This window comes from Staurois parvus, unplaced genomic scaffold (assembly GCF_062004578.1).
Source record: "Staurois parvus isolate SC_StPar_1 unplaced genomic scaffold, SC_StPar_1.0 ptg000056l, whole genome shotgun sequence".
Lineage (NCBI taxonomy): Eukaryota > Metazoa > Chordata > Amphibia > Anura > Ranidae > Staurois > Staurois parvus.
This window is the reverse complement of record NW_028317852.1, coordinates 3,652,239-3,796,417: the sequence shown is the minus strand read 5'-3', so window position 1 is coordinate 3,796,417 and position 144,179 is coordinate 3,652,239. Positions and strand designations below refer to the sequence as shown.

Below are 144,179 nucleotides of genomic sequence, written 5' to 3'. Positions count from 1 at the left end.
GTTATTATTTAAATTATCGTGCTGCGGGTTCAGAAAACATAGACCCAGGATTGGAGATTTCATCCCTCCCAAATCACTTCAAAATCTCCCCAGGTCCCGAAACGGACTTTATGAATAAAGGAGGAAACTGAACAGCCAATTTCCTCTGCATTGAGCAAACTGCCTGGAGCCCCTCAACCTGTTTAGTTGAGAATCCTGGGCTATAACCTTCATTTCCACTGTGCGAGTGCCCAGAACTGCTACATACCCCCCCCCCCCTGTTTCGATCCAGAAGGGGTGGGAACACACAATCTTAAACTCCTTGATTTAGCCCCTCTGTGCTGGATATCACCTACAAAAGTCCAATCCTATCTGACTTCATTTTCATCAAAGGGAGACGTTACTTGCTGTCTCAAGATGTGACTTCCCCTGTGTCCCCTTGCTACCCTTACTTGGGCTCTACAATGACATCCCTGTGCCTTTTTATGAGTGCGCTTCCAAAAGCATGATCTTCCTAATTTCCTTGAGACTACACTAGTCCATTTACCGTTAGGGGGTTTACAAATCTTGGTATCCTTTTTAACCTGAGGTTGACTCCTAAGCTTTAGGTGCCAGGTACCTGTAAAGTTACAACATCCCTCAATTTCCTGTAGACCAGCCCTTTTTGCTTTATTTCATTTTGAAGGGGTTACATTTTTAAACCCTTTAGTAATAGATGTGGGCTCTTTTTGAAAAGCCAGTTTCCTCTGCATTGATCAAACCGCCTGGAGCCCCTCAACCTGTTTAGTTGAGAATCCTTGATTATAACCTTGATTCCCACTGTGAGAGTGCCCAGAATTGCCACAATATATATATATTAGACTGAGCTCTTATAGACGATTATTACTAAGTGCTCCACAACCATCAAAGATCAGCACATCTCCAAGCTTGCAATAAACAAAAAACAAAGGCATACCATATAAACAACGCTCTTCTGAATAAACAATGTACAACAAGATTATGTGCAATGGATTAAAAGTGCTCAGTGTGCTCAAAGTGCGCAATGCAAAATAAATAAACAATGTGCAACAAAATTGTGTGCAATAAATTACTCAAGGCAAACTCAGTGCACAAAGCAAACTACCATAGGTATGCTCCCCTGAAATTTGTACTGGGACTTTTAGGGCAACGCAAAACAAGTGGTATAAACATATGAATAGTTTTATTACAAAATTATTAGTTTGACACATTGTACAGACATTAAAATCATACATAGAAAAATGGCAGAAGTGCCTGTAAACTTTCTGTAGGCTGAGAATTATTGTTCTGCCTTTTCTGTGAGCAAAGAGAGAGAGGGGTGAGTAAACTTCAGCTGAAAAGATCTGACGTGTTTCAGAATAAAGTTTTTCTTCAGGAGTAAGCTAAAGAAGGATGGCCGAGAATCATCGTCACGGTGCAACAGACTTCTTGATGCGCAGGCTGTTGCACCATGACAAGCTCATTTTATGAGATTTACTTTGGGATCTAGATCCATTTCTGGCTTTTTAGTCTCCTAAGTGGTTCCGCTGTCCTATTTGTGGCGATCCCACTGTGAGAAATTCACCTGGGGGTTGGTTTTTCTCCCTCCCTCCTGAGCCAATTTCCATCGAGCCCTGGTGTATCAAGGTGTCAATGGTGAGCACATTAATAGAAGATTATCCTATTTCTTTTCCTACAATCATGGCAAGTTAAATTACAAAAGGAAATTGGATGAATGTTTCTCGGCTATCCTTCTTCCGGTTACCCCTGAAGAAAGACTTTGTTCTGAAACGTGTCAGGTCTTTTCAGCTGAAGTTTACTCACCCCTCTCTCTCTCTTGGCTCACAGAAGAGGGTGAACAACAATTCTCAGCCTACAGAAAGTTTACAGGCACTTGCGCCATTTTTTCTATGTATGATTTTAATGTCTGTACAATATGTCAAACTATGATGTTTCACAATAATTTTGTAATAAAACTATTCATATGTTTATACCACTTTTTCTGAGTTGCCTTAAAAGTCCCAATACAAATTGCAGGGGAACATATCTATGGTAAGTAGCCTTTGGGATGTTGGCAACTGCAGAATGAAGCCTGTGCTGGATCCATATACAGTCCACAAAGCAAGGTCCATAAAGACAAAGATGAGTGAGTTTGGGGTGGAGGAACTTTACTGGCCTGCACAGAGTTCTGACCTCAACCAAATAGAACACGTTTGAGATGAATTAGGGAGATTGCAAGCCAGTCCTTCTTGTCCAACATCAGTGCTTGACCTCACAAATGCGCTTCTGGAAGAATGGTCAAACATTCCCATAGACACACTCCTAAACCTTGTGGACAGCCTTCCTAGAAGAGTTGAAACTGATCAGAACTACCAAAGCTGATCAGATGCCATTGGATGCTAGTTTTCCAGTATGCCTGTTCGACGGAAACTGGTTGTAAGACCGGCTTCTGTAGTACAGACAGCTGCACAAACGGGCCGAAAGTCATCCGGTACCTGCCAAAACAATCATTTTCAGGTGATTTTTATCCTGTGTGTACCTAGCTTAAGGCTCCTGCAGATACTGCCTAAATCTCTCTACCCGTACCTCTGCATAGGCTGACAGTTCTTGAGCTGCAGGAAGTGTCAATGGACTATGAGGGCACTGATCAGTGTGCTGGTAGTTTATAAGTCTGTCTGCGGCTGTTGGAGATGGGATTTGTAGTGTATTTATTCACAGATCGCTGTGTGGGTGGAGAACCGCCGAGCCATACTGATTTTAAATGTAAAAGCTGCTGTATGGAGAAGAACCTCCGCCTACTCTCATAGAGAAATGGGCTCTGGGTATGAGGCAGCAGGTGATTACCAACATGTTACATATTGGTAAAGATGAACCTATTCTTTAAATAAAAACAGGAAACATTTTCCATCCTTCTCCTTCGATGTTCCTGCTCACTCAGGTTGAAAACAACCATTGTATTACCCCATTAACTATTAGAAAATTAAATGAACATTTATGAATGAAAATTTAACAGTTTATGGCTACCTTTAGTACCAGCAATTCTTACATTGCTGCATGCTCAGAAAATAGAGTTTGAGTTCATAATGGCATACATAGGTCTCTTAGATGTCTTAACAAAGCTTTCACAATAGTGCTCCTTGCATCCTCTTAGATTTTTTTTCTTGTAACAATGAACATATTATTATGTTAAGTTGCAAGTCCACTTAAGCTATAAATGATCAATCAAGGGAATCAAGGTTCAGCAGGATTAAAACATCCATGTAATCTGGTGAAGAGCTTACTGACCCTTGCAAAGCACTGTTAAGGAGATTATTCTTCTTTCAGGTAAACTGCTTTTTACCAGGTTATCACTGTGGTGGCTTTCTAAGGAAGTGCACATGTAAAGAATCCTATGTACAAGTGCTGTTAAATACCCTTAATGTGCATTCCTGATGTCAGTTATGGAGAAAGTAATTTAATCCCATGGTGAGCATGGGGTCAAGTTTGTGCAGATTTTTAGATCCTAACTAAGAAGGAAATTAAATCAAAATTAAATGATTCAGCTCCCATGCAGTTATGCATGTCAGAAGCAGACAGCAATACAAAGAAACAGTTGTATTGTTAAGAAACAGTAATTGGCATTGAATATTTTGGCATCTATGTTTTTGGTGTGTGTACATTTGGGTGCCAATGTTTTCAGATATTATATTTTAAGTCATGTTTTTTTAGGTCGCAGGAAATCATTGGCACAATTATTATGACTTATGGCTAACTTTTATTGTAATAATGTAGTCAACACCAGAATTACTGTTCTAATACTGGGCAGCTATTACTGTTATTTTCCTGGTGCACACTAGGAACTATGGCTGAACTTGAAGTTTAAGGCTAGATTTAGAAGTTAAGTTGATATTAAAGTATGTCTAAAGCCAAAACTTTTTTTTTATTTTGAATAGAGTTAAGAATGGTTAAAATCTGTCAGTTTTAATTTGCAATCTGTGTCCCATTGGGGAGATTTTTACATCACTTTCTTTTTTGTTAATGTAGTACAGACCCTGGACTGTTTGATCCTGGGTTTTTGTTCCCTGATAGGCACATGGCAACCACGCACACAGTAGTTCACTGTGCATGTCTTTTTGCAGTTTATTTGCTTGTTTAAATTGGATAGGGAAAACTAGCAAAAATGCAGCAGGGGACACTAAAGCTAATCTGCTCATTCATGGTGTAACCACCCTCTGGAATGTAAAGGTTAAGTGAACTTCAATGCAGGAACTCCTCAACAGGAGTATAGTCCTGAGCCAAGCTGCAATGAGCTCTCACAAAAGTGTCCAGGAAAGTCTCTAGGATCCTTAGACTGTGCCCTAGGTACTGTAATGCCTCCTGTAGCAAAAGCCAGTCTCTGTACTTGGTGTCAGCAGCCTAGATCCCCTGTAGAGTTTCTGCACTGCTTCAGGACATTCTGGATGGAGGTCCGAACTGTAACTGGAGCTGGGACCCCAAAAGGATTTCTTCAGTGCTGTAGCTGGCAACCCAGGGGTGCCTCAGCCTTTAGGTAGGGTTTTACTCCCCCAGGAACAAGAGACTGCTGTTCCAGGTCCTAGGCTATTTATACCTCTTTCATCTCCCTGCTGGTCACTCTCTCCTGACCAGGGTTTGTTTGAGAGTGCATGACTATACAGGCCAGGATCAGACTCTCCCACCCACTATATCCCATAACTTAGTGGGATGCACCAGAAAGTAGTTGAGCCTGTACCAGCAGAACCCAGAACAACCAAATGCAAATAATCACTGCTCCCCTTATTATAGGGAAGCCAAAACTAAATTTACCTAAACACTAGCTGCCTAACTAAGAGGGTGCTATATAGGCACAAAAGAGAGATAATCATTACGTGTAGGTTATTTCGCTTTAGACAGTTGTTACCAGAATATATGCCCTCATTGGAAGATTTCTGTTGGCAGACTTTCTGTTTCAGTGACAACCCAAATTTCTGGATTTTCCCTTAGTTTCATTTCTATTGAGAGAGGTCATGGGGACATATAAAGCAACCTGACAGGGGTTCTAACCCTTCAACGCTCTATCTAAGACTAATAAACAAAATTAGGCTTTAAGTACACTTCAAGGTTAAGTTTAGGAGTTAGGTTTAGGATAGTTGTTTCTAAACTTTTTTTAAGTTCAAGCATACCATGAAACTTTAAATGTTTATGACACATAACTAAAACACACTGCTAGGCTGACCCGTCATTTTGTTCCTGAAAGTACTGATGTAAGATGGTTTAATTTTCCCCGAGATCCTCCATACAGACTACTGTTCTCTCATTTCTCCTTCCGTAATCCAATGTACAAGTTAGTTATTGGAATATTCCTTTAATCCCTATCCACAGTGATGGTGCAGAATATAGAAGATCCTTTCTCCTTGCTTTCTTCTTGCTTGTTTTAAGAATCTTTTGGAGAAAGCTAGTGTCCCATCAGCCCTTTCAATGTGTGCAGAACACCAGCAGAAGCTTGCTCCTCGGCTTGGATGATGGAAGTCAGCAGAGCTGCACCTATTGAATAAGCTCTGGGGAAAATTCCCTTGCAAGGTGTGAGTTCACTTGCAAAGGGAACAGTCTAGTTGCCTTTAGTAAATCAATTTCAATCTGCCTATAATAATTCTATACACTACATGTTTGTATATATCAATATCTACAAATTCCATCAATACTGGCCTGTGATGGAAACATTCATTCTGAGAGAGAGCTAGTTAAGAACCGGAAGGGGCTGATATGTTAAAGACAAACAGGCAATTGCAAGGAAATTTACAATTTGCAAGGAAGGAATTTTCCCAAGAGGGAAGGAATTTTCCCTAGAGCTTAGTAAATGTGGTGAAAATGTACTTCGCAAAAAACTACAAATACAAAAATATTTCATCTCTTGCATGCGATTGGATGATGGAAGTCAGCAGAGCTGCACCTATTGAATAAACTCTGGGGAAAATTCCCTTGCAAGGTGTGACTTCTCTTGCAAAGGTAACAGTCTAATTGCCTTTAGTCAATTTCAATGTGCCTATAATAATTCTAAATTAGGTACACATACTTAGCTTGAAAAATGATGAATAAATGCTAAAAGTTTTATCTTTCATAACAAATAGTTTGAATTATTTAACATCATTGTTTCTGTACTCTAAGAAGCTTAGAGATGTATTCCTTTGACATATAACAAAATAGGTTGGAAAGTAGTAAAGATAATGACATTTTTAAAAAATGCCATCATAGTCATAGAGAGATATTAGATTATTATCTGTGATTAGCTTTGTGTTTTTCACTGCTTTGTGGAATTGAGATAGCAAATAACTGCAGCAAAAAGTAAAGCTTCAGAGCTGGATTCAAGGGATCAAACTCATACAGAGCTGATGCTGTAGGTACAGAAAAATAATGTAGCAACATTTTCTTTAAGCGTAATCTTGAATGTACACAGGTTTTGTCACAACTAGACATACACAAAGTTGACAAAATATATAGTAAGCTTCCTTTGTAATAAGCAAAGTGCATCCCACCTCATCCTTAAAAATTCAGCAAATTAGCCACTCTTCCTAATTCATTTTCAGAATTGGCATTTATTCATTGTATTTTTTGTACAATCATAATAAAGAATTTCTATTTCATTCTATTCTTTTCTAACTTCATGCTATCTTTGCCATCGGGTAAACTATATCTTTTTTTTGAAAATGCAAAAACAAATTATATCCATAATACAATGGATGCTTCTTTTTTAAAGAGTTGAAAACAGAATATGTAGTGACCGGCCTGCTGGCACATTGTAATAAGAGTGGCAGTGTTAGGGCGCAAAACATTGTAGGTTAGATAAAAAACCCATACTGTTGCATCATATCTATGAATTTCTCTAGTTTTCCATTATAGAAGTAAAGGCTGCTCAAGTGGCAAAGTGAATTTTCACTTAGCTGTGTGATTGAGGTGAATTTGGGCTGACTCTAATCATCCAATCATGTGCAAGCAAAAATCCTGTTTTTTTTATCTTGCATGTCATTGAGTTTGCTTTGTAAATCGCATTTTTACTTTTCACAAAGCTAAGTGGAAATTTAGTTTGCAATGAAACCCACCTACGTGGCAAGAAAACAAGAAAATGAATGCTATACTGATCAGTAGTAAAGTGAAAAAAGATCCCTAACCCTCAGCATAACAGAAGAGGAGGTCCAATATACAGTATCTACACAGTGAGCATACAGCATACATCAAAAAACTTTCCTGTGGTCCTAAAGAAGCGACAGTCATTTGAACTGTAAAACACGTCAATTTGTCATATGAACACTCACCATAAAATCCAAGATTAATAATTCTTTTACTTCCCCTTCTTTGATTTGATTTTGAGCATTCACATAAAAAGCCTTGCTATTGAGGGCATTGAATAAGAAGTGTCAAAAAAATGTCCTTATCTAGTTCATATGTTCTACGTTGGATAGATTGTCCTATGGTTTTATACAAAAACATTTTTGGGAAAAAGTATGATGATCCTAAAGTAGATCAATAACCTGGATGGATGGTTCTATTATAAAGTAGGCTGGACTCATGAACTGAATAGGCTCAACCATGAAGTTTGCATTTCTTGTAGTAATGCATACATTGAAGTACGAGTATATGTTAACATATTTAATTTATGTGCTTTGGTTATTAAGAATTCCAAATATGAGAATATGGATAATATCATCCTAGCTGCTTCATTAACAACTATGAGGGCTGTGGCTTACTCTAGTCCATTTAAATTAGTTACATTATTTTTTTAGGACGTTACATACAATTTTTACAATGTACCTTGTTGTTCAATTAATTTTCACCATGAAACGTTGTTGATATAATTATAATTAAAGACTGTGGTGTGGCATTAGTGTTTTGATTCCATTGAGCATTATTGGGAAGTCAACTACGGGAACCATCCACTTTATAGAAGCAAGCTCAGAGACACAGGTGTTCTTGTTATATCTGGATATAAGGGCTGCATCAATATATAAGATTAAGCTCCAGTTATGAAATACCTTAGCGTTCGTTGCACCTGACTTGTCTGTACATTGATTCGCTTCAGTAATTTTACCCATGGCTTTATAGTTAGCTTCCCTCCTCTTTCTTTTGAGGACAGAAGTGTTGGATGTGAAGCATTTCATGACTGTGGGAAATCTGCTCTTGATGCCAAATGAGTAGAGTGGAAGGTGAAGCCTGCAGCGGAACAGATTTCTTTTTATACATTGACACATCATATGAACATAATTTGACTAGCACTTCATAATGATATACACTGATGGTGTTCTATATCCAGAGGATGTATAACCTTTATCTGATGGTTTTTAAAGTATTAATGAATATTACATCCTACGTGTGTGTTTTTGGCCATTTTTATGTTTGTACCAAATAAAGCATACTTTGTTATATTTATAAAAATGTTTGTATGGGTTATTTGTAATTTGTGTGTGCTGGCACATTAAGTCCCAGGTGCAATAGAATATGATCATATGATATAAGAATAAAACATGACAGGGGAATGTGTTTGTAATATCCTGTAAAAAAAATAAACTGTCAAATGTTGACTTTGATGAGCGGCACTTGCTCCTTTCTTTGGATGTTTTAAATAATGTATTAGTTGGTAAACAAAAAGTTCTGGTTTGAACTTTTGGCCCTCAGAATTACAGGAGGATAGATCTGATAAAACATTTCCTTGGGTATAGACAGTCTAATAGGGCTCATGCGATTGTGTCCATGCAGCTGCTTCATGTGCATCCACTTCTAAGAGTTGCCTACTGTACATGCAGTTCAAAGATGCACACGCATCCTTTGGGTTCCAAAAGTCTATCTAAACTCAAGAATACAAGTACAATATGCTGCAGCTTACCAGTGATCAGTTGGCTCCATTTATTTTTTTCAGGTTTTGTTTCCTTTATTTGAACCTGGTAATACTGATGCAAATAACACTCGATCCTCACTCCTCCACTGTTTCTATGAAAGAGCAGTTTTTGCCACCCTAGGACAAGAAGTGAGGCAGAGAGCAGGAAAAGTTACTGATGCAGTAGTTTTCTGGCAGAATCAACACTTTTTGCATATATGGCACAGATGTAGTAAAATGCTTCCAATGATATATAAGAAGTGTATTGTTGGGGTTTACATAGACTTTAATGCTCATTCAGTTTTCAAATATCTAATGAATTGCATGTCAAGAACTTTAAACTATGATTTAGTATTTTAGGTTCAAAAGTTGACCAGTACCACTCAACAAACAATAGTAGTGCTACAATATCTATGGAATGATCTAGTCAGTACAGCAGATTTCTTCTTTAGTTAAATCTGCCTTCCTCTGTATCTATAAATAAAGTAGAAAAGCATTTTATTAGTTAACATGAAATTACTATCAACTTGATTAATTTTGTAACTATTTTCCTCCTCTTGAAGTCCTATGCTCTCTCTGAATTAAGTTTTAAACATTAAAGTGCGTAGTGTGGCTACAAATCAGCCTGCACATTGTGTAGCTTATGTAAGTCTTGGCTTCAAACCAGTGAAGCCATTTTATTAATCATTGTCAAGGCAGAGAATGAAGCAGTGCTAATTTTATCCAATGCTATAGATAGTGCTTTCGTAGGACATTAGCAATGTCAGAGCCAGATCCCGATTAAAAGATTACAAATCTTTTGAGTGGCATCTTACACCACCTCCTTTAATCTTGTTTCTCCTTAATCACTAGAGATAGTTTCCAAGTTTTTTTTTTTTTTCTATGTATGTTTGTTTCCCCTCCTGTTTTTCCCACCTGTGTGGACACGAGGGGTTTCCCTAGCTAAGACTGATTGGTCAGCAGTGACTTCCTCCGCTTCTCAAAAAAGGATATTTTTTGACCTAACAATGACTTTGTGCTTAGACCTTTGAAGAGCACACACTGGAATATCTGAAGCTGTACATCATTATTTACAAAGCATCTATTCAAAGAATTTGGGACCTCAATTTATTGAAAAGCTTTATTAGCTTGATTAGCTTTTTGTCTTCATAAAACTGATTAAATTTTTTATTCTTTATAAAGATTGAAAAGAAACTTTCAGATTTTTATAAGTGTCTTTTACGAACAAAGGAAAATGGGGAACATGGATGGAAAAACTGTTGAGGAACTAAGTGCTACAGAAATTCACCGATGGTATAAAAAATTTATGACAGAGTGTCCATCTGGTCAACTTACTCAACATGAATTTAAGCAATTCTTCGGCCTCAAGAACCTCAGCCCGGCATCTAACGAATACATTGAAGAAATGTTTGACACGTTTGACTTTAACAAGGTAAATTATATACAACTGTGTATGACATTCCACAATATATTGAATACCTCTGCTTAGTTTTGTTTATTTAGGTCATATAACTTTGAGTGGTACAACTAGTTTGTCTGACAAAGAATGTAGATTGCCATAACAAATGATACAGATTCTGCTCAGATACTATATATACTATGCTACAGTAGGTTTTAGTTTCACATTTAAACAGACTTTCAAATACAAAGCAATCCCTATTTGTATTTATTATAATATAAAAATAGTATTGTACATGTAAACTTTGAAATTACATGTAAAAAGCAACCAAAAATCCTTACTATGTAAATGGATTCAAAATACAATTTTTACATTTTTCCTACATGTATATAGTAAATAGTGATGAACAGATCTAGAGATTTATTGATTGCCAATTATTATTTTGCTGAAATATTTCCATGTGGTTCTGTCGATCTGCAGTAAAGCATATACACTAGGAATCCAATAACTCGTGATTCATGTATTGTATGGTTGAAATTTAATTCTTATGCACACAAGTATTTTAAAGAGAATATAAATATGTATAATTTTTCCAAATAACATGATTTTAAATCAATTCACTCATAACTACTTAGAAACACATAAGCACAAATGGAAAGGTTTAAATCCATATATGTATACATATATTGTGACCTACTGTGATGCTTTAGCTCGAAAAAGGTTTTAATCACAGTCATAAAACAATGGAGCCATATGCCTTAATCATAAAATGATATAAAATCTACAGATTGTATTCTATATAACTATAAAGAAATAGGATGGATATTTAAATGCAAGTACTGCTAGGTTCTACAGTATGCCTGCATGGATAATTTTAGAACACTCTTGTCAATAAAATACAGCAAAGCTGTTTCTGTTTTAAACTTCTGTCCCACAAAAAAAGAGTTTAAAATGGGAGTATAAATTATAAAATGGGATGCTCAGAAAGATCTATACACATAGGTAGTTCTAGCTATACATGCATCCATTATTAGATGTCAAAGATAAACTGGCCCATCAGAGCATAGTTAGTGAGCACTAGCCTTCACAAAGATGTACAATATCTAATAAGGTATAAAAGAATGAGATGGAATACAACATTTCAGCTAAGTTGTCAAAATATACAGTTTTTCAAATTTTAGTAGCAGTCATCATAGCAATCATAGATGCAAAGAGCACCATCTCAATAAAGTAACCCATAGCAACAAATCAGCCATAAACTATCATTGTTTTGACTATGCTAAATTAATTTAAAAAAGTGAAATATGGTTGATTACTATGGTGTAAAGTACAACAGAACTTTTTTCACAGTCTTCCAAATAAACAATTTAATGTCTATTTATCAGCAAAATGGTGCCCTAGAGGTAGAAGAATTTTGGCAGTAGGTTAAATTATACAAATGCTGATCAAGGAAGTGGGAAATGCTAAGATGTTTGTAAAATTTTGACATAAAGATCTGTTCTTGTATGACCTGGATTTGTACATACTGACAGATTTCTAATCTGCACTAATGCTTTGTACTATTGACTAGAAATTTACAGAAGTGACTTTTTGCACCAAATTATCTACAGTGATAATTTGATATATTAAAAAATGTCAAAAACAGAACTAGTTAAATTTGATGGGTGTAGGTAGCATCAGTAAGAGTACTGTATTTAGCATGAAAACAGACATTACAGAAAAATGTAGTAGGGAAATAGGAGTCCAAAAATCAACTTTTCACATGATTGGCATAATTATATCATACAGGGTCATCTTTTGTATGGTGTACTGTTACATCAACTATAAAGTTTGTATACACCTGGCCATAACACCTAGTATATGAGCTTGTTGGATATCTATTCCAAAACTATAAGCATGAATATAGATTTGGTCCCCGAATTGCAGCTATAGCTGTCTCCACTTTTCCACAGGTTTTTAAAGTGTGTCCTTGGGAATTTGTGTCAATTCAGACACGCTAGATCAGGTACTGATGTTGGATTGGGACACATGGGTCATAACTGGCATGCCAATACATCCCAAAGATAGGGGTTGAGGCCACAACTATGTATAGACCTCTCGAGCTCCACCACACCAAACTCATAATACCATGTCTTTATGGACCTGGCTTTGAACACAGAGAAAATAGCCGTGCTGTAAAAGAGCATGTCTAAACTGTTGCCTCAAGATTGGAAGTGCACATTTGTCTTAAAGTGGTTGTAAAGGCTCAAGGTTTTTACCATCTTGCAGTCTATGCATGAAGGTAAAAAACCTTCTCTGTGCAGCAGCCCACCCAGCCCCCCAATCCTTACCTGAGCCCCCTCTGATCCATCGATGTTTACTATAGCCTCACCTGTATGGGGACTCTCCCTCCTCATTGGCTCCCACTGCTGTCAATAACAGCCAGTGAGCCAATGAGGAGAGAGGGGGCGGGGCCGGGCCACAGCTCTGTGTGTCGTTTGGACACATAGAACAGTGGCTTGGAAGCGATCACATAGTGAATCCCCCCCAGGGCAAGCAGCTTTCTCTGGGGCACCTATGGATTTAGCCATGTGGTTTGTGTGATAGTCAGGTTTCCATAATCATTTGACCATTTAATATAAATGATGAAGCGCTCAACTTATATCCTTCAAAATTATAATCAATCTACAAACATATATAGTGCAAAATCCCCCACGTAAATTATACACCCCCTAGTGATAAATAGTGATATTCAACAGAATGACTCTTAGACTGTGCAAAGTGACAAATATTAAACAAAATATAATGCAAAATCAAATCCAAAAATTATTATTAGTGATGCCACACTGTGTAAAATAATAAAAGTGTTCAATACGCTGTGGTAATGATTTCACTCCATGTTGCCATTGTGCTCTTCGTGACTCTTGAAGTGACTCCCCTCATAAATAGCCAAAGTGCCCCCTCACCTTCAATATTCGACCCTTGCGGGTCACAAGGCTTTGTATATATAATATATATCTCTGCCAGGATATTGATACTCCACTGCCTCCACCGACTTAAATCAAGATCCTCCTCCAAGCTATGGTTTCCTCTCAAATACCTTCCCTCACAAACAGGGCGCATATGCAAGAGAAGAGCAGACCTCCATAGTGCAACACTATTTTAATGCACACAAGGTAAAATGACAAAAACGCACTCACATGTACTCAAACAGAGAGAAGCAGTTCCCATGTGCTATGGGTATACTCAGGTGTACCAAGATGGCGTCCGAACCCGGAACCGGAAGTACGTCACCCTGTGGTCTGTGCAACAATGCAACCTCCACCGACATCTAGCGTCAAACAGGGGTACTACACCAGCTTAAGGAACAATAGGGGATCATGGGGCCCCATGTCCTTGCCCAAACTCAAAAAAGCCTATGAAAATGGTACCAGGGGCATCTCATGGGACCCCCTACTGACCCCGGGCCCTCGGGCAGTGCCCGAGTTTCCAAATGGTCAGTCCGCCCCTGACTTGAATACCAGGTGAAATGTGTTTTCTCTTATACTGGACTGAACATCTGCAGGCAGATATATGTAATCTAAATAGAATCATACAATTATTGAATCACAAATGATTGTATTCCTTAGTTCTAAACTTATCTACAGATCAGTCTAATCTGCAAACAAATATACAAGAAAATCAAACAGTGGTTAATCATTACCATTTTTTTTTTACCCATGCGTGTGATTGATAGTTTCCATGATCAATTGTAAGATGCAGAAGGCAAGAAGGGGAAGGGATAAGCTTTGATTATGGTATATATCCAGCAAAAACTTTGTTTTCTAGTTTTAAATACTCCTGGTGAAAACGGCTTTGCCAGGCAAGCAAGTAAAGCAAAACCTGAAGTGTTGATAGAGTAGACATGTGCGCCTAGTTTAGTAACAATTCAACTTTTAGAGAACATTTGATTTTCAGAAATTCAGATGTACCGGTAAAGACATAGTAACATATGTCAACGAATCTGAGAAAAGTTATAGCGAAATTAACTAATGCATTTTTTTAATTTATCATTGGGAAGACATCACATAATGCAATAGTAGTTTGGGCCCATTGAGAAATTAATTCAGTTTTCAAGTTTGTTCAATAATTCTGATTTGAATACATTTGTGATTTAAATTAAATTTGTAATTATTACAGTCAGCCCCAAATTTTTTAAACCTAGGAAGTGCATCTGAAAATATTGAATGTTGGCTGCACATATACATAGTGGGGATTGTTATGGTTCCCAAGGTACTCCTACAGATTGCTAAAATTATGTTCAAGCATCTCATGGTGCTTATTTTGCAGATACAAGTTCGATAGAATTTTAAGTGTCACAATAGATGCTATAATAATTAATCAGTTAAATTTTAATAATATTATAGTTATATTTTTTTAAGCACAGCTTTGGTTCAGGATAACTGTCTTCAAATAGTATTTAGCATGAATCGTACATTACATAACAGAACTGTGGAAATGAAACATTCATACATTTATAGATGTTCCCTTTTTCCAGGATGGTTACATGGATTTCATGGAGTATGTGGCAGCTCTGAGCTTGGTCCTGAAGGGGAAAGTGGAGCAGAAGCTGAGGTGGTACTTTAAGTTATATGATGTCGATGGAAATGGCTGTATTGACAGAGGAGAGCTTCTCAATATAATTAAGGTAAGAATTTCTGGGAAATTTTATTTAACCTTGAAAACATATTTATATTGCAGTATTGAACAGTTAGCCCCCCTTCCCCAGTTACCTCTCTAGTTAATCCCTAGTTAATGTATTAATTGTTATACTATACATTTTTATAGTATTCTGTATATAAAAGTTAATTCAAAAAGATTGTCATGCTGGTATTTGCTCCTAAAAATATAACGAGGCAGTATTAGCAGTATGCTTTTGTGACATGTGTATTGAAGAGAACAATTTAATGGAAGCATTCCAGGTGAAAATAACATAACAACATTAAAGGATTTTAATGGTAATGTTTATTTCATGTGCAATAATTCCAAAATTGATTTCATGACTTGGACATTAGGTAAAATTAGGAATTATTGTGAAGTGACTCCTAGAGCTTAATGAATTGGTGTTGCAGTAGTGATCTTTACAGCAACAACCTCAATGAATATCAACCATGTCTGATCTTCTGGAAGATAAGGTTGTGGCTTTCTTCTTTAAATTTAAGCCGATAATCCACCAAACCACAATCCTATCACATGTATTCACATGTGGGATGGTTGGAATCCCTAGCTACAAGAGTGGATGAAACTGTAGACCATACCGAAGACTGATAATACAACTATAAAAGTGTTTAATGTTCAACTGAATCGCATTCATTTACAAAGCAAGATTTAATCTGCATCTTGAACTTCTCCAATATGGATAAACAACTACCCACTTAGTGCAATAGTGTTTTTCTAAACTACTTGTAACATTGTTTACTTTGCTGGCATGTGCCTTCAGCAATATTTCTGGTTTCACGGGAAGCAAACTACAGTCACTACAGCAATTAGGTTTAACAAACAAAAGAGTCAGAGATATCAAACATTCATATATGCAAAAATGTTGACATTCTAATAACATCTTCCATTATTGGAAACATAGATTAGATGTGAGACATCAAAATGGATACAGGTGAAGTATATTGGATTTAAATATAAACTGTCAGAGAAGCTTCTTGAAACACTTTAGACTTAACTATTGTAATAAAGAATATGTTTAGCTAACACTACCATTTTTGATTGTTGAAAAATATTTCAATTTCTTTCAGGCCATTCGGGCTATTAACAGATGTAATGATGATATGACTGCGGAAGAATTCACTGATATGGTTTTTGATAAAATAGACATCAATGGGGATGGTGAGTATTCTTTGAACTCTTTTGTATACATTAAGTATCTTAAATAGAAGTTTCACTATCTCTGTAATTCTTGTAAAATGTATGTAAACCCTTTAGTTACCATCAAGCTGGCTATATAATCTATACAATCTATGTAGTGTCTGGGCCTACCTGACTGAATACAAATTGAATGGTTTGTTTAGGTAGGTCTTCGAACAACATAGTTACTGACAATTCTAATAGAGAATAAACAGAAGTTATAAAAATTACAGTGTATGAGGCTGGCTTTAGACATAAAATATTCTGGAAAAATGTGCCTTTACAAGTCAAAACATTTAAAGACCCTTTGCAAGTCTGACGAGGACTGTGTCTATGTCTATTGATAGCCTGCCTTTGGCGAGGACTGTCTATGCCTATTGGTAGTCTGCCTTACCGCAATAACACATTCAGAAGTGGGCTTTAAAATTTGTTTTTGAAGGGCAAAGTATATTTATCAGTGACCGGGTTCAGTAGAATGGGAAGCCAAGCTGATGTCATGAAACACGGCTCTCCTCTTCAGTGTGCATCCACAATCCCAGTGTATAGCATTATGCACAGAATTAGACAACTTAAACCAATGTGAAGCTGCATTAATGGGCAACAAAAGAAAGATCCAGCTGCCAGCATGCCATTAGACACCAACGGTCAACAATAATTCATGTATAAAGTTCTACACTACTCAGAAAGTATATGTAAATAACCAAAAAGTGTAAAACAAATAAAGAATTCATCCAAAGTGCATCATAAGTGAATAAACCACACATACAAAATAATGTCCACAAATAGTAAGTCAAAAAGTCCAGAAATAATTATTATTTCTGGACTTTTTGACTTACTATTTGTAGACATTATTTATATGTAGTTTATTCGCATATGCACTTTAGAGGAATTCTATATTGTTTTGGCACTTTTTGTTACTTAGTTATTCTTTGAGTAGCGCAGCACTTTGACAAAGAAAATGAAAACAGACAAAGCACAGTACTGAAAAAGTTCCCTCTGCTGGACTAACTGTTAAATTGCATATAGTAATTATAGATTTTGTCTGTACCCCATTGCAGTGTTTTTTTTTTCTAGGCCCCATTTTGACTGCCTCATTTACTGCCCTAATGGTTCCATAACAAGAGAGATATCTTTAACACAAAACAGTGTACTATAAGCTCATCACTGTCAGCTTGGTAACAGGATGTACATGATATTGTACATGTTTATCAGTGCAAGAACATCCACTAGTGTATTCTCAAACATTAAAGCAGTTAATAAAAGTAAAAGTTAAGAAAAAGGTTCAAACCTTTCCCTTTTGCCCTTATCCATCGGAGCAGGAGAAACTCCATACTAATTAAGTTCTTGCCACCAAGGCCCGCATCCATTTTTTTCATCCCAGTGTCTACAAATGCTCAACAGAACCCCAGTTGAATACCTCAGCTAAAAAGGCCGGGGGCATATGGGTGAAGAACCTTTCTTGAAAGTTTCCTTACCTTTTCATTGGCTCACCAGAAATCATGAAATGATGCCACAAATTCAGGCTGCTCTTAATAATCATTTTAAGCTTGATCTTGAAAATCTTTTATTTCTGTTAGGAAATTTGAACAGGTCACAGATATAAGCTTCTAAGATCTTAGCTTCTAAGTATTTCTAAGCATCTGCATTACTTCATTATTATCCCATGGCTACAACTAATCACTTTGGATTTGTTTGCAGTGATTTCCATTAAATTATTTGCTGAATAATTTGGTTATCCATGTATCTCATGTCCAACTTTTCTCATTAGGTGAATTATCTTTGGAGGAATTTATTGAAGGTGTTCAGAAAGATGAGCTTCTCCTGGATGTGTTGACCCGTAGTCTTGACCTGAAGCATATTGTCTACATGATACAAAATGATGGCAAAAGGATGGAAATCTCAGAGCGACCCCGACAGGAAATTACAACTGGAAACTCGCTTCCCTAAACCTGCAGAACTTGTGTCCATGTTCATTTTTTTTTATCCCTTTACCCTGGAATTTGCCTGTGACATGCCTAGGATGGTTTGTATAGGACAAGATACCCCAGGATACAGTTCCCATGGCAATCTCCCATTACCAAATGACACTTTGAAAATTGGCAGCTGTCGTGTTATTTATCAGAATCCTACAACAACACACAGGGTTTGTTTGGCTATTAAACTAGCCTGAATAGACATAGCTAATCCCTTTTTTGTTGCCAGAGATATTGTGATTCTATCATGGTATGTTATATGTACCTTGGACACAATAATGGCATATTTTTTAGGAGATACTTGTTTCTCAAAGAGAGCAGACTCCTAACTGATACTTGTTGTTTCTGAACTGTACCTTGAAGGCCTAATATTACAGTCTTATTGAGGGCCAGGTTTGTTGTTTGAGGCCCTGTTATGTAACTTTTATGTTATGTAACATTTCACTTTCTCTGTTAATACTGAGATAGTAAATAAGGAGAAATCTCAACAGGGACACAGACATCTTTAAAAACATTTTCTAAAGTTATTCCCTGCCCTATTCAAATAAAATAAACTCTTCCACTTAATAAAATCCAATAGATTAGGCAACTTTGCCTGAATTATGGGATATGTTTAGTGTGAGGATCGTTTATTGTAGATATTATAGACAGATATTAATATGACTTACTAGGGAAACATCAAAGTGGAGATACCTCTTTTTTCCTTTTTAGCTGGTGAGAACTGGACTTTTTCAGTTGAATTCATCTGTTAAAAATGATCTATCTAAGTGCTAGAGAATGTATTGGAGCATCAGACGAGCTGAGCATCAGGATCCTATGTGGCCACTTAATGAAGCTCTATGTTTTTTATGGCAGTATGTTGTCATTTATTTCATACCTCAAGCTCAGGCTTTGATTTCCGGTTGAAAATGAAAGCTAAGCCTTGAAATACATAAATGAACAATAGTCCACCTGTCCAAGGTTTCTGTTTTCCATCCATGTCTAGCAGTATTGCATCAGACCACTCCACTGCTCACAATCAGCTCTTGCCAATAATATGGTGATCTGAAGACACCAGTTGCTCACCTGTGTGAAAATTCAAGCAGGGTATTTCCAAGTAGCTTGCTGTCTGTCACATAGCTAAAAAGAAACAACAGCTCAGAGTCATGGGACAAACAGCACATGTGAAGCTTTAGCAGCATCAAAGGTTCAATGGATTAAATAGATCAGAATTTAAAGTGTAAGTCAAGCCAATATTTGCATCCTAATGACTAGATCAATATTGATAAGATCATTTCTTTGCATGGTGACCCAGCTAATCTGATCCTACCATCTACTTTAGGGTCAGAATATTAGTAATGGATTTAATTGATTGCTAGCATTACAGTTGACTTAAAGTAAAAAAAAAATATATACAATTTGACTCCTCAAATAATAATGCCTCTTCTGGAGCAGGATTCACGTCAGTCACTGCATCTCTACTTTATGCTCTTTAAGCCATAGATTGCCTCTGTGTGAGGCAGAGGCACTGACTATAGAGGGAAAGTATTTGTATACCTCAGATTTCCATTTTTAATGGAGTAATACTGGGGATTGTTTCACTTTAGGTCTACTTAAATCTATGCAGTTATATGTGATGCACTTTGTTGGTTTTCCCCCAAAATCATATATATAGCATTTTGGGTGCATTTTACCAGCTATGCTATGAAAGCATCTTCTGTGGGACACCTTCATCACACTGAAACTATTCTTTGAAATCTTGTCGTTTTTTTCAAAGTGCAGATGTGAGGGAACCCTAAGTGAATTGAACTCCTTATCAGTCCATTTCATTTCTTGCATGTGTCAGTCAAAAGACCAAATAAGGTTATGTGGATCATGATGATGCAGAATATCCATAAGGCTGTTTGTCACATCACCAATATTACACGCAGTCATGTAATGGACTGTCTGGCCAGCTTGGATGGATAAGGGTGTACTTCAGAATTGAGCATGAGTGTGACGGTGGCCCACATCTCTCTCTGTACACAGGTTATCCAGAGGCTCCCTTTACCAATTCATACAGCAGACTGGTCCACCCATGGTCACGCTGGTGTCCCTATGACTAAGCCCTGGTGGACAGGGCGAAATGCATCAGGTTGTATGATTTGGTGGAGACGTGTAGACTGAGGCAGCTCCTAATCGTTTACTCATCTGGGCTAGTCAAGGGGTAGCAGCGATCCTTTCTTCTTTTACGTCCACCTGGTGGAGTTAGTTGGCATTCTATGGAAAATGTAAGATCTATGTGGATAGGCCTGCTTCAATGCAAATCTGGCTTTGAATGAACTAATTTACTTGTCACTGTGTTTGATACATGTGGCTAGAAAACTTTAGCTTTTATTCTGTGTATGAAATCTAACCCAACCATAATGAAAGGCCTTATGGAGGCCAGAACACATCCATTTGCATAGCGAAAACAGAAAACAGTTGTATTGGTATGTGTGTGGATGCCTTATCTGTCTGTTGTATACTATTGTGTAACTATTATGCAAACAATATCTGAAACTTAAAAAAAAATACAAAAATAAAAAAACTTTCAGCACAATATAAAATATCCAGCATATCTCTGCCTGTCTTCTTTGATGTACAGTAGTCAATATTTGTTTTTAATTTAATATACAGACTATATATACGAGGGATCTTCAAAAAGTTTCTACACTTTTATATATCTAATAGCGTTTTAAAAAATGCCAAAACTTTGAAGAACCCTCATATATTTATATATATACTCAACGGCCACTTTATTAGGTACACCTTGCTAGTACCGGGTTGAACCATTTTTTGCCTTCAGAACTGCCTTAATTCTTCATAGCATAGATTCAACAAAGTGTTGGAAACATTCCTCAGAGATTTTGGTCCATATTGACATGAGTTACTGTTGCCTTTCTATCATCTCGAGCCAGTCTGCCCATTCTCCACTGACCTCTGACATCAACAAGGCATTTTTGTCCACACAACTGCCGCTCACTGGATATTTTCTCTTTTTCAGACCATTCTCTGTAAACCCTAGAGATGGTTGTGCATGAAAATCTCAGTAGATCAGCAGTTTTTGAAATACTCAGACCAGCCTGTCTAGCACCAACAACTATGCCATGTTCAAAGTTCCTTAAATCCCCTTTCTTCTCCATTGGCTGATTAGCAATTTGTGTTACCAGAAATTGAACAGGTGTACCTAATAAAGTGGCTGATGAGTGTATTTTTTTTTCATACAGCTATACTAGAGCTACATTTTCCATAACAGATAGTTATCACTGTCAGTTGGAGTAGATTTGTCTACTATAAATCGTGTTCAAACACGCACAAATTATTTGCTAGCTAGAGCCACAACCATCCACATTGTGTTTCCTGCCTGCCAAATTGAACATACTGCCCTGCTGGTACAGACCAGCCCTTGGTTTATGTTTTCTACTTGCACACGGTCTTTCCTTCTTTTACCAACCCTTGACTGGTTTTTATTTCATCTGATTGCTCAATTGCACATGCTTTCTGCTCTTTTGTTGCTAATTCTTGCCTGTAACCTGGTTTATTTTTCTTGCTGGCCATACTGCATATGCTGAAATTCATTGCTATAGATCAGTGCCTGGTTTACATCTCATATCTGGTAAATTTTCAAGTTTCTCAGTAAAAGTGTAATGTATACCAGTTAATATTTATGACCTAGAATATATTTTCTTTGTAGGCCTGTAATGCTTCTTCAAACCTTTTTTCTCTTATTCCCCACATACATTGTTTTTACAAACTGGATGAAGTTTGTGTGTGAGGGGGGGTTAATAGTTTTATTAATACTGAGAACTTACCCTTTAGGTTACCTGATAGCTAAAAGCTGGTATGACCTGTCACCATTACATTACGGTTTTCTAACCCATGAAATAATGATTTGGTTGTATCCATTGGGGATTGGTTTACTCAGTTTACTAAAGGCAAACTCGCTGTGCATTTACTCGCTGTGCATTTTGTTGGACTCTGCATGGGAACTTGCCCATGAGCTTAGTAAATGTGATGAAGTTTCACTTTTCAAAAATACACAAATACATGCAGAGAAAATAAAAAAAAAACATTTTTGCTTGTACATAATCAGATGATGGACATCAGAAAAACTTCACCTTATTCATTAATCTCTGGGGCAAATTCCCTTGCAATGTACAAGTACCTTGCAAACTGAACAGTCTATTTTCCTTTAGTCAATCCATGCCATTAAGTCAACAGCTGTAACTGTGTGTACTTACAGTTGCAAACTTGCAACAATGATTATTTTTTTATCAAAGCAAAGAAATTGCCCAGTTTTGAGAAAACACAAATTGTATAAATGTCTGTGTACCACAGCAGAGGGCACCATCAACGAAAGAGGAAATGGATTGTTATCTCTTCTATTTACTGGTTAAAGTAGACCTTGCAGTAAAATGCAAGATCTGCTTAATATGAAAGGTTCCTCCCCCTTTATACATAATAGCTCTGAAGTTAAAAAAAAAGTATGCAAAAAAAGTTAGTACAGATACCCATATTTTGCCCGCTTTTATACTGCAAGAAATGACATCATGATCCTTCCGTTGGGATACTCAAGAGTGCTAAGCATCTCAAATTTCATGAGAAGACAATCGGTATGCTTCTTCTAGTGAGATTTGGATACTTCACATTTCCTGGGATCATGCCAGAAGGATGATGGACATTGTCCTTGTCAAGGCACGGGTGATGGGTACAATTACATAATTATGGAAGCTGATATTTTTTTGGGGTTGATGTTGCATTACTTTGGTAACTTAGCATTGTTGCAGTTATTGTTGGCACCCAAACTATTTTGGTAACATTACAGATAGAAGATCTAGGTCCCTGGTGTTCCATATGAGTAAACTAGCCTGCTGTCTAAAGAAGCACCTGTTTTCCTTTGTCATTCCTTTCTTTTGGCACTCAGATTCTGATCAAGGCCATCACTGGGTTCAAAATGTAATAAAAACAAGAATTATGTGCTTTGCTAGTGTTGTGGAAAATGGCTTGTGTAGATTGCTACATATTCAAGAATACAAGCTTTGAATATGAGCTCTGCACTGTACTGCCATGCTCAGTATGGCAGCTTGCTGGAATATTAAAATTGAGTTGATCTGTGTTTTGGAAGATTGGTCTGTTATCCTGATCCTGACTAACCTGGAAAAAGTTGATGCATTATATATGTGGACACTTGCTGTATTCTTCTTCCAAGTTCCAGTGATTCACTAGGTGCCTGTGGTAGCTCCCATATTTCTGTCATGACAGGTTCCCCTTAAGAGTGCTGCTGACATTTGCTGGGGTCTGTGTCCTTTCATATCCCCCCTTCCTCTTCAGGATTCTAATTTGGTTTAATTAAGAAATCGGATCAACACAAAATCCATTGCCATTGGATTAGAACACGTGTTGAGGTGAAGTCAAGTTTGGAAGAATCATAAAATGGATTAGCATCTGCTAGTCCGCACTGAAAATGGAAAGCTGTTATTACCTGAACTGAAGAAAATATGTAGATTATGCAACAGCATTTGTTAAAGAGAGGAATTCAAGGAATAGAGTTCTGTCTACAGGTTGTGGTTACTTTTACATAAAGACCAAACTGGTCAGGGATGATGTTTGACATGACTAAGGGGTTTTAAACATATTAAGAGATAGAACACATTACAACTCAAGATATAAAAGATATGTTCTAAAAAGAAAATATTATGTTAATTAGCAATAGTGCTATATGTATACAGTATATAGAGTGTATATTATTGCCATGTAAATATATAGAACAGAAGGAAATGGACATGTTGCCAATGCCAACCAATCACTTTTTTCTGATGAACTTTAAAAGAAGAAAGAAAGCAGCTGATTGAATTAAAAATTATGGGAGCAGAGCCTAATTTTTCTTCTGTGTCCAGTCTTATTTCATTTCCATCATGTGTTGGAACTAGAACATACTATACAAGTAATTTTTTTAAACATTACAAATGTTCACAGACACTGAAAAATGAATGTGTAATTAGCCTTACCTGATATCAGTACATTTTTTACATGGCTTCAGGTCTTATTAGATTATAGGTACATAACCAAAGTTAACAGGGCCCCACTTTTTGTAGTCCCATCATTAGCCTCCCTAGTGTAGGAGCAGTTTATCAAGCTGCAAGTAGGGGTATTCTGTATCAAAAGCAATTTTAACATTTTAATGTACGTTTATAGCAATAAAAACTACAGCTGTGTGCTCATTCTAATAAGACAGGTTTCCCAATTCAGATTAAAATTTACCTATACTATTTTTTCTATCACTATTGGTAAACTGTGTCTTGTACTTGAGCTGATGCTGTTGTAGATAACTCTTGTGATCATTTTATAAAAGCAGGCAGACAGCAGATATGAGAAAATGAAATACTACCGTATTTTCCGGCGTATAAGATGACTGGGCGTATAAGACGACCCCCTACTTTTCCTGTTAAAATATAGTGTTTGGGCTATACTCGCCGTATAAGACTACCCCTCTTCCAATGCACACCAGTGGGAAGAATCATGCCCCATCATTGGTGTCAGTGGGAGGAATAGTGTCCCATCATTGGTGTCAGTGGGAGGAATAGTGTCCCATCATTGGTATTAGTGGGAGGAATAGTGCCCCATCATTGGTATTAGTGGGAGGAATAGTGCCCCATCATTGGTATTAGTGGGAGGAATAGTGCCCCATCATTGGTGTCAGAGCGACGAATCGTGCCCCATCATTGGTATCAGTGGGAGGAATAGTGCCCCATCATTGGTGTCAGTGGGAGGAATAGTGTCCCATCATTGGTATCAGTGGGAGGAATAGTGCCCCATCATTGGTGTCAGTGGGAGGAATAGTGTCCCATCATTGGTATTAGTGGGAGGAATAGTGCCCCATCATTGGTGTCAGAGCGACGAATAGTGCCCCATCATTGGTGTAAGAGCGACGAATCGTGCCCCATCATTGGTATCAGTGGGAGGAATAGTGCCCCATCATTGGTATTAGTGGGAGGAATAGTGCCCCATCATTGGTATTAGTGGGAGGAATAGTGCCCCATCATTGGTGTCAGAGCAACGAATCGTGTCCCATCATTGGTGTCAGTGGGAGGAATAGCACCCCATCATTGGTGTCAGTGGGAGGAATAGTGCCCCATCATTGGTGTCAGTGGGAGGAATCGTGCCCCATCATTGGTATCAGTGGCAGGAATAGTGCCCCATCATTGGTGTCAGTGGGAGGAATAGTGCCCCATCATTGGTATCAGTGGGAGGAATAGTGCCCCATCTTTGGTGTCAGTGGGAGGAATCGTGCCTCGTCATTGGTGTCAGTGGGAGGAATAGTGTCCCAACATTGGTGTCAGTGGGAGGAATAGTGTCCCAACATTGGTGTCAGTGGGAGGAATAGTATCCCATCATTGGTGTAAGTGGGGGAAGGAATAGTGTTCCATCATTGGTGCCAGTGGGGGGGGAGAAATAGTGCCCCATCGTTGGTGTCAGTGGGAGGAATAATGCCCCATCATTGGTATCAGTGACACCAATGATGGGGCACTATTCCTCCCACTGACACCAATGACACTTGCTGACCTCTGTTCCAGTATGGTCCTGCTGCAGCCAGCATATGTGGTTGCAGCAGCACCTCTGCACAGCACACTTACCGGCCACTCCTTCACTCGATTTTCGCGGGGTCGCTCTGCTCCGCCTCCTCGCCGGTGATTGGCCGCCTGTGTGCGTTTCCTGAGCTACAGTTCTGGCGGCCATACACCGGTGAGGAGGCGGAGCCGAGCAGCCGCGCGAACATCCAGTGGCCGAACTGAATGAAGGAGCAGCCGCGCTTCTCGAACTGGATCGTCGTGGGACTTGGACCAGAGCCAGGTAAGAGACAGCAGCCCCTGCCCACCCCTGTACTTAGTGTCCCTTCCGTTGGAAGGGGGGGCGGCGGCGGCACCGCACCGCCCCCCTCCCCCTCACAAAGTGTCAACATGCCGTATACCGGCGTATAAGACGACCCCCGACTTTTGAGAAGATTTTCAAGGGGTAAAAAGTCGTCTTATACGCCGGAAAATACGGCAATACATTCTTTGTAGTAGCTCCCGTTTGACATTATGTTTCTTTTTGGATTGTAATGGGCGAGTATTACAATCAACAGAATATGTGCTCTGGCATTTGAATGACTTTCCAAAAAACAGATTTTACCATTACTATTCACTATAAAAATCAGATGTAGAAAATTATCATTGACTGAGCACGTTAATGACAATTTAAAGCAGAGTTCCACCCTAAAGGGGAAGTTCTGCTTTAAAGCTTTATCCCCTGCTCCCCATTAAGGATTGGCACCTTGGGGGAGCGGGGGGGAAACGGGTATCTGAATTTGACAAGTACCTGCTCCCACTTCCGCTGCGATCGAAAGCGGAAGTTGTCCTCCCTCCCTGTAGTCCTCTGGGACACGTGACAGGTCTCAGAAGACTATGGGGCCATTCACAAAGCGTGCCATTTCTTGTGCATGTGCAGTGGGCACCCGGCTATGAAGCCACAAGCTGTCACAGCCGGGTGCCCACAATAAAGATGCTGGCGCCAGGGAGAGAAGATGGTTGGTGAAACCAGAGGTAGTGAGGACACTGCTGGACCAAGGGCAGTTTTGTAGCTGCTGACTTTTTTTTTTTTTCAGCTGAAACTCCGCTTTAAGGACAATGTTGATGATGTTTATGGGTAATAATTCTGCCTCTCATAAAAAGTGTTTTATAGGTTAGAATTTTTTTATCAACCGTTATTGTTTCCCTGGGAGGTGGCCATATGCGGGGGGTATCTGACCACTATCCCTCTACCATTAGCATTAATACTACTTATGAATGAGCATGCTTATTATTAATATTTAAATAATTACAGATGGCAACAACTGAAAGCCAATCAATGATCCACTAAATACTAACAAATGTCAATATTGGTGATACAGTGCAACAGCGCTAACATGGAAAGTGATCAGTGCAGCGTCCTGAATGGACGAAAAGGTTAATGACATAAACGCACAATATAAACGTAAATAGTCCATAAAACGTCTTCCATAAATAAGTGCTTATTTCTTCCAATGCGTGCAGATGATACGTGGCTCTTCCAAATACTCAATAAATATGGTGCTCGTGACTCCTTGTGGTATAGGCAAAAAGAGGTGTGCTTGCACTCACCAGACGCACAACCAATTTGTGCATGTAAAGGTATTCCTGTCGGTCATCTGGACATCAATGTGGATATGGTACTCCTCAGGTACTCGACACACCCTTAACCGGACTTCAGACCTCTCCACAGGACCCTCACAGTAAAGGGGATAAACCCTCGGTGTGGATACCACAGCCACTTAATGACGTTCAATCTCCACAGCCAGCCTCATTTCCTGGTTTGGAGATGTTTAGCTTTCTTGAGCTTTTTCTTTTCCAACCTAACTATCCATGTCCTGGCTCTTTCCTTGCTTTTCCAAAAACACATTAACTCTGCAGACTGAGATAATATGCATCTATATTATACTTTTTTGTTTTATTCAATGAAAAGTGTGTATGCAGCACAGAAAAACTTTGACAAAACCACATTTACATAATCTGTCATTAACCACTTTGGAACAGCAGTAATTACTTACACTAGCAATCTTATTTTTATAGAGTTCCTATTCTTATATTTGAATCTGCTTGTGCAGTAATCCACAAAAAACAATCCGAAATCACTTTGCCAAGGAAGACTGACAGAAAAAATGGACTATGATTGGTTAGTGCCTTTAAAATTTAGCACTTACTGTTTACCTGTTATGCAAGAAATATTGGCCATAGAGTGTGGGTTGGAGATGCTGGTTCCAATTATTATTATTATTATTATACAGGATTTATATAGCGGCAACAGTTTGCTCAGTGCTTTACAATATAAAGAGAGACAATACAGCAACAATACAGTTCAATACAAGAGTGTTAGGAGGGCCCTGCTCCTTGGAGCTTACAATCTAGGAGGGAGGGGTTAGTGGTACAAAAGGTAATAACTTTGGGGGATGGACTGGTAGGAAGATAGAAGATTCCATTAGGGAAGGATAGGTTTCCCTGAAGAGATAGGTTTTCAGAGATCGCCTAAAAGTGAGCAGAGTAGGATATAGTCTGATAAATTGGGGTAGAGAGTTCCAGAGGATGGGGGAAGCTCTGGAGAAGTTCTGGAGATGAGCATGGAGGAGGAGACAAGGGAGCTAGAAAGCAGGAGGTCTTGCGAGGAGCGGAGAGTACGGTTTGGGTGATATTTAGAGACAAGATCGGTGATGTAATTTGGGGCAGAGTTATAAATGGCTTTATATGTTTTTGTTAATGTTTTGAATTTTATCTGTTGGGCAATGGGAAGCCAGTGGAGGGATTGGCAGAGAGGGGGGGCTGATACAGAACAGTTAGTAAGGTGGATGAGTCTGGCAGCAGCATTTACGATAGACTGAAGAGGGGATAGCCTGTGATTCGGTAGGCCAATGAGGAGTGAGTTACAATAGTCAAGGCGAGATATAACAAGGGAGTGAATAAGTTGCTTAGTGGTTTCCGAGGTTAAGAACGGGCATATCTTGGAGATGTTGCAGAGGTGAAGTCTAAAAGATTTGGACAGCGATTGGATTTGGGGCTGAAAGGACAGATTGGAGTCTAGGATTACACCTAGTACCCTGGCATGAGGAGAGGGACAGATGATTGTGTTATTGATCTTGATGGAGAAGTCAGGGGAGGGGGCACGGGCTGGAGGGAATACTAAGAGCTCAGTTTTTGAAAGATTGAGTTTGAGGAAGTGAAGTGACATCCATGCCGATATGTCGCTTAGTAGGTTAGTAATGCGAGAGGAGACTGAAGGGGTGAGGTGAGGGGTAGAAAGATAGATTTGTGTGTCATCAGCATAGAGATGTTACTTAAAGCCATGGGAGTTTATCAAGTGACCAAGGGAGGAGGTGTAGATGGAGAAGAGTAGGGGATGAAACCTTGAGGGACCCCTACAAAAAGAGGGAGTGAAGAGGAGGAGCCAGAGTTATAAGTAACGCTGAAGGAGCGCTACGATAGGTAGGAGGAGAACCAGGAGAGAGCAGAGTCTCGGAGGCCAAGAGAGTGGATTTTTTTGAGGAGGAGGAGATGGTCAACCATATCAAACGCCGCAGAGAGGTCGAGTAGTAAAAGTATGGAGTAGTAGCCATTGGTTTTAGCAGTTAGTAGATCATTAGTGAGTTTTAATAGGGCAGTTTCAGTGGAGAGTAGTGAGCAAAACCTAGACTGTAAAGGGTCAAGAAGGTTGTTGTCAGTGAGGTAGGAGCTCAGGTGATTGTAGACTAGGTGTTCTAAGAGTTTAGAGGTAAATGGGAGCAGGGAGATGGGTCTTAAGTTGTTCATGTTGGTGGGGTCCAGGGAGGGCTTTTTAAGTATGGGAGTGATGTGTGCTTTAGAGGGGAGGGGAAAGCACCGTTAGAGGGAGAGATTGAAGATGTGAGTGAGGGAGCATAGGATGAAAGAAGAGGGTGACTGTAGTAGTTGTAAGGGGACAGGATCCAGGGGGCAGGTAGTGAGATGGGCTTCTGAGAAAACCTTAGTGACCTCTTCAGGAGTAGCAAGGTCAAAAGAGGAAAGTGTTGAGGGAGGTTTAGTATAAGGTATGCTAAGTGAGATGGATGTCTGTGCAGTGGCGATGCCCCTACGAATTGCATCAATCTTGCTTTCATGATTTGCAATCTTGTGAGCAGTGAGTGAGGTGCTGGGTGGAGGTTAAGGTGGAGAAAATAGAGAGTTAAAAGTAGAGAAGAGACGACGAAGACTGGATGCTAAGCTATTGATGAGAGTGACAAAGTAGGCTTGTTTGGCAGCATGGAGGGAGGAATTGTATGTTAAGAAAGCAGATTTTCATTTTAGGGTGAATGCTTGGTGAGATTTGGTTTTACGCCACAATCGCTCCAGCGCACGACTATGTCGTTTAAGATTTCTGGTGTCGTCAGTCTGCCAAGGTTGTAACGGTCAGGACCTGATGCTTCTTGTTGTTAGAGGAGCAAGTGAGTCTAGTGTGGATGAAATCAAACTGTTGTAGACAGTAGTGGCCAGGTGAGGGCAGGACAGGGGAGAGATTCTGGCATAGAGTTGGTCAGTTGCAGAGTGGAAAGGAGCAGGGTTCAAGTTGTGAAGGTTTCTGCGGGTAATTGCTGCTTGGAGGGATAAGTGTTTGAAGATGAGGACACTGTGAAGGCGATGAGATTGTGATCAGAGAGAGGAAATGGTGTGTTTGTGAGGTTGTAGGGAGTGCAAAGATGGGAGAAAACAAGGTCTAATGTATTCCCATCAGAGTGAGTGGAGGACTGTATACATTGTGCTAATGCAAAAGATGAGGTTAGGTTGAAGAGTTGGGATGTAGCTGGGTTGTTGACATTAATGGGGATATTAAAATCTCCGAGAATGATAGTGGGTAGTTCAGAGGAGAGAAAGTAGGGTAGCCAGATGGAGAAATCATCAAGAAAGCGGGACACGGGTCCAGGAGGTCGATAGATCACTGCAATCCAAAGAGAAATGGGAGAAAACAGCTGGATGCAGTGAGTCTCGAAAGAAGAGAAGAATAGATAGGGAGGGTTAGGGAGGACTTGAAAAGTGCTGAGTGGGGATAGAAGCAAACCAACACCTCCTCCTTTCCGACCACAGGGTCAGGGTGAGTGGGTCCAGAGAATTATGATTTGATCCCACTGTAAAAAGAAAAGTCTTTGATGTAGAGTATCTTGATTTTGGTAAGTAACTCAGTACGATACTGCAGATGATATCCAGATGCCATAGGAGAAAGCAAAACCACACCAGTCCAAAAGTGTTTACTTTTACTGGCTCACAATATAAAATTCCTCCATAAAAGAAATATAAGGGCTGCCATTGATAGCCTCATTACAAAATAGCAATGTGCCTGCTTCTTTGTTGACCCTCTGGCCTTTCTAAGTCAGCTATATAGATAAGGAAAGTCAGACAGAAGTCAGAAGTACTGATCTGCATAATTGTTCCAGGTCAGTAACTTAAAGCATTAGAGCAAGTGGACCAGAATGACAGCCCAGCAACTAGCATTTTTAGAAATTCTGAAAGAAAATTAAGCTGACAAGTATACAATAAACCACCACATCCTACAAATTAATTACAATTATGCCTATACAACATGTACATGCAATGTACAGGTAATTTCTGATCGTGCAATATTCTTTAATTGGATCACCACCACAATTAACTTCCCAATATATTTTTCATTATATAGGTTTAACATGAAGTATGATAATAATCACAACTATGATAGATTTGTTGGTTTGCAACATAGTAAGGCTCCGTTCATACCAATGCGCTTTTTTTTAGTGCTGTTTGCAGAAACGCACTGCAGTCCATTTAACATGGCTTTCTATGGAACATGTTCACATCTGTGTTTTTTTGAGCTGCTGCGTTTTTGGAAAGGGTCAGGGACTTTTCTAAAAGCAAAAAGCAGCATTTTTGCTACAGTACATTTCAATGGAGAGTCTGCTGAAATGCAGGTTAGTGCATTTTTGCTGTGTTTTTGGCACGTTTTGCATTTTTATTCTGCCCAACAATAAAAACATTTCACTTTAGAAAAAAAAAAGAGCTGAACAAAATGCAAAACGCGGTAAAAACACATAAAAAAATGCATCAAAGCCGCGTGTAGAAAGACTCAAATCAAACTGCGAAAAGCACTGCAAAACGGCCAAAAAGGAAACTGCATATGTATGAACTGAGCCTAAGTGTCTGGTAGCAATGGTGTTATTATGATTGCACCTTTAATAAATAAAATATAGTTTGTACTTATTCAATATTAATGTTTAGTATGATTACACATTTCAGCAATGTACTCCTTTATTACATTTTTTTTGATAAAGTTAATATTATCATACAATGTACTTTGTGTTAAACCTTAATAATGAGATACATGGGAGATATATTTGTGATGGTGTTTAAACTAAGGAATACTTGCATTGTAAACAAATACCTGTACATTGCTCATATATGCATTCTTTTACTTATTTGTAACATATATACAATACAAATTGTACTTTTAGCTACTTTTTTTAATTTGATTTTGATGGTACCTTAAACGTCCAAGAAATTCTTCCCTTTATGGTTTTGTTACCAGTGTTTTTAGAGGAAGAGGTCCAATAATAGCAGCCTCAATGTTTCTCTCATGAGAAGTTTCACTTTTTACTGAATAAAGTATTGTGTCATGCATACTGACCATCAATCATAGGCATGCATCCAGTTTCATGTTTTGTTTTCAAATAACTATACAATTCTCTTTTGCGATATCTATGCATAGTTGGTATAATTGTTACTACACTGATTGTGTGCTCTGAAATATTAAAAGACATCTTAGAAATAATTGAAGTTAAACATTTTCTTTATTTCTGTACAAGAGATCAGAATACAGTTTGCAACACACTTTGCATAATATGCAATAAAGTTATGCTTCAACTAACAGTAATCTGGATCTGTCGTCTGCTCACACATAAAGTAGAGGTTCATAAACTGAATTATTATTATGTTCTACTAACTCATTAGGAAATAAGATGACAGTGCTGTGACCTGCAGCACCTATTTATCTCTTCATTAAAATGACAAAATGAAAAATTACCGTTGGCTGAAAATGTCAAGTGGGACAACTGGCTTTTTTCTTGATGTTAGTATCTAAAAACAGAGGCTCTCAGCATGTACACCCCAGGGGGTTACTTTTTCTACTGTAGTACTGTGACTTCATCAAACAGTTTAGCAAAATCACATAATCAGTTGTTTAGGTAAAAATCAATCAGAACTTTTTAAAGATATTTTAAAAATGTATAAACAGGTATTGGTAGTTGAACTGATAATAAATGTACCAAATTCAAGGGGTACCCAAGATTAGATTACCAACATAAAGGGATACTTAAAATGATTGTAAAGATTTGATTATTTTTCTTTCAGTAATAAACATGTTAAACTTACTTGCTCTGTGCAGTGGTTTTGCACAGAGCAGCCCCAATCCATCTCTTTTGGGGTCTCTTGCTGGTGCTGCTGGCTCTTCCTTCCTTCTGAGTGCCCCCATATCAAGCCACTTGCTGTGGTCACACTCGTGCAGGCTCAATTCCCGAGCCGGGTTGTCTATGTCTGCGTCTGCTGCTGCCACCATGCCCTGTAAGGAGGGAGAGAGAGAGCAGTGCCACTGCACTTGGCTACAGTGTTGAATCAGGATTAGGCTCAGGTATTTAGGGGTGCTGGGGGGAGCTGATCATAGAAGGTGTTTTACCTTTATGCAGAGGTGTATAAAAAACCTTCTGTCTTTACAACCACTTTAATAAACACTAGATTTTAAGAAAGAGTACATTTTGGATAGAGTAAGGGAGGGTTATAACGCCTGTCAGTTTTTTTGCCATCTGTGTCCCATAGGGGAGATTTCTTTCACTTCTTGTCACATTACTAAAACAGGAAGTGAGAAGAAATCCTTCCAGTGAGGGGATTCCAGGGTGTCGCCATAACTAGTGTCCTCACTGGAAGATTTCTCTCTATTACCGTTTTTGTGTCAACCCAAAATTTGGGATTTTCTTTTAATTTCATTTTTAATAATAAAAATATAGAGGGTGAATCTCACTAATGGGGGCACAGACAAAAATAAAAACTGACAAGTTATTCTAATCCCTCTCCACTGTAACCAAAAAAGAAAAAAAGGTTTGCCTTTAGCTATACTTGTCTGTGGATTAATTCTGTGGTAGCAGAAAATTATGGACTTTGTATACCATACCACAGAGACATCACAAGTGAATTAAATGGATGATTATTGGGTCGGTTTATGAAATGATTCCACAACTGTATGCAGGTAATAAGTCCCTTAAACAAGAAAAATGCCCTACATTGAACAAGTCTGCAAAGCTATAAAAGGGGAACAATATTATGTACATACAGCACATGTACAGTTGTGACCAAAATTATTCAACCCCCACTGAAATTGAGTGTTTTGGCCAGTTTGACATTGCTTTTGATCATTCAGTCATCTTGCTTACATTTACATTAAAGAGGCACTTGTAGGTCAGACAAATATAACATAACAGTTATAATGAAATAACCACAAATGTCTTTTCTGTGCTCACAGCATTATCAGTTTTATTCAACCCCCAAGTGACATTCAATCTTAGTACTTAGTACAGCATCCTTTTACAGTTATAACAGCTTTTAAACGTGAAGCATAGCTTGACACAAGTGTCTTGCAGCGATCTACGGGTATCTTCGCCCATTCTTCATGGGCAAAGGCCTCCAGTTCAGTCACATTCTTAGGCTTGCGCACTGCAACTGCTTTCTTTAAGTCCCACCAGAGGTTCTCAATCGGATTTAAGTCTGGTGACTGCGATGGCCACTCCAAAATGTTCCAGCCTTTCCTCTGCAACCATGCTCTAGTGGACTTGGAGGTATGCTTGGGATCATTGTCCTGTTGAAAGGTCCAACGTCTCCCAAGCCTCAGGTGTGTGACGGACTGCATCACGTTTCCATCCAATATCTCCTGGTACTGAAGAGAATTCATGGTACCTTGCACACGCTGAAGCTTCCCTGTACCTGCAGAAGCAAAACAGCCCCAAAGCATGATTGACCCTCCACCATGCTTCACAGTAGGCAAGGTGTTCTTTTCATCATAGGCCTTGTTCTTCCTCCTCCAAACATAGCGTTGATCCATGGGCCCAAACAGTTCTAATTTTGTTTCATCAGTCCACAGAACACTATCCCACAACTTTTGTGGTTTGTCCACATGGCTTTTGGCATACTGCAGTCGACTCTTCTTATTCTTTGGAGACAGCAAGGGGGTACGCCTGGGAGTTCTGGCACGGAGGCCTTCATTACGCAGTGTGCGTCTTATTGTCTGGGCTGAAACTTCTGTACCCACATCTGACAAATCTTTTCTCAGTTCCTCAGCAGTCACACGGGGACTTCTCTCCACTCTACGCTTCAGGTAGCGCACAGCAGTCGAAGTCAGCATCTTCTTTCTGCCACGACCAGGTAGCGTTTCAACAGTGCCCTTTGCCTTGAATTTGCGAATGATGCTTCCTAAGGTGTCTCTTGGTATGTTTAACATCTTTGCAATCTTCTTATAGCCATTGCCCTTCCTGTGAAGAGAAATCACCTCTTCTCTTGTCTTCCTGGACCATTCTCTTGCCTTCACCATGTTTGTAACCACACCAGTAAATGTCTAGAAGGAGCTGAGTATCACAGTCATTTTAAAGCTGCCTAATTGGTGCTTATTATGCTTGATTGCTGCTCGGTGACATCCACAGGTGTTTTCAATACCTGATGGAAAGCACCTGTATGAACCTCTGTTCTTCAGAGTGGTAGTCTTTAAGGGGTTGAATAATTGTGGCAATGAAGAAACCACATAAGAACCATTTACTACTGTATTACATAAACAATTGATGTCATTTTAGTTGCATTTGGGTAGTTACAACGTCCTTGTAGGATTTGATTCTGAATACAATTCCAAATGTACACTATAGTCCCTAAACCCCTTTACAGCATTGGGGGTTGAATAATTTTGGTCACAACTGTATATTAGGTATCAAGTATAACATTCTGGAGGATCCTCAATGTGACATCAACGTCAGAAGATCCCCATACCATAGCTGTGATTCATATTGTCCTGCAGACATCCCCATTCTAAATTTTCCATAAGAATACGTTGACCATAAACCATGCTCACTGTGGCTCTGTTGCTCATAAAAATAAGCATCATATGCATAAACATAAGCATTAAAAGTTACAGTTACAGAAGAGGGGAAGGGCAAAACTTGCCTCTCCCTGGGTATAGCTACATGCTAGTGTTGTCAGTTACAAGTTGGTGACTGGACCCACTAGAACGTACACAAAACATTAACATTGTTCGGTGGCCAATTTAGTTATGTCTCTTTTAACTTTCCATCCATTCCTTAAATAACCCACTCAGCTGCATAGTTTGAAAAGCAACTTTCAAATCATTGTCTCCAGTTATACATTTTGTCAGTTATGAAACCAAATATTGTTTACGAGTCAAATCCACTTACATATCACATGCAAAATCACCATATGCAAAATCATTAGTATTGTTCTGATATTCACGCATTGAATGTACAAATTGGAAAACAGTTGCTGGAAACAAAATGGAATAGCAGAAACTCTTCACGAAGGCTGAGCCCCAACCTAGGCTTTGGTGCCAGTGGATAGATTGTTCAGCAGCCCACATCTAGATTTGGCTACACACAGAAGTGATGTATCCCATTAAGTGTTGCTCTGTACTCTGCAATGACACAGGCAAGGAATACTCCTAGCAGCAGTTGTGAATCCAAAAAAAACCTTACAATTTCTGATTAAGAACCCACTCTACTGGTCTCAGTCACAGTGAATGCCTGCTTTCAAAACCTTAATTTCCCATCCCTTGCTGAGAAGTTCATTTTCAATGGATTTCTTCAGGTCTCTTGGAAGCATTTGAGCCATTCAGCATTAAAACAAAGCACTCTTCCTTCTTTGCTCGTTGATCCAGCTACCTGGACTGACATCCATCTGGAGCATTTTCATCACCCACTTGTCTTTGCGAGCACCATCTATAAACTCATCCAGAGATAGCTGGCCTGGGGAGAAAGTCATTAAAAAAATAATATATACCACAACAGCAAAACCAGAACAAAATTATATATGATGTGCAACAAATTTAAGGGCAGATGTATAAATATTTCTACAAAAAGGGCTATTGTCTATGGCAGGCAATAAACAAGTAGCAAATTACTAAAAACAACTGGTTGTGCAGAGCAACTCAACTTTTCAGTTTCCTAAATTAGGCCTTTTTCCTAAATATTGATCTGGTTTTATTGCTGTCTTTGTTTAAGTTGGAGTTTTTAACTCTTGCTAATTGTTCTATTGATCTTAGTCACTGGATTAGGAAGCAAGAGCAGATAAAAATTGTTAGAATTCTCAACAGAAAGTTAGGGAAAATCTCCGGTAATCTTTTTTTTCGGTGACAACTTCATTTTCTCTCATATTGTTTTGTGTGTTTGGGACAGGAAGCAAAGGAATATCTTTCAAATCGAGACACAAACAACAGTAAAATGTGTTTGGCTGGGGATTCACTTTAACACTACCCGTAGACTCCCATAATTAAACTTAGTGGCTCCTGAATTCTGCATTGATTTGTTAACTCCTAAGCTATACTGTCTTTTTGTCTGGAAACATTTACCACCTAAAGCAGGCCATAGATTAATTGATTTTCTTTCCTCCACAGGTTGATGGGGGAATCCCTCCCACAGCACTATTATATTCTCTCAGAAGGGGGCACAGGGTGCCTTCCCGGCCAGCAGAATACAATGATTATTGTAGCCGCTAGCAGGAATCGCATGCAGAAAAATCTGACAGGCTGGTTGTACCCAAGTCAATTGATGGATTGACTTGAGTACAATCAGCCTGCCCATACTTGAATCGAAATTCATCCGGTGCCTGCTGAACCAGCTGAATTTCAATCCATGTATGGCTGGCTTTACTATCACCAGATTTTCGTTAAATAATGTGAAAAGCAATTAACTAACCTATTATCTTATCCTATTTATTGTATGCAGACTGCAATATACAATATATTGCCAAAAGTATTGGGATGTCTGCCTTTACATGCACATGAACGTTAATGGCATCCCAGTCTTGGTCCGTAGGGTTTAATATTGAGTTGGCCCACCCTTTGCAGCTATAACAGCTTCAACTCTTCTGGGAAAGCTGTCCACAAGGTTTAGGAGTGTGTCTGTGGGAATGTTTGACCATTCTTCCAGAAGCGCATTTGTGAGGTCAGGCACTGATGTCAGACGAAAAGGACTGGCTCACAGTCTCTGCTCTAATTCATCCAAAGGTGTTCTATTGGGTTGAGGTCAGGACTCTGTGCAGGCCAGTCAAGTTCCTCCACCCCAAACTCATTTATCCATGGACCTTGCTTTGTGCACAGATGCGCAGTCATGTTGGAACAGGATGGGGCCATCCCCAAACTGCTCTCACAAAGTTGGGAGCATGAAATTGTCCAAAGCTCTTGGTATGCTGATGCCTTAAGACTTCCCTTCACTAGAACTAAGGGGCTAATCCCAACCCCTGAAAAACAACCCCACACCATAATCCTTACACTTGGCACAATGCAGTCAGGCAAGTACAGTACAGCAACTGCCAAACCCAGACATGTCCATCAAATTGCCAGACAGAGAAGCATGATTCATTACACCACTGCATCCAACGCTTTGCATAGCACTAGGTGATGTAAAGCTTGGCTGCAGCTGCTTGGCCATGAAAACCCATTCCATGAAGCTCTCTATACATTGTTGTGTTAATCCGAAGGCCACATGAAGTTTGGAGGTCTTGAGCAATTGACTATGTAGATAGTTGGCGACTTCTGCACACTGTGCGCTTCAGCATGCGCTGCCCTGCCCTGTCATTTTACGTGGCCTACCACATCGTGGCTGAGTTTCTGTTGTTCTCAGTTGCTTCCACTTTGTATAATACCACTAACAGTTAACCAAGGAATATTTAGTAGCAAGGAAATTTCATGAAAGGACTTATTGCCCAGGTGACAACCTATCATGGTACCATGAATTCACTGAGCTCCTGAGGGCAACCCATTCTTTCTAAAATGTTTGTAAAAGCAGTCTACATGCCTAGGTGCTTGATTTTATACACCTGTGACCATGGAGGTCATTGGAACACCTGAATCCAATGATTTTGATGGGTGCCCCAATACTTTTGGTAATATAGTGTAAGTTACAATGTAAGAATAGTATACCATCTCCATTCTCATCCACCAACTGGAATATCCGGTCTACCACTTCTTCTGGGGATAGTAGGGGAAATCGATCATCTTGACCTTGGCGGCAGACTTTCTTAAGGTTGTAGATGGACTGAAAACAAAAATAAGCTTGATTAGAGATGTCATATATTTTGTTAACTGAGCCCAGTGGGGTTGATTTAGTAAAGGTAAATAGAATGTTCGCTTTTCAAGGGAATTTACTTTGCAAAGAATACCCAGTCATGTGCAAGTAAGTTAAAAAAAAACCTTTATTTTGGTTTGCACGTGATTAGATGATGAAAGTCAGCAGAAATTCACCTAATTCATTAACCACTTGCCTACCAGGCACTTATACCCCCTTATTTACCAGGCCAATTTTCAGCTTTCAGCGCTGCCGCACTTTGATTGACAATTGCGCGGTCATGCAACATTGTACCCATATAAAATTTTGATCATTTTTTTCTCACAAATAGAGCTTTCTTTTGGTGGTATTTAATTGCCACTGGGCACTTTACTTTTTGCGCTATAAATAAAAAAAGTGAAAAAAATTTGAAAAAAAAAGTTTCTTTGTTTCTATTATAAAATTTTTCAAACAGGTATTTTTTCTCCTTCACTGATGTGCGTTGATGAAGCAGCACTGATGGGCACTGATAGGCGGCACTGATGGGCACTGATAGGCAGCACTAAAGGGCACTGATAGGCAGTACTAATGAGGTGGCACGGATAGGCGGCACTAATAGACAGCACTAATGAGGTGTCACGGATAGGCGGCACTAATATGCAGCACTGATAGGTGACACTGATGATGGGTACTGATAGACGGCACTGACTGGCATCACTGCTGTCCACTGACTGGCGGCACTGACTGGCACAACCCCTGGGCACTGACTGGTGGCACTGACTGGCAGCACTGCTGGGCTGCACTGATGGGTGGCACTGGTGGGCAGCACTGGTGGGTGGGCACTGGTGGGTGGCACTGGTGGGCACAGGTGGGTGGGCACAGGTGGGTGGCACTGCTGGGCACAGGTAGGTGGCACTTCTGGGCACAGGTGTGTGACACTGCAGAGTGGCACAGGTGGGTGCACTGCTGGGCACAGGTGGGTGCACTGCTGGGCACAGGTGGGTGATCTGCTGGGCACAGGTGGGCGGAGCTAGTGGGCACACTGCTGGGCACAGGTGGGCGGAACTTGCGGGTGGCACTGCTGGGCACCGATCATCAGGGCACTGATCATCAGTGCCCTGATGATCGGTGCCGATCCCCGCTCTGACAACTGCCAGTTCTCTGCAGTACTTTCCTCACGATCTGACAGCGTGAGGAAAGTGCAGCCAAGAACCGGCTCTTGCATTTCCCTCTGATCAGCGTGTCATTGGACACCGCTGATCACGTGGTAAAAGGCCGCTGTGATTGGCCTTTTACCACATCACGTGATCAGCTGTGTCCGTAGGACACAGCGATCACGGAGATCGCCGGGTGCGCGCCCCCTGGGGCGCGCAGGAGAGCGCGTTCTGGAAGGACGTCATATGACGTCCACTCAGAACTGGCCGGCCGCAGTGCAGCCGTCATTCGGCTATCTGCGGTCGGCAACTAGTTAAGCTAAGGCATAATTGCCTTGTAAAGTGAACAGCCTATTTGCCATTAAACATCAGTGATTATGAGGCAAACATTTTATTCAAGCTGGTATAAAGGCACAGTAATTGACAAAGTTGTATGTTGTGTTTAATGTTGGGATAGATGTTCAAGTCGAACATAAGTTCGACTCAAACATTGGCCATTCATGTGTTTGACGAACACATAAACAGTAAGGGAATTCGGTGTGCTGTTTGCCCGCCACACCCCACAATACACTGTACCCTGACAGTGCATTGTGATTGACCACAGGTCAGGTGCAATGCTTTGGTCAATCACAGCACATGATGACATCACAAGGGGGCAGGGTGAGCCCGCTCCTTTGTGACGTCATCACTGTATTTAAGAACTGTCATCGCGGCGCAGCTGTGAGAGTCAAAAGTGGTACGTTTTTGTTTTTTTTCGGGTCGGTGGTGGTGGCGGTCATCGTAATTGACATTGGAACTACTTCGGGGTACATTTTTAAATATTCGTTTTTAATAATGGACTTGTCAAAGACTGTCTACTATCATTTTTTACACTACACTTTTTTTTTGTGAATGGGTAGCGGTACCATGTACCCCATACTCATTCACATGGGGGGACAGGATCTGGAGGCTGCCTTGTTAAGGGGGGCTTCCAAATTTCGATAAGCCCCCTGCCTACAGACCCCCACAGCCACCAGCCACGGTTGTGGGGAAGAGGCCATTGTCCCCATTAACATGGGGACAAGGTGCTTGGGGGGGGGGCACCATGTTGAGGGCATGTGGCCTGGTATGATTCAGGAGGGGGGGCGCTCGCTTGTCTTGCCCCTTTCTTGACCTGCCAGGCTGCATGCTCAGATAAGGGTCTGGTATGGATTTTGAAGGGAACCCCCATACTAATTGTTTTTTATACAAAGCAGTGTGCTTACAGTGAAGCACAAACACACAGTGAACATAGTGAAACAGCACACAGCACACAGTAAACCCACAGTTAACCCTTTGATTGTCCCAGATGTTAACCCCTTCCTACCCAGTGCCATTAGTACAGTGTCATTGCTTGTTATTTGCACTGACCACTGTACTGGTGTCACTGGGGATGTCACTGACACCAAGTCAGTTCCCCTCAGTGTCAGAATGTCCGCTGCAGTCCTGCTATAAGTCGTTAATCGCCACCATTACTAGTAAGAAAAAAAAAGAGCAATACAAAGCAATGGGGTGACACTGTATATCCCACACACAGCACAGAGTAAAACAGCACACAGCACACAGTTAACCCTTTGATTGCCCTAGATGTTAACCCCTTCCTGCCTAGTGTCATTAGTACAGTATCAGCTCTTTTTATTAGGACTGATCACTGTGTTGGTGTACTGGGGATGTCAGCGACAGTTAATCAGTTCCCCCTCAGTGTCAGAATGCCCGCCGCAGTCCCACTATAAGTTGCTAATTGGCGCCATTACTAGTATAAAAAAAAATTCCAGTATCTATACCGCCATTTGGAGATGCTATAACTTTCACGTAAACTAATTAATTTACACGTATTGGGATTTTTTTTTGCAAAAACATGTGGCAGAATACGTTTTGGCCTAAATTTATGTCAAAATTAGATTTTTACATTTTTTTACTGGACATGTTTAACCTCCCTGGCGGTATTCGGGAGTGTAGCTCGGGGTAAAATGTCTGTACCAAAAGCGGTACCCCGAGCCACACTCAGGCTTACCATGCGGCGCTGCTCTGGGGGTCCCTGCAGCACTTACCTTGTCCTGCGCTCCCGCGATGTGTCCCCTGCAGCATCCCCGGCCATCTCCTCCGGCCGATGCCAGCATCCGGCTCCTGTGTTCCGGTCCCTGTGACGTCGGGACGTACGGGCGGCGGGAAATTTGAAAATTTAAAAAAAAATTCATTTTTTTCAAAATGATTTTACATAGTAAAACATTGCTGTTTCAACCCATTTCACATACATTTTGTCCCTACTGCTTTGTCCTGTCCCCTGTCTGCATTTTGACTGTTCTTTCTGCCTGGAAACTTAGAAAAGTCCATGGCGTCCAAAAAGTGTCCCTTTAGGTCAAAAGCGGTTTTAGATCAGCTAGAGAACAGCGATAGTAAATCAGAACTACTTGCAGAATTGAGTGATAACGATTTGTGGGGAAATTTGTCATCAGACACTGAAAACGATTTTGCGACTTTGCTCAGCGATATGCGAACTTGGCGCTATATTTCAAATTTCAGTGTTTTTGGTTTGATTATATTATTAAATTAAATGTATTATTATCATATTATTATTTTTTATGATTATTTATTAAATTATAATTTATGATTTTGTGTTTCAAATTTTATCATACCCGGGATGTTTAATAGACTCTTGTTCGGACAGATTTCAGTGAGTTATTCCTAAAAATTACAGCCTACAATAAAAAAAACTACATATTTCCATGCAAAATAATGGTAATAAAAGTTAAAAATATTGTTTTTTTCTCAAAATTTTCGGTCTTTTTGTGTATAGTGCAAAAAATAAAAAAACGCAGAGATGATAAAACATGACTGAAAGAAAGCTCTATTTGTGGGAAAAAAAGGAAGTAAATTTAATTTGGGTGCAGCGTTGCATGACTGCGCAATTGTTAGTTACAGTAACGCAGCACCGTATCGCAAAAAATGGCCTGGTCAGGAAGGGGGGTAAATCCTCTGGAGGGCAAGTGGGTACATGCATTCGATCAGTGTGAAATTAGTGGACCCTGTATTTACAGCTTTCTGCACAAATGTTTACTTAGCTGCTTAAATGTGCCTGAAGTCCCTAAAGCTGCTGGGGTGCTCTGTTATGCAAATGCAAGATACTGTATTCAAGTTGGCACTTGGCCTACCTGCCACACCTCACTATTTATTCATAACTATGATTGGCAGCCTCAGTAGGAAGGAGAGAGGGGCAGAGTGCAGTGCCCCACAGGGTAGTTAAACAACTTAAGTCCTCATGCACAATTTAAAAACGCCAGTAACTTTAGCTGTGTAAAGTCACATTAAAAACGTGAGTTTTTCTGCATTTTCTAGCTTTTTTGCATTAGCGTTTAGCTGCATTTTTCCGTTTTTATGGGGGGGTTTTTTTCATTTTTTTTTTACACAAAAAAAATAACATTTTGGTTTAAAAAAACACCCAAAAATGCTGATTTGCCATGTTTTGCCACATTTACCAGCGTTACAGCATTTTTACAGCTAAAAAAGTCTCTAGAAACCCAATAGTTCTGGTGTTTTTTTCCTGCCAAAAATACCCTTGCAAAAAACATTGATTGAAGTCTGTGGGCAGCACAGTGGATAAATTAGCACTTCTGCCTGGCAGTACTAGGGTTGTTGGTTCGAATCCCAACCACGTCACCACCTGCCTGGAGTTTGCATGTTCTCCCTGTGCCTGCGTGGGTTTCCTCGGGGTGCTCCTGTTTCCTCCTACACTCCAAAGACATGCTGGTAGGTTAATTGGATCCTGTCTAAATTGGCCCTAGTATGTGTATGTGTGAATGTGAGTTAGGGACCTTAGATTGTACGCCCCTTGAGGGTTAGGGACTGATGTGAATGTACAATATATATGTGTAAAGTGCTGTGTAAATTGACAGCGCTATAAAAGTACCTAAAATAAATAAATAATGTATGCATGGATACATAGGATAACATGCTGGGGGGTTTACTGGCTGTAGAAAAAAAAGTCAAAAACAGCAGCTGTAAAAACGGCCATGAGGACTAAATGTGTTAGTGATCTGTGTAAATAGGTTCTTAAATTACAGGACACATGTTCATGAAGTTTATGATGAGGGTAGTTCAACCTTGGGGCCAGACATAAAAGATGTACGGAAAAATTTCTTCTCAGTAGAATGGCACGTGTGCATGGGCATTTGCTTCAGAGCAACAGGAGGCCAGAAGGAAGTCAAAAGAAGGTCAGAACAGCCTGGAACAGCTGTATGCAGTTTAGAATAAATGGTTCTTTAATATTAGACTTTGTTTGCACTGTACACAAGTGGTTCTAGTGCAGTGGTGGGCAACCTTTTTTTTCAACTGAGCCAAATCTCGCCAAAACCACGATTGAAATTTATTTTGAGAGCCACATTTTTAAAACTGAAAATACATAGGATGGTACACTGTTTTTAATTTCAATAAGTTTTTATAGTGATTCATCCCCCATAGTAATTCATCCCCCATATAGTAATTCATCCCCCATATAGTAATTCATCCCCCATATAGTAATTCATCCCCCATAGTAATTCATCCCCCATATAGTAATTCATCCCCCATAGTAATTCATCCCCCATATAGTAATTCATCCCCCATATAGTAATTCATCCCCCATATAGTAATTCATCCCCCACATAGTAATTCATCCCACATAGTAATTCATCCCCCATATAGTAATTCATCCCCCCTATAGTAATTCATCCCCCCTATAGTAATTCATCCCCCATATAGTAATTCATCCCCCCTATAGTAATTCATCCCCCATATAGTAATTCATCCCACATAGTAATTCATCCCCCATATAGTAATTCATCCCCCCTATAGTAATTCATCCCCCCTATAGTAATTCATCCCCCCTATAGTAATTCATCCCCCATAGTAATTCATCCCCCATATAGTAATTCATCCCCCATAGTAATTCATCCCCCATATAGTAATTCATCCCCCATATAGTAATTCATCCCCCATAGTAATTCATCCCCCATATAGTAATTCATCCCCCATATAGTAATTCATCCCCCATATAGTAATTCATCCCACATAGTAATTCATCCCCCCTATAGTAATTCATCCCCCCTATAGTAATTCATCCCCCATATAGTAATTCATCCCCCCTATAGTAATTCATCCCCCATAGTAATTCATCCCCCATATAGTAATTCATCCCCCATATAGTAATTCATCCCCCATATAGTAATTCATCCCACATAGTAATTCATCCCCCATATAGTAATTCATCCCCCATATAGTAATTCATCCCACATAGTAATTCATCCCCCCTATAGTAATTCATCCCCCCTATAGTAATTCATCCCCCATATAGTAATTCATCCCCCCTATAGTAATTCATCCCCCATAGTAATTCATCCCCCATATAGTAATTCATCCCCCATATAGTAATTCATCCCCCATATAGTAATTCATCCCACATAGTAATTCATCCCCCATATAGTAATTCATCCCCCCTATAGTAATTCATCCCCCATATAGTAATTCATCCCCCCTATAGTAATTCATCCCCCATAGTAATTCGTCCCCCCTATAGTAATTCATCCCCCATGGTAATTCATCCCCCATAGTAATTCATCCCCCATATAGTAATTCATCCCCCATAGTAATTCATCCCCCATATAGTAATTCATCCCCCATATAGTAATTCATCCCCCATAGTAATTCATCCCCCATTTAGTAATTCATCCCCCATATAGTAATTCATCCCCCCTATAGTAATTCATCCCCCCTATAGTAATTCATCCCCCCTATAGTAATTCATCCCCCCTATAGTAATTCATCCCCCATAGTAATTCATCCCCCCTATAGTAATTCATCCCCCATATAGTAATTCATCCCCCATATAGTAATTCATCCCCCATAGTAATTCATCCCCCATATAGTAATTCATCCCCCATAGTAATTCATCCCCCATAGTAATTCATCCCCCATATAGTAATTCACCCCCCATAGTAATTCATCCCCCATAGTAATTCATCCCCCCCTATAGTAATTCATCCCCCATATAGTAAGTCATCCCCCATATAGTAATTCATCCCCCATAGTAATTCATCCCCCCTATAGTAATTCATCCCCCCTATAGTAATTCATCCCCCATAGTAATTCATCCCCCATAGTAATTCATCCCCCATAGTAATTCATCCCCCCTATAGTAATTCATCCCCCCTATAGTAATTCATCCCCCATATAGTAGTAGTAAGTAAGTAGCAAGTAGTAAGCCAAGTCCCCCCTGTGTCAATTCACTTACCTTTGCTCCGCGCGTTCCTCTCGCCGTGTTCCCGCGCCGTTCCGGTCTTCAGGGCGGACTGTGAGAGGAGCCTAGCTCCTCTCACGTTCGTCACGCTGCCCCGCCTACACACATCCTGACAGCCAATCACTGGCTATCGGGATGTGAGTGGCAGCGAGACTGGCCAATCATTGCATTTGAGCGCGCTGCCCTGGCTGTTTTTTTTTTTTGGATCACGCTGCAGACTCCCTGCCGCCCGAGAGGAGGGAGGGGAGCGGGCGCCCAGCACACAAGAGCCGCATTAAAGAGTGTAAAGAGCCGCATGTGGCTCGCGAGCCGCGGCTTGCCGACCACTGTTCTAGTGTATCTATCCAGAGGGCTAAAAAACACTGATCTGCATAGCTTTAGCCATTCTTCTTAAATGAGGAATGATCCTCCTATTTTCAGAATGTGTGATGGAATCGGGTTACCTTATGAGCCCATGCACTGATTAAAGCGCAGGCCTTTTATTTTTACATAGTTAGTCTGGCTGAAAAAAGACCAGCCAGTTCAACCATTAACAAAAAAAAAGTTATAATCCTATACCCACAGTTTATTGTTTTAATCCTTACTCACACAACCTTTATGGTTATACTGTCTTGCCAATCACCATTCTTTCTTCTTTCTTTCCAAATGATCAACCCAGTTATATTAGTTTATCTCTAAAGTTTAAATAGTGTGATTCTAAATCTTTAACAATCAGATACAGACCTTAAACTATTTACCAGATGGTATTACACTCCATTACCAATTAATGTGATCTATCCTTAGGTTCCACTGCACTGTTTCCGTGGCTGCCCCCAACCTGGTTTATATGTACACATTTTTTGGGATTGTGAGAAGTTAGCCTCAGTGTGGCAAGAGCTCTTCAACTTAAAGGCTCAGTTAACTGGTAAACCGATCTTCCTGACTAGGGCTAATTGCCTGTTGTTTTCTCACCTTCAAGACCTCTCATGGCCATTGATACACACACTTTGTGTTGTTATGCATTGGGTTTTTGCATACCACTGAAAGTCTTTAGATATTTCCTTTTCTCAGGTTATTTCTAGAATGGATGCAATTATGTTGATGGAGAAAATATTTTATACTACAGGAGGCTCTAAATCTTGATTTGGTGCTAAATGGAATCCGTAGTTAGATATACTAAATACTTGTTCAATTATATTTCTTTATGCTACAACATTTTTACCTTTCAATGACACAAACACCCAATATACAGCACACACACAAATATATGCAAATACAGTTATATGTGTACAACTTACCTCAACTATCTCTAGGAGCTCCGTTTTGTCTATGCAGCCATTCCCATCTCTGTCATAAACCTTGAAAGTCCACTTCAATTTATGTTCAAGCTTTCCTCGTAAAACTAGATTTAGAGCTGCCACATATTCCAGAAAATCTATAGTATTATCCTGTAAATTACAAGCAAAGTAGAGTGTTTGCTTACTTTGATTATTGCTGGGTTAAAAAAAATTAGGAACAAGGTTATCATTTTATAGTGACAGTAGTGTTTCAGAAATAAATAATTGCGGCTTAAAAACCTTACCTCTCCTGGCCAGTCAATTGAGTTGAGTCATGGCACTTAACTATTTGTTCATAGTTGTGAACGTTAGTAGTTGTTAATTATTTTGCCAGGACATGCTAGTGAGGCCACCTTTGCAAGATAATTAATATATTGCACAGTACAAATCAGGCAAAAATTGCATACAATTACAGACATTCAATATTGCCCAGCTTTTTAATTCTCTGCTTACTCACCGCTTGTTAATACAGAGGTGGGTAAGAGGTTGAAACCTCTAATAGAAATATGTAATGAGGCCTTTAAGGCACCTATAGGCCTCATGCACACTTTTTTGCAGCCACTTTTAGGGGCATTGGGCGCTATTTTTACACCTTCCAAACACCCCTCCATGTTATCCTATGTGTCCATGATACATATTTCTTAGAAGTGGCAGGGGCTTTTAGGAGCTGTGAAAAAACCCCACTGCCAGTGCATCCAGGAGCAGAAGCGTTTTGGCATAAAAAAACGCTTGACACATGTAAACACACATAAATGCGCCTAAACGCATGTAATGCTAAATGCGTTCAGCGCTTGAGATTTAATTCATTTCAATGATCCAGGCGCAGAAGCGTTTTGGCAGAAAAAACGCTTGACACGTGTAAACACACGTAAATGCGCCTAAACGTGTGTAATGCTAAGTACGTTCAGCGCTTGAGATTTAATTCATTTCAATTATCGGAATAAATTATTATTCTGGCCAATGAAATGAAATAATGTTCAAGCACTTGACAACTATAAACGCGCCTAAATGCTTCTAAAAGCATTAGACACTTTTACAAGTGTCAGGCATTTTTTCTGGCAAAACGCTGCTGCCAAGAGGAGGAGCATTTTTAAAACATCCTGTCTGCATGAGGCCTTAGATATCAGATGGCAATTTCCTGGTCTAGATGTTTCATAGGGAACAGTTAAACATGAGAAAATGTGCCTGGATTCAGACTGCAGGTTGTTCCTGGAACCCACCGAAAAGTCAGAAAATTGCAAAACCTTAAACCACACCCTATTAAATTGTATGAAGAGCAAATATTAAAAATCAATTCTGGCCATTTTCATGGCAAATAAGCATGGGGTTTTCAAACAAAGGACATCAAAAACTATAGAAAATTGTACTATTAAAAGTAAAGTTCAAGCCCTCAACTTTGTACAAATTGACCAGTGTCACGCCAGTTTGATATTATAGTTTTGGGCTTCTTCTTCTTTTTTTTTCACAATACCACACTGCATTGTTGTTAAAGTTTAATAACATGTCAAAATTGCTCAAAAACACTCCAAGATCAAGATTGTATGCAAGTATTTGAATAAGTTGCAAACTGAAAGACCTCTGCAATGTGGGCCTTGTTTTACTCTATCTGCTGCTGACAGCACCATTGTGGTCTGCAGCCTTTGCCTGCAGTAAATCAGTCATGATAAAAGTACCAGCCATTTAAGTACCACATGCATGAGAAAACACATACTGTAACTATGCACCAAAAAACATAGTGGGAGCAGTACCCTAATGATGTAACTGGGAAGTAACAGGCCGCACTTCTCTTACTTGTCCCTCACTTTTAGCCTCTCCCTTCTCTCTACAAGATTCTGCATCTGCTTCAACATCTAGATCCTTGTGCAATAGGGGGGTGAGGTTGGACAAGAGGTTTCAGAGTCTAACCTTATGATTTGTCAAGGAGGAAAGAGGATCAGAATGGGGCCACACAACAAGTAAGGCTAAACGTAGGCTTGAAAATCGCCATAAGTCTCCTAACCCCACTCTGTCATCTCCATCAACATGTTTGACCAGACAGGTGTTTTCTGAAGCTGCAGAAAAAATTGTCCTATGATCACTCCCATGTCCAACAACTCAGTGCCAGCCTGGCAAACTTGCTGGTATAATGGCTGCTCCTCAGTCCAGCTGGTGGATTCAGACCCCTTTCACTAATTTATGGCCTGTGCTACGTCACAGTGACAGGTACCCAGCCCCGATTTGGTTGTCCAGAAGGCCATGCCTGCCCTCCACAATCATGCAAAGTAATGTATTTGTGTCACTGGACCATGTGGTCAGCCTCATAGCCAACATGACTACAGATGTCTTTTAACAAAATGTATTTTTATATATATATATATATATATATATATATATATATATATATACACACACACACACCTACTTTACAAATTTCAGCTGCTGCAGTAAACACTGTGTCTCAGTATATAAACCCAATATGCACTGCTATTTATACAAACTCTCCCAAATATCACACAGTAAAGCAAAAAATAAAATAACATTTCATATACAGTATGCGCTCAGTAAAAAGTGCTAATTGCTGTGTTTACATGTTGTATTATAATTATACAGGATATATATAGAGCCAACAGTTTGCTCAGCGCTTTACAATATAACGGGAGACAATACAGCAACAATACAGTTCAATACAAGAGGGAAAGGAGGGCCCTGTTCCTCAGAGCTTACAATATAGGATGCAACCACTACTCACAAATACATATCAATAAAGTGCACATTCCAAAAAAAATTCCATAAATAAAAGGTGCTTAGAAATTCATAAAACTTCTAATATTCTATAAAGCGTCCAGTTCATTCAAAAGTGCTTTGTGTCCTTTTCCAAAGGACACACACTGCAAACACACAACTGCGCACACACAGACACACACACACGATACCCACACTGTACACATATACTGCATACACATACGCTGCGCACACTATACATATATACTGCATGCGCACACACACACTGTACACATATACTGCATGCGCACACACACACTGTATACATATACTGCATACACACACACTGCGCACACACACACGATACCCACACTGTACACATATACTGCATACACATGCACTGCGCACACACACACTGTACACATATACTGCATGCGCACACACACACTGTACACATATACTGCATGCGCACACACACACTGTACACATATACTGCATACACACACACTGCGCACACACACGATACCCACACTGTACACATATACTGCATACACATGCACTGCGCACACACACACTGTACACATATACTGCATGCGCACACACACACTGTACACATATACTGCATACACACACACTGCGCACACACACGATACCCACACTGTACACATATACTGCATACACATGCACTGCGCACACACACACTGTACACATATACTGCATGCGCACACACACACTGTACACATATACTGCATGCGCACACACACACTGTACACATATACTGCATACACACACACATGATACACACACTGTACAAACACACAGCGCACACATACGATACACACACTGTACACACACACACACTGAGCACACACAGTGTACACACACACAGTACACGCACTGTACAAACACACCACGCACACACACAATACACACACACTGTACACACACACACACATAAAACACACACTGTACACACACACACACACATAATAAACACACTGTACACACAAACACACACACACTGAGCACACACACTGTACACACACACGGTACACACACATACATACACACACTATACACACACACTCCCCCATATGTCATAGCGGAGATATAACACAGCCACCAGTCCTGGACCAGTACAGGCGGAGAATTCTGTATTAGGGGGGGTGCTTTATCCAAGACTCAACAAGTACAAGAAAGACGGACAGAGAGAGAGAGAGAGAGGGGGGGAGAGGGGGGGGAGAGAGAGAGAGAGAGAATGAAAAGATAGAAAGAGAGAGAAAAAAAAACAAGAAATAGGGAGAGAGAGATAAAAGGAAAAGAAAGAACAGAGAGAAAAAAGTGAGAGAGAACAAAAAAAAGAGGGATAAAGTGTGTGAGAGAAGAATAAAAGATAGAATATATGGGAGAAAGGAGGAAGAAGAGAGAAACTAAGAAAAAGAGAGAGAAAGAAAGAAAAACAGAACAAGTGAGTGACAGAGAAAGGAAAGTGAAACAGTTGAGAGAAAGAAAAAGGGATAAAAAAAAAAGAGCGAGGAGAAGGAACGAAGGAGAGAGAAAAGGGGGCAAAGAGAGAATAAATAGTAGAGATGGAGAGAGAGAAGGAAAAGGTGCGAGGATAAGTAATGGAATAAAAAAGAAAGATGGATAGGGATAGAGGGAGTGCTGTAAGTTCATGGGTTAGGGGGCACTAATTACTTGCCTTGCCCTGGGCACTGACAACCCACGCAAGGACACTGCATTGTATGTACTGGCACTACATTAATTCTCAAAATGTGTTGTGTATTGAGCTAAAATAATGAGAGTGAACTCCAGCATGGAAATACATTTTTCAAAATGCACAGCAAAATATTAGGCTGTGAGTGTATGGAGAAGATGAAGACATCCAGACGCCACAAATAGGAAACACTACAAGGTCATCATGAATTTAATGGAATACCACAAAAATGCACATGTTGAGGTTAAATATTTAATTGTTTATTTTGTGTTCATAATTTATATCTGAACATTTTGAGGAGATATATTCTGTAAATGCCATTATTCCAGTGTAAACCTTTCATAGAATACTAGTAAACTTCTGTACAAGTACAATGTTTTGCAGTGGCAAGCCAAGACTTCTTCCCACCACAAGAGGGCAGGTCTTACTGAGGCTTAAATGGTGAAAAAGTGCTGAACAGAATATCTCAGTTCTCTTTCCAAAGTGCTGAACAGAATATCTCAGTTCTCTTGAAATATGCACCTGAGGCACAGGCAATGCGTGAGACCACCTTTTTTTTTCAATAAAATTGAAAGCAAATAATTAAATACACAGCTCAAATGCATAAATGCAAAGAGTTTTACCCATCAAATGATCTGTAATTCTGTTCAGCCAGTTTCCAGATCCATGTACCCCTACCAGACAGCACAAGCTAGTCTGTGGCCTGCAGTCTGTGCTCTAGGATTCAGGTCAGTCTTCAACTGGACAATGAAAGAGCAGCAGACTATTGATGAGTTCATCCTTGCATGCCTTACAACTTTCTGAGACAGATGAGAAAGACATCTGGTAGCTAGGGTTGCCACCTCATCACTTTAAAACCAAACACATATTAATTATACAGGTTCTGAGGCTAACTTAATGCAGATAATGCACAAAGTGTTTTTAATTAACACCTTAATCAGCCACAGAACCTGTGTAATTAATATGTGTTCCGTTTAAAGGGATGAGGTGACAACTCTACTTGTACCACAAAGTATGTATCATGCAGACCATGGAGAACTAGTATGCAAAATATGATTGGTTGAACCTACACGTGATTTTTAACCCCATTTTTACTTAATATGGACTTTTTTAAAGAATAAATGCAACAATTTAGGCTCCATTTACACCTGAGGGGAGCATCTTTGATTGTTTTTGAGTTCTGTTGTCTTTTGTTAGCACATGTATACACATTTTTTGCGTGAGCTTCAAACGTAAGCAATTTTTAAAGCATTTTTAGACAATGGCAGAAAGACAAGAAAACATGCATAAAATGCATGTTCTGTGCATTTTAACACTGTTATCACAAGCTCCCATTGATGTATATTAAGGCCAAAATGTACAACTTCCAAAAGGAAATCACATACTTTTTCGAGTGTCAAGCTTCAAGATGCACTACGCTCAGGTGTGAACTGCAAACAATAATTATAATGGAAGTCCTAGTGTTCTGTGTTGAACTTCTAGTGAAGCCTTAAATCGCTCTTCCAATTTCTCAGGTGTGATTGGGGTCTTCGGGTTGGAATAAAAATGTTTAGTATAATATACAATTTTGGTAGTTAAAGCTGAAGTTTAGCATTTTCTCTACAGCTTTAGTGATATTACTTGACTGTTACATACATATAGTTAGTCTGGCTGAAAAAAGACAAAAGTTCATCCAGTTCAACCATTAAAAAAAAAAGAAAGTTATAATCCTACACCCACAGTTGACCCAGAGGAAGGCAAAAATGACTGTAATGAAGGATGTCCCACATTGTGCAGGCTGCTAGACCCTATAGAAATCTTCTGTGCAGGGATGTTGGTCCTCTTGCTTGATGCTGAACTTTCAGCTTTGCGATGGCCAATAGCCAGGGCCATTGCTAGACTATTTTGCGCCCTAGACAAGACCAGCTACTTGCACCACTCCCCTCCCCGCCCCCCCCCCCCAAAAAAAAAATAAAAAAATAAAAATGTTTTAAAACAGAAGAAAATATTAAATCAAAAAAACATGAAACTGCAGAATTTCTTTTAATTTGCAAAAATAAGTGCCATAAGATGCCAACAGCACTAATATTAAAGAAGAAATCATCATGGATGGACTGTATCTGTGGCTGGCAGTGACAGGGTGACAGTTGCAGTGAGTGGAGGATGATGGATCCACACTCTGACAAATCCCAGGCTGGAATTCCCCAGGCAATGGCAATGGGGGGGATAAAATGCTGTGACAGCAGGCAGCTGAACTGAGGGATCCCACACAGTGTCCCCACCACCAACAGTGATACAGATCAGTAGGCCCATCAGGCACTAGAAGTGCAGGCTGTGGGATCGTGATGATGTCATCACTCACTGACACATTACACATATGATGGATGGCCAGCCGGCTGGATCACACTCACACAGACACAAGGGGGTTTATTTACTAAAGCTGGAGAGAACAAAATCAGACTCCCTTCTGCATAGAAGAAACCAATCAGCTTCTAACCTCAGCTTGTTCAATGAAGTTTTGGCAATGAAACCTGGAAGCTGATTGGTTTCTATGCAGAAGGGAGTCTGATTTTGGACTCTCCAGCTTTAGTAAATAAACCCCAAGATGTCAAAGTCAGACTTTACCTTTCTCCGCAGGTAAAGCTGATGAATGGGAAGAGAAGGGTTGGAACTCCACAGTGATCAAAAGCTGCCAGCCAGCTTGCAGTAAGGGACTGAGTCTGAGAGGAACACTGGAAGGAGCTACAGCTCAGCTGCTACACTGGCCCCAGACACCTAGGATCTTCCTCTGTCCTTTCTTCCTCCCCTCTGCCACCCCTTCTCTCATTTGAAGGATCATTCATGATGTGGTGGTATCCCACACAGAGAGAGTGACAGCCTGTGCTGCTCCCAGGCACCCCCTAGGTGACAGCGTGCCCTAGGCAGCAGCCTAGTTTGCCTAGTGGAAGCATCGGTCCTGCCAATAGCTTTGGGCATAACTGAAGTGATGAGGCTCCATACAGGGACCTGCTCCCTCCTCCTCTATTGAGAAAACATCTTTCATCATTTACACTGCAGGTAACATGATCTGTGAATGTGGGATATTTAGATGGATGACATGATGCTACGTGCAGCTCCAGGAGGAGGACCCGCACCTTGAACCGAAAATTTCTACAGGTTCCAGTAGATCAAGACCGAGTAAGGTCATTAAAGCTAAGGAGATTTTAAACTAAACTTCAGCTTTATATTGTCCATTTTTATGAAGGTTTAAACATAAAGCCAAAGAGAGGGACAACTGAAGAGGAAAGAGGGACAGAGGGTCTGGTTTTCAAAAAGATGGACAGTCCTTCCAAATGAGAGACAGTTGATAACTAATTCTCTGTGTGCATGTTCATGGTGCTAGACTGACACTACTTGGCAATGCAATGGAGCTCTGACTGGCCAAGAGCGCTGCTGTAAAGAAGATTACAGGTTGCTAATATCATGATATCAAGCCAGATTCAGGCACCTATACTAACTGAATGGAATTTTACAGCACATTTAATGTTTTTTTTTTAATCCAGTAAATACACCACAAAGCAGAACATTACTCTGCAAAGTGATTTACATTTTCTGCCTCCACCCCACCACCTCAATAATACCTGCTTTTATGGGGGCTATTTTTTTGTTTTTTTCTGAAGGCTCCATCCCCTGCCATCATTCTGTCCTAGTCCGACCCTGTCCTGCTCCCACAGCCTCCAGGGACTTCTCTTTCACTTATCCCAGGAGGCTGCAGGAGCATATTCACGGAACTATAATTCAGTTACAGGCTGGGGGGGAACAAATTAGTGGTACTTCACTTTAAGTTCCATTTTAAGATCATGTAAGATCACATTGCCTGAACAACAGAGGTCAAGAGCTATCATCATGATATGAGATTTCCATCCAGTTACAACCCCAATGATTAGCTGTCTAAAATAAGCCCTAAGACTGTGTAAGGACTATGGCCTGCTTCACACCAATACGTTTTTTTATTGCTTTTTGTAGAAATACACTACAGTCAATTTAACATGGTTTCCTATGGGACATGTTCACATCCATGCGTTTTTCAGTTGCTATTTTGGAAACGGTCAGGGACTTTTTAAAATGCAAGAAACAGCATTTTTGCTACAATAAGGTTCAATGGAAACACTGCTGAAATGCATGTAGAACATTTTTTTATGCATTTTTGCCTTGTTTTTTGCTGCATTTTTATACTTACCAGCAACAAAAACATTTTTCCTTTAACCACTTTACAACAGCGCTATAGTCGAAAAATGGCTACAGCTCAGTTGTCCAGTTATGGGAGAGTATCATATGACGTCCTCCCAGAACGCGCCCCCAGCGGCGTGCACCCAGCACTGTCAGTGATTGCTGTGTCCTATGGACACAGCTGATCACATGACCAGGTAAAAGGCCAATCACAGCGGCCTTTTACCATGTGATCTGCTGTGTCATTGGACACATTGGATCACAAAGTAAATACAGTTGCCAGTTATGGGCAGCACTTTTAGTACTGCCGGTAAACGGCAAATTTCACAAAGCGGATCTGCACTGAGAATCAGGGCACCAATAGCCAGTGCCCTGATCATCATTGCCCAGCAGTGCCACCCAGCAGTGCCCCCCAGCAGTGCCACCCATCAGTGCTGCCCAGCAGTGCCACGCAGCAGTTGCGCCCATCAGTGCTGCCCATCAGTGCTCCTCAGTGTCACCCATCAGTGCCTCCTATCAGTGCCCATCAGTGTTGCCTATCAGTGCCCATCAATTCCACATATCAGTGCAGTATCATCAGTGCCTCCTCATCAATGCCCACCAGAGCTGCCTCATCAGTGCCGCCTATCAATGCCCATCAGTGCTGCTTATCAGTGCCCATCAGTGCCGATCAGTGCAGCCTCATCAACACACATCAGTGAAGGAGAAAAATTACCTGTTTGCAAAACTTTATAATAGAAACAAAGAAACATTTTTTTTCAGATTTTTTTGTTTATAGTGCAAAAAATTTAAACCCCAGTGGTGATTTTATACCACCAAAATAAAGCTCTATCTGTGTGAAAAAATTATAAAAATTTCACATGGGTACAATGTTGCATAACCGTGCAATTGTTATTCAAAGTGCAAACTGAAAATTGGCCTGGCCAGGAAGAGGGTAAAAGTGCCCGGAAGACAAGTGGATAACAACAACAACAAAAAAACGCTGATAAAAATGCAAAACCCAGTAAAAACACATAAAAAATGTGTGCAAAAACGCAAAGCACAATGCAAAAGCAAACTGCATGGGTGTGAACCAGGCCATGCCTGATTGATTTTTTTTTTTTCGTTTAACCAGTGTGTTGAAAGAAAAAAATTAACCAGTCGCAAGTGTTGATCAGGGAATCACTCTTACTGAGCTATTGTATCCTGCTTGTGGAATGCAATGATCAGTGTTGCTGGCTATAGCCAGCAGCAATGATCTTTCAGGAAAAACCCAATAGGGAGGTTGCACACAAGTCAACTGTGTACAATCAGCTAGCCCAGCTTTTCTTGGTGCCCTACAATTTTGACCTTTAAGAGGTTTCTAATTTCCTTGCTAAATAAATGTCCAGTCATGCAATGATCACATAAACTAGCGAATACTGTAGTTTTATGAATGGGCTTTGCCTCCTCCATTGTTTGCACACAAGGGTATGTGAGTTGCATGCAGGCATTAACTGAACTCCACACAATAGACTTTATGTAAGGACAGGAGTAGTGATACCTCCATAGGAGCTGCTGATTAGGATGGATCCCATGTTCTTTGCCTCAACCTTCTCAGCCCCTCTAACACACCAGGTTGAGTGTACAAACATACAATGTCACAGGAAATCACTGAAATAAATACTTAGTACCCAGTGGTAGTGCTATATCACAGAAAACAGGCACCAAACCAGGTAGTAATGGCAATCTTAATATATTGTCACAATATGGTTGGTTAGTAGGCAATTAGAAATTGATTAACAATGGTAATAACACAATTTGGCATACAACAAGATTAACAGTAAGGACTAGTCATAAAATGACATTTGGCATCCAGATCAGCATAAGCAGTAGCAAGGCCACTTCAAGTGCAGTAGTGACCATAGTAAAGTTTAATCTACCGATGGCTGGACCTTCACTGCCAGAGTGCATTTATGGCACAATGCTAGTCCTAGACCAAATGGCTATGCACTGTTCAACAGACAAGGAGGATGGAAGGGGAGGGGACAGGGGAGAAAAAGGTGCTTGCAGAATAATTATTACAGGAGGAGCAATCCTTTCAGATGTTGTTCTGCTGCCTAATGTTGAGGCCCTGTGGAAGCGTTGGTGCATTAACTGCTTAAGGACCACCCTATAGCAGATATACTGCTACAGGGCAGTACCTGTGTGCAAAATCAAGTATATATACGTGATTTTGCAATTCCTGGTAGGGGGCGCATGCTGGCCGCACCACCATTCTCGGCCGCGAATGTCAATCACCATGTCCCGGCCGGTAATTACTCGCCGGCACCCGGTGATTACTCTCTGAGCATCTCTGATGGGAAGATTGTTTTGTTTACAAGCAGCTGTTTAGAGCTGGATCACTTTGAGAAGCAGTGGGAAGGGTGTCCCTCGCCATTTTCCAGTGATTCTCGGGCTTACCTGTCTGATCAGTGAGCCCGATCTGGCACTCACGATGGCTGGTCATAGAGATTAGCTGAGGAAAGATGGCTTTAGCTAATTTCTACAATCTAGGAGAACCAAAGCGACGTTTTGATATCACTTCTGGTTCCGGCTGAAAGTAAACAAGACCATTTTTTGGGGGGAACTTGGTGAAAGTCAGTCCCACCATCTCTGACTCAGGCCCTCTGCTCCCTGCTCAGAACTTTTACTTGTAAACACAGAAGTCTGGCTTCAGTATTTGTAAGTGACAGTTTGTCTCCCAATGGCTCCCACAGATCTAATCTCCTGAGTGGCTCCCACTGAGTGCAGGATGGGGGCCAGGGAGATGCAGGTGCCAGAGGTGCGGAAGAGGACACCCCCAGTGGGTGATCTCCCTGCAAGTGAGAGTGACGAAGTCACCTACAGTGTGCAGGGAGGTACTAGAGCTGACTGGGTGCTTCAGCTTAATACAGTAACAAAAGTAAGACATGTGGAAGATGGTGGAGCTTTTAAAGGGATTGGGGAGATGGGACAGTGGAGGGAGAGGGGATTGCATGCAGAGGTCAAAGCTGAAGAGGGGTGAAAGTCAGATGTGGATGGTGGATGCAGAGGTAAACAGCTATGGAAGAAGGCTGAACTCTGCCCTCTGTGTGTAATGCACCCCTGAACTCTGCATTATATATGCAGCGCACCCCTGAACTCTGCTTTATGTACATAGCACACCCCTGAACTCCACTCTGTTCTTAAAGTGTTACTAAACCCACAACAGTAAAATCAGTTTGTATATGAAGTAAAGCATGCTTGTTATACTCACTGTGGAACCTAAGGGGTTAATCCTCTGCATTGTGTAAAAAGGCCATTTGATCCTTCCTTCTCTGTTCCTCCCCTTTTTCAAGCAACCACCTCTTATCTCCTGATAAGACAGACTGAACCGTAGGCATTTTGCACATGCTCAGTTTGGTGTGTATTGCTAGGAGATTGCAGTGGAAGTGGGAGCGGGTACCTGTCAAATTCAGGTACCAGCTCCCCATCACTTCCCAAAAGTGCCAATCCTTAATGGGGAGCTGGGGACAAAGGCTTAAAGCAGAAATTCCCCTTTTGGGTGAAGCTCCACTTTAAGTGGTGGGATGCTGTTATTCAGATGCATGACCTAGTAGAAAATCCAGCCCTTTTTTAAAAACTGCACAGTTACCATGAAAAGCAATCTACTCTCTGTAGCTCAGTCACAACACTAATTTACCAGAAAATATAACTTCATATATGATTAACAGCTTCCCGACCGCCCTATAGCAGAAGTACTACTACAGTACAGATATATATACGTGATTTTGTACTTCCTGGTAAGGAGGTGCTCGCACTTGCGTCACCATTGGCAGCTACAGCTGTTGATCACCGGGTTCTGTCCAGATATTCCCCACTGGCACCCAGTGATCGCCAAGGAACAGTGACAGAGGAGAGGTCTGTATGTAAATAATACAGATCTCTCCCCTGTAAGCTCCAGCATGCTGCTTTGTATTGCTCTGCATAGCAGAGCAATACAAAGCATGGTGCTTACACAGTAAAGCACACACACACAACACAGTAAAACAGCACACAGTTAACCCTTTGAATGCCCCAGATGTTAACCCCTTCCTTCCCAGTGTCATTAGTACAGTGTCAGTGCTTTTTATTAGCACTGATCACTGTATTAGTGTCACTGGGGATGTCAATGGCAGTTAGTCAGTTCCCCCCCAGTGTCAGAATGTCCGCCACAGTCCCGCAGACCTGCTATACAGTAAGTCGCTGATTGCCGCCTTTACAAATATAAAAAAAATCCAGTATATATACCGCCAATTGTAAGCGCTATAATTTTCACGTAAACCAATTAATTTACACGTATTGGGATTTTTTTAGCAAAGACATGTAGAAGAATACAATTTGGCCTACAGTTATGATGAAATTTGATTTCTTTAATTTTTTTACTGGATATGTTTTATAGCAGAAAGTAAAAAATATTGTTTTTTTTTTTTTCAAAATTGTCGGTAATTTTTTGTTTATAGCACAAAAAATAAAAACCGCAGAGGTGATCAAACACCACCTAAAGAAAGCTTAATTTGTGGGAAAAAAAGGACATAAATTTCATTTGGGTGCAGCATTGCATGACCGTGCAGTTGTCAGTTAAAATAACGCAGCGTCATAACGCAAAAAATGGCTTGATCAGGAAGGGTGGTAAATCCTCTGGACGGCAAGTGGTTAAATATTGCATATCCAGACGTTTATAAGACATCAATTTAAAGACCTAATGGCTTGAACTTAGCTTAGGTATCAATTTTCCTAAACCTAGGATTTTTTTTCTGTTCAGCCAATATTGAATGACCTGAATTAAAAATTACATTGTAGGTATTTTGGATAGACCCATTATGATTGGTATAGAGAGCTTCATGTACCAATGGTTAAATTTATGATGTGGACTTTATCAATTTTTGTTAAGATGTGCAATCAGTTACTATATTGTACATAGTAAAGGGAATATACAATGTATATCTTAGTGGAATGATGACTATGGATTTAGACAGCAGAGGAAAGAAAACAGTCAACAAAGAGAATTTGTCACCTAACAAATAGCCCACCAGATACATTCGGCCAGTATCTTAATAAATGGTACAATGACATATTGAATCCACACTGGGTGACCATGAACACTGCAACTTTTCGCAAAACTATCAGGGATTTACATTTAAAGATACCAAAGCACTGATGATATCTGCAAACAAACCTGAAACATAGACATTGCAGGTGCAGGTGTTTGCATGTTTCCATCTCTTGAATGTTTTCTTTGTGTACATAAGGAGTCCTAGAAAACCAAGTGATCGCAGGACTCCCCAACTATGCAAGTGATAGGTTCAGTTTGTTTTGCAGGTTTCTTCTGCACTGACCTTGGTGCAAGATGATCAAGCAGTTTCAACCAGGGCACGGTAAGTACAGATTAGAAGGGCTTAATTTAGTTTTGCAGGTGAAGGTTAGGAGTAAGCGTAAGATACAGGTCAGAGACTGAGGTTAGAGTTACTGTAAATAGAAAAATGGTATTCATAGCTCTAGATTTCTAAATTATATATATTGTTTTTTTTAATATGTCCATGTGTTAACTCAAGGTCAAGTCCTCAACAGTTTTACTGTATTAGGTCCTGTTCCTAATGTAAATAATGTTTAACTAGAAAAGCTACAATTTCTGGGGAAATTGTGTGAAGTGTTCTTGCCTCCACCAGTAGTCTACAACTGCAGTGGGCAGAGTAACTGGGTGGAGTGGCTTGAGTAACTGTTGTGTGGTTGGAGTGGCTGGAGTAACTGTGAAAAGGTTGGACTGGGCAGAGTAACTTTATGGAGTGGGCAGAGTAACTGTGTGGAGTGTTTGGAGTGAGTAAAGATAGTAAACATTACACTAACCAATTGATTGATCAAATTTAAAAAGTGCACATGGCAAGCTTGATAGAGTGAGAAATGCATTTCAACTTTTAATTATTTATATAGCACATTTAATTGCAATGTTGTTGCCCAAAGTGCTTCACAGTTACATTAAAACATACATTTATAAAAACATTAGCAGCATTATCACCTCAAATACTCTCTACTGTAGAAAACTTATTTCCAAACCTTCAACCAGAAGCCGGCCAAACTGTCACAAATTCAAAATTAGATTTCAAATAGGGCAGAGAAGAGCGGTTAAAAACAAACTGCTCCAAATTGCTCACTTCAATGGCGTCTTCAAATGGTCGTAGTTTTAAAAACTATAAATCCTACAGCTAAGAGCTATTGTGAGAATCACAAGACCCATACCTACATTTTGATGCATAGTATGTCTCTGAAATATTAAAAATGAAGGCACAGTCGCAGTTTAGAAATTGCCCTTCAAATTTGAGGTGGTTAAAGTGGAGTTTCAATGAATGTCAATGGTCGGCGTGAGTTGCAAACAAATGGTCATATTGTGAAAACTATCAGGACTATGGCTTAGCCATGGACATTTTTAGTGGGAGCAGGGATAGCTGAACGTTGTAATATAAGATTTGTGTAGGTGGGCTTGAAAATGAGGGAGTGATGGCAGTTTAGAAATCATGTCCTGATTTTTCAGCTCACTCTCTAGCTTTTGTCAGCCCCCACTCTAGTTTTGAACATTCCGCCATTCATTCCTATAGGACCAATTTCATCACAAATACGCCGATATTTCGTGAACCATTCGGCGAAACGTTCCATAAAGTAATAGCACACCAATCGGGAACAATCCGCACGTTTCGGTATATTACTGTCTATGTAGTGTTAAACTTGTGGGAGGAGTTAGGATGGAAAATTTGGCTATAATAATAAGAATATATATGTGAGATAACAGTAAGTGGTCTTGCCATGCAAGAACACTTAATAAAGAACTTGTCAAAAAGTGTGTTGTATTTATTTACTATTTAAATTTTGTACCTCTTACTCATTCATGCAGGGGGGGTGCTATTTGGGGGCCCTCTTGTTTTTAACAGGACTTCCAGATTCCAATAAGCTCTTCACCCGTAGACCCCCAGAATCACTGGGCCTTGTCCTCATCTATAGTATATGGGCCTTTCCCCCTGGCAAGGTACTCATGCCCTCCTCATGCTGAGGAGGGCATGTGACTTGGTATGGTTCAGGAAGGGGGCACACGCTTGTACCCCCCCCCCCCCTTTGCTGGTTTGCCACTCTGCATTCTGGGATAACACTCTGGTAGGGAATTTGGGGAGACCACATGATTTTTTTTTCCATTTTTTTCTTGCTTGGGATCCCCCGTCACATCCAAACCAGACCCTAAAAAAAAGGGGGCTGATATAGAAGAAGATAATCCCTAGCTGCTTTGTTTACAAACATAGCAAAGCTTATAAACATCAGGCAGCAGCTGTCATTTCTTTGCAAATGTCAGGTTTGCTGTAGTAAGTTTTATACATCATACAGATGAGCCACTTTACAAGCAGGTTAAGGCCATCTTTGAGGCATGTTATTTAACCATTTCTAGTCCAGAGCAATTCTGACACTTCTCTCACCCATGTAAAAATCTGCATTGTGTTGCTATAAAACTACTTAGAACCCCCAAACATTATATATTTTTTTAAGCAGAGGCCCTGGAGAATAAAATGGTTGTTCTTGAAATTTTATCAAATCACATTTTCAGGAAAGACTACACTTTAATGAATTTTAGTGCACACAAACACAATATAATAGTGATGTCCTGACCTGCCTGCAGGATTGACTATCCTACCCCGATCAGCTATCCCTTTCTCCACTCTCCGGTACAGTCTGAGGACTCCAGAATCTGCCCTTCTGGATCACCCTCACCCACGTCCTGCCCTTCTCTCAGTCTTTCTCTCTTGGACTCACTGACTTTTCTTTTTATGCCCCTTTGCTCACTTACTTGGGATGCTTTAAATCAGAGGTCCCCAACCTTTGGGCCACAAACTGATGCCAGGGTGGGCGGTGAGCGAGCGAGGCTCGATCCGCATTGGCGGCCACTCACGTTGCAAGCTGGGCTCAACGTCTTTTCAGGTCAGCAGCGGGGGCTTGTCAGGGTGTTAACCAGAAGAGGAATGCACAAAGACCTGGTATATTTGCACATGGCCGTGCTCACTTGCAAATGTATTGGAGCCTTGATACACTCTGATATTGCTGATTTGTCTTCAGCTTTCTGTGTCCTGTTTTCCCATGTGCTCGGTATTCTTGGATTTCTTGTTCTCGATCTGCTTCTCTCCTGGCTCTGACCTTGGCTTGCTTCCATAGACTTGCTCTTGTCTGCTTCCTGTATATGACCCCAGCTTCCTTTATGATACATTCCTGTTTATGCTCCTGCTTGACTACCATGACTGACCTTGGCTCCATTTCCTGACTACATCTCCTGTCCAGACCTGCTTGCACTCACTGGAGTGCCACTTGATCCAGCCGCCATTACAGCCTGTCTTCAGAAGGAGCCTCATCATCGCAGATCTGTCTGGCAACAGTATAGCTGGCAACCCATGCTTCCTTGGACTCAGCATCCCCTGTCACCATCCTCATTGGCGTTGCTGCAAAGGAATCCCTCTCATCACTTCAGCCTCAGACCAGGTACGAGACAGGGCCCTGCTGTGGGCTGTGCAATACGGTGGATCTGGATCCTTGTGTGGGTTTAGTGCACTGCCACCCTCCCACCACCAGAGGGTGCCTGCTCCTCTTCTCCCAGCATCACCAGTCCCTTCCTTCCCTCTCTGTGGCCATGTCACTTTATTTTAGAATCTTTATTTGTATCTGTTTGGCTGACCACATGAGCTTAATCTATTATTATTATTATTAGGAACAATAATTATTAATATAGAGAAAAATTTTATTATAATTAGGGAAAACATTTATTATGGTAGTAAAAAAAATTATCTTTATTTGTAACTGGTTGGTTACATGAGCTCAAGTCAATATTATTGATAATATTAAACAAGGCTCATGTGATTAGCCAAACAGATACAAATGAAGATTAGAAAAAAAAAAAATTTCAATAATAATGATAATAATATTTTCAATAAATTGTTTTGATAAGTCCTCATGCACACTGGGCATTTTTACAGCTGCTGTTTTTGGCTTTTGGCATTTTTTCTAGAGCCAGTAAACTCCCCAGCATGTTATCCTATGTGTCCATGCACACATAGGCTGTAATCAGCGTTTTTTGGCAGGGGCGTTTTTGGGCTGGAAAAAATCCCAGGACTAGTGGGTTTCTAGCGGGGTTTTTTAGTTGTAAAAACATTCTAAAGCTGAAAAACATGTCAAAGCATGGTAAAACGTGGAAAACTAGCGTTTTTGGACTTTTTTTGAGGAAAAAACTTTTTATGGGTGGGGGGTAAAACAAATTGCTAAAAATGCTAAAAACTGCAAATGCGCAAAATGTGGCAAAACATGATTAAACGCAGCTAAACACTAATGCAAAAATGCTAAAAAAAGCTGAAAAACTTTTTTGCGTGACTTTACACAGCTAACACTACCAGCATTATTAAAACACCCAGTGTGCATGGAGCCTAATAATAATAATAATAATAATAATAATAATAAATGAAACTCATGTGGTCAGCCAAACAGATATAAATAAAGATGGAAGTAACAACCCCCATACCAACCATGCTTCTCCCACCCCCAAAGTCCGCAGAGGGGTCATCGAACGTGAGGCTTATCCCTTGGGGACCACTGCTTGAAGCCAATCAAAAGCTGCTTAAAGTGTTACTAAACCCACAACAGTAAAATCAGTCTGTATATACAATAATGCATGCCTTTTATACTCACTGTGGAACCTAAGGGGCTAATCCTCTGCATGGTGTAAAAACACTGTTTGAACTTCTCTGATCCTCCCCTTCTTCCAGTGCCCCCCCTTATCTCCTGATAAGACATATCATGTGGAGTCACTCTGCACATGCTCAATTTGGTGTGTATTGCTAGAGAGTTTTTTTTTTTTTTTGAGAGAGTGTATGTGATCAGCACAGAGCCAATCAGCACTGTCCAGACATCTTCCATAGGTCCTGCAGCTTCCTAGAGCAGAATGAAAACTCCTCTTACAAGCTTTAACACTGCTGGACACTGATAGAAGTCGCAAGACTGCTCTAAATGCTGATGAGAAAAGATATTTAGCAGTTTATATTTATTAAAATAAATGAATTTCCATGTTCTCTGTACTGTGGAAGACTAGATATAGTGAATGCAGGGTTCTGGGTTTACTAACATTTTAAGAGTCACTACAATGCCCCAAAAATTGGTACCCAAAACTGCTTGGTTAGGATATAGTACAGAATGTATTAATATTTTACTTTATTTATTCAGTTAATATGCCAGGTACAGTATATAGCCACTCTTAATATAAAAGTAATTATTTTATGATTTTATGCTGAATTGAAACATTTAGTACATAAATTAATATGACTGTCTGCACATTTTTAACATGACTGTCATGAATATGTGTACATTTTTAAATTGCATGGATAGCATCCTGGATATGATAGCCAAGTGGATTAGTATTTTCTAAATGAAAATAAACTAGGTGACAATAAAGAGCCTAAAGCTGGGCTCTTCTGATGGAGAAACGGCACCCTGGCTTTAAAACGTTGTGGAGACTTTTTCCAGAGAATGGGAAGGTTACATTATCAACTTGATTATATTCTTTTGAGAAAGTGTGTTACAAATTGTTCTTCCTATCTGTTCCTGTACACAAGTGCTTATTTCTATTTGCATTCTTATTTGATACGTTGACTGAAACATTGGAAACAAGATCTTCTCTCCTCTTAACCTCATTGTCCAGTCCTCTCTGAACAACCAAGTGGGAATGTCACTCTAAAGAATGTCACTGTGGTGATTTGTCCTCTTTTAGGTTCATTGACATTGAGAGACTGACTCCTGTGCCCAGGGGTGGTGATAGGAGTAGACGGCTTTTAGATAGAGAGACATGGTGAATATTTGAGTTGAAAACTAGGGTCCCTCGGGGGTTATTTCTACACAATTAAGAAAATTTGAGATTTTGGATCTTTCCCCACTGGCTGGTTTTAAGTAAGGTTAGTAAACTTGTCCCCTGTGCTTGTTAGTGAGGAATACTTGCATACAATACTTTTCCTCTGTGGTTGCTGCAAAGTATATGTATTCTTATTATGACCATTTTTAAGTAGTTTGCCAATGGGAAGTATGGCTATCTTGTGTATTTACATATATGGGCGGGCTTGGCCTGATATAAACAAGCTCCACAGCCTTGTTCCCTATTGGCCCTGACGAAGCTGAGTAAGATACGCCCATCGGCGAAACGCATTGACATCACACGTCAGTGATGTCACGGCTGGCCGGCACATCGACGCCATACACCTAGTCCCGGCGGGGACATGGAGCATCATGCTTATGCAAGGCATCTATCGATCACTTTGTGAACTCCTTAGGAAGCGGGGCCTGACTGTAGGGGCACCTGGAGTTGGTGGCTGCCTCCAGTACTTGGAGCATGGAATCCATCAAATGGAGGAACAATGGAGGAACAACATGTGGTTATATTTAGACCGAGCAGGTGGTAAGTGATACTTTCCTTACACTGTACTGGACACATGGCTGACAGGCCCTCACTGCTAGAAGTTTGCTACAGCAGCAGTCTCACTGACTTTCTTCTTGTCACTCTCTTATTACATGATGGAGATACAATGCTATATCTTACAGTTGGTGAACAGCACCTTATCTGCATAGTCCATCAAAGATCTATTCATCATTGTCACCTGATTCAGTTACGTACAGTGACATTTTGATTCAGATCTGGCGGATAGCTATATCTACATGCTGACAGGGCTCTGCCATTCATATTCCAGATGGCGGTTGCCTTATGGATACTGTACAATTCAAGATAATACATCTATATATATATAGCTTTCTGCTCATTACAATCTGCCTCTGGATGTTGATACATATCTCTTCAAGGATCACCACGTTAAACTTTTGGCCTATTATAGGCCTACCATCTACCCTGGCTCTCTATGAGGACTGTGTCTTCTAGCAATGATATTTGATTTATGCTTTACCAGTACCAGATACATATCCATGTCCCTGTGGTCATTTTTTTATATTACTCTGCACGTATGATGTACAGGTGAAACTCAAAAAATTAGAATATCGTGCAAAAGTTCATATATTTCAGTAATGCAACTTAAAAGGTGAAACTAATATATGAGATAGACTCATTACATGCAAAGCAAGATAGTTCAAGCGGTGATTTGTCATAATTGTGATGATTATGGCTTACAGCTCATGTCTTTCATCTTTCTCTTGGCAATGCCCCATAGATTCTCTATGGGGTTCAGGTCAGGCGAGTTTGCTGGCCAATCAAGCACAGTAATCCCACGGTCATTGAACCAGGTTTTGGTGCTTTTGGCAGTGTGGGCAGGTGCCAAGTTCTGCTGGAAATGAAGTCAGCATCCCCATAAAGCTTGTCTGTGGAAGGAAGCATGAAGTGCTCCAAAATCTCCTGGTAGACGGCTGCGTTGACCCTGGACTTAATGAAGCACAGTGGACCAACACCAGCAGATGACATGGCTCCCCAAATCAACACAGACTGTGGAAACTTCACACTGGACTTCAAGCATCTTGCAGTGTGTGCCTCTCCATTCTTCCTCCGTACTCTGGGTCCTTGGTTTCCAAATGAGATGCAAAAGTTGCTCTCATCAGAAAAGAGGACTTTGGACCACTGAGCAACAGACCAGGTCTGTTTTTCTTTAGCCCAGGTAAGACGCTTCTGACATTGTTTGTTGTTCAGGAGCGGCTTGACAAGAGGAATACGACATTTGAAGCCCATGTCCAGGATCCATCTGTGTGTGGTGGCTTTTGATGCACTGACTCCAGCCTCAGTCTACTCCTTGTGAAAGTCCCCAACACTTTTGAATGGCCTTTTCCTGACAATCCTCTCCAGGCTGCAGTAATCCCTGCTGCTTGTGCACCTTTTTCTACCACACTTTTCCCTTCCACATAACTTTCTATTAATGTGCTTTGATACAGCACTTTGGGAACATCCACGTTCTATTGCAATTACCTTTTGAGGCTTTCCCTCCTTATGGAGGGTGTCAATGATGGTTTTCTGCACAACTGTCAGGTCAGCAGTCTTTCCCATGATTGTGATTCCTACTGAACCAGACTGAGAGACCATTTAAAGGCTCAGGAACCCTTTTCAGGTGTTTTGGCTTAATTAGCTGATTAGAGTGGGACACTTTGAGCCTAGAATATTGCACCTTTTCACAATCTTCTAATTTTCTGAGATTGTGGATTTGGGTTTTTCATGAGCTGTAAGCCATAATCATCACAATTATGATAAATCAAGGCTTGAACTATCTTGCTTTGCATGCAATGAGTCTATCTCATATATTAGTTTTGCCTTTTAAGTTGCATTACTGAAATAAATGAACTTTTGCATGATATTCTAATTTTTCAAGTTTCACCTGTACATGTATTGCAGCCCCTTAGCATTGTCTTATTGGGCCCCTATTTCCAGCTATTTTGGAGTTTCACATGTCACATGGTGTACCCTGATGTGCCTTTACTATTGATGCAAAAGACCTGCAAGTCGTTGCCCCGATAGCATAGTACCATTTATGGCCTGCCATGATGTCTCCCTTTTTTATTTTTTATTTTAAGGTTGTCTTGTGTATTGTCCATTATTGAGGTGATGGCTATTTGCAGTCTTGATTCAACTGTCCTCTATGTGCAACTTTTCCAATAAAGCATATTCCTGATCACTATTTGAGTATCGAATTTGTCCTTTATGTAACCAGTTTTCTTTGTGAATCTCTTTTCACGGTTTTTGCTGCAGATTTTTTGCTTACCGGGCAAACTATATACTATACCTATTATGCTTCAGGCCTCTATTTTCCATGGTTCTTTAGTTCCCACAGGGGTTACATCTTAGATGGGACCTGGATTTACATTTATGTTCATTGCTTTTTTTATTCCACCTGCATCTCTTTTCCTGTTGCCATGTATAGGTGCTATCTTTACTCTCCCCTAAGGCATTTTTGTTCATTTTCTTGTTATTTTCTTATTGGATTTTAATGTTTTTGACTATGTACTTGATTATGTCTGTGTTTTTTATTAAGTTTTTGTGCTTTGGTTTCCTACCTCTCCAAGCAATTCTAATTACGTATTAATTGGCTAATTGATGGCATATGCTGCCAGGAGGGGTTTATACACTATATATTGTGTCATTTTTGTATGGTGCAGTTGTTGTGAACAAGGTCCACAAGGCTGAAATGCGTTAGCATCTGCAGTCTGGATATTGTGTCTTTTATGGAAAATCAATACATTTTGAAGATTTTTAAGAGCAAGAAAGGAGATGCGGATCAACTTTCTTTGTGATTGTTATTGCAGCTGTGCGACTGCCATTTTGCACCCAGCAGCACTGGATGATCTGTAGTACCTTACTCTATTCTATGCATTACTTATTTATACAGTCAGTAAAATTTTGTTGCTGCAGTAGTTCTTACTTTTACTCATTTAGCTGCTTAAGCAAAATAATAAATAAATTAAAAAAAAACCTTTTTTGCACAATATACTGTAATTCTTAGGGGTCAGTTAAACAACTGAAAATAATGCAAAACACAAACTAGTTGATTGCAATATTAGTGCAGATGCTATCAGACATAGTAAAAATAAACTATGCTTCTGTGAAGAAAATCCATAAAAGCAATTTTTAAAATGCTGAATGTCATGTAAGATATAAGGGTAGTGTGAATGGAGCTCACTATCCCTTGCTATCCTCAAGAAAGAACATTTATATTCTTTATATTCTTTTTTATTCTATATCTAGTTTTATGAATTGCTCTGCAATCTTTTACTGAAAATCATTTATACAGGGTGATCCACATTTATGTCCATTTTTTTTTTTTCACCATGATAATTGAAGGAATTGGGTGAGGAATTGAATTTCATTCATATGGCATTGTCGTCCATGTCCTTTAACCCCCTGGCGGTATTCCCGAGTGTTGGGGTTAACTTTCAGTACCACAAGCGGTAACCCCGATCTACACTCAGGATTACCCTGCAGCATTGCTCTGGGATCCCTTCTGCACTTACCTTGTCCTGCGCTCCTGCGATGTCCCCCCTGCAACATCCCCAGCCATGTCCTCCTGCCGATGCTGGCATCCGTCTTCTGGGTTCCGTTCCCTGTGAGCGTCGGGACGTACGGGAGACGGAACCGGCGGGAAATTCAGAAATGTAAAAATGAGACATTCACTCAATACACTAAAATCTGATAGTATTACATTACTGTATCAAACCATTTCACATACATTTTGTCCCTAGTGCTTTGTCCTGCGCCCTGCATGCATTTTTACTGTTATTACCTGGAAACTGAGAAACATCCATGGTGTCCAAAAAGCGTCCCTTTAGGCCAAAAGCGGTTTTAGACCAGCTAGAGAACAGCGATAGTAAATTAGAACCACTTGCAGAATTGAGTGATAATGATTCGTGGGGAAATTCGTCATCAGACACTGAAAACGATTTTGCGACTTTGCTCAGTGATGTGCGAACTTGGCGCTCTATTTCAAATTTCAGTGTTTTTGGTTTGATTATATTATTGAATTAAATTTTTTATTATTATATTTTTTTTATGATTATTTATTATATTATAATTCATGATTTCGTGTTTCAAATTTTTTCATACCAGGGATGTTTAGTAGACTCTTGTTCGGACAGATTTCAGTGAGTTATTCCTAAGAATTACAGGCCTACAATAAAAAAACAACATATTTCCATGCAAAAAAATGTACCACTTTGAGCACAGAAATACTGACATAATCAGACCTCTAGGGAGGTTAATACTGTCATTATTTTGTTTTACCTTCTGCCATGTATGCAGCAGCTGAAACGTAGATGCTAACCCTAATGCCAGATTTACATTGAGCACTGCATATTTTGCATGTTGGTAATTTGCAGTGCCATTCATTCTAAATGCCACCCCAATGCACCTCCAGAATGCAAATGTTTCACAGTGCACCGCAATGCAAGGTGACACACTACCGTTACTGTAGTGCACCGCTTTGTTAAAGATGGTGCTTGCATTTTGGTGCATTAGACAACCCATTTAAATGAACAAACCATCTAAGCGCAACACATGTTAACACATCATAGAGATGTAAATGGGCTCTAACTGATCTGGCAATTTACTGAAGTACTGTGTATCCTGAACAATATTGACTATTTTTAAAATAATATTTAGTGATAGTGTATTGGAAAGCAATGTAGGTAGCAGATCGGAAAAACTGACAAACTGCATAGGGAGAGATTAGGGTCAGTTGGTTGTGCCTTAAAGCGGTGGCAAGCTCTCCTGTTTGAAGTTGTACCTACAGGTATGCTTACAATCAGACTTACCTGTAGGTACAATGAATATCTTCTAGACATATACTGTTTAGTAGATATTCACATTGGCAATAGCCGATGATGCCACCCATGCTTGTGCAGTGACACTCTGCATTTAGGGCACAAAGTATGATGTAACCACTTTTATTCTGATAGCTAGCTTTTTCAAAAATCAGACCCATTTCTACTTTTTTTTTTTTATTCTCTTTATTAGGGGCTTTTTTGTATAATTTTATTTTTCCTGCCCAGGCCAATTTTCAGCTTTCAGTGCTGTAATTGCACAGTCATGCAACACTTTTATATATTTTTTTTCCACACAAATAGAGCTTTCTTTTGGCAGTATTTAATCACCATTGGGTTTTTTATTTTTTGCTAAATAAATGAAGAAAGACTGAAAAAATATTTTTTTTTAACCGCGTTTTTCTATTATAAAATTTAGCAAATAAATATTCTTTCTTCATAAATTTGGGCCAAACTGTATAGTGCCATATTTCTTTGGTGAAAATAACCCAAATTAGTGATTATTATTTAGTCTGTAGGAACGAGTCCACAAACTATGGTGTATATACACTATATTGCCAAAAGTATTGAATTGGCCCACCCTTGGCAGCTATAACAGCTTCATCTCTTCTGGGAAGGCTGTCCACAAGGTTTAGGAATGTGTCTATGGGAATGTTTGACCATTCTTCCAGAAGCGCATTTGTGAGGTCAGGTACTAATGTCAGATGAGAAGGCTTGCAGTCTCCACTCTAATTTATCCCAAAGGTGTTCTATGGGGTTGAGGTCAGGACTCTGTGCAGGCCAGTCAAGTTCCTCCACTCCAAACTCACTCATCCATGTCTTTATGAACCTTGCTTTGTGCACTGGTGTTCAGTCATGTTGGAACAGGAAGGGGCCATTCCCAAACTGTTCCCACAAAGTTGGGAGCATGAAATTGTCCAAAATGTCTTGGTATGCTGACGCCTTAAGAGTTCCCTTCATTGGAACTAAGGGGCCAAGCCCAACCCCTGAAAAACAACCCCACATCATAATCCCCTCTCCACCAAACTTTACACTTGGCACAATGCAGTCAGGAAAGTACCGTACTCCTGGCAACCACCAAACCCAGACACATCCATCGGATTGCCAGACAGATTCATCACTCCAGAGAACACATCTCCACTGCTCTAGAGTCCAGTGGCGGCGTGCTTTACACTACTGCATCTGACGCTTTGCATTGCACTTGATGATGCAAGGCTTGGATGCAGATGCTCGCCCATAGAAACCCATTCCATGAAGCTCTCTACGCACTGTTGTGCTAATCTGAAGGCAACATGAAGTTTGGAGGTCTTTAGCTTTTGCCTCTGCAGACAGCTGGATACTTCTGAGCACTGTGTGCTTCAACATACACTGACCCAGCTCTGACATTTTATGTGGCCCACCACTTTGTAGCTGAGTTGTTGTTATTCCCAGTTGCTTCCACTTTGTTATAATACTGCTAACAGTTGCTCAAAAAGCAAAACTACCTGAGAAAGCTATTTTTAAGCTGAAATTAATAAAATTTGGTGCTGCTATAGAATGTCAGCTGTAATTGTAAAAGAAAAAAATCATCTAAGCCAAATATTCACTGACAAATTACTCTGAGGCTGTTCATAACAATTAAACTATTATGTATAGACTAAGGTTTTAAAAAAAAATGTTAAGATTATTATATGACCCTCATGTCAATGCCCAGCTGCCCATGCTTTTTTTTTAACAATAGCTTGCCTATTAGCCCCTAAAAATGGTCAGATTTATAAACAGGATTTGCTGTTTAGAGCAAATGAGAATCTTAAATTAAAATGGTAGTAGGATCTGCTCATCTACAGCCTAAAATCTAACCTAAAATATATGTCTGATCCACTTAAAGAGAATCTGCCACTTTGCCCACAATTAGTTCCCTTGAGAGTGCACATACTCACCCACTGATACCCAGCTTCCATATGTTCCCCTACCACTTTATTTATCCACTGGAGCCCTCAAAAGTAGCCAGTGCTTCCAGGTATGGGGATCATGTGACTTTCTGCCTTTCATTCACAGGCCTTAACACATGGGAGATGGGAGTAATCATGTATAGACCCCTGTGTAAGCTCCGATACTGACTAACACAGTGTTTATACAGGGTTTAGATTCATGGTTCAGCTGGATGAATGGAGCAGTTCAAGTATCAGTGCATGTGTCTGTATGGTGTATAGGGAGGAAGGGGAGAAATTGAGCTTTCAAGGGAGCCTCTCACTTCGCCTTTAAACTACACTCTGTGAAGCATCGGGAGAATATATATATATATATATATATATATATATATATATATATATATACTGTATATATATATATATATATATATATGCAGTCAGGTCCATAAATATTGGGACATCGACACAATTCTAACATTTTTGGCTGTATACACCACCACAATGGATTTGAAATGAAACGAACAAGATGTGCTTTAACTGCAGACTGTCAGCTTTAATTTGAGGGTATTTACATCCAAATCAGGTGAACGGTGTAGGAATTACAACAGTTTGCATATGTGCCTCCCACTTATTAAGGGACCAAAAGTAATGGGACAATTGGCTTCTCAGCTGTTCCATGGCCTGGTGTGTGTTATTTCCTCATTATCCCAATTACAATGAGCAGATAAAAGGTCCAGAGTTCATTTCAAGTGTGCTATTTGCATTTGGAATCTGTTGCTGTGTACTCTCAAGATGAGATCCAAAGAGCTGTCACTATCAGTGAAGCAAGCCATCATTAGGCTGAAAAAACAAAACAAACCCATCAGAGAGATAGCAAAAACATTAGGCGTGGCCAAAACAACTGTTTGGAACATTCTTAAAAAGAAGGAATGCACCGGTGAGCTCAGCAACACCAAAAGACCCGGAAGACCACGGAAAACAACTGTGGTGGATGACCGAAGAATTCTTTCCCTGGTGAAGAAAACACCCTTCACAACAGTTGGCCAGATCAAGAACACTCTCCAGGAGGTAGGTGTATGTGTGTCAAAGTCAATAATCAAGAGAAGACTTCACCAGAGTGAATACAGAAGGTTCACCACAAGATGTAAACCATTGGTGAGCCTCAAAAACAGGAAGGCCAGATTAGAGTTTGCCAAACGACATCTAAAAAAGCCTTCACAGTTCTGGAACAACATCCTATGGACAGATGAGACCAAGATCAACTTGTACCAGAGTGATGGGAAGAGAAGAGTATGGAGAAGGAAAGGAACTGCTCATGATCCTAAGTATACCACCTCATTAGTGAAGCATGATGGTGGTGGTAGTGTCATGGCGTGGGCATGTATGGCTGCCAATGGAACTGCTTCTCTTGTATTTATTGATGATGTGACTGCTGACAGAAGCAGCCGGATGAATTGTGAAGTGTTTCGGGAATATTATCTGCTCATATTCAGCCAAATGCTTCACAACTCATTGGACACAGTGCAGATGGACAATGACCCAAAGCATACTGCAAAAGCAACCAAAGAGTTTTTTAAGGGAAAGAAGTGGAATGTTATGCAATGGCCAAGTCAATCACCTGACCTGAATCCGATTGAGCGTGCATTTCAATTGCTGAAGACAAAACTGAAGGGAAAATGCCCCAAGAACAAGCAGGAACTGAAGACAGTTGCAGTAGAGGCCTGGCAGAGCATCACCAGGGATGAAACCCAGCGTCTGGTGATGTCTATGCGTTCCAGACTTCAGGCTGTCATTGACTGCAAAGGATTTGCAACCAAGTATTAAAAAGTGAAAGTTTGATTTATGATTATTATTCTGTCCCATTACTTTTGGTTCCTTAATAAGTGGGAGGCACATATGCAAACTGTTGTAATTCCTACACCGTTCACCTGATTTGGATGTAAATACCCTCAAATTAAAGCTGACACTCTGCAGTTAAAGCACATCTTGTTTGTTTCATTTCAAATCCATTGTGGTGGTGTATAGAGCCAAAAATGTTAGAATTGTGTCGATGTCCCAATATTTATGGACCTGACTGTATATGCATATACATACACATATACACAGTTGTGCTCAAAGGTTTGCATACTCTGGCAGAAATCGTGAATTTTTGGCATTGAAAATATGACTTATCATGCCAAAAAACTGTATTTTATTGAAGAATAGTGATCATATAAAGCTATTTATTATCACATAGTTGTTTATCACATAGTCCTTTTTAAATTATAATAACAGAAATCATCCAAATGGCCCTGATCAAAAGTTTACATACCCTGGAATGCTTGGCCTTGGTTTGAACACACAAGGTGACACACACAGGTTAAAATGGCAATAAAAGGTTCATTTCCAACATCTATGGTTTTTTAAATTGCAATTAGTGTCTGTGTATAAATAGTCAATACGTTTGTTAGCTCTCACATGGATACACTGGGCAGGTTAGATACTGAGCCATTGGGGATCAGAAAAGAACTGTCAAAAGACATTCATAACAAGGTAATGGAACTTTATAAAGATAGAAAAGGATATTAAAAAATATCCAAAGGCATGAATATGCCAGTCAGAACTGTTGAATCACTTATTAAGAAGTGGAAAATTTGGGGATCTCTTGATACCAAGCCAAGTACAGGTAGACCATGAAAGATTGCATCCAGAACTGCCAGAAGAATTGTTCAGGAAACAAAGAAAAGCTTATGAGTAACCTCAAGAGTAATACAGGTTGCTCCACTGAACCAGCTACCAGTATGTTTATTTCTTACTGCTACTGTCTTGACCAAACGTTAGCACTGTGCACATCATTATGTTTCTATGCACTACATTTACAAATGTGCTATCTTATGTTTTATATCTAGCCACTGTAGTGTAAATATATATATATATTTCCTTAGGTACAATGCATAGGAACTAAATATGTACATTTGGCACCCACACATTTTTTAACACATTGTGTGCCACAATATGTGCATTTTTATAGATTGAGATTCATTGTGTTAGACAGCCCATGCAGGTCCAGTGCTAGACTATTTTGTACCCTAGGATAGATAAGCTACTTGCACCCCCCCCCCCAATATAAATAAATAAAAACAGTAGAACATATTAAATCAACAAAACATGAAACTGACAAATTTCTTTTAATTTGCAAAAATAAGTGCCATAAGATTCCACTAGCACTAATATTAAAGACAAAATATATATTAACCAAATATAAATTAACTGTATTAACCAATCAGACAGACAAACAAAAAAAGAGACAGAGTTACAAAATTCCGTAGTGATCAGCAACTGCTTACAGTAAGGGACTGAGTCTGAGAGGAACACTGGAAGGAGGGGCAGCTCAGCTGCTGCACTAGCCACAGACACCCGGCATCTTTCCCTGTCCTTTCTTCCTCCCCCTCTGCCACCCCTCCCCTCAGATAAAGGATCATTCATGATGTGGCAGTGTCCCACATGATCAATCAGCATCCTCTCCCCTCACCCCAACTATTGTCCACCCCCCTCCTCCTCCCATCACCTCCATGACCTTCCATCCTCCTAGGCTTGGCTCACCTCTGATGGCTACTGCGGAGTCCAGGCTGAAGCGCTCAGTGTGGACAGGCTGTTTCCCAGCACTACACCGCATCCCTGTCATACACATCAGGCCCTGATCATCCTACTCACACAGGATTATCCCTGCAACCAGAGCACACCGCCACCTATTGATTGGCTTCAGCTGTGTACAGTTGTGCAGAAGAAGCCAGCGCTGGACATGCCCCATTCAGTCACTAACTGGCTCCCTGTTACAGCTGAAGGATTGTGTGTGTTAGTGTGTGTACCGGAGATGTATGGACCGATCCTCCAATCAGAGACTGCTGACTGCCCTGGGTCCTGGGCTAATGTCAGCAATTTCCAATCCTAGGGGAGCCGACACTTCACTACTACATGGCATACTATCGTGTGTGTGTGTATATATATATATATATATATATATATATACTGTATGTATGCTAAATGCTCATGTGTGTGGACAGGCTATGAAACAATTGTGCATAGTAAAGATACCATCATTTGCTCATAATTCCCTGTGTATGAGGAGAGGGGGTCTCTGCAGAGAAGTGAAGAATTCATACAAGAGGTCCATAGGCCACATAGAGAGCGGGCTGGCCTGTGCTGCACCCAGGCGCCCCTAGGTGGCAGTGCGCCCTAGTTTGCCTAGTGGAAGAACCGACCCTGAGCCCATGTCACTATTAGTAGCATTCTCCTGTGAGTCCAGGGTGCAGAATAGACCCTTGACACCTTGCTGAATCAGGGCTTTGAGTATGCATTGAACAGCTCCAGAGATGAGGATTATTATTGTAACTGATACTGGGAAGTGGTTTTTTTTTAATTTTGTGCCCAAGTTAAGATTGAGCTTTAAAAAGACTAAACACAAGGACAACCATTGACTATATTGCAGCTTTTTTAGTTTTTAGATGTAGTGGCTTCATTAGTTTTCATTTTTTAAGGCTAAGAATATTTTCAGAAAAAAGAGAAAATCCCTGTTGATCTTGCCATAAATACAGTGACTGTGTCACTTCCTATGAGCTAATCAGACAGGAAAAAACAATCTTATCCTGATACTATAAACTACTAATCCCATAAACCTCCATGTAATAGAGATGAACTAAGGCAAACTTGTTTGAAGTCCAGCCTGGTTGGCATATATGTCTGCAGCCATAAAGGCAGGAAATGTATTATCTGCAAAATTATTAGGTAAAAATAAAGGGAAAGAAGCCTGAAAAAATAAAATAATATAAGCACCCAGTCTAAAAACTATTAAGCTGCAACATAAAACCATTTATGTTCATTGGGTTAAGATACACTTTAAAGCAGAGTTCCACTCAGTAGGGAAAGCTTCGCTTATGTGCCTCCTCTGCCACTTCACTGCCATGTTTGGAAGCTTTCAGGTGGGAGGGGGGAGCGGACAGGTACCAGCTCCCACTTCTGGCTCAGTTCACCGAGGCAAAGTGAGCTGGAAGTACGGCCCCCCTCCTTCCTCCCACAGTCTCCTGGCAACCTTCACAGGTCTCAAAAGACTTTCAGACCAATGAGAATGCGCAGTGTGACTCGCACATGCGCAGTGGGCACCTGGCTGTGAAGCCACAAGCTGTCACAGCCTGGTGCCCACATTTGTGATGCCGGCACCATGGAGAGAAGAAGAAGAGAAGGGATGGCACGAGTGAGTACATTGCTGGACCCTGGGACAGGTAAGTGTGTGTTTATTACAAGTCAGCAGCTACAGATTTTGTAGCTGCTGACTTTTAATAAACACAGATCTGACTGGAATGCTGCTTTAATAACGATTAGAATGTATTATTTGTAGTTAGCATACATCCTGACTGTTTATTTAACAACCAGAGTGAGTGTTAAGTATATCTAACCTAATAATAGCAATTTAAGTTATTGCAGTTTAAAAAATCTTAGATGTGGTAGCTGGAGTTTTTTCAGACTTTTTTCCCCTTTATTTTCACCTGTGTTCTAAGATGACAATGCTCACTCGCCATACTAACTGTATATATGAAGGTGCAGGTTGTAACCAGGGGCATATTTACCACAAGGCAACAAGGCATTTGCCTAGGGCAGCATTTTTCAGAAGAAGAGATGGAAGAAGGGACACACGCAGCATGGGGACCAGGGGGGATCCGAGAGAGGCTGCTGGCTGCTTGATTGTGTATGCAGAGCCCGACTCTTGTTCCCGGCGATGTCTGGAGCTGTGAAGGTGAGTGTCTTCTCTCTCACCAAGGTGGGGGGTGGCCAGTGTATGGGGGATGGTGGTAGTAGAAGGCTCTCTCGGGTGGGGGGGGGCTGTGGTGTTGTTGGTCAATGTCAGGCTCTCTTCGTGGGGGAGGGGGGTGTTGTTCGCTGTCAGGGTCTCTCCATGGGGCGGGGGGGGAGAGGATTTTTGTGTTGCCTAGGGCAAAATACACACACTAGGCTGCCCTCCTGATTTAGATTAAAAGCATCTCCTCTTCTACACACATAAGGGGATTACTGTTTTTAGGTTCACAGAATACAGGTGTTTTTCTGTATTTGTGGAAAATGGCCTTAAAAAAATAAAATAAAATAATGTACAGCCACCACATTTAAGGACTTCTTAGTTGTATTGTATTATGTTTTTGTTCTTGGGTTTATGCAGACATTTAGGAGTTTAAGTGACACCCTTTATTGGTTAGCCTAATTAATATACATACAAGCTTTAGGGATAGCTCAGATCCCTTCATCAGGCTTTAACTTTTCCAAAAATTGGTTCCGAAACTCAAATATTTATATGCAGAGTTACAATGAAGCACATGGAAAAAAAGCACATTTAAAAAAAATAAATATCCAACTATTTTTTTTAAACAGATTAGTGGTAAAGGCTATTGTCAGAAACAAGCCTTTACATTAAGGGGCCTGTTTCTAATAAAATTTGCATAGACATCTGTCCACCGAATCAGTGTACATTCATTCTGTGCGAATTGGGCAAAAGCAAATGTTCTGAGCTGTTTTCTCTTCTGAACGAATGGCCGTTTTTTATGAGCAGTAGTGAAATACTGAATTATGGCCACTAGATGGAGCAGTAGAGCATACAAAATATATGCATCTTTGTAAAAATATATACAATGTAATGGTTCTAGTGAACACTACCATCTAGCAAACAAATGTATCCATTGCATTCTTTCTAGTGTTCTGTAGAATTGTTATATTGTGTCTCTTTTTACAAAAATGTGTGCATTTCCTTTGCTCCTTAGCATCATCTAGTGGCCACAATGTGGTATTTTACTGTTGCTCATAATCAAAGACAATTCATTCAGAAGAGAGAATAGCCTAAAGAATGTGCATTGTTTGCTCAGTTCACACGGAACACATGTATATGCAGAGTTATTGGATGAACGGCTATGCATTTTTATGTATAAATAGACCCCTTAGTGTGTCAAGGAAAAATATATATATTTTAAATGTGTACATGTCAATGCCCTCCTTGTAAGTCTGTGTATAAATAGGTGAGTTTAAAAATAATTTCCAGAAATGTATAGAGCCTGATGAAGGGGTTGATGAAGTCTGATGAAGAGTTATCCCGGAAGATTGCATCTTTAATAACTCAAGTTTGCAAACATTCTGCATTCATCAATGGCTAACATGGTTCAACAAATCGCATGCCAAGTTGCACCCGGTGTGACCGGGGACTTAGTAGAGATTTGAAGTGTTAAATTAATCTAAGGCTAGGTTCATACCCATGCAGATTGTGTTTGATCAGTTTCTACAGTATTTTTGTGGTGCATTTTTGCACGTGCGGTTTGACTCATTTTTTATACATTTTGCATTTCGTGGGGGTTTTTTTTAACTTGTTGGTGGGCAGATTAACTGCTTCCCAACCGTGCTATAGCCAAAAAACCATGGACATCCATGGATGTCCTCCCAGAACATGCCCCCAGCGGTGCGCCCCCAATGCTGTCGGTGATCGCTGTGTCCTATAGACACAGCTGATCACATGATGAGGTAAAAGGTCAATCACAGTGTGTCCAATGACACAGCTGATCACAATGTAAATACAGTTGCCGCTTTTCAGCTGCACTTTCCTCACACTGTCATGGCGTGAGGAAAATACTGCTGATAACTGGCAAATGTGACAGGGGAGATCTGCACTAATAATCAGGGCACTGATCAGTGTCCTTATTATCAGTGCCACACAGCAGTGCCCAGCAATGCCGCTCAGCAGTGCCACCCATTAGTGCCCAGCAGTGTTGCTCATCAGTGCCCATCAGTGTCGCCCATCAGTCTGCTCAGCATTGTCGCCCATCACTGCTGCCCAGCAGTATCGCCTATCTGTGCTTCCCAGCAATGTCGCCCATCTGTGCTGCCCAGCAGTGCCACCCGTCAGTGTCCAGCAGTGCTGCCCATCAGTGCCATCTGTCAGTGCCTCCAGTCAGTGCTATCAGTCAGTTAGCCAGTCAGTGCCACCCATCAGTGCCCATAAGTGCTGCCTATCAGTGCCCATCAGTACCTTCTATCAGTGCCCATCTGTGCCACCAGTCAGTGCCCATCATTGCTGCATATCAGTGCTTCCTCATCAATCCCCACAAGTGCCACCTCATTAGTGCCACCTCATCAGTGCTACCTATCAGTGCTGCCTCATTAGTGCCCATCAGTGCTGCCTATCAGTACTACTGAAGTCTATTGTAATCTATTGAACCAAAAACGCAATTTTTTGTGTTTAAAAAAGTCCCTGACCCTTTCCAAAAAACACACTGTATGAAAACGCGGAGATGTGAACCTGTCCCATAGGAAAGCATGCTAAATGGACTGCTGTGTGTTTCTGCAAAATGCAACAGAAAACCCATAGGTGTGAACCTATACTAAGAGTCGCCATACAGGCTACAATCTAACCGTGTAATTTTTGTACAATCAACTTTAGATGTACAAAGACTAGTATGAGGACCTTTCAAGTATATGCAAACAATCTCTATCCATTCAGATTCTTGTATTACGTTTGTTGGTTGATCTAAAGGAGATTTTGCAATTTCCCATGAAAGGAAGAGGGGAACATTGAATGACCTGTCACAAGAGAAGACAGTAGTGAATGGCTGACAAAATCTATTCCAACCAATCAACTTTTCCCTGAGTAGGTTCAACCATCAGGCATCCGTATAGGCCTAGAGACATACAAATGTGTCTTGGTCCAAAGGTTTGCTAGTCTGTACTCGCATCAACACTTTGGGGTTGTACAGGCACAGGTGTGGGTTTTCCAATGCTTGCGCCTATTAAAGTTAGAGTGTCTTGAAACGCAATAACCAATATCCATTGATATGGCATTACCGATGACCTAAGTCATCAATCCGTAGTGAATATGTCTCCTAGTTTTACAAGATGTACGTAATCTATGAGAGCTTCATAGGCAAATTTACCATTAGGCAGAGTAAGCATGTGCCTATAGGTAGCAGAGGAAAAAAGATTTTTTTTTTCTGTATTATAATTGGCCACAAATTCTTTATCACAATCACTACGAATAGTCATCTCATAGAAGATTTAAAATTATCACAATATTCTAAGACAGGTTAGGAATAGGAAAACAATTGCATTTTCTGTGACATGGTGACCCATGGGTGTTCCTATGAGAGACAAAACTTATGTGCCTACAGGCAATGCAAATCTGGACCTGGGAACTTTGGATTCAATCTGCAGAGCCACCAATGTTTCATAGTATTTTAGATACTGGTCTCATAACTCAAATATGTATGGTGCCACAACCCTAATGAATACAGATCTATAGGCATACTTTTGGTAATAGGGGACTTTCACGGCACCATGACTAAACAACAATAGCTGTTAAAATAGAATTTTATTTCATAATTATCTTTTTTTGGGAAAAATACAGTAGATAAAACAGTATCATACATGAAATGCCAACATGGCATATCATTGACAAAGGAAACTGCTTCATCTGTATTAAAGAGAAATATATCTCCAAAATTTATATAACCCAATGAGTTTCAGTTCACAATTTGAATCTTCTTCAGGGCAAAAGGAGATACAGAGGAAGCTTATAACCATTTGTCAGTTAATAACAATCTTTTCATAAAATGTCTCCAAAGTTGCTGAAGCAAAAGGACCCCCCAGTGACCCCTTAAAAACTTTTTTTGCAAATTGTCAATGGATGGTGGACTCCAATTAATTGAGTAGTAACAGTAACCATTAAGGAACATGGAAAATGTTGCGTATAGCAGTCCACCATGCTCTAGCTGAAAATACCAGGGCTAATTGACAAATTAATATTAGTAGATAGTAGATGATTTGTAATCTAGGCAAATACATGGCTCACGTGAATATTTAATAAAAAAGCTAGATGCAGGAATTTAAAATATACAGTTGTGTCCAGGGGTCTTTTTAGCAGCATATTTTGATATTTACATTAAAAAGATATTTATTTTGCCCAATCATACTATGTTGGTATATTATTGCGCATTGCAGAGTATTACATACATGTTACCAATCATATCAGTGCCTCCCAATCAGGGGTGGACTGACAACTCATGGGGCCCCAGGGCAATAGGGGATCACAGGGCCCCTGTGCCCTTGAGCAAACTCAAAAAAGCCTATGAAAAAGGTACCAGGGGCATCTCATGGAGCCCCTACTGACCCCGGGCCCTCGGGCAGTGCCCAAGTTTCCAAATGGTCAGTCCGCCCCTGCTCCGAATTAAACCTACTGTCTTATGCTCGTAGCACAAGTTTATACATAAGCATACACATTTTAAAACCAATTAAAACAGAAGAAAATTATCATAACTGTACGTTCTTCTAGTAGCATAGCACACAAACACCTGGAAGAACCCCGAACAAAAAAGAACATGTCATCTTTTGCTTATATGCTTGTGGTGGTATATCTTCTTTTTGTGTGCTTTTTGGAAAGCCAGAATTACAATTTATATTTTTGTGGCAATTAAATATTTGCAAATCACAGACACTAGCAGTCATATTATCAAGACTATATTTTTACAGAATGTATTTAAAACTTACCCCATTTTTATCAAATGCTCTGAACATATGTTCCACATAGTCTGCAGCCTCCTGGTTGTCTTGCACACCAAAAAAACGTTTAAATTCATGCATAAAAAGAGTTCCGCTAGGACATTCTACCACAAATTTCTTATACCACTCCTGGAGCTCTGCTACATCAATTTCTACTTTGTTAGACTCCTCGCTGAGATGCTGACCCATTTTGAGAAAATCCTGCAAGATGAACAATCTCCCTTCTCAGTCTATAATCTTATTCACCCTTCAACCCTTTCCTTTTTTATTGTCTTTAAATAAGATCCAGAAAGAATATGTTATTATCCATGTGACTTGTGTTCCAACCTCCACAGACTGAGTTCTCAATGTGTCTTCTGTTGTCTTGCAGAACAATCAAAGTAAACTTCACAATCTCCAGAAAAGGCTATTGATTGCAGTTTTCCCCCAGTCGAAAATGTCCTTTTTTTTTTAGTAAAATATGATGGACAATCTTGGATTTCCCTGTTGAATTTTCCTCTTCTGTTCAATACTAATGTAGTAATAGGCCCAAGATATACTCTTGAAAGAAATTGAGCTTAGTTTACTTTAAAACTGTTTATATCAGACTCAAAATGTCATCCTGCTGTTTCTGTGCTGCTCCAAGTCTTTTCATTGTCTTCCATCTTTGATAAGGTAAAGGATGATTAAAGCATTAAATCCACAAGTCAGCAATGTTTTATATTTAAGAGATTGGTAGTTTAAGTCAGTTCAATTTTTGTTGATTTCTGTAGTTCTGAATCTATTTCCTATGCTGCTGTGGCTGGTTTGTGCAAGGAGCATGCAGAGGGAGTGACACTGCTTAACTAAATGCACCATGTGTTGGCTAAAATAGATAAGAAGATCTAAGATAATTAGAAGAATCTCATAAAGACCTAGATGTTCTCTTGTCAAGCCTGTGTTAAGGGCACAATAATTTGTCTGTATGTTGTTCAAATGAAATATAAAAATATAATATAAAAATAAATAGGAAATATGATTATGTATTTAATAAAATAATAATGATGTCTGCATTGTTCAACCAAAATTCATGAATGGCACAAGTAAATAGAAAGCGACATCTGTAGTCCAAAAAAGGGACTCTAACATGAAGTGGATACTGGAAAGGGCTACTACACTGCCCAGGTGAGGGTCAGTTTGGTGTTCCACTCATAAGTTAAAGCTATGTACTGTATTTCCAAGAACTCTCAAGTTACAGTAGAATTCTGCTCCTTAGCCTGTGCCATTTATGTGAGATCAAAGTGGCCTGCCATGATTTTATGCCTTTGATTTTGCACTATGACTTTGCATTGTCTGGTTGACATTTATCTGTACTACATGCACCTACTTTCAATAAAAATGTTTTTGGATTTAAAAAGTGGCCTGTTATGAGCCAGAGGTTGGACTCAAAAGCCTCAGATTCCTGTCAAAGACAATCTTTATCTGGAGCTAACTACCACAAAAACTGCCACAGTCTAGGACAGTGGTTCTTAACCTGGGTTTGATCGAACCCCAGGGGTTCGGTGAGTCAGTCTCGCGGGTTCGCCAGAGGTGAAGACCCACACCCGACTCATATGATTCGTGCAGTAAATATTCATTATTATGTTTTTGTTTTTGTGTGAAAATCATGTTTTAATGGTTTTGTTCTTTGTTCTTAACGGTTTTGTTCATTTTGTGCACCTATGTATAAATATATACCTAAATATATACCTATGTTTTGAATTTTAAAAATCATATTTTATTTTTCCAATTAAGAAGGGTTCGGTGAATGCGCATATGAAACTGGTGGGGTTCAGTACCTCCAACAAGGTTAAGAACCACTGGTCTAGGAAATAGGCAGGCTGCTCCAGACCATCCCCCAGAAGTTTTGGGGCTACTATATGATATACACATTAGCAAATCTGTGCCTTTATCTTAAAGGGGTTTTTATGAAATGATGGCATTAAACTACTCTAGATTTAGATCAGGATTTTCAAGCTCTATGAAATAGGGGTGAAGTCTAAGGCTAGTCATACATGTGTAGATTTTGAGCGAGAGAAGGTGCTTTCCCTTTGGGGATGGGACTTACTGTTGGGGCTTGAGTCCACAGAGTACTGAGGCTTGCGTTCGGTAATTTGAGAAGCAACGCACTGAAGCACCCCTCCATATCACTTAAAGCAGAACATTGTGTAAGGGTTGAGCATATATTTGGGACGTTCGTCATATAAGGAACATATTGCCACCAAAGTTTAAACAAAATCGACAGGTTTGTTTAATTAACTTTTTGTAACTAAGTTTGCTGCAGTAAAAAGTTTCAAAGAAATAGAGAAATGTCCCCTGATTATTTTTGTGTGGAAGATATTATCATGCAAAGGGGGCATAATTGCAATATGACTGCATGCAGTAGGGCAACAGCAGTATGGGTTACAATATGCTAACTAAAATGAGTATTGTGTAAAATACCGGAGGAATCCCCTGATAGCAGCTGATTTAGGGGATAGGAGTAGTGGTGGTCTGTCATGTCCAGTCACTTACAGCCAGTCAGTCAATGGCAGTGACTGGAAAGGTTCCTGCAGTGCACCAGCCATGTCGCCTGGGAACCAATGTAGCAAAGGTCCCAGGTGTGGGATTTGACCACTAAGGAGCTGAGTCTGGAATCACGAGAACAGCAGAAGCCTCTAAAGCCAAATAATTACTCCCATCAAGGACAAGGCCTGAGAAACAAGATTGGTGTAGTGAATGTATAGACAGGTTGCCTACTGTAGGTATTTAATTATGGCTGCCTAGCCAGGGGGAAGGGGTTAATGTTTTTACTGTCTTCCCCAAGCTAGGTTCACTGGATTGGATCCAGGAAAGTCTCCTGCTGAATTCTGCTTGAGGAACCATAAAAATACCATCATGTAGAGGGTCTGCTGAGACTTGAAGTCCACTCTGAAGACACTGACTCATCAGAACACCATCATTATGGACCACTACCACTCTAGACATGGACTCTTCCTACGCAGGTATGCTGGGGCAACCACAGTTACCCTCATTACCCATCTAAGCTGTTATGCTGAAGTTTCCTCAGTAACGCCTTTGAAATGTTGTTCTGCCTGGTCTGAAGTTATGGTAAAGGAGTGTATGAAAGTAATTGGCACACTACACATAGACATCTGAAGCTCAGGTCAGATAAAGCACATTGGGTATGGAGTCAGTCTCTTCAAAAGTTACATGGTATGGAGGAGAAGCAAGCAGTTGTCAAGAGTAATGGGAGACTAAAAACTAGTACAAGCAGCCTGTAATGAAGCATGGTACTGGTGCTAGGTGGGGTGTCCTCAGGCTGCTTTGGGCTCTCTCCCCAGTGATCTGTCTCCCATAACAATGGTAGCATATCAGTGTTGCGAAGGCCTCCCAAGAAGAACAAAGTGCACGCATGAGGTCCATGCTCTGTGCACAGTTGGACCCCATTCTGTCACTGGAAATGACGTGGCAGAGGTACGCTGGACAGGTGGAGTGCGCAAGGGGGAGGAGCCAGGAGCGTCGGCAGGGGACCCGCGAAGAGGACAGAAAAGGTAAGTATGACATGTTTGTTATTTTTTTAAAAATCTAAACCTTTAATATCACTTTAACCTAGGAAAGGCCCTAAAAAAGTTTGTTATGGAGGGGACAGCAGCTAAAAGTAACCACTGATCTCAACTCAACCACAAGATCAAATGAGAGACAAAAAAAACATAATAATTAGAATAAAAAGGCAGCCCTGTAGTTGTTTGCCCAAAGAGTTATCACTTAAAGAATTAAAGTAAAGTTTCCTAACTGACCTTAATCTCTCCCTATGCAGTTTTTCAGATTTTCTTGTCCTTTTCCTACAGCATTTTACAATACAATTGTGATTGGGTGCAGCGTGATGTGCCAACAATAAATGCAGTTGACAAAAATGTATTAAGGAAACAGCTCTAAGATACGAACAGCCCAACAGGAAGGAACCCATTTCTATGCAATGTTGTAGAGTGGAGCAGGTTCTGATGCACTGACAGTGTCTATCTCTGAGGACGGAATGTGGCCTGACTATTCTGAGCCCTTTGGGGGATGATTCCTAGGAAGGATAGCATGCTCCTATCCTGTCCCTACTCGTCCGGAACCTTTCGCTACCTCTGTTCACTTTCCGTGAGAGATGGGTGACCTGTATCTACGCTGTCCACTTAAATAGACTCTGCCTGACCCAAGATTGCCGCCAGAATCACATGGGACAGTGACATCCAACCAGATCGCTTCCCAGTGACCCCAGGAACCAAAGAGTAACAAGTTGCTCCTGACTTCCTCTCCCTCTGCAATACTGGTATGGTTTGAGAACCATCTGCAGTGGAAAAAAGCGTTCCCCCCCCCCCCCCCCATTTGACAGATGCAGTCCTAGGCATCGCAATACAGTATGCACAACAGGAAAATCACAAAAGGCATGGTTAAGGTTTAAACAACATGGTTAAGGTCAAGTTCAAACAACACAGAGTATTTTGCAGGAAACTGCAAGCTGTTGGACAGCAAAGGGAGACGATTTACATGGTCATTGGTAAAGTCATGCTGCAAGCGTTCATCTTCTAGTTTTGACTCTGGGGCCATAGGTGACTGGGGATCACTTGTGACCTCTGTGTCCCCTTCTCCCAGACCCAGTACAGTGTCTTCAGAAACATCAGAGTAGTCTGCTGAGCTTGAAGGAGTTGCTGGATCTACCTTAGCCTCGATACCGAGGACTCAATCAAGAAAGGAGGCAGGAACCATTCGGTGGGGGCTCTCACATTTGTGGAAGGTCCACAGGGTTGAGCCTCTCTTGGTCACCAGCAAGTTTGTTCCCAAAACAGGAATGGTTTTACAGGTGGAGGCCACTGACATTTTTTTCCCTACTCATATTTTCTGACTGTTTTTCACTAGTTTTGCATTTGGCTAGGGTCTGTGTCACTACTGGTAGCATGATGCAATACCTGGACTCTACATAGGTTGCACAGGCAGTCCAACTCCTCTAGGATGGCACATCAATATGTGCCATTGCCAGAAGGTTTGCTGTCTCAAGAGCATGGAGGAGATTCCAGGAGACAGGCAGTTACTCTAAGAGAGCTGGACAGGGCCATAGAAGGTCCTTAACCCATCAGCAGGACCGGTATCTGCTCCTTTGTGCAAGGAGGAACAGGGTGAGCACTGCCAGAGCCCTACAAAATGACCTCTAGCAGGCCACTTGTGTGAATTTCTCTGACAAAAACATCAGAAACAGACTTCATGAGGGTAACCTGAGGGCCCAACGTCCACTGCCCGGCACTATAGAGCTCGATTGTCATTTGTGCTTTTCACAGATGAGAGCAGGATCACCCTGAGCACATGTGACATACGTGAAAGGGTCTGGAGAAGCAGTGGAGAACGTTATGATGCCTGTAACATCGTTCAGCATGACCATTTTGGTGGTTTGTCAGTGATGGCCTGGGGAGGCATATGCATGTAACGGATGCACAGACCTCTACAGGCTAGACAATGGCACCCTGAATGCCATTAGGTATCGTGATGAAATCCTTGAACCCACTGTCAGTACCTACACTGCTGCAGTGGGTCCTAGGTTCCTCCTGGTGCATGACAATGCCCGTCCTCATGTGGCGAGAGTATGCAGGTAGTTCCTGGAGTATGAAGAAATTGATACCATTGAATTGCCCCCATGCTCGCCTGACCTAAATCCAATAGAACCCCTCTAGGATATCATTTTTTGGTCCATCTGAGGCCGCCAGGTTGCACCTCAGACTGTCCAGGAGCTCAGTGATGCCCTGGTCCAGATCTGGGAGGAAATACCCCAGGACACCATCCATCATCTCACTAGGAGCATGCCTCAAAGTTGTCAAGCATGCATACAAGCACGTGGGGCCATACAAACTACTGAGTACCATTTTGAGTTGCTGCAATGAAATTTCAGCAAAATGGACTAGCCTGCTGCATAATTTTTTCACTTTGATTTTTGGGGTGTCTTTGAATTCAGTCCTCTGTAGGTAGATCATATTCATTATCATCAAACGATGGGGCATTCATACGTTCCTAACACATTACCCAGTCCATATCAGTATAGATATCCAACATGATATTTTTCCCCATTGACATGTGATGTGTTTTAAAAGTGTTCCTTTAATTTTTTTGAGCGGTGTAATTACAAATGCATTTAATTGAGCATTAATGATTACATGGCTTCATCAATTTGTGTCCTTACATTTGCCTAAAGTTCATCCTTAAGGTGGTAATGGTTTTCTTGCAGGTGCGAATGCTCTCAACTGGTTCTTTTCTGCATCTGTACCACTGTTGAAAATCCCATAGATTTGAGCATGACCAACATTTGCAAACTATTTATATGGCCAACTTCTTAATGTAACACTGGGCATTATTACTGGCTTTTTTTAAAATGATATCTTTTATTAAATTTTCCATTACAAAACTCAACAATTTATCATATTCATTCAAAATACAAACATTTCACCTGAATTTTTCAACCCCCTCTCCCCTCTGCCACCCCCCTTCACCCAACGACCCCTCAACCTACTCCAGTCCATATAACTCTTCACGCCTCTTTCCATCATTCCAGTCCATGTTCATATCCCTTCTTTTTGATCATCTTTTCCTATGCTTCTTCTTCTTTCCATTCTTTCTTTCTCTCCAACCTTTCTTTTCCCTTTTCCTATTGCTACAGCCCTCTAGACATTCCATTCAGTTCTCCTGCCTCCAACCACCTGGGGCTCCCAATACTTACTCCCACTACTTATACACTCATATATTTTTAGATGTCTTGAAGTCATGCCATCTACAGCATTCATTTCTAAATGTTCCCACTTTATCTTCATCCATATGGTATAACTCCTCCATCTTATTTATATATTCAACCCTGTCTATCCGGTCCCTCATTGTTGGAGGCTCCTGTACCTGCCAGAATTTGGGAATAAGTCCCTTAGCCACGCTAATTAGATGGTATAATGCACTATTTTTATACTGTTTCACTGATATATGGATATATGATATATAAACTATATTTACCCACATGATGGCAGTGTCCACTACTTTGCCTGGTCATAGTTCTAAAGCAAGTGCCCAGGGCAATCTAGAAAATGCAGTCTTGAAGGAGGATCTTATATACAGTAAAGCTGGGGTTGCAACTACAAGACCAACAAGCCTTGGAGAGGGGGAGGGAAAATATAAAAAGCAAAAACCTTGGGAGGAACTGGGCAGTTGAGAGAGACACGCCAACTGGGACATTGTGTGTTTGCAGTGCTGTGCTGTGTTGGACCAGGTAAGGCTGGATTATATCTGATGGGGCTACTGCAAAGCCGAGGACAGGACTGCTAAGTTGAGCTGAGCACTAAGCCATGGAGGCAACCCAAGGTGGACCACCTTTCATCCAGAATCACTGTCTGAGCTGCATTCATCCCAACTGCCGCTGTTGCATCGCTACTTAACCACTTTACAACCGTGCTATAGCCGAATGATGGCTACAGCATGGTTGTCCAGTTCTGGGAGGGCGTCATAATATGTCCTCCAGAACACGCCCCCCGCGCACCCCCAGCGGCGCACACTTGGCGCTGTCAGTGATTGCTGTGTCCTACAGACACAGCTGATCAGGACTAGGTAAAAGGCCAATCACAGTGACCTTTTACCATGTGATCAGCTGTGTGCAATGACACAGCAGATCACAAAGTAAATACAGTTGTCATTTATCGGCAGCACTTTCCTCACGCTGTCACAATGTGAGGAAAGTACTGCCGATAACCGGCAAATGTCACAGAGCAGACTTGCACTGATAATCAGGGCACTGTTGATCAGTGCCCTGATCATCAGTTCTGCCCAGTAGTACCATGCATCAGTGTCCAGCAGTGCCACCCACCAGTGCCCAGCAGTGCCACCCATCAGGGCTGCTCAGCTGTGCCGCATAGCAGTTGCGCTTATCAGTGCCGGGCAGTGCCGTCAGTCAGTTAAGCCAGTCAGTGCTGTCAGTCAATGCTGCCAGTCAGTGCCGCCTATTAGTGGCACCTGTCAGTGGCAATTAGTTCTGCCTATCCGTGCCCATCATTGCTGCATATCATTGCCTCCTCATCAATGCCCACCATTGCCACCTCATCAGTGCAGTTTAATCAGTGTCCATCAGGGATGCCTATCCGTGCCACCTCATCAGTGCCCATCAGTGCTGCTTATCAGTGCCCATCACTGCTGTCTATCGGTGCAGCCTCTTCAACGCACATCAGTGAAGGAGAAAATTTACTTGTTTGCAAAATTTTATAATAGAAACAAATTTTTTTTTTTTTATTTTTAGCTCTTTTTTTTGTTTAGTGCAAAAATTAAAAACCCAGTGGCGATTAATACCACCAAAAGAAAGCTCTATTTATGTGAAAAAAATGATAAAAATGTAAAGTGGGTACAATGTTGCATGACCGCGCAATTGTCATTCAAAGTGCATTCAAAGTGCAACAGCACTGAAAGCTGAAAATAGGCCTGGGAAGGAAGGGGGTAAAAGTGCCCTGTAGGCAAGTGGTTAAGGGGGCCCCACACCATACAGACAACCAGGGGCGGACTGACCATTTGGAAACTCGGACACTGCCTGACGGCCCGTTGTCAGTAGGGGGCCCCATGAGATGCCCCTGGTACCTTTTTCATAGGCTTTTTTGAGTTTGGGCAAGGACACAGGGGCCCCATGATCCCCTATTGCCCGGGGGCCCCATGAGTCAGTCCGCCCCTGCAGACAACTGACTGTCACCTAAGGAATGCCACAGAAAGATCTGGTGAGATGGACAGCCGTTATAACCAGCAGTTAATTTTTGTTTATAACTCAGGCCCAAGGCCATTGACTTCCATTGACACTGTTCCCCAATAGAAGTCATGCACACTTGCTGTCATTGCTTTGACTGGAAGCAGCAGCTGTCAGTATCAAAGACAGCCACAAAATCTGTCATTACTTCAGACATCTGACTTTGATTACTCTTAGTACACCACCACTTGCTGCATAATACCCTAATGCAGGCCATAGACGGGCCGTTTATTGGCCGAATTGTTGGACGATAAACGAAAAATCGGTCGGTGCCATTGCCGATGCTGCCACCATTGTCCAAGAAAAACTACCGTTTTTCGTGGATTTTCCAGCATGACCGATGCTGGCCCCACTAACGGTGTGAATATCGGACGATTTTTTGTGCGGACGAAACGGCCTGCATAAGGTTAACTCCTTCCAATTCTCTCTCCACATTGCATTCCCCTCTCTTTGAACTTGTTTGCTTTCCCCTAGCACCTTTAAAGAGGTATACCCACTGACTGAGTCTAACCTTTTATTGAATTGTGCTTGAACTTTACAACCTAGAAACTTCACACTGTTTTGTGTGCCAATGTTAAAAGGGCCCCAATTGGGAAGGCAGAAGCTAACATCAAAGAACTGTTCAGATCCTGTTGCAGGACTGGGGGCAGAACTGGGTTGCTAGCCCTCAAGTGAACTAACTTGCCGTTCTCCACAGGGGACATAATCTCTCAGTCAGAGAACTATTGTTTATGCTCTTGGTACTGCAGTACCTGCTGAGCTCATTCTTAAAAAGGTACTGGGGTAACTGCATCATATTTGTATTGCACTGTTTTCTTATGTGTTTATACTGAACTGCTAATCAGCTGTGTACCTATTCATTTTGGTCTGCCAATACAATCTGATTATTTTCTAATGGTCAGTGTGTACCATTCTTATATGAAAAAAGTAAAAGTGGGGTTCAGAAAAAGTGAAGCCAGTGAAAGAGTGGAGGACCTAATACTATCAGCAGCTCCTGTGGGGGTAGCACTACATTACTGTAATTGGGGAAAAAAATATGTAAAGCAGTAAAAATATCTGCAGGCCTTATGATACTATACTGTATACACATCATAGTTTACAGGGGGCAACATTTTTATATTCATTTCAGCTGTAATAATATAAAATTCTTCTAGTGTATAGTGTGTCTCTGCAAACTAGGAAATTACTATGTGACCTATGTTTTGAAATTTCCTTCTCCTGACAACAATGCAGCTTGTCAGACAAATGATTTGCCAATACCTTCTCAGTAGGGAGAGCACTGAAACAAAAGCAGGAGAAATAGGTGACGCTGGCACCAATACACTGTCATTAAGAGACTAAAGCTGGCCATATATGGTTCAGTTTTTTTGTTCAGCCACCCTGCTGTTCCACTTGGGACAGGAAGTAAAAAAAAATTCCGAACAGGTCTATGGACAACAGTAAAATCTGTAATGAACACTGAAGCGCCACACCACTACTAAGAGATCCAGATACAATTATATTCCATTAAATGTCCCAAAAGATTGCCCAAAGATTTTCTTTTTTCTTTGCACATCAGCAATAGCAGTACAGTATTTTTTCCCTAACTGGTCCTTTTAGGGCAAAGGATGCAAAATTTTACAGTTTTTATTTTTTGCAGATTTTACATACACCGTGGAGAATGAGCTAAAACTGCTTAACTATAATATGAATAAAATAAATTAGAACTGGACCAAAGATCCTCATAGCAATGCACAAAGTTATTAGAAAAGCTACACACCCACATGTGTTTCAATGTTTCAAAAAACACCCATGTGCCCCGAGAATAGTCAAGCGCTTTGGATGGCTATTGACTTTTTATATATTAAAATTTAATGTATAATGCCCAGCTTTTCTAATACAAAGTTGTTGATCTTTTATAATACAGTATGAATTAAATGGTTACCTAACACTAAGTCCTGGTAATGTAATTAACTTAAGCAATCAACTGAATAAGAAAATGAACAAGTTATGTAAAAATATGAATTAACTATATTAGTGTGAATAATAAAAGGTGACATCTCATTCTGTATGTTAGATGCTAAATTAGTGACCTGCTTCTATAAATGGTCCAAGGTCTTAAATGTGATTGCACTGTTAAGAGGATTGGGACAGTTTTAACAGGACACAATAGATGAAAGCACGTGCAACACAATATGAGACTCAGTCATTTCTCTTGAAAGAATTAACTTGCAGAGAAAGTAATACTTGGAAAACAGTACAGTGCTGTGATAGATTCATGGTGCATTTGATGATCCCATTATCTGGAAATCATTGTTTTCTTAGGAAAAACATTACTATATCTACTTTACAGAGAAGTATAAAATATGCATTGTTTAGATGTTTTTTTAAAGCCACTTAGATACAGCCTTGTATAATCGTATGCATGCAATAATTAACACATTTGTTTATTTAAAAGCTGCTTAAAGTGGAGTTCCACTCACCTGTCAAAAAATAAAAGTCAGCAGCTACAAAAACTGTAGCTACTGACTTTTAAAACACAGCCACTTACCTGTCCCTTGGTCCCGTGGTGTGTCCTCCGCAGCCTGTTTCACCAGCTGTCCTGGATTCCAGGAGGCCGGCATCTTCAGTGTGGGCACCCGGCTGTGATAGCTTGCGGCTTCACAGCCGGGTAACCACTGTGCATGCCTGAGTAGCGCTGCACTTCATGAATGGTCCTGTAGTCTTCTGGGACCTGTCATGTGTCCCAAAAGACTACAGGAAGGGAGGGAGGACACCTTCCATTTCCGATCACCTATTCGGGTCAAATTCGGGTACCCGCTCCTCCCCCGCCCCCCAAAGGTGCCAATCCTTAATGGGGAGCGGGGGAGCAGTCCTTAAAGCGGAACTTCCCCTTTTGGGTGGAACTTCACTTTAATAATATAAAATTTGTGAGGAAATTAGGCTGAACATTCTCTTTGTGTAATCACTGTCTCCAGTTATTCTCATGAATTCCAAGATATTTCCAGGCCATTTGTAGATTTATTTGAGCCTCCATATTGCATTTGCACGATGGCTTAATTTGTATGGGCTAGTTCAGGGCAGGCACTAATGGCACCTACCCTTATGAGCTCAATTGCTTTTGTGCTTGAACACTAGGGATCAGTGGATTGTACCTGGGTTTGGTTCCAACTGGGTTTAACAAACATTTCTAAAGTTCAGGTACTTAATTTGTCCCCAATGAAGTCAATGGGAACTAAATGTTAAAACAATAGTAATGGTTATTTCCAATTTGCCTAATAAGCAAGGGAGTGGCAAACAAATGGCACGTGAGGCTGGGCACTGCCCTGGGGAACATGTACCAAAGGGAAAAAAAACACATTTTTAAAGCAGCAATGTTAATATTCTTAAAAGTGTAACATTAAAATGCTACATTCCTTTAAATGGCATGCCTGGGGATTTCCTGAACCTGACTGTGAAGTGGTATTTACAATGAAAAAAATCCTGTTTAAATTGCTGCTAAATGACAGCTAGGAATTCCCTTCATCTATACCAGACCTTTGTCCTAGATGAGGGTATGATATAAGTGATAAAAGGGAGCCCACGCACAAAAAAAATAAAAATGGTCTGGGGTTTCCTTCTAAGAAAAACATACCAGACCATCATACGTGGTCTGACCATCATCCGTGGTCTGGTATGGATGTGAAAAAGGACCCAATGCCAAAGAAAAAAAGCAGCATGGGCACCCTCCAAATTCCATAGCATATCTTTATTTGAGCACACAGTCTGGCAGGCCAGATAAGGGGGAGACTATCAAGAAATCCAGCACCTGAACCATACCAGGCCACATGCCCTCAACATGGAAAGGATGTACCTTCCCAGGGGGGGTCCCCTGGAAAAACATCTTTGTTGATGAGGACAAGAGCCTTCACTGGGCCAAGGTTGTGGGGGTCTGCATCGCTGGATAACATTATTGACAATGGATTTTTCATCATGGGTGTTTTGAGTTTTTTTTTAATTACAAGAATTGTCACTACTGTTTACTATGTACCCTTTACTCATTCACATGGGGGGAGGGCAGTTTCTGGAGGCCCCCTTATTGTTAAAGGGAGCATCCAGACTCTGATAAGGGCATTATGTTTTTTAAATGATGCCTGCCCTTTTTGTTTACATTTCACTGTTACTTGGGAATCCTGGCAGGGATGAGTCACTGGTTGTTAGGACGCTGGAGGTTGCCAGCTTCTGGACAACCAGCCTGAGAAGCTGTCACATTTAGCAGTGCTAGTAATATCCCTGCTAAATCTATCACATTCCACTGCTGTCAAAGGTTCAACACTGTCAATTTAATTCAGCTGTTTGCTGTACCTCCAGACAAAGTAAGTTTAGATCAAACCTGGTTTCAACCTTGTGTCATACAGGTATATGTATGTTGTGTGTTAAGATGACTTAACACCAAGGAAGATCTCTGACAGAAGAAGTCTTTCGCCCAATCTCCTGCAATTGCTGTGGAGTAAGCCTGGGTCCTCGTGTTACCTATGGAGATCTTGAAGCACTCTAACCTGAGTTAAGTAACCTTTTCAGTGTATTACTATTGTATACAGAGCATAGTTTCACTAGGTAGTAGGTAGCACTTTGCATATTATAGATATATCTGTCAGTCTTGTATTGTATTCTTATAATTGTAATTGTGTCTATGTACAACATTTTCATTTAGTAAAAGCATATTATTACACTACAGAGGTCTATGTTTCCTGCTTATAATGCTTTCATGGGGAAGGGCCTGTCCATGGCGCTGAGAAGGAGCATGTAGAGGAAGCTCCATGTGCCCGCCTGAATGAAAGAGGCAGAGAGGTAGCAGAATTACCTTGTGCCGGACGGGTGTGTGGTCCTCGGTGTGGTGGTTCGGGCAGCTCCGGTGGCTCTGTTGGCCCAGCAGAGGACACGGAGTTGCGCTGGGTGAGCGGCTAGCAGAAAGAGGAGGACTGTCAGAGAGTGACAGGGGGAGCTATGAGACAAAGACCGCATGGCCCCCTGGGAAGCGCAGCTCCGTTATGAAAGAAGGAAAGAGGAAGCAGAGGTGGATCATAGCCAAGGGCAGACACATCCGGAAAACCTCCCCACCGAGACTATCACGGATGGACAGCCTGGAAGAATGGCAGTGAAGTCGACCAACCGGAGAGAGTGGTGAACCTACAGATCCATGGAGGCATGAGTGCATAATTATAAAGAGCACTTGTGCAGAGTATATCAATCGACTAGAAGAAATAGATGAACCTGTAAAGCCAAAGGCAGAAGCTGCTAGGAAGAGGTGTGAGGGGATTACTCAGTGGAGTATAGAATTGAAACATCAATACTGTCTCACCCATAACCTGAAATCCCTCTAGAGTGGCGTGAAATTGGATATATTCCAAGGGACAACAAGGACAGTCGGAGAAAGTAAGATGAAGAATAAGCCTGCAAAAGAGGATGGAGTAAAAACACCTAAAACACATACTAATACAATTAAAAAATACATGCCCCCACAGGGGAAAAGTCCCAGGAACCAGACCCCTGAGAGGCAAAGGGGAGTTAATGGCATATCAACAAGGGAAAATAACAGCGCAGATCAATCTAGCTTGTCAGTGGAAACAACAGATCTGAGTCAAGGTAAAGAAATGTTAATTATGGACTGTGCATTGGATATAAGGAGCACGGAAGAACAAGAAGTGGTAGCTCAGTTACTGACAAAAATGGAAATTGCTGACATGTTTGCAAAATTAGAACAATCATTAAAAAATGATGTGGCAATAATACACAAGGACTTGGGACAAGTATTGTCCCGAGTTGAAGAAATGGAAAGCAAATTGGATAAACATGCCCAAATAGTAACTGAATTTAAGAACCAATTGGAGGAAATGCGACATGTACAAAGAAGACTGCAATATAAATTGAAGATCAAGAGAAGAGATATAGAAGGAACAATTTAAGGATTTCAGAAATACCAGAAGGTGCACAAGGAGAAGATCTACGAGATGTAATTAGTAAATTGTTGAATCCACTAATAAATAGACGTATATACGAGCAATTGAAGATCGATAGAGTCCATAGGATAAGGAGACCCCCTGGAGTATCCTCGGAAACACCAAGAGATGTGCTAGTAAGTTTTCACTATTTTGAGGATAAAGCAAGAATCTAGGAGAAGATGAAAGGGATCCCCGCAATAACATATGAGGGGATGGACGTGCAAATTTATGCAGATATAGCACCAGAAACATTAGCAAGAAGAAGTATTTTGAGACCTCTCTTAGAGCAAATGCGAACACGAAACATTAAATATAGTAATTGAGGTTTAGCTGCTTGCCTGGTGGGATGGACAAATCCAGCTAGATTAAGGCTCCTGGAAGATCTCCAGGAGTTCTGTGAGAAATTAGAATTGCAAGTCCCGGAAATCCCAAACTGGACTTATGGGTAAGGGAGGAACTGGGGATAGAACAAGAGAGGTGACAAGTAACCCCAAGAAGAACAGGGCAACAGAAATGAGAGAAATTGTAAAGAAAGCAGAAAGAGCAAGAAATAAGAAGAAACCAGTTTTTGCGAGACTTTAAAATAAAGGACATTAATAGGGGCGAGAGAAGAGACGGTCCAGGGTCTTGGTAGAGTCATTGCCAATTCTGGCTCCTTTTCTTAGATTGTTTCTGTCAGGAATGGACTTGCCAATAATGGTGGGACTCACCTGCCTTGTGGGCTGCAGTACCAGGGCTGGCCAGCGGGTGCTCTCAGCAATCAGAGACTCACCCCTGCAATCAGCCAAAACACCTGAAGCTGGTTGCAGGGGTTGTATTTAAGGAATGGCCAGGCTCACAGTCAAGGCCGTGGTGTGTGTTTTCCATGGGCCCCTGTATCTTGTATCCTGTATTCCTGTTCCTGTTCCTGCTCCTGTTTCTGTCTGACTTGTTGCCGACCCTGCCTGATCCTGACCTCTGCTGACTTCTCCTGTTTGATCCCTGGCTTGTGACCCTGACCATTCTCTGCCTGACCCTCTGCACCGTGCTGCCCGTGAGTTACTGAACCCAGCTTGTGCCCCCGACCACTCTCCCGCCTGTTCCTGGTACTCCGTTTGCCCGTTTGCTACTGACCCGGCCTGCCTGACGACTCTTGCATTGTATGTATTGTTATCTGTGGGTGGTTTGGTTTGTTTGCACTGTGTTTAGGTTTAGTTTTGCACTGCGTTTTGTATTGTTAGTCTTAATAAATTATATTGTTTATACCATATCTGAAGCCTGCGTTTCCCTGTGTCAGTCCACACACCTCTGGTCATACCTGGAGCCCTGACAGTTTCACCCCCCCCCATTCCATTTTCTTTTATTCTTTTTTCCTTTCCCTCCTTGGGGAGCAGGGGGAATGGTTATGAGTTGGTAAGGGAAAAGGTTTACTGAAGGTGGGATAAATGAGGGCACAACATGGTCTAGAATACATATCCTCAGGGAAGAGTTGAGAGGTGAGGAGGTGTTTATGAACAGAGTCCAAGCCCAAACAGAAGGATCAAGGGTGGGGTTAGATCCACAACAGATCCAAGGTTTAGATTAGGTTCAAATAGGTTGGAGTGGGGAAGAGGGAGGGGAGAAGAGGGAGGGGAGAAGAGGGAGGGGAGGAAAGGGTGGGGGAGGGCAGATTAGTGAGAAAGGGGCATTGGGAATCTCTCCGTTGGTTTCAAATTTATTATATAAATTACTCTCTCTGTGTGAATCAAGCAGAAAAAGGTTTTAACATTAAGAAATGAGTGACAAGAATGTAGTCAATTGTATGAATTACAATGTAAAAGGTTTGAATAATCCAGTTAAAAGACATAAGATTACCAGGGAATAGGGGAAATGCTCAATTGATATAGTATTCTTACAAGAGACGCATTTATCTTTAGATACAATCGTTAAATTACAATCAAGACAATACCCGACCTGGTATTATGCAGATTCCCCAATAAAATGAGCTAAAGGAGTAGTAATTGGGATGGCAAGGAATATAAGATTTAACTTAGAAGATAGGTTGGGAGACCCAGAGGGTTGGTTCCTGTTCTTGAAGGGCTGTTTATATGGTGTGGAATGTACGCTTGCAATTATTTACTATCCAAATACCCACATGGCAGAAAAATATATTTGAAATATATTTTAAAAATATTACTCCCAAATATATTGACATATATTTGAAATACTACAATTTTGGCCATATTCAATATATTTCAAAATATATTTAAATATATATACTGTATGTTGAAATGCATTTTTATTACAAAATATATGAAAAATATTTTTACAAATACATTTTCAAATATACTGTATGTCTTTAAAAATACAAATCTACATTTTTGGAATGCATTTACAAATATATGTAAATATATATATGTTAAAATGAACTCCTTCTCGTAGTCTTCTGGGACATGTGACAGGTCCCAGAAGACTACGGAATCATTCACAATGTGCAGCGCTTCTTGCACATGCGCAGTGGGAACGCGGCTGTGAAGCCGCAAGCTGTCAAAGCCGGGTGCTGGTGCCTGGAAAAGATGGCTGGTGAAATCAGAGGTGGTGAGGACATCTCTGGACTGAGGGACAGGTAAGTGGCTGTATTTTAAAAGTCAGCAGCTACAGTTTTTGCAGATATTGACTTTTTTTTTTTTCAGCTGAAACTCCGCTTTAAGGGATAAGAAATAAGTAAACTACATATAAAAGATCAGGAACAAATCAGTAGAAATAGTATATCCAACTAAAAAAATTGCAAGTGCATTCCAAGAATATCATAGTCTATTGTATGCAGTTAAACACAGGGACCAAAGAGGCCGGAAGGGAGATAGAAGAAGGAAGATACAGGCATTCCTTAAAGCAGCAGGATTACCTAGAATAGAAGAAGAAAGAGTGACAATTCTAGATAACCCAATAACACAGGAGGAAATACAAGCTGCATTAAGGAGTACAATAATGGGTAAGAGCCTGGGTCCTGATAGATACACGGTTTGATATTACAGGAAATTTAAAGATCAGTTAGTACCTAGAATGTGGGAATATATGAATACATTTGGAGAGGGAGTCAAAATGAGGAAGGAGTCACTTCTGGCACATATTACAGTCATACCTAAAGAGGGAAAAGATGTATCTCAGTGTGCAAGCTATAGACCAATATCATTGCTGAACGTTGATACAAAATTATATACAAAAGTAATTGCCAACAGGATAAAAGAACTATTGCCAGATTTGGTTCATCTCAATCAGGTAGGATTTGTATCAGGGAGAGAGGGAAGAGACAACGGTCTGAGATCATTACTCCTGCTGCAGAAGGGCAAAGAAGAGAAGAGCTCGGTTATACGCCTGTCAATAGATGCCGAAAAAGCATTTGACAGAGTAGGCTGGGGATTTAAGTTGGGTACCTTAGAGGTATTAGGGTTAGAGAATAAAATGATGCAATGGATAAAAACAATCTATATATACCGTGTTCCAAATTATTATGCAAATTATATTTTTCTCATTTACCTAAATAATTGATGTAAATAACAGTCAGCATAATTCTCATGTTATCAACTATTAAGAGTACAATTCAAATTTTATTGAACAAACCTCCTAATGATAACAGGATTTTTTTAAACATAAAAAACTTACAATGCACTGTTCCAAATTATTACGCACAGTAAGTTTCCAAACACTTTATAGGTTGTAAAGAACTGAAAATTGTCATTTGTTGTGTTTGCAGCATATTTACTGAAATCAAAAGCTATTTCAATCAAACTTTTAACAACATTTTAACAATGAACAAAAGAAAAAGAAAATATTTAGAATGTTACATGGGGCAACCGATATGAATACAGTTGAAATAAATTATAAATTATTGAGCAGATGGTATAATACAACAAGTAGAGTTCATAGGTACCATACAGAAAATTTGCTGCTCTGTTGGAGAGTACAATGTTATATATATGGTGGGAATGCCCCATAATTCAAAATTTTTGGCAGAGGATAGTACAACAAATAATAGAAATCACAGGAGAAAATATAATAATGAACCCATGGGTGTGTTTATTTCATAATGCCGACCTTACAGTAAAATATAAAAACACAATTGTATTTCATTTATTAAATGCAGCAAAAGGATTAATACCTAAATATTTGAAGGCCCAAGAAGCACCAAAGGTCAAAGATTGGATAAGGATGGTGGATTATGGCTATAGGTTAGAAGAACTCTATTACAGCAAAGAAGATAAATGAGAAAATTAAAAAAACATATGGGGAAAATGGTGCAATTATAGAATTGCACAGAAATCAGCTGACATGATGAGATAAAGATGAGAAGGAAACAGTAGAGGGGGGAACAGAGAGATTTGAGAAGTAAATAAAGGAATAGAGAGAGTAAACAGAAGAATGAGAAGAGAAGGGATGGAGAGGTTTGAGAGATGGCAAAGGGAGATTGGGGGGGATTAGATGGTAAAATGTGTCGCAGAAGATTATGTGTTAGTGTTGTGTTGGACTTTTGTAAAATGTGTCAATAAAAATATAATTAGAAAAAAATAAAATAATGCAAAGTAACCTTTAATAGACAACAAGCAAAACAAAACTTAACTAGCAGCTCATCCCTATTGACACCCATATGCAAGGCTGAATTTGTTACTAGGTCACTAGGCCATGTCCTAGTACACTATTCATGACAAGGGTGGCACTTAGCTACCCAGGCTACTTCAACAGATAGTGTCCATATATACAGAGGCAAAATGTCCACTTCCTTCTACTGCTGCAAAGGCAGGGATGCCTTCCATGAAAAATAATGGCAACTGGCACATGGCCATCTGGGCAAAATAACAACAACTGAGTTCCTGACACTGTAGTGTTGTACAGGCAAAAAACTTGTGAAAATGTGATGTTTGGCAAAGCTGGCATGAAGACGCTGGGCAAGGGGGTGATTTAGGGAAATGTTTTCCTCCACTTCAGCAAAAGCACTGTAGTGGTCTGTGGATCTACCCTGGGGATAGTAGTAAAAACAATTGTGGACAGGTGAGTAATAAGTTTAGTCTTGAATGCTTGAGTGAAAAACATCTACTGTATGAACATCACCAAACATCTATGAGCTATAGAAAATGTACTCAGTTTACTGATAGTGGAGTACGATAATTGAGATTTGCCTGAAGAAGTATCAAGGGATGGGTCAAGAACCAATTTAAAATAGCTGCCCAGAATAAGACCTCCTAAAAAGTGCTGCACTTCACCCACCTGTGTACCAATTAATCCTATTGTTTAAACTCCAAAATTGTGCATATAAATCATAGGATACTGGTATTACATCAAATAATTGTACATAAACATGCAAAAAAAAAAAATGTCCATCAGCAGTCCAAAAGACCACTTGGAAAACTTCTTCCCATAAGGAATATCCTTCAATTGTATTAACAATAATTCCAACACCTCTTGTGCCCAAAAACAATATCTGAATGTGATGACAGATCCCCTCCACCAGATATGCTCTCACTTGATTTAAAAATGACCAAACCGCTTCTCCTTATCGATCCTCCTCTGGCATTCGTGCATATGGGAAAAGACTGCCAAATCATAGTGCTTATCCTAGTACTCCAGACAGTAACAGGACTGCATGATCACCACCACCTGTCCACTGGTAATGTAGATTGACACCATTAACGTGCACTCTCTCTGAAGTGACTGAGGTACAGAGAGGTGCAGCAATCCTGGGAGGTAGTGCAATCCTTAGTACACAGCTCAGGAGCTGCTTAATAGAACGCTGCAGTACACAGGACACAACAATGACAACATGGTTTTTTGTTGGACTGCTGATTAACATTTTTTTCATATTTATGTACAATTATTTGATGTAATTCTAGCATCCTATGATTTATATGCACAATTTTGGAAAACCTAATTTAAACAATAGGATTAATTGGTGGGTAAATCACGGCACTTTTTAGGAGGTTTAATTACAACATATTTGACTGTCTTGGGTAAGAGGGTGGGAGAGGAAGAGGAATGAAGGAGTAAGGTTTAAACGAGACCAATAGAGAGAACAGGCCACTGACACAGTACATTTAAGAAGGGGTGAGAAAGAAAATATAACTTGGGGCAAAAAGGAGAAATGAACAGCTAGCCCTGCTGAATCTGCCAAATTTCAATCCATGTATGCGCGTTTAAGTCTGTAGCATGGCTCTGATCAGGTCCTTGTGGTAGAATGCAAACAGCAGAACAAATTAGTATATATGAAAACAAAACCATGATCTATAGGCACATACTGTAAGTACAACATTTGAAATGTTCCAAAGGGAAGAGTAGAATGTATCAATTCTAAGCATAGAAGATATTGTCTGCCCATCTGAGTTATGCCAGATTGCAAGAGATTGAAAGGGTACTCAAGATAGCTTGAAGACCATTACCTCCAAATCATTAGGACGTGTGGCTTCTGAAATATCTTTAAAGCTGGCTATACATTAGTAGATTGTTGAACAACTTTCATATAAATATTCATACAAATAATCATGTGAAAATTCTTCATACATTTGATGACTGGAAGAATTTTGTTCAAAAGAACTTCAAAATTGTGTTTCCTTTTATCTTAGATTTCTGGAAATTAAGGTAATTTCCTGAACGAAAACCACATACAATGCTAGAAATTTGTTCGAGAAAAATTTTCCATGCTGTTCCTAGTCACTGTAGTCAAGGAACGTTCATTTGACTCCACTAATAATTAGTAAATCAAAAGTTCTTCAAACTAAACATTTCAAAATAAATTCTACTAGTATATGGCAAGCTTTAGTTCACAATATAGTCCCTGTGATGTCTGTTTCAAGATCATATAGATGTAGCACTATTCAATGCTGCTTTGTTGAATGCAATTATTATTATTATACAGGATTATAATCCTTTTTTATAACGCCAACAGTGTGCACAGTGCTTTCACACATCTCCCCTGAGTCTGATTTTTTTTAATGGTTGAACTGGATGGACTTCTGTCTTTTTTTTTCAGCCAGACTAACAATGTAACTATGTAACTCTGAGTTAGTTAGGTTAATGTGCAAAATGCAGTGATTTTGCAAGGACTGAATGAGTCAAGCCTATCTGTAAAGTGATGCAGGTCTGGATGAAGATTAGTAATAGTCTGTTCATGTTTCATAGACTGTTCAGCACCCTATGGACATTTAACTGATGTGTGACTCACAGCTATGATCTGGAGCAGGAGATTTTGTGTGTGAGCTCAGGCTTCGCTGCAATTTGTGCCTATGTTCTGTGGGCTTTTACAATTCCCTCTTGCCACCTTTGTGGGGATTTGAGTGTTGCCACTAGGGTTAATTTAAGTAGGCTGCTATGTCTACTCCATTACTGTGGACAAATAATACTCCCCTTTTGAAAGTGAGCACTCCTGCAAGAATGAAGGGCCCCATCACCAGCAGAATTTTTAAAATCAGCTCCCACTGGTCAATGTGTGGATGGGGTCACCTTGTCCTTTCACCTGGGGGTACCTTTTCTTTGTGTACATGCTCATCGATGTCCGGGGACCAGGCAGTACCGAGTTCATGTGAGAATCAACATTAAGGCTTAGAGATGGGCCGACACTGTGTACAGTGGCAAATGCACAGAATTTCTCTGTAAAGCACTCAAACCCATGTTGCTACACACCTTTGCTGTATGAATGTTGCATTTAGGAGGGACACTGCTGATCCTGTGTCCACCAGACCAGGATTTCTCTGCCACCTTACTCCCAGTGACAGAATGTAGTCTGGCCGTGCATTTGCATGGATCTCGTGCGTGCACACAGTTAACTCCTCCCTTGTACCATGTGGCTGGATATATGGGGTCTGCATACTGTGGGTTCGGTCCCAGTACTTCTCTTCTAGGGTACCGACCACTAGGAACGGAGGTGGACTTCCAACCCCTCTTGCTACCTGAGTACCTGTCATCTAAGCCTTGTACCGCTCCTTGATGTCTGGCTACATTACATTCTCACTAGTTCATGGTTACTCATGGCAACTACTCTCCTCTATCTCTCTCTTGCGAAGTCAACCCCCTTTGATGGACTTTCTCTTCTACCCCGTGGTAGATTCCTTGGGGGGGGATCACTGTGCGGGTGGTTCGCAGGTAGGTGCGTGTTACATTGTCTGGCGTGGGCCTCTTGGCCTCTTCCTATGCGATCCTCTCCTGTTCTCTCTGCCCTGTATATCACAGGGCAAAGGACAGGCCCAGAACTCGGTAAACTAGCAGGCCCAATGTTAACCATTCCTGGTTCTGGGCAGCCCATTACCTTTACCTAACAAAAGCCCAACTTGAAGGCACCTGCCTAGAAGTGGTTTAGTTAAAGCGGAACTATGCTTACCCTTTCTCCAGTGATGTGGCATCCTGGAATTCCCTGCCAGCCACTGAAATCTTCGGGTGGTCAGCATCTGGGTCTCGGAATTTTTACAGTGAACTGTTCATGTGTGGCTCACTGTGCAGGGGCTAACAGGCAGGAAATGTTCGCAAAACTGGAGATGTCCATGAAAAATGAGATGAAGATGTTACACAATGACTTGGATCGGATATTATTGCGAATGGAAGAAGTCGAAGAGAGAATGGAAGCACACACCCAAATAATCAATAAATTAGAAATGCAGGTGGAGGAGATGCGTAGAGAACAGAGAAAGCTCTCTTTTAAATTGGAAGACAGGGAAAACTGAGACAGAAGAATGAATCTAAGGATCCATGGTCTACCAGAAGAAGAACAGGGAGAAGATCTGGGGGAGAAAATAAAGAGAGAGTGTGTAACCCAATAATGGGAAGATCAGTGACAGAAAATCTGAAAATTGAGACAGCACAAAAGATAAGATGGCCACAAGGAGTGTCGGCGGACAGCCCAGAGATGTGATAGTTCGATTTCATCATTACACAGATAGAGAAAGAATATGAAAAGGTTTGCGTAATACCACAGAAATAAAGGAAACAAAGTTGCATATTTTCGCTAACATTTCCCCAGAGACACTGGCTAGACAGAGGGACCAAATGAAAGTGGAGGGCAGGAGGTAGTAGGGGAGCGTGGTGGTGGGGGGAGGGGGTGTTAGGGTTGGAGAGCATGGGTGTCTGGGGATGGGTGAGGAGGAGAATCCCTAGGTGGTGTAGGAGGGAGAGGGGGGGAATGTTCATATCTTAAATTGTCTATATTTGTGTTCAGAAGATGGGAAAGTGGAGAGGGTAATGTAATAACATCAGAAATGAGCTTGATTAAGTACATGACTTACAATGTAAAAGGATTAAATTCTCCGACAAAAAGACATAAGACACTTAAGGAAATATACCAACTCTCCACAGATGTAGTGTTTATACAAGAGACACACATAACATAACCCATGATACAAATATTAAGTTATATACGAAGTACTATCCAATGTGGTATTATGCTGATTCCCCAGTAAAAGGGCTAAAGGAGTAGCGATCAGGTTTTCTAAAAATGTTAGTTTTACCCTGGAGGGGAGACTGGAGGACCCAGAGGGTCATTTTTTATTTCTAAAGGGAAAATTACAAGGATTTAAATATACACTAGCTAATATCTATTGCCCAAATAAAAACCCAGTAACATTCTTGGAGGGTGTGTTACGAAAACTGTCTGAATTTAAAAAGGGTAGTCTGTTTGTGGTAAATTTTAATTTGTATCTGGATCCACAGTTGGATACGTCATCTGATACACAGAGAGAAGTGGCAGGAAATTAAAACTTCTGAAGAGGCTATTATATCAATGTCAATTGACTGATACTTGGAGAGTGAAACATTCAAGAGAAGAAATTACACCTTCTTCTCTCCAGTGCATGGAATATATTCAAGACTGGATTATATAATGATCGAGCATAGACAATTGGAATCGTTGGTAAGATCCAACATAGAGGTTATGTCCATCTCTGATCATGCTCCTGTTACAATGAGACTAAGTATAGGAGGGGTTCAGGATAAAATAACTATGTGAAGACTAAATGAGATGCTCATACAGGATCCTGAATTAGAGAAAAGGTTAAGGCAGGAAATTGAGCAATTTTTTGAGACTGAGGAGGTGTCGGTGGCCACAATCTGGGAGGCACATAAAGCATATATCAGAGGAATATAGATTTCAATGGGAGCATAAACAAAGAAATAGTGAGGGAAAAAAATAAAGATGGTGATGGAGGAGCTCTAAAAGCACAGTCACATAAAAAGAAGACAGGTACAGATGTACTGTATATCAGAAGATAATTATTAAAAGAGAAGAATTAAAAGATCTTATGGAAGAGGAGTCAAGAAAGATACTTGACAGGGTCTCAAAAGAAAGATATCAGTGGGGAAATAGACCTGGAAAATACTCGATGAGGAAATTAAAGGAAAAGAAATCCAAAAACTTTATAGAAAAAATTAAAGAAGACAAAGGAGAAATGGTGTATGCGACCACTGATATTGCCAATAGGTTCCAAAAATATTATAGCTGGCTGTATGATGTGTGCCCCACAAACCAAAAAGAAACAGAGGAGGAAAAGAAGAAAAACAGACAGAAATATGTAAATGAAGTGGAGTTGCCAAGAATAGCAGAAGAAAAATTAAAGACCCTAGAGAGACCTATTACCACAGAGGAAATCATCTTGGCCCTTAAAATTTAGAGATCTTAGTCCCTAAAATGTGTGGGTATATGAATGCAATAGGGGAGGGTCTGGAAATGAGGGAGGAGTCATTGCAGGCACATATTATGATTATACTTAAAGAAGGGAAAGATAGCACACAGTGTGCCAGTTACAGGCCCATATCCTTACTAAACATTGACATCAAATTGTACACTAAGGTGTTGGCAACCAGACTGAAGGAGTTGATGCTGGAGTAGATACACCTGGATCAGGTAGGATTCATTCCGGGAAGAGAAGGTAAGGAAAATGGCCTGAGGTCATTGCTCCTCCTACAAAGGGTAAAAAGAGAGAAACTGCCAAACATTATTCCTGTCAATTGATGCCGAAAAGGCTTTTGACGGGGATAACTGAGGTTTCATGATACGCTAGAGGTATTAGGAATAGGGCCTAAAATGTTCAGTGGATAAAAGGGCTTTATAGCGCTCCATCAGCGGCGGTTAAGGTCAACGGATCCCTCTCTCCGTTCTTTAAAATGTAATAATGGAACCAGACAAGGGTGCCACTTTCTCCGTTAATATTTGTTTTATCCCTTGAACCTTTCCTGGGGAGGGTAAGAAAGTGTGTAGACATAGCAGGAATAAAGATAGGCAAAGTGGAGCATAAGGTGGCAGCATAGACAGACGGCATGTTCTGTACTGTAAATCCTAGAATAATGTTGCCTAATTTAATGAGACTTTTAAAACAGTACACCGAGCTATCAAATTTGAAAATAAACCCTGCAAAGTCAGAGATATTAAACATCAATATACCAAAAGTTGAGAAGCACAGTCTAAAGAAAAGCTTTCCATTACTTGGAGGGAAAATTAAATAGGCTATTTGGGAATAAAACTAACTTCTTCAATAAAAGCCCTGTACAAGGCAAATCATATCTCATTATTAAATGAAATAAAAGAGGAGCTGGGGAGATTTTCAAAAGGTGGTGTCAAGGACTCCAGGAGTTACCGTGGCGCGCGAGTCTTCGCATGCACGGTCTGTCTAAGACCTGGGCGCCCACGGCGGCAACGGCGGCTGCGCATGTGCACTCGCAGACGTGCACCTGGCACCAATGAGTGCACAGGGCGCACTATTTAAACAGACTCTGGAAATGCTCAAATTGCCGTATTGTCGTTCCTGCTTTCCTGTTATCCTGTGTTCCTGAGAGATTGCTAGTTGCCGACCCTGCCTGACCCTGATCCGTTGACCATCTCCTGCTCTGATCCCTGGCTCGTCCCTGACTACTCTTCTGCCTACTCCTGAATTATTTGACCTCCTGTTGCCGAACCTTTGCTCGTGACCCGGTTACTCTCTGCCTGCTGCCCTGTACCGTTCTGCCTCTGCTGTTACCGACCTGGCTTGTCTGACCCCGCTATACTCCATACTGTCATCCACCCATCCATCCATGCCGCTCGGATCCAGTCACTACTGTCCAGGGCCTGCCAGTCTCTTCACATCAGGCTCTCCTCCTCTACATACCTCCGGCGGTCCTCTCTACCACGGTTGGGCGTACCCAGGGTCCGCGACCTGGTCACAGTTCTGCTCCAAGTCCATCCCCACCATCAGGGGCTCTGGTGAATAAGCAGACTGGGGCTTAGACTCTGCGCCCTGGGGAATCCTGTTCTGTGGTTCCCTAGAGATACCGTCGGGCGGTACCCAACATGTGTAGCTTCCTGGATAGGTTGTATAAACCTGGTAAAGATGGTGATAGTACCAAAAATCCTGTATATGTTTCACATGCTCCTAGTACACCTACCAGGATCTTTCATAGGAATAATAAAGAAGATAATACTTAAGTTTATCTGGGCAAACAAGAAACCAAGAATTAGGTATGAGGTATTGTGTAGGAATGGGAATGGGGGTTTGGGTATGCCTAATGTTAAGAAATATTATCAAGCGGTGATATTATCACGAATAATAGACTGAATATTTAATTCACCAGGGAAAGGTTGGGTGAATATGGAAGGGATTCTGAGTAAGGCACAGTAAGGGAAGATGGTTTGGGCACCACATAAATTCCACACATTAGATGGGAACATTAGTTCACTGACAAATACATTTTTGGGATAGAATGAATAAGCAAAAGGGATGGAAATATAATCCAATTATGATTCCCTTGGCGGGAACGGAGTATTTTCCCCCGGGGAAGCATAATATCTCTGAGAAATGAATTAAAGATAACAATGCGCTTTTGAAGTATATACTGAATAAGGGGAAATTGCACACTTTTTCAGACTTAAAGAAAAAAAAAGATTTATTTTTCACATTAGACGAGTGCCGATATGGCCAATTAGGTAATTTTGTCTCAACGCTCCCACAACCACTGAGGATGTCGGAGGATCTGTATCCATTTGAAAAACTGTTGAACATACCTACACTTTGTAAACAAGGCACATCCAGGATTTATAAGATTCTTATGGATATGGAGGATACCGATCCCCCCCAGTTCTTGGAAAAATGGGAACAGGAGCTTGGAACAAAATTGAACGAGCAACAAAAGAATAAAATATTCAAATTAATACATGAGGTGGTAAATATGAGCACAGTTTAAATGAATTACAAATGTTTGGTTAGATGGTATATTACACCAAGTAAGGCACATAAACAAAATGTAGATGTTTCACTTTTATGTTGGCGAGGATGTGGGGAAAAGAGAACAATGGTACACATTTGGTGAGATTGCCCAAAAATACATTATTACTGGAAGGGAATATTACAATATATTCAGGAAATATGTGGGGTTACTGTACAGAGAGACCGGTGGACATGTTTACTTTATAAATTTGAACCTTTAGTAAAACTACATAAGAACAGGTTACTATATCATCTAATCAGTGCGGCTAAGGGCTTGATTCTCAAATTCTGGTTAGCCCCAGACCCACATAGAATAAATGATTGGTTTAACAGAGTGGAAAATATCTACAGGATGGATGAGTTGTGTCATATTGAGGAGGAGAGAATAGAAAAAGTTAGGAAAATGTGGAGTAGCTGGTTAATTTTCAAAACATCTAAAAGATATGTGGAACTGGCTGGAATATAGGTGGAAAAGTACTAGAGGGAGTTCTAATGGAGTAGAGAAAAACAAACAGAGGGCGCACCGGCCTAGTGCATTACCTTAAAAGTATGTTTATTGAATGTTAAAAATAGGTATTGTACTCACAAATAGTCAATAAATAAAAGGCCCATCATGAAGGAACAGCTCTGTCCAATTCACACTGCGTATCTGTCTGTAATGAGAATTCTGGACATCCAAAAGGCTGACGCATTTTGAAGACTACCCTCTTCCTCTGAGCCCTGAGTACTATACCTATTTTTAACATTCAATACTTTTATACATACTTTTAAGGTGAAGCGTTAGGCCAGTGCGCCCTCTGTTTGTTATTCTCTATTCAGTATATTTGGACTCCCCGGTTCTTTGAGGGAAGCAAGGTGTGCATTTCCCAAGAATTTCGTTATGTGGTCCCAATGACATTGAGTCCATCCCTAAGTGCAGGAGTATCTGTGTTTTCCACTTCTACAGTTCTAATGGAGTACCCAACAAAGAGAAGGAGATAGGAGGGAAGGGATACAGATATAGATAATCAAGAGAAGGGGTAGAAACTAGAAATTCGGATATGGACTGTGGTAATTGGAGGGGGGAGGGGGAAGCAGGGGATAAGACGATGCAAATGGAATTTATGTATTGGTGAAGTTCTTTTTATTTTTGTGTGCATTAGATGCTCTTTTTGTATTGTAAAAATTTAATAAAATATATAATAAAATAAAAAATTATTCTAATAAACAAAAATGTAAAAACAGTGTGTACCCAAACCACTGTACATCATTACCGCAAATACCCTGTAACCCCACTCCCCCACTCCTTCCCCATTTCCGTATAGCCAATGTTTCTAAAAATATCAGGGCTATAGTCCTTACGTATGGTTTGGTAGAACTTGGCTAGTGGCACTACAGCATATTAACATGGCCATGTAGAATACGGTGATATGTGAAACACAAAGACAGGTGTTTTCCTGCAAAAGAGACACACAAGTCCTCTACAGAGGACGAGCATATATTTGGAACCTATTTGGAAAATGACCTCTGATAAACTAAGGAATGAACCATTGATGACAATCTAATGTTCATGATCTTGTCTCCATTAATTGGGCTCTCAGACAATAGCAGAAATCCTCCTGAAAGAGATAAAAGCTTTGTGTCATCTTTGCTTCTTTAAATCTCTTTAAATGCTTAGACATGTGAGAGAGGTGGCTTGAAGGCTGGCATAGACTGGAGGTTGTTATTTGTTTGTGGCAGATTGCAGAGGAACCCAACCACTTGTTTGTTGTAACCGATCTGTTGTTGTCTCACTCCTGTTATTTTTCACTTTCATTCCAGTTTTCTTGTAGTAACCCTGGATCTGCGCAAACCTAGGGTGTTGCTAGGCTCTGGTACCTGGGGCACAGGCCCTGGGTCTCATGTCAAATTCACCAGGTCTCAGTCCCACAGCTAATATTTCCTGTGGTTAGTGGGTAATAACTGCTTGTGTCTCTTTAACAGACACACAGAGATCTTTTGAGCTGCTCAGCCTTTAGTGCAGAAAAAAATCTGCATTAGAAGTTTCCAGGCTGTTAGTTAAAACTAAGCAGCAGGCAGATAACCAGTCTCTTTGCCTAGAGATGAGCAATGAGGGGGTGGGGATGGGACATAAGAAAAAAGGAGGAGAGGGAAAAGGAGAAGAGAAAGCATAGAGAACAAAAAATTAAATGAGTACTCTTCATAGTGGTATTAGGCAACTTTTAAAGAATATATCACCCCAACATTTCATATTCCTGATATGTGCCTGCTGTATCATGTACTTGTATGAAAAAGTATCCTGTATTCTTTGTGTAAAATCCCTGGTGTTCCTGCCAGTCCCCCTGCTCTCCTAATAAAAACTGACCACACTAGGCATGAGAAAACACTGTGGTCAGTTCTCTAGCTATGATGGGAACTCAGCCTGCTACTCCAATGATCAGACCTCTCCTGACACCCCCCCCCCCCCATCCCCATCCCCAAACAGCTGCTGTTTCACCTCCCCCAGCTCTTATGCAGCCGAGAACAGAGGGAATGCAATCACTTATTAAAAAAAAGGGGGGGAGGTATTTATAATTGTTTTTTTATATTGCAACACAAATGTTTTGCCTTTCATTTAAATTTTAAACTGAATGGGTTGTTTTACAAGGTGAGGGCTTACGATGACTTTAATGCACAGTGCAGAAGCGGAGGGTGCTCTGGGCAATCCCCCTGCATAACCATACAGTACATGGACACTTTTGAAATCAAAGTGGGGTTGGGATAATAGTGGTGTGCATGTCTTGCCGCGACATATTTAATGCATGCACGTGCTGAAATACTGGCAATGGTTATGACACATCACAGTGAATTGAAGAGTTTAGAAGCAGTGAAAAATATGGGGCTGTCAGTAGCAAAGGAAGAAATGCCCTGGCATAAGTGTGAAAAAAAATTACTCCTGCAGCAGTGTGAGAAAAAAAAATGCTGCTGTGTCAGTGGCAGTGGGAGGAAAAAATGCTGCTGTGTCAGTTTTTTTGGTCTGAGGAGGCTTTAGCATCCTTATCAAAGTTATAAAGGGGAAGAAAGGGGAACTGGGGGGGCTAGGGTTGAAGGCTTTTTGGGGTGCACTGAACTAAAAGACACTGACATACTGGTGACTACTGGGGGCAATGTGATCTATACTGCTCACCTACATTACAGCAGCCTTGTTATTGTGTGTCACAGAGATAATACAGCTCCTTGTACACTAAATGTTCTGGTACCTTCCCTATGGTGGTGATGGATCTAGTGAGAACCCCACTCCCGGTGCTGTTCAGGATAGGAAGTGAAGGTAAATCTTCCCAATAGGACACAAATGGAAAAAAAATCTGACAGGGGTTATAACCTTTCCTTACTCTATCCAAAATGAAAAAAAAAAAGTTTTGCTTATAGTTCTACATTAACCTGCATACTTATAAATTCAAACACAGTTTCCTTACATTTGGTACCCTACTCCTGGCCTCGTCAAAATATTTAGTATCTGAATGTTGCCAGGATGAGGAAAATCGGGATCTTACAACAGGTTGCTGGGTATTTCTGTATTTTCACTGGTCAGTAGTGTCTATGCAGAAGGGGAGTGATGATGTGTAAGACCACAATTACCATAGAAACTTGAAACCCACACAGCAGCAAGCTGGACAACATAGTTTGGCCAGTAACAAACCAGTAAAAATTACCAAAAAGCCAACATTGCTGGCCTAATATCGGCAGGTTTCCAGGTATGTGCATTTTAAACTGAGTAAGTTAAGAGAATAGCAACAATGTTTATGGTGCAGCAACAAGAGGTACTCATGTACTCTTCAATCATACCTGGTGAAGTACCATTGCAGAAAGAGAACAATAAAGATTTGATATGATCATTCAAGAGAAAACACTCCTAAAGCCCCTTACACACAATGAGAATATTGGACAAGTGATCGTTTTTGCATGCTAGTCTAATATCTAGTCTAATATCGAAAGTGAAGAGGTTATTAAATTTACAAACATTCTTGTATGACACAATACAAATTCAAAAGCAGGGGCAGACTGACCATTCGAGCACTCGGGCACTGCCTGAGGGCCCGGGGTCAGTAGGGGGCCCCATGAAATTCCCCTGGTACCTTTTATAGGCTTTTTTGGGTGTGGTTTGAGCATGGGCAAGGACACAGGGGCCCCACGATCCCTATTGCCCGGGGGCCACATGAGTTGTCAGTCTGCCCCCTTTCGGAAGTATTGTATTTGTATTGTATTTTTGGATGAAAACTGTACTGTATTAATGAAAATTGAACAATCTGATATTGTATGAGAAACAGTTTCGTGCATGTCCCTTCAAATAATTTCAGAAGAAAGCTCTGTACTAATGATCAGATTATCATACGATCGCTTCGAAAGCGGTATCTTTCAAACGCTTTTCTGATCCTGTGTACTAGGCTTTAGTTGGTGAGAGAGGTTGGGAGTTTCTACTTCAAGGAGCAGCAATAGTACAAAAAATGGCCACTGCCCCAAATATATAACTGGCCTTGACAGCAAGGAGCTTATGGAAGGGCGACGCATGTCAAATAATAAAAGAGAAAAATTCCCAGCTCAACTTACTGACCAGCTTGCTAAGAAAACAAATTGTCCTGTGTAACAGTTTGCATTAAACAGGGGTTTAGTTAGCACACATTTGAAAATACATGCATAAGATGCAGAGCCTCTTCACAGCACTCCGATATTCTGCAGTCTGAGACTCCATAGTAGAAGCAGATGTATACATATACATGTATATGTGTAGATGGATAAACTGAGGGCAGGTGAGCCTGAGGGAGCCCACCCCTCCTTAAAGGTACAGGGGCGTACTGGATACCCAGCATATAGCACAATGGCAGCCAAGATGTCCATTGAACCCCCTCACCAGGATATCAACAGTACAAAAATGGGCACTTCCCGAATCTATAACTGGCATTCAAAGCAAGGAGCACATGGAAGGGTGATGCATGTCAAACAAAAAAAGAGAAAAATTCCCAGGTCAATTTACTGACCAGCTTCAGGGAGCAGCAATAGCATACTATGCTTACTGTGCTTACTGAGAAGTAGACTGCAGTGAGGAAGAGGAGGATGAGTTAGCAGACTGAAAATGGTACACTTCCTGCCATATGAAAAGTGAGAATTATTAGCATGGCCTCCTTTGATTTACAGCCTAAAATCCCATAGCTAAATAGCATATTAAATCTTTAAGGAGGAATTCCAGGCAAAACCTAGCTAATCTTAAAATTGCTTTCTCTCCCCTCTCTCCCCTTTCTCCCCACTGTGTAAGAAAGATCTATTTGACTATTTTTAGGCTGCTCTGGTCCTGTTATGTGAACTTACTCTACTGTGTCAGCCAATGGCAGCTGCAGGGGAGAGGAGGGAGCGGCAACAATGGATGGGTCATAGGAAGCATATGAGTTATGTCACCGCTCCCAAGCATTGCCAGCCAGTGTATGAACCTACTTTGAAAATAACACCAATCTATGTGGCAGGTCTGTCATGATAAAGCAGAGAAAGAGTACAAGGAAGTACAGGAGTACAGCAGAGAAGGAGTTCAAGGAAGAGGGTTGTAGTGCTGGAAGGTAGGAGAAGGAAAGTGGTAAGGCTTCAGGAGTAACTTTTCACCCTTGCCTGCTAAAACTTTAGGGTAGTGATATAGATGTACAGTACCTGGTATAGTTCCCCAATTTGGCCAATAGATGTTGGTTAAAGTTAAAAACCCTGCAGTAAAAGTACACTATGTAGTTGCCTGGACAGGTGCTAGAGGTCCCCTGATTAGTGAGTGCAGTGTACCAGATATAGTGAAGAAGAGCCAGCCATGCCTTATCTTGGGTAAAGAGCTCTGTATAAATAGTCTGGTGGGAATCTGTTGGTCATGGGAAGCAGTGCAAGGACCACAATAGCAAAGATGTAACCTTTTGAAAATCTTTCTTCTGGAACCATTCCCTTAGGAGGGAAGCTACAAATGAGAGATGAAAGACTAAAGGACTAATCACATACTTTTGCATGGATGTAGAACCTTGACAAAACCCCTAGAGGTATGGGCTGATCATTGACTGACTATCTGTCTGCAAGTGAAGAATTGTGCTGGCATCATTTGGGATGAGTGAATTCTGTGAATTTGTAATTATCCATGTTCCAGTACAAGAGATAAAAGGCTGCTGCTCTTATGTACATTTCCTTCTCCTAACCTTTAATGGGGATGTCTTCTGGAAACAAAAACTTGGTATAGAAAGGCTGCTATTGGAGTCTGTAGCAATTGTGCGCACAGATATGGATGCGGACAACCATTTTGCTAAGATCCACCATCTTGTGTCATTCTCACTCCAAATCAGTCCCCCGCCCTTTTTTTTTAATGGCATGTGGTCTTTGTGTGTGCTGAGTTCAGGAGTGCACAGGTCACAGCTGGATACACTTCATGGTTGTAATCCCAATTAGCTGGTTCCATGAGGTCTGTCAGACTCTTGCTCTGGCCTGATCGTAAAGCTATAAATCCGTCAGTCACTGGACATAAAAAGCATTCCGGAGTAGCAGTAAAACGTACATTCCACTGAAATCACTTTTTCCATACAAATCCATAACTCCAGACAGGAACAAAGTACAATAAAACAAAGCATATATTCAGGTAGGAAATTTTAATACAAGTCACCTGATATCTTACACCCCTAGATAATGTCTACCCGAGAGCAGAAAGCAATATCTCTTTAACCGTCACAGGCAGATATGTCATATCTGGTGTCTGGACGTTCAGCAGATAATTCTGCATATTATCCTACCAGTGGATAGGATGCTACATGTACCTATGGAAGGTTATTAACCATGGTATAAACTTGGGAGGGATTTGGGTCAAAGCCTGGGTCTTCGCCTAAACCCCCTCCCCAAATGAGGCGATTGGCCCTTGGCTTCAGTAGACACCCCCTGGGTGTCTACTGCTGGGGGACTAGAAAACAGGCTGTCAGGCCTGGAGAGGAAGATGAAGAGATTCTCCCTTTTAACATTAGGAACCAACTGTGGGAGAAAAGGCACCCTTTTGTTTTGGACACTTGAACGCTGCTTACACCAGGACTTCTGCAAGTATTCTACCTTCTTAAACTTCTGTTATCTCTCTGTTGTGTTATTGCTCTCTCTATTTATATATATATATATATATATATATACAGGGCTTTCTTTCTGCCGGAACGCGGCGGTACTGCGTTCCGCCACCTTTTTCTTCTTGTCCCTGCTCACCGACTGCCTCTGCAGAGCTGACAAGCTATGCAGAGCAGCGAAAGTGACAGGTGCCGGACGCGGCTTGTTTATGTCATGCTTGCGCGTGCCCGGCACCTGTCACTGCCGCTGCTCACAGCCGGTGAGCGGGGACATGCACGCTTCACCCCCCCCCCTCTACCGCCAGCGTGTAAACATCGGGGGCGCGCGGCCACCCCCATAGGAAAGGTGTATCTTAGTACACCCGGCGGTGCGCGCTGACGTCATCACGCCCTCTGCTCGTCGATCCTACCATAGCGCGGATCGTCAGCATCAGGTAAGGAGCGGCGATACAATTTTTCTCGCTTTTCTTGCTAATGTGGGGGGGGGCAGTGTTACTCGCTATTCTTACTAATGTGGGGGGGGGGGCGGTGTTAATTCCATACATTTACTTTTATAGCCCCTCCCAAATTTTACTTGCATTCCTGTTCTCTAAAGGGGTGGTCCTAGGGTTTGATGGGGGCGTGGCCAGGTTTGGGTGGGGGAGTTCCACCACCTTTCCTCTGAGAAAAAAAGCCCTGTATATATATATATATATATATATATATATAGGTTACATCTTTTCTGAAAATATTTTTATTGCACCATTTTGACCTTTTTAGTAATAAATCCTATTTTCTGAAAAGTGTTGAACTGTTTCTAAAGCTCTTTAATGCAAACTAAGAATCCCTGTCTCTGAAGAGTGCTACTGTGTGTATTAAAACCTCTGTATACATCTGCCTGTGGTGACAGTGTGTATACAGACACTTATTCAAACATCATAGTGTTACTGCTAAGATTTGTGAGTTTCCTCCTTCTCTGTAAAAAGGTGGTGGTGGTAGTATGAAGGGTTAATTGCGTAAATAACCTGACCTAGTAGCAATCGCTCTCAGGCTGTTGGCACCTAGATTGGGGTCCAGTGAGCTTGAAAATCTTTGTGCAGGGTGCAACTGAGAGTGGCATTGTTACACAAGTGGCAGTGCGGTTTTAGATTGGCTAGTACTTTGGTCACAAGTTGGTGAGAAGGACTGGGGTCTGACGCTGCACCCGTCACAGAGTCCACTGCCACAAGTCCCTGGGAAGGTATGAGACAGATGACCACTGGTGCTAGGCTGGGGACCTCCCAGACGATGTCTGGGTTTTGATGCCCGGGGAGGAACCTATACCCATGGTGCCGCGTGAAGTCAAGAGGACCAACCGATGCCAGCCAGGTGTGGATAAAAAATGCAGTTGTTCCTCACAATGAGGACATGCAACCCAGCTACACAACAAAACTACCCAATGAAAGATTTTCAGCTACTATATATTAGCAAAGCTACTTCTGAAATAAAATTAAAAAAAAATTCCATGGCCAAATATATCCTGCCAGATTTTGCCATTGCAGAGGCTGTCTATGAAAATCATGCTATCCAGTTACACAATGTACTGCAAAAAGGTACCTCCAAAGTCTGTAATTTAAAGGTTTTGTGTACTTTTAATGTTGCACACAAAACTGCATGACCTTTTCCTTGCTGTGTGGGATTTTTTGGCAGTGCACACCTTCCAATGCCTTTTTGTGACAGTAGTTTGCCTATTAGCCCTAAAAAGAAAAAAAAACACCTATAGTGGCCACAGTGAAGTATATTCTTGATTGTGTTATTTCAGGAACATACTGCATTATGGCCACTAGATGGAGCTGACAATCATAACAACCAAACCTATTAGACACATTATGGGGATTGTTGTTGTTGTTGCACAACTTCTTGATAAATATGTGCAGTTCTTCCATAATTATACAGCAAACCAGCAGGAAACACCTTAACAGCTTTTACTGTAATAAAGACCAATCACTGCTGTTCTTGTATACTTACTCCTATAATATTCTCCAGAGAAACTACAGTAACTTGCTGCCATATCCCCCACATACACAGCTCTACTCTTAGCACAGACTACATGCAGCCAAGTAATGATGTTACCACTGCTTTTAAAAAGGTAACAAAGGTTTGACAAACACATTTACAGGAAACTTCATTAGCTTGATGTTAAGCTTAAATGTATTTGAAGAGAAATGTCCATTTACAGGCAAAGGGTTATATAATATGTAACCGTTTGTTTTTTTTTATGCCAAGAAGCTAGAAAATAAATGTTTATAGGAAATAGAGCCAGTCAGTTGACATTGTCACTTTTTCATAGCTTTGAACTATCACACTTGCACTCTGCATTTCTGAGACATGCTGTCTTATCACCCCTGCTGATCTCTCACCTCCTTCTATCCACACATAGTGACAATTTGTTGTCACAGCTTTTGACTGTTGGATGCTGTTTCTCCAAAGTGAAACTATGCACCCCAAGTGCTGTGTGTGTCATCTGTTTGCAGTAGACATCAATCACCTGTTGGAAATCAGAACCTTTAGTATCTGCTGCCAGGAAACAAATTAAAGTCCAATATGTGAACTTTGACAACAGCAATTTTTTTTAATGAAACTTCAAGGTAGATTCAATTGATAAACAATACCTCAGCTCAATGTACAGGTTCTTAACTTGCATTAGGTCCTCTTTATTAATGGTCATTACTTAGTATCCTGGCTTGTTCCTGATGTTCATTTTGCAGAATTTTCCAAGACAGGGATGTACAGCATAGGCAATGTATGTACATCAACAAATGTAATTCTTTTCAGTAGAGTTTGTTCTCACCAATACACATTTGTAAAGCATGCTTTTGGCCAATTTCTACAACAGAGAGAGAGAGATTAGCATCCCTGTTAAATGACTGCTGAAATAAGATCGATAAATCACACAAAGAGGTAGACTTACTAAAATTGGTGCACTTGGAATCTGGTGTAGCTGTGCATGGTAGCCAATCTTCTAACTTCAGCTTGTTCAATTAAGCTTTGGCAATAAAACATGTAAGCCGATTGGTTTCTATGCAGAATTTCACAAGATTTTACACTCTGCAGTTTTAGTAAATAAGCCCCACAGCATATAACCAGATCAAAAGAGTTGCACCAAACGTCAATGGCGTTGCATCAATGGAAAAAATATCCTTACAAATTGGATTTAAACAATTGTCTTCTTTCGCATTGACATAAGCGATATGCAGATTTTTTACTATCAGTAAAGAATAAGGTACGCTATGGATGATAAAGAGCAGGGAAATACTAGGTTCCTTCTAGCGGTGATAGGTACACAAGCAAAGTACCTTAATACTTCTTTTTGGCAGATGGAAAGATCTTGCCCACCAGGATGCAGAATTCCCAGCAAGCATGAAGAGCACCCATTACAGTAAAAGAGGCCTTGAACAGCCTGCAGCACTTTTATTTGGAGTTCAGAAATAGCTCACAAGCAATGCTCAAAGTCAGGACTATTTCTTGTAATTACCAGGTCATATTTTCATTCAGATTATTGTGTCTAGGCAAGATCAATAGAAACAGATTATACAGTTACTATATATAGTACTATCAGTCCCATTGTTCAACTGTAAAACTACCTGTTTAACAGTCATTCTTATCTCTATACAGTGGTGTATTTTGGTTGTGTGCTACCCTAGGAAAGAGTAAGATGGGGCGCACACCCCCCCCACATGAGAAAGAGAGCGAGCGAGATTCCAGAACTCACCTTCACAGCTCTCTGGCCACTTCAGGAGGCCTGATCAGGAAATCCCAACGTCTTTTGATCTCTGATAATGATCCGGGACCAAGAATCGGACACTCTCCAGCAGCCCACACTGCTGTGCCTGTGCCCTGCTCCTCATCCTCCGTCACCGGCTGCCACATTTGTCACTTCTACTGGGGGTGCGACACTGCTCCCCTGAAAAATGCCGCCCTAAGCAAACGCCTTGTTTGCCTCGTGGTAAATACTCTGCTGTGTCTATAGCCCCAATTAGCAAAGATAAGTCTTGGTCACTCTTGTATTCTACAACCAGCACAACTGTTTACAGAAAAAAAGCAGTTTTTTCTTCATTTTTATTAGCCTCAGATCTAATAGGTTTTCTGGCTTGCTCTATCCATCCCACCCTGTCCTCTCAGGAGCCTCTGATGGGGCCCCCCCTGGCCCTCGGACAGTGCCCGAGTGGTCAGTCCGCCCCTGGTTGGGGGTTTGGTGCACAGCACCTTCTGGATACAAAAGGGCTGTGATGATCTCTTCCTGGAATTTTAGGAAAGATCCATTTCATCCAGTTGCTTTGTAAAGCACAAAAGCATTATATAGAGCCAATTGAAATAAACAGACACTTTTTTGTACCAGTGTCTGGCTATTTGGGAAACTAAGTACAGCTTCATCATCTGGTCATTGAAGTCCTCCCCTCCCATGTTAAGGTTATAGTCATGGACACAGAGGGGCTTCTCAACAACACCAGCTGCCATGGTAATTTGGATGGTCATATCTGGTGAATGGAAGACAGGACAAGAACATCCCGCTTGTCCTTCCACTTTACTGCGAGCAATTCCTCATTTCTCAAGCAGGCTTTTTCCCCCTTTCTAAGATGGGTATTTACAAGCCATTGGGGGAAGCCCCCAGTGGTAAGTGTCTCTTTAAGATAAAGTGATCCACCATCCATGTGATCCTGCAGTGATTAACACCCCATTGGATTCAACACTCACATATGGAGATGATATTTCTCAATCTGAATGAGGAGGAGATCGGAGTATGAGATACTAATAACCAATTGATTGGAGGTCCTTTTGGGCTGATGTCTGATTATCAAGTTTGAAATTTCACAACCATTCATTATTAAGGAGATTGTTTGAATTCCTACTAATTTTACACTTCTGGTGAGTGTTGAATCCAAGGGGGTGTTAATCACTGCAGGATCACATGGATGGTGGATCATTTTATCTTAAAGAGACACTTACCACTGGAATGAATTGAACTTTTCACATTATATTTTTATTTTATAATTTTTTTTGGTGGACGTTTTTTCTTTCCTTTATCCTTTTATATCAAATGGACATTGTGTTTTGACATATCGCTGTCTATGTGTACTTTTTTTAGTCACTGTTTATAGATATTTGAAATATATTTTAAAAATATTCTACCCAAATATATTGCCATATATTTGAAATGCTACAATTTTGGCCATATTCAATATATTGCAAAATATATTTCAATAAAAAAAAATATATATATATGTATGTATGTATATGTGTGTGTATGTGTGTATATATATATATATATATATATATATATATATATATACACTGTATGTTGTAATGCTTTTTTATTACAAAATATCTGAAAAATATTTTTTAAAATACATTTCAAATATACTGTATGTCTTTAAACCACAAATCTAAATTTTTGGAATGCATTTACAAATATATGTAAAAATATATGTTAATATGACTTTTTTATATGTTAAAAAAAATCTGACGAATATATTTAAAAAATATCTATTTTTAAAAACATTTTATTTTAAATATATTCTTTAGATTTTTTTTAACCTAATAAAATTTAAATTTAAATAAAATTTAATAAAAAACATAAGTTTACATATATTTGTAAATGCATTTGCATTCCAAAAATGTAGATTTGTATTTTTAAAGATGCAGTATATTTGAAATGTATTTTTAAAAATATTTTTCTTATATTTTGTAATAAAAACACATTTCAACATGCAGTGTGTGTATGTATGTATGTATATATATATATATATATATATATATATATATTGAATATGGCCAAAATTGTAGCATTGTAAATATATGACAATATACAATATATTTGGGAAGAATATTTTTAAAATATATTTCAAATATATTTTTCTTCCACGTGGGTTAGCCCTTGTTAACACTGAATGCTGCTTTGAAATTGCACTACTTTAGCTGAAGGAGCGCGATTTCAAAGCCGCTGGTCAGTGTGATATCATGTGTAGCTTGCCAAAATCTGTGAGACTTCATACACAGATGTCGCTGCAAGTCACACGGGAAAACACCAAAAATAGTGCAGGAACCTTTTTCAAGGTCTGAGTTGCACCAATTTGAATAGTTCCATAGACACAAAGAGGGTGTGACTTGTCATGTGATTTTGAACTGTCAAATTGCATGACAAATAGCATTGGTGTGAACGGGGCTTAATAAAAGTTCCAAATGTGAAAAATGTTTCATTGTGTAACGGATGGCAAGTTTCAAGTCTCAGTTTTAAATTTAGTTGTAAATATTTACAAGCAGACTCTTATTTCAATAAAAATGAAAAGCTTTTACCAATTATTCAAAGAACAACATATTTTTGGTCCATCAAAACAAGATTTAATATGAAACTGCAGTTGAAACATAATATGTTTGTACAATGTCCACGACAGAAACTGCCACAAAGGGAAATCCCAAGCCTGTTTGCAACATCACTCACACTCTGCCTACAGGAAGATAGAGAAACAGAAACTGACTTAAGCAACAGCCAATTTTAACCTCCAAGACAGAAAAGAACTCACCCAGATTTACAAGTTTGTGCAGTCAAAAACCCACTGCAACCAAACGTTTTATGCATTCTATTGTATATAGTTCTCCTTTTATGACTGGACATACAAGGATGCACAAAGGAATCTAATAATAAATGCACATTCGCAGTTGTCTAATTGCTAGTTTTTTTGTGTGTCATATCATATCATAAAGTTGTATACTTAGCATAAATGGAGTACATATTGTTTTCTACATTCTTTTGGGGCTGATTTAGACCCAGAGGCGTAGCTGGGGGGGGGCAGGGGGGTACATATGCCAAGGTACAGGGGTGCAAAAATGAGGTCACAAGATCACAGCAGCAGTTGCAGCAGATGTGTCATCTGATACATCTCATCTGCCATCCACAGTGAGTTATGAGAGGAGAGAGGAACCGGCCGGGAGAGGAGCGGAGAGGAGGGCAGTGAGCCAGGCATGTGCCAGAGGGGACAAGGGGAGAGCCGAGCCAGGTGAGTAGTGCCATGGATGAAGGGGGGGGGCAATGTGACCGGGACGGGGGGGAGGGGTGTCTACAGGAACCATATGAAGCGGGGGGGTGTCATGAGGTGGCCGTTCGTCCCCGGGCACAAAATATCCTAGCTACGCCTCTGTTTAGACCCAACTGTGCTGACACATTGCAGTAATACATGTGTTACCACAATGCACATGCACATTAAAATGCTGCATGCTATTCATTTTTAACCACTTCTTATAAATGGCCTCCCCGCACCCTGCTTGTGCACGCTCCCCGGGAGCGCGCAGCACCGCAATCTGGTGCCTGCTGTGTCCTCCGGACACATTGAAGCACCAATCGTCAGACGGGACCTCTGTACGAGGTCCGATCATATGATCACTGATTGACCAATCAGTGATCACATGCAAAGTAGTAAGCAAGATGTCACTTCTGACATCATTGCTTATTACATGTGAAATCTGTGAATGATCACAGAGGTCACATGGTACAAGGCTATTCACAACAGCCTTGTACCATGTGACAAGCTGTGATCAATCACAGCTCACTCAGTAGTCCTCAATGGCTGCAAGAATGCAGACAGAGAGAAAGAGAAATGATTGCTTTTACATCCTATATGGGTGGAAAAGCAATCAGTGTAAAAAAAAAAATCTTCATCACCCCCCATGGTGACACTGTACTGCTAGGGTGACAGTATGTAAAAAAAAAAAAAATAAATAATAATATAAAAAAAAAATAAAAATGTAAAAAAAATGTTTAAAAATTATAATTTTTGGTTATAAACTAATTTGGCTTATTTTTTAATTTTTTTTACTAAAAAGATAACGGAATACATTGTGGTCAAGATTTATGATGAAATATTATTTATTTGCAAAATTTTATATGAAAAACACTTTTTTTCTAAATTTTTGGACATTTTCATTTACATAGCAAAAAAAAAAATCCCAGCGGTGAATAAATACCACCAAACTAAAGTTTTATCTGTCTCAAAAAAATGGTAAAAAATTCATATGGGCACAGTGTTGCATGACCGCAATTGTCATTCAAAGTGTGATAGCACTGAAAGCTGAAAATTGGCCTGGACTGGAAGTGGTTAATGAAATTCTAATGCACTGACTAGAGCAATATGCCTCAAACACACATGCATTGCATTGCACCCCAAACCACAGTAACACACTACTGTGCATTGATTTATGTATCAGAAAAAATAATACATGACTCTTTGACCATTCTGGTGCATTGGCTAATTCATTTAAATGGTCAACCTAAGCACAACACATGAAAGGTGTGCATTGACACAACATATCAGAATGGCAAAGTGGGAATGGCCTTTATTGATATACAGTATTATGTCCAAGACTAAAAATAAATAACTTCATTTAATCTTATTTCAGTTAACAAAGTATGGAATGCATTTGAGTACCTAAAACCGAACTTCACCAAAAAGGTGAATTTCCACTCTTCTTCCTCCTCCCCCCTCATCTTTACTTTTTGGAACATTTTTTTTTGGGGGGGGGGGGCTAGTTTTGAGAGGTACCAACTCCAATTTCTTTTGGATCGCAGAGGCAGTGAGAGGAAGCTCTCCTTCCCCCCATCCTGCTTGCACCCTCCTGAAACACATGACAGGTCCCAGAAGGCTGCAAGATCATTCACTAGGCATGGTGCGGCTCGTACATGTGCAGTGGGCAGCCGACTGTGAAGCCGCTAAGAGTCATAAATGGCTGCCCACAGTTAAAATGCCCGCATCGGGAACCTATGACCGGTGAAGAAACCATCTCGGGTGAGAACTGTATCTGGATCCTTGGACAGCTTAGTTTCTGTCTTTTAAAATTCAACAGCTACAGATTTTGCTTTATGTAATGTAATTGATACACCTATAGGTCATTTGCAGCAATCCCCCCCCCCTCCCCCCCCCCAAAAAAAAAAAAACTGGCTGAAAAACTGTCATTGTTAGCATGTTGCTGTCCTGCCTTTTTGCTTAGATGCACCATAAGTTAAGCATTCACCCTAGCATCACCGGGGACCTATAAGTGGTGAATAAACTGTCTCGGGTGAGAACAGCATCTGGATCCTTGGACAGCTTAGTGTCTGTTTATTAAACGTCAGCAGCTACAGTTTTGCTTAATGTAATGTAATTGCTGTGCCTATAGGCCATTTTCAGCAACCCCCCCCCCCCAAAAAAAAGATGGCTAAAAAACTGTCATTGTCAGCATGTTCTTGTCCTGCCTTTTTGGACTTTTGATCAGTTATGACACCAGCCATTTGATGGCTGATGTAGGGTTGCCACCTCATCACTTTAAACCCGAACACATATTAATGACACAGGTTCTGTGGCTCATTAAGGTGGTAATTAAACTCACTTGGTGCGTTATCTGCATTAAATTAGCCTCAGAACCTGTGTCATTAATATGTGTTCAGGTTTTAGCCTGGGTTCACACTGATGCGGTGCGGAATTCACACCCATTTCTGTGTGAATTCCACACCGCACTCATGAGGACCACTGTGGGTGTGTATGTTAAGTTAACAACACCCTGAAATTGGTTCGTAAAACACAGTGCGACATGCAGAATAAGATCACATGGGTGTGACTACCCATGAGATCTGACTCTAGTACAGACCAAAAAAGGGTCCTGCACCTTTTTGGTGCAGATGTGGTGCGATTTGAGCCATACATTTTGTATTGCAGCCACAGAACTCGCATGTGATTTGCACAGGAATGCAGAACTATGAACCCAGGCTAATGGGATGAGGTGGCAACCCTAGGCTGGTGTCAAAGGTGACAGTTACACTCCCGGGAATGTACCAGGAATGTAAATGTTTTTTAAAACGATAAACAGCAATCACACAAATCCTTTGTACAAAAATTAAACATAAAAAAAAATAAATGACATGTATGCCAGTAAAACAAGACACTGTATTGACAGCTGCATGTTGCTTCTGAGCTGTGTTGTTTCAATGTTGAAAATGCAGTGCAAGCATGTATGTGCATAATAACAGGTATAATAGGAACAGGGCAGAGAAGAGGCACACTAATCAACTTAACACAGACATACTGGGCCCTGGTGACTGGCAACCAGCATGTATGTAATAGTAAAAAATCTGATGACAGTGCCCACTCAACAGCAGTGCCCCTGTACTTTGAGGGATACAAAAGTTATAAGAGCAATCTTAGATACAAAAAATGGAAAAACTTGAAATTTTTCAGAGCATAAAGGAGGGTAACAGAAAATGGAAAAGTGTGCGATCCTTTAATATACATGGAAGGTTAGAGAAGGTGGGAGAGTTTGCAATCTATTAGCAGGGGCGGACTGACCATTTGGATACTCAGGCGCTGCCCAAGGGCCTGGGGTCAGTAGGGGGCCCCATGAGATTCCCCTGGTACCTTTCATAGGCTTTTTCATAGGCATTTTGTGTGTGGTTTGAGTGTGGGCGAGGACACAGGGGCCCCATGATCGCCTATTACCCGGGGGCCCATGAGTTGTCAGTCCACCCCTGTCTATTAGCATATATAAAGGTGGATACAGAAGGTGGAACAATTTGAAATTTAATAGGGTATAAAGGAGAGATGCAGAAAGAAAAAGAATTTACACTCAATTAAAGTATATAGGGATTATATAAAGAGTTTAAAGGTCATAGCTAATTAGGGTATAAAGGGATTATGCAGAAGATGGAAAGCTTTACAGTCAGTCGGGGTATAAGAGTGTAGTAGATTGTTCAGAATAGCATAGTTTACAGTCCATAATGAGAATAAAGTAGAAATAAACATTTATCAAAGGTGAAAACGTGTGGCACTTTACTTACGTATATTACCATTGTACTATATTATTGTATATCATATATTATTTTTTATAAAAATAATTGTGAAAAAGGTACACATACAAAATACAAAATGTGGCTTGAAGGGGGAAGGCAGCAACGCTAAAGCCTGCCCATAGATAGAATGAAATTTGGCCAGTTCAGCAGAGACCAACCAAATTTCAATTCATCTATGAGCAGGCTGGCTGTACAGAAATCAATTCTCCATCGACTTCTGTACAACCAGCCAGATGGTTTTTTTTGCTCATTCAGTGCCGCTGGCTGGCGCTGGTGACACTGATCATTGTATTTTGTCAGCGGGAAACTCTCCCCACTGAGGAGATTAACTAAAATTGGAGTACTCAAAATCTTGTACAGCTGTACATGGTGACCAATCAGCTTCTAACTTCAGCTTGTTCACTTACGCTTTGACAATAAAACCTGGAAGCTGATTGGTTTCTACGTAGAGCTGCAGCAGATTTTGTAAGCTCGAGTTGTAGTTAAAAAAAAAAAACCAGTGTGTTGATGGGGGAACGAAATTATTTTTTTTTCCGTTCAACACGCAGGTTGAATGAAAAAAATAAGCATCATCTGTGGCCTTATAAAATACCTTTTATATGGTTTTATTTTAACGCTTTTTCTTGTTTTAACACTTGAGATTTTGAGTGCGGTCCAGTGGCGGACTGACCATTTGGAAACTCGGGCACTGCCCGAGGGCCCGGGGTTAGTAGGGGGCCCCATGAGATGCCCCTGGTACCTTTTTCATAGGCTTTTTTGAGTTTGGGCAAGGACACAGGGGCCCCATGATCACCTATTGCCCGGGGGCCCCATGAGTTGTCAGTCCACCCCTGGTGCGGTCATACACATATTTGTTTATTTGCACAATCCACACTGACTGTAGCTATATAACTATTTTTTATATCTTTGGCATGGAGCTTTTCATATTTATATCATCTATGGCCTGCGTACATCTTTCTAGGGCTCTGTTTGGTCTTAGGTCAGCCAGACACAAATCAATTTCTCTCCTTCAGTCTGCAGGAGAGAAATTTAGTAGACTCCCTTCAATTATATTCAAGCTTGCTATTGAATACCCAAACAATGACTGAATTTGATATGACACAGTCACTGTTTGGTTGCCAATTCACTGGTCTGCCATATTTTGAAGGTGTAAGATAAATACCTGATTTTAAGCCAGTTTTTTGCCCCTATTCCTAAAATCATGCTCATTTTACCCAATCAGATCAAGTTTTTGAGATATAAGCACATACCAGATATTGCTATATTGTGATGTTTTTTGTTTATTAACAGACGATTTACAAAATATTCTTCAAATATACCAAAAAGAGTAAAAACACAAAAAAACCTAAACATGGATGAAAGGTCTCTTCAGGGACTTCCAATTGTGCTGAGCAGACACTACATCCCTCTGCAGGCACCAGCAGTAGTCAGCCAGAAAGTCCCATCGGCCTTGATAACGTTCCTCCATCGCACAGAGATCTTGGTGAAAATGCTCACCCTGTTCCTCACTGAAGTCCCCACGATTCTCTGGAAAATAGTCAAGATGGGACCGAAGGAAATGCATTTTCATCAACATGCACGCACCAAGTTGGTGGAAGTTCTCTATTAACTCATCAATGGTCGTCTCATACTGAGGACTTCTGTGGTTGCCAAGGAAGTTTTCAATGACTGACTTAAGGGATAGCCAGGCAGAGAGTTCAACAGGATTCAATGTTTCATCAAAACTAGCATCCTTGATGAGCTCCCTTATCTGAGGACCATAAAATATACCTGCCTTAAGTTTTTCCATGCTAACCCGTGGAAATTTCTGATGGAGGAAAGCAAAGTGCCTTTACAAAGTTTTTCATAAGTCCAAGTTTGATGTGTAGGGGTGGAAGCAATATCTTGCTCAGTTCAACCAGAGGGTTGGACAGAATGTTGTGTGAGCTGTATTTTAATCCCTGTCTGGATGGCCACTCCTGTCTGACATAGTGCTGGTCGTCAGCCCGGCTGTCCCAGAAACAAAGAAGGCATGGGTACTTTGTGTACCCACCTTGAAGTCCTAGAATGAGTCCAACAACCTTAAGATCTCCACAGATCAACCATTTGTGTTCCCTGTAGTTAGGAGCAGACAACAGACGGCCCATGCTATTGTGCATTTCTTTAATTTCAACGAGGATCAATGACAACTTATTTCCATTATTCAGAAGAACTGCCTTGAGACTTCTCTTGGACAAGTCAATGAAAAGTCTCCACTACATTGTATCATACTTCACACCCATTAATTTGATCAGGTCAGCAATGTTGTTGCAGTAGACCAGTGAAGACGCTTCATCAAACGTGAAGAACTTTCTAAATTCTCTCTCACGGTCCCAATACCAATAGAATGTTGTCCCTGGTGCCAGCAGTTTTTTCTCTCGAACACGTGAACCCAATAGCTGAGCAGACTCCTTGGAACAGTTCGGGTCTCATGTCAGGTCATTGAGTTCAGCTTGGGTCATTTATCCATGACCATTTGTAACAAAAAATAGAAGCTTGAATGATAGCACTATTTTGTAAAAATATGTTGTAACAAAATTTCATCATATCTTCAAAACCAGATCTGAACAAAGAAAATAATGATATCTTTAAATTCAGCATGCAAATATTATCCTGAATCTGTTGTGAAACTTTTGAAAAAAAGTTTTAAAATACAGGCCAGTGATTTATTCACCTGGCTCATTTGATTTTTCATTCAAAGCTTGTTGAACCAGATGGTGCTGACATGGCCACCTATAACTCAAGTTTTATTTGATTTAATCCAACTCTGACCTATTTACTAAAGTTATTTACTATATAAAGAACCAACAAGGTATGTAGTGCTCAAGAAGCAACATGTCTTTAGAATGCAGGAAAAAATCGTAGTACCCAGAGGAAACCCACACAGGCACAGGGAGAACATGACATTTCTATGGCGGTAGTGTCCTGTTTGAGATTCAAACTGAGGACTCTAGTGCTGCAAGGCGGAAATGCTAACCACTTTTCAGGAAGGGTAATCACAATTTTTAGGTTCCTAAAAGAGAACCTTAGAATGGTGTGTATTTCACTAACTACAAAAATTATGCCTTTGCTAACCTGAGTAGATAATTGTTTTAATTATTTTCTTTGTTATGAGCTAAGAGTCAGCAAGTTAAATTATACTCAGACATGATGGTTGACATTATAATGTCCTAAACAATGATGCTCTTGCGTACAAGCTTTAACCCACTGCACCATGTAATTATTACAGTAGAAACAAATCCTTTAATACATTATTGGAGGGTCAAAATGCTGTTTTATAAAGTATGAAGAGCCTTATGACTGCTCTCAACCACCCTCTTCCTTGTTGAATATGGACACAAGTTCAGATGCAGCTAAATGAAAGAACAACATTATTCTATAGGCCAAGAATTTTATGAACGTTTATATGTTTCTATCCCCTAATCAGTCTTTTGTAGCAGCTCATCTTAAGATCCGATTTCAATTTGGTATCATTCCAATAATCTTGCTTGTTTTGCAAAAGAAAGCCAATGTAAGAAAGTGAGGGAGGGAATATTATCTGCTCGGTTTTAGAGAGATTTAATTTAAGGAAGTGGTGTGACATCCATGCTGATATGTCAATTAGTAAGTTAGTAATGCGAGAGAAGACTGAAGGAGTAAGGTGAGGGGCAGAGAGGTAGATTTGGGTGTCATCGGTAAAGAGATGGTATTTGAAGCCATGGGACATTATCAGTTGACCAAGAGAAGAGGTGTAGATAGAAAAGAGAAAGGGTCCAAGAACAGAGCCATGGGGGACCCCAACAGAAAGAGGAAATGGAGAGAAGGAGACAAAGTTATAGGTAACATTGAGCACTGTAACAGGTAGAAGGAGAACCAGGATAGAGCTGAATCTCAGAGACCAAGGCAGTGGAGTTTGTTGAGAAGGTGCGAGTGGTCATCAGTACCAAAGTCTGCAGAGAGGTCTAGTAGTAAGAGAATGGAATAGTGGCCATTGGTTTTAGCAGTTAGTAAATCGTAGTGAGTTTTAGTAGGGCAGTTTCTGTGGAGTGCTGCAAGCAAAAGCCAGACTGTAAGGGGTCAAGAAGGTTGTTTTCAGTGAGATAGGAGCTACGACGGTTGTAGGCTAAGCATTCTAGACATTTAGAGGTGAATAGGAGCAATGGGACGATGGGTCTTAAGTTGTTCAGGTTGGTGAGGTCCAGTGAGGGCTTTTTAAGTATAGGAGTGATGCTAAGCATATACAATGCATCCAGAAAGTATTCACAGCGCTTAACCTTTGCAACATTTTGTTATGTTACAGCCTTATTCCATAATGGATTAAATTCATTTCTTTCCTCAACATTCTACAAACAATACCTCATAATGACAATGTGAAAGAAGTTTGTTTTCAAATCTTTGCAATTTATTAAAAATAAAAAGTGAAGAAAACCACGTTCATAAGTATTCACAGCCTTTGCCACGACACGCAAAATTGAGCTCTGCTGCATCCTGTTTCCACTGATCATCCTTGAGATGTTTCCAAAATTTGATTGGAGTCCACCTGTGGGAAATTCAGGTGATTGGACATGATTAGGAAAGGCATAAAAATGTCTATATAAGGTTCCACAGTTAACAGTGCATGTCAGAGCACAAACCAAGCCATGAAGTCCACGGAATTGTCCGACGACCTCCAAGACAGGATTGTATCAAGACAGAGATCTGGGGAAGGGTACAGAAAAATTTCTGCAGCATTGAAGGTCCCAATGAGCACAATGGCCTCATTCATCTGTAAATGGAAGCCACCAGAAATCGTCCTAGAGCGGGTCGCCTGGCCAAAATGAGCGATCGAGGGAAAAGGGCCTTAGCCAGGGAGGTAACCAAACACCCGATGGTCACTCACAGCATTTCTCTGTGGAGAGAGGAGAACCTTTCAGAAGAACAACAATCTCTGCAGCGCTCCACCAATCAAGCCTGTATGGTAGAGTGGCCAGATGGAAGCCAATCCTTAGTAAAGGGCAAATGGCAGCCTGCCTGAAGTTTGCCAAAAGGCACCTGAGGGACTCTCAGACCAAGAGAAACAAAACTCTCTGGTCTGATGGAGAACATATTGAACTCTTTGGCCTGAATGCCAAGCGTCACGTCTGGAGGAAATCAGGTACCGCTCACCACCTGGCCAATACATCCCTTCAGTGAAGCATGGTGGTGGCAGCATCAAGGTGGTGGCAGCAGGAACTGGGAGACTAGTCAGGATCGAAGGAAAGATGAATGCAGCAATTTAGAGACATCCTTGATGAAAACCTGTTCCAGAGCGCTCTTGACCTTAGACTGGGGCGATGGTTCATATTTCAACAGGACAACGACCCTAAACACACAGCCCACATAACAAAGGAGTGGCTACAGGCCAACTCTGTAAATATCCTGGAGTGGCCCAGCCAGAGCCCAGATTTGAACCCGACTGAACACCTCTGCAGAGATCTTAAAATAGCTGTGCATCAACGCTCCCCATCCAACCTGATAGAGCTTGGGAGGTACTGCAAAGAAGAATGGGTGAAATTGGCAAAAAATAGGTGTGCCACGCTTGTAGCATCATACTCAAAATTACTTGAGGCTGTAATTGGTGCTAAAGGTGCTTCAACAAAGTATTGAGCAAAGGCTGTGAATACTTTTGTACATGTGTTTTTTTAATGTTTTTTATTTTTAATAAATTGCAAAGATTTCAAAACTAACTTCTTTCACATTGTCATTATAGGGTATTGTTTGTAGAATGTTGAGGAAAAAATGAATTAATTTAATCCATTTTGGAATAGAGCTGTAACATAACAAAATGTGGCAAAAGTTAAGCACTGTGAATACTTTCTGGATGCACTGTAAGCATGCTTTAGGGGGGAAGGGAAGGTGCCAGTAGGGAGGGAGAGATTGAAGATGTGAGAGAGCATAGGATAGAAGAAGAGAGTGACCATAGTAGTTGTGAGGGAACAGGATCCAGGGGACAATTGGTTAGGTGGGCATATGAGAACAGTTTGGTAACCCCTTTAATAGTAGCTGGGTCAAAAGAGGAAAGTGTTGACTGTGCTGTTGGACACGGTATGTTAAGTGGGGAAGATATCTGTATAATTGATGTATCCTCACAAATTGCATCAATCTTGTCTTTGAAGTGATTGGCAATCTCTTGGCCAGTGAGTGAGTTAGTGGGTACAGGATTTGGGCAACAAAACAGAGAGTTAAAGGTAGCAAAGAGCTGATGAGGACTGGATGACAAAGTATTAATAAGAGAGACAAAGTAGGTTTGTTTGGCAGCATGGAGTCATTCAAGAGCACGACAATGTCTCTTGAGATTTCTGTTGTTGTCAGTTTGCCAGGTTTGTAACAGAGGAGGCCTGATTCTTCATGTAGTTAGAGGAGCTGTTTCTTTCACAAGTGTTAGGTGGATGAGCCTGGACGTAGCATTTATGATGGACTGAAGGGGGGCTAGCCTATGTAAAGGTAATTCCATGAGGAGAGCATACACGTTTACAACTTACACAGCATTCACTTTCATTTTATGCTCTCTAGCTCCCTTGTCTCCTCCTCCCATGCTCGTCTCCAGGACTTTTCCAGAGCTTCCCCCATCCTCTGGAACTCTCTACCCCAATTTATCAGACTATCGCCTACTCTGCTCACTTTTAGGCGATCTCTGAAAACCTATCTCTTCAAGGAAGACTTTCCTGCCCTCAGCTAATAATGGAATCTTCTACTCTTCCAACCAGTCCATCCCCCACAGTTACTACCTTTTGTACCACTAGCCCCTCCCTCCTAGATTGTAAGCTCCAAGGAGCAGGGCCCTCCTTTCCCTCATGTATTGAACTGTATTGTTGCTGTATTGTCTCCCGTTATATTGTAAAGTGGTGTGCAAACTGTTGGCGCTATATGAATCCTCTATAATAATTTTATAACATCAGCATCATAATAGCAATACAAACAATAGTTATTTTTGACAGACTAGTATAAGATATTGAAAAAGTCCCCTTCCATGTGGTGAGTTCTGCCTGACTGCTGGTCATCTCTTCCATCAACCTCTGGGATTCCCTGCATTCAATGTGACTTCTCTGCTTATTTCTTTGTTTATTTTCAATTTCTAAGGACTTCTTAACCCATGGTACCTTGTACCTGCAAACAGGGATTATTTGGTGTTTTTCCTGTACTGACTGTGCCTCCTATAGTTCAGAAGGCAGTCTTTGTGAAATATGTGACGCAGTGGTGCCTATTCAGAGGGCATTGCGAATTTGTGTCACAGCATTCCAGGAAGTAAATGTGTAGGAATTATTTAAAAAGTTTACAAACTTCAAGATTATTCAGATTAACAGGAGTAAGCTACAAATAACTGATTGACAAAGCATTTAGTCACTTTTGTGCCAAAAATCATCCTGGGGTACAGTTTTATTTTAGTTTATTAAATTCATCAATAGTGAAAGGACATGCTAGGGCCATCTTCATCAAAGCTCTCAATGTACAGTTGTATATCTTTTTATTACACTGGTGTTTTGCACGTATTTTTACATGCCTTTCCCTAAAGCATTGACACCACTCATTCTGTAGCAAGAGTTAAGAGCACAATAAATCTACAATGCTAAGACAGCTAAGTAAATGCTTCTTACTGCACAGAGGGGGATCTGTGACTAGCCAGTCAAGAATCCTGATGTGTGACTTCAGCATTACAGGATATTTCACAGTTTTCTTAACAGACTCCCTGATGGGTCCCCCATCCTTCCCCAAATCCCATAGCAGCTGCATTGGCTGCTATGGCTATTGTTCACCATTGCCCATTTTAACCTATGTTTAAAATGACTTGCGCCGACCCTCTAAGGACAGCAATGAAAGCTTTATTATAGTGGCTATAAACAAGGCTTTCCTGTTCTTAGTTATGCTATACTATATGTGAATTTATGGTACTCTAATCATTTTTGCTTTAAAATAATTTAATATCATATTTACTCAAATGCTACCATACTAAAAATGTATATTATTTTTTGTGCTTGGCTAAATTATTCTTCTAATCTATAGCAACTGTAGCAACAAAATTTAGCAAGCCTTTATTCTTTTTCCTTCTCTTATTAATCATTCTACTCTCCTAAAAACTTGCCTTTTTGTTATCCAACTCTTCATCATGTGCAAAAGAATTTAAAGTAATGGCATTTTTATTATGAACAGAGTAATGTTACTTGTATGAATACAATTCCTTCAACAAAAACTTTGTCATTTAGAAGTTAATTGAATTTTTGTTTCTGCACACAAACAGTTCAACTAAGATTTCATTACAGAAGACTAAGCAATCTTATTGTGTTTTGAAGATGACATGATTCCAAATTATCTGATAATATAATCAAAGTTCATTAACTGAGGGTGCTCTGTACAATTTTCTTGCCTGCGGTTCCCAATTCATGTGTTGTCACACATAAGCTATCCAGTCGCCAATGGTACCCGAAGGTACATAATCGAACTACAATACAGCACCACTGTCTGGTGGCACTGCCATATAGGCATACACTAGGCTCAGCAGAGTGCTTGTGTTTGTTTCTATGGAGTGACCAGGAGGAGAAATCTGTGGCCTGACACAGCCAGCGCTGCTTTACCTGGGAAGAAGGGGAAGAAGTGGGGAGAGTAGCAATCAGAAGAGATCTTCTAATTCCAAAATTCCAGTAGCCATCTGCTTCATTTACATGCATCAGCTAGCAGCCTGATCTCACCAAAAGTTTGATTGGGCAATAATCTTTTATTATCCATGGAAAATACCCCTTGCCTTGTCAGACAAATATTGCAAGAACTGCTGGTAAATACCACAAGGTGCTCCCTAGGTTCAGCAGAGTAGTTTAGAGATGAAGCTAAAGTTGACATCTGGAATACATACTAAATCTCTGCCACTTGTTAAAGGGCTATAGCTTACATAAACCTACAGTATAACAATTAAACCAGACCTAACCCTAAAGTTACAGATCATCTTAACAATAAACATATGCTGTGGAGCCTGAATAAAAACATAAATAAATACAGCTAGCGGACCCAAGAGGGATAGATGCAGAGTGCAACCCTGCTACAGGTAGCTTGTCAAAGTCTACAAAGGTCTATAACTAGATGGGGTTGGACACTGCATCTGTCCCTCCCAATCAAACTAAAAGACCAGGAAGGATGCACTGCTCCTAGATGCCCCCCCCCCCCTATGCAAAGAGCCTTAGGCCTATACCCATCAGCAATAAAATAGGATTTGACAAGCATTCTGCAAAATGTATTCATTTTACTTTTCTCTGAAATCACAAAAAAAAAACATAAAGAAAACCTTGCTGTCCACTTCTCAGTTCTGCAGCTTGAGCAACTGAGTGACCAAACCAACGTTATATAAACAATCTGTGTTTATTAAAATACTTATTTTAACATTTTTTACACTTTGTTGCATCTCAGTTCATAGTGGGTTTCCCGATAGTGGCATCACTGGAACATGCCTGTGTAATGTGTGCAAAATAGGCCACTTGTACTCTTCATTGGAAGCTCTGTACTCTCCAAGGATCTTCCTGCCAGGATCACTACGATTTATTATTTAAATTAAAGCTGAAGATTTAGAAAAAATTGACTATAACTTGAAATTATATTAATGTTTTTATTAATGTTTTTAAAACTTTCATGAATTTTTATTGAATGGTAAAAGTAAAAGCTTCTTTCTGGCACCTTGACCAAACAGCTCATTTTTATTCAAGTATCACCATATTGTACTCCTTAAAAACAACCACACCATCTTTTTTCAGAGCAGCCTGTATTTCTTTTGAAGTTGCCTGTGGGTTTTTCTTTGAATCCCGGACAATTCTTCTGTCAGTTATGGCTGCAATCTTTCTTGGTCTACCTGACCTTGGCTTGGTATCAAGAGATCCCCAAACTTTCCACTTCTTAATAGGTAATAGGTAATTTAACAATACTGATTGGCATATTCAAGGCTTTGGACATCTTTTTATGTCCTTTTCTATCTTTATAAAGTTCCATTTTTTTTTTTTTTTTTAAGTCTGGAAACGTGCAAACTAGAATGAAAAAACCTGTAAGTGATCACAAAAAAAGTGCAAGTGCGAACACCACACGAAAAAGTGCACTTAGGGGTGTGCTTTGCCCTTTCCCCGAAGGGGATGGACCACTACCCTGATCCCCCGGGGCACGAAGCTCCTGACAGGGACAAGGTTCCCATTTGGTCCTCCTGGCCAAAAGGCCTGGTGGACCACCGTTCCTTGTGTCCAGCCGAAGCCGGACACCCAGTACTTGGTCAGGGGGCTCTCCCGAAGAGAAAACCCCCTAGGGATCAGGGGAGGAAAGAACCAAAAGGCCACACATCCTCCCCCTAGACTTCAGGGCAGGCCCGAGGACCCACACCCTCCATCCTGTGAAAAAATACACACATAAGCAAGAAAAAAGTGACAAAACGTGGGAGTGAATAAATTAAATAAATAGAAAATAAAAAAGTGGACCGTGCCAAATTGCTTGTGCAAAAAGAGTGAAAAACAGTGACCTTGTGCCATCTTCACACTGTGGGGTCCCACACCCAGGTGTTACTAGTGGCACCCCTGAGGGCGTCTACTCAGGGGACACTGAGTTTGCGGACTTTCTGCCTTCCCAGCCCCTGGCCAGACAAGGTAGATCCATCCATATCAGGAGGTACTGGGTCCTTCAGATGTTCCAAAGGGGAATTACTCCCAGGCCCCAGCTACGTGTGGGCGTCCCGGTTTCTGTTCCCCCCGTAATAGCCATCCAGACCCCCATCATACCAGTGAGGGTACTATAGAACAGCCATCCCCGCAAAGCTAGAATGGCCTTTATAAAGTTCCATTACCTTGTTACGCAGGACTTTTGATAGTTCTTTTCTGATCCCCATGGCTCAGTATCTAGCCTAGTCAGTGCTGTCACGTAAGAGCTAACAAACTCATTGACTATTTATACACTGACACTAATTGCAATTTAAAAAGCCACAGATGTGGAACATTAACCTCTAATTGACATTTTAACCCGTGTGTGTGACCTTGTGTGTCTGTACCAAGGCCAAACATTCCAGGGTATGTAAACTTTTGATCATGGCCATTTGGGTGATTTCTGTTATCATTATAATTTAAAAAGGAGCCAAAAAACTATTTGATAATAAATACCTTAGATTGTACGCCCCTTGAGGGTTAGGGACTAATGTGAATGTACAATATATATGTAAAGAGCTGCGTCAATTGATGGCGCTATATGAGAACCTGAAATAAATAAATAATAAATGGCTTCATATGATCATCATTCTTCAATAAAAGAGCATTTTTTGGCATGATCAGTCATATTTTCCATATCAATTCCAAAATATCACAATTTCTGCCAGGGTATACAAACTTTTGAGCACAACTGTACATATAAAATATAAAACCATGTTGCATTCTGCTGGTAATTCATTGGCTTTGTTGTTAAAATGGGACTGTAAAATGTTTCCTTTAGATTCTAAGGTCAGTATTTTTCCCAGAAAAGGTAGCAACCTCAGTGATATACTGTCACTGCTAACTTACATATCAAGGAAAGAATTTTAGATGATCTGCAAAACAAAGGTTTACATTTCAGATCTTCAGTTCTCATGTCCCAGTAGCCACAAAAGGTCTGAATGACATTTACACCATCTATACATATGTAAAGTGTCCTAGATTAGCTTCAGGCAACTGAGGAAAGATATTAACACATTTTGTAGGACTTTGGAATGTGTAAAGATTTGCAAAGAGTTCATCTCTAAAGGGACTTAACACTTAATCAGGTTTAACTCTAGAGGAATCTATTTCCCTTAAAATGGAGTTAAATGTTAAACACACACATGCAGACACAGATTTCACCCCTGGGAAAAATGATGGGTGTGTTCCTGTATGTTTGTGTGTCAGGATATGACATGGGAGGCGGGGGCGAGATATCAGCGATGCCAAGCATTCTGAGAAGATGCCAACAAACAGGGCACTCTAAAGTCCATGAGTGCATTATTTCAACCCACACAATGCAATAATGTTGTCAGACTCCTTCAGGTCTGCCTCTGCTCATAAATATGCAGAATCAAACAGTGCTACTGTGTAATGTATTATCAATCTGCTGACAATTTACATTCCTCCTCTTAATTTCAAACAAAGAACACATTTAGAATATTGTAAAAATGTGGCAGCTTCTGCTTTAACATTTACCCCAAAACTACTGCTGTGAACAGAGTCCCTCATTTTACAATACAGCATTGAACTATTCGGCAAAAATTGCCTGGATGAGTAAATTGATTTACAGAAAGGAACTAAATGTGTTTCTTTTTTTTTAAATCAATATAACAGGAACATGTAATTTAGTTAAACATTATAGACCTATTTCACCGAGTCTATAGGACACTAAATCAGCCTTTCTCAATCTTTTCAACACAGAAGAACCCTTGAAATAACTTTTCAGTCCCAGTCCCTGTCATAATTATTGTCTACAGCTCATGATCCATTAGTGTGATGGTCAGTGGGAAGGAAGCTCCTTAACCCTTGTGGTCATTGGAAAGATAGCTAAAAAGATCAATGCTGTCAGTGGATACTTATCAGAGAGGCAGAAATTGCTTTTTGCTGAAGGAACCCCTATCAAACTCCGAAAGGAACCATAAAGTTGCATAAAACCTGTGGAACACTGCAACAAATGCTGGAGCAGAAGAAAGACCACAAGTTTCCTAATCCCTCAGTTCCACACCCCCAGTTTTTTTTTCTCTTCTTCCTTACTCTATACTGTTCCTTGCCTGCCTATCCTTTACCTACTTACTTTTACCTTTCTTCATCTATTGAGTAATCAGATCAGATTGTATGTAACATTTGGTTAAGGTGTTGATATGTGACTAATAATTTTGAAGCTATACCATAGAATTGTTGCATGTTGGCTTTGTATAATGCATATGTGTAATGTGTTATTTGTGGAAACTAAATAAAAGCCCAAACCATATAAAAGAAAAATAATAATAATAAAAAAAATAATAGACCCAAACTGCAAGCGTTCATGAGTGAGCAAGTCCCTGTGTCAGGCTTAGTACATGCTTGACTCATAGATTAGTTGTCTTGAAAGTCTGTAATTTTAATTCCTCCAAAAATGTGTCAAAGGACCAAGAATGAAGGGGAAAAAGGAAGTACTGTGTGATGTGCAATGCAGCAAAAACAAAGGTGTGTGTAAATCAATCCTTCAGTCATAACAAGTGCATTACAAACCATCTCCACCACAGTTTGAGTTTACAGCTTTGAACCTTCTACACTCCACACACTTCTAGAATGTCAGCAAAGGTGTCAATCTCTGATTCTCCACTTCTGCAAACT

At 40.5% G+C, this 144,179-nt stretch overlaps 2 protein-coding genes across 2 annotated transcripts; one reads left to right on the top strand and one right to left on the bottom strand.

Moving 5' to 3' along the window:
• Positions 1-9,762: 9,762 nt before the first annotated feature.
• On the top strand, positions 9,763-20,633 carry GUCA1A (guanylate cyclase activator 1A). Its single transcript, XM_089668305.1, has 4 exons — positions 9,763-10,250; positions 14,734-14,883; positions 15,983-16,073; positions 17,860-20,633. The coding sequence occupies exons 1-4, from the start codon at positions 10,053-10,055 to the stop codon at positions 18,036-18,038; spliced, it is 618 nt and encodes a 205-aa protein (XP_089524431.1). The 5' UTR covers positions 9,763-10,052; the 3' UTR covers positions 18,039-20,633.
• Positions 20,634-32,419: 11,786 nt separating this feature from the next.
• LOC149469974 (guanylyl cyclase-activating protein 2) lies at positions 32,420-85,855 on the bottom strand. The gene is made up of 4 exons (XM_089668304.1): positions 85,067-85,855; positions 47,672-47,821; positions 38,828-38,942; positions 32,420-36,653 (listed from the first exon to the last, which is right to left on the bottom strand). Exons 1-4 carry the CDS (start codon positions 85,265-85,267, stop codon positions 36,526-36,528), a joined length of 594 nt encoding a protein of 197 aa, XP_089524430.1. The 5' UTR covers positions 85,268-85,855; the 3' UTR covers positions 32,420-36,525.
• Positions 85,856-144,179: the final 58,324 nt, after the last annotated feature.

What these genes read in the sequence shown, in the direction of transcription:
- GUCA1A (XM_089668305.1), top strand. Translation starts at nt 10,053, where the DNA reads ATGGGGAACATGGATGGAAAAACTGTTGAGGAACTAAGTGCTACAGAA. An exon ending in ACACGTTTGACTTTAACAAG is followed by an intron (nt 10,251 to 14,733) that starts GTAAATTATATA and finishes CCCTTTTTCCAG; the next exon opens with GATGGTTACATGGATTTCAT. An exon ending in AGCTTCTCAATATAATTAAG is followed by an intron (nt 14,884 to 15,982) that starts GTAAGAATTTCT and finishes AATTTCTTTCAG; the next exon opens with GCCATTCGGGCTATTAACAG.
- LOC149469974 (XM_089668304.1), bottom strand. Translation starts at nt 85,267, where the DNA reads ATGGGTCAGCATCTCAGCGAGGAGTCTAACAAAGTAGAAATTGATGTA. An exon ending in AGCTCCTAGAGATAGTTGAG is followed by an intron (nt 38,943 to 47,671) that starts GTAAGTTGTACA and finishes TTTTGTTTTCAG; the next exon opens with TCCATCTACAACCTTAAGAA. An exon ending in GGTGGATGAGAATGGAGATG is followed by an intron (nt 36,654 to 38,827) that starts GTATACTATTCT and finishes CTTTCTCCCCAG; the next exon opens with GCCAGCTATCTCTGGATGAG.